The 144,179-nt window shown below is 36.1% G+C and overlaps 2 protein-coding genes across 7 annotated transcripts; both read right to left on the minus strand.

The window, feature by feature from the left end:
• Positions 1-8,911: 8,911 nt before the first annotated feature.
• LOC116514044 (retinol-binding protein 1-like) lies at positions 8,912-53,986 on the minus strand. Its single transcript, XM_032225460.1, has 4 exons — positions 53,914-53,986; positions 53,135-53,313; positions 25,903-26,004; positions 8,912-8,965 (listed from the first exon to the last, which is right to left on the minus strand). Exons 1-4 carry the CDS (start codon positions 53,984-53,986, stop codon positions 8,912-8,914), a joined length of 408 nt encoding a protein of 135 aa, XP_032081351.1.
• Positions 53,987-57,657: 3,671 nt separating this feature from the next.
• Positions 57,658-95,229, minus strand: LOC116514043 (nicotinamide/nicotinic acid mononucleotide adenylyltransferase 3-like). 6 transcript variants are annotated; one of them, XM_032225455.1, is made up of 5 exons: positions 94,958-95,225; positions 77,828-77,970; positions 70,232-70,415; positions 66,440-66,549; positions 57,658-59,018 (listed from the first exon to the last, which is right to left on the minus strand). In XM_032225455.1, the coding sequence occupies exons 2-5, from the start codon at positions 77,934-77,936 to the stop codon at positions 58,678-58,680; spliced, it is 744 nt and encodes a 247-aa protein (XP_032081346.1). In that variant the 5' UTR covers positions 77,937-77,970; positions 94,958-95,225; the 3' UTR covers positions 57,658-58,677. The 6 variants fall into 6 exon arrangements, with proteins under 6 accessions (XP_032081346.1, XP_032081345.1, XP_032081347.1 ...); XM_032225454.1 differs by having other exon boundaries at positions 95,066-95,224; XM_032225456.1 differs by lacking the exon at positions 94,958-95,225 and adding an exon at positions 89,786-90,061.
• Positions 95,230-144,179: the final 48,950 nt, after the last annotated feature.

The following is a 144,179-nucleotide window of genomic DNA, read 5'->3' on the forward strand; positions in this document are numbered from 1 at the left end:
GCCAGATATTAAGGTCTTCAGCTATCTAAACAGTTTATTGTCAAATATTGGATTTTTCTTTTTCTTTTAATGGCATATGTTTAAAGCAACTTATGAAACATAAAAAAACTAACTGCTAAAACAGTTCATAGATTAAAAGCCTAAATATATATATTTTCATCAAGGCTTAAGTGCTTTTCTTTTAAACAAGTTTCGCCTCCCTTTATTTACTGTAATGCTAATCTTGCCCTGTGTTAAATGTCCCCAAGGGAAAAATATTTGGATCTAATTATAGTGGTAATACAATTCCCAACAATTTGTTTTGCTTGGCTAGTTGTTAATTTAACTACTTAAGACCTTTTCACAGAGACATAGGATTGACAATTAGCAGCCCAATGCGTTCACCTCTACACCACACTGGCTTTGCATAACAGATAAAAGAGCTCTAATTTTCGGCAGTGTCATAAGACTAAGTAGCAATTCTATTGTTAAACCCAACACAGCTATACACAGTGAATAAATCCAAATGAAGCTAAGGATTATTATTGATGAATATTCTTGAATGGACATCTTCATATTACTGAATATAGAAAATAGAGCTGTTGATTACTTCATGCAAATAAAGGTTGTAATCTATCACTACATGTGGAGAAATAAATTATGGAATACACAGTAAGGTACAATAGATTAGTTTCTCTAACTTGTTTATGATCAAATATAAGAACACACAAGGGTACCATGTACTATAAACTAACACTTTGTAAATTTGATAAGTCTCAGATAAGTATGAAAATCAACATGTAATCATAACTTGAGTCAGCAGTCTCATGCTTGTTAGGACAAAGTAGTGTTGTCCACTACCAGCTTAATAGTTAGTTTGACTCAGTGGTGGGATTCAGCCAGTTCGCACCACTTTGGGAAAACCGGTTGTTAACTTTCTGAGCAGTTTGGTGACCTGGTTGTTGGAAGAAATCATTAGGGCAGAGAATCGGTTATTAAATTATTTGAATCCCACCACTGGTTTGACTAGAGGTTGCACTGCTAAAAACAGTGCAAAAGAACACAAATTAGTTGTTTGTGTAGTTATGTTGTTTGGGCTGTAGAATTAGGAGTTACAAGGTTTTCCTAAATAGATAGATTTGTGTTTGATACTTGCTAGTGAAGATGAAATGTTGTCTCACATTAATAGAAATTCACAAGATTAACCAGAAGGTATTCTCCCTTATTTTAAGAAGACATAACTGTACAGATATGTTTGGACTTAATCAGTTGGTAATATGTTCCTATGTTTCTGCTTTCAGTTTGCTGTTTTCAGTTTTTGTTGTCATGTTTTTTCACATTCCCAGTTTTTCTTCTGCCTATTTTTTCTCTTTTCTTAATACAACTCCTGTTATTGTCTCTCTAGAACTGGCCTGCCTTTTTTCTTTGTGTTTGTTTTTTCATATGCTACCAACTTACAAGCAAGTATAACGCTCATGATTAAATTTAGTAAATCTTAATAAAACTTAAATCTATTCTGGCTGCTTATTGAGGCATCTTATATTGTTTCTTTTAAAGGCTGAGATGAAGTTGGTGATCCAAAAAAGCAAACAGCAGTCACAGTGTTGGAATAAAAACATTTCAGTGCAAACAGCCAATGTTCTCAGTGACTGAGTTCTTGTTTGGATTATGTCAAAAATAGCTTTTAGAAAAACAATAAGTCTTGTAAACAGAATCCTTAAAGAAAAAAATAGTGAATAGTTAGGCAATTCCATTTTTATTAGTATCAAAGGTCAGTTTCAATGGTAGCCATGATCCACAGCCAATTTTTTTGGGGGGGGGTCAGTGATAATACTGCAGTTACCTTCAGCTGTTCCTTAGGAATAATCTCTTTGGAACTACTGCAAAGTAAATATCAATCAGCTTGGGTCTTCATGGTCCAAGTGAACTTCACTCCTGCCGATGTTTTAGCTAAAGGCTTCTAATTAGTGCTAAATTACAAACTGTATCCAGTACATTAACACAGTGTCAATTAATTAGCATAAGATTAACATACATTTACTTTTCAATGAAATATGATTGCAGAAGAGCAAACTGTTTAGCAAAATTGAAGGCACCTGTGCTGCCTTCTTTCCCTGCCATTGAAGCCTTCTCTCCAGCCTGAGCACAGCAGAAGTGCCAATAAAGCTGCAAACTTCACACTAGTGTGGGAGGTGATGTGTTTGGGAACTCTAAAGACACCAGCAAACTACCCCTACACTAGTCTAGGGGTATCCAACCTTGGCAACTTTAAGACGTCTGGACTTCAACTTCCTGAATTCCCCAACTAGCATTCTGGGAATTAAGGTACACAGATCTTCAAGTTGTCAATGTTTAACATCCCTGCAGTAGCCAAAGAAATGTGTTTTTTTTCCTTCTGAAGAATTGAATGGTTCAAAAGAGATGAAAAGGAGTATAGAAGCCCAGTAAGACAAAGCACAACAGAAAAAAAGATGCAAGAGCTTTACATGCTGGCAGTTAACAAAAAAGAAGACATCTGAGAGAGGAGCCTGGGTTTAAGAAAGAAATATTGAGCATAATAGCAATTATGCAATAGCAGCATAAAACTAAGTACTGTTTATAGGTAATTGTAATAGATACAATATGTAATGGTATAAACATTGTCATAGTAATAGTAATAGCAATAGTGTATTGTAATTGTTTTTTTTTTAAATATATTTTATTCATTTTCACATTCCATTTTGCAATCACTTATATACAGGGTATTTGCTATAAGAAAAGAAAAAGATAAAAAAGGAAAACACAACTCATCATTCACAACACCACCTGACACTTCCATCCTCCATACACCCCATCTACCCCCTCCAACTTTCCTTTCTCCCTCTAACACTCCCCTCCTACTTCCCTTCCCCCTCAAACCTTCCTTCTCCCCTTACTCCCAACACGCCCTCCTTACATTCCCCTTACTCCTTCCTTACTCCTCCCTCTTCTTTCCCTCTACCTCCCTCCTTGGTGTATGCCTTTATTCAAGTGTTGTTTAATCTGATAAAAAGTAAAATAAACCAAGGAAAAAAAAATATAAAGAAAGAAAAGAGAAAGAAAAAAAAAGGAAAAAAAAAACAACCGTATATAAGTACATTCTTGTTCTTATTGAGACTATGTTAACACCCACCCACCCACCCCCCATGAATCCCCATCCCTAATCCCCCCGACTTCCCAGGGCCCACACCTGGCACTGCCTTCTGTCTAAAGTATCTTGTATACGTATGGATTAAAAATAAAAGTAATATATTAAAGGAAAGAGAAACAAGAAAAAAGAAAGGAAAAAAAAGAGAAAAGAGAAAAAAGAAAAAAGAAAAAAAAAGGAAAAAGAACTCTTTGTGTTGAACTCAGCCCCCCATCTTTATCTATGCCTAAATAGTATGTCATTCTATCTATATTTTATTCTCGTCTCTTACTTCTTTGTTATTTACCCCAACCTCCTGTAGACTCTCCCGTTCCTCTTCCTTAGCCTTGTATTCAGATAAACATTTATACAGATTTGTGTAGGCATCAATATACAGTCTAACCAAAAATAGTCCCTTCCGGTAAAGTTTAAGCAACGTGGATCATGCCACATATTCAAATATTACTTTACAGAGGAATAATCAAACTTTCCCTTCTAATAGAATTTAAACAGCGTAGATAATCTTTCTTAACCTCATTTTCAAACAGTAATTCAAAATAATCTAACCAAACTTTCCCTTCTTAGTAAAGTTTAAGCAGCGTGGATCAAGTATTACTTTACACAAAAATCAGTTTACAATCTATTTTAAAATAATCCCAACCGGCTTTCTCTTCTAATAGGATTTAAACAACGTAAATCATTCCGCATGCATTTTACCCTCATCCCTTGCTTGTCTGATATTTACCACTATCAAATTTATACAGACATTAGTTTAAGATCTAGCTCAAAGTAATTTCAGCCAACTTTCCCTTCTAATAAGAATTAAATAGCATGGATCATTCCACATATTCAAATAAAACTTTCAACAAAAGTCAGTTAACCTTCTGTTTTAAAGTGATCCCTTCTAATAGAATTTGAACAACATAAATCATCCACATTCATTTTACGTATATAATCAAACTTTCCCTTCTAATAAAATTTAAACAGCATAAATAATCTTTCTTAACCTCATTTTCAAACAGTAATTCAGAATAATCTAACCAAACTTTCCCTTCTTAGTAGAGTTTAAGCAGCGTGGATCAAGTATTACTTTACACAAAAATCAGTTTACATTCTATCTTAAGATAATCCCAACCGACTTTCTCTTCTAATAGGATTTAAACAACGTAAATCATTCTGCATGCATTTTACCCTCATCCCTTGCTTGTCTGATATTTACCACTATCAAATTTATGCAAACATTAGTTTAGGATCTAGTTCAAAGTAATTTCATCCAACTTTCCCTTCTAATAAGAATTAAATAGCATGGATCAATCCACATATTCAAATAATTCTTTCAACAAAAATCAGTTAACCTTCTGTTTTAAAGTAATCCCTTCTAACAGAATTTAAACAACATAAATCATTCCGCATTCATTTTACATATATACAATCAATATCACCCCACCAATAAGTTCCGCTTTTTCTACCGGAGAAAGGTCGCAAACCCCCATTCAGTCCACAACTTTGGCAAATATTTTAAAATGTCTAAATCCTCGATCTCCGCTTTTCTGCTTCTCCGAGGGAGGAAAGGCTACCCCCTCCATCTTGCAACCACGCGGCCTGCCGCTTGCCTTCTCCTTCAGCTTGTCTCTCCTCTTTTCCGAGTGAATCAGGAAGTCCCGCCTTCAAAGTCTTGTAATAGAAATCTCGAGCCTCCGAAACAGAGTTAAGACGGAATCTTTGATTCTCAAATGTGACCGTAATGCCGGCTGGGGCCTCCCATCTGTATTGGATCTGTTGATTTCTAAGCTCTTTAGTTAAAAAGGCATAGTCTCTTCTTGCTCTCAACATCTGGAAAGGTATTTCTTTGAAGACAATCAGGTCCTGGTCATCAACTCGCAGACTGTTATTATGAAACTTTTGCATAATCGCGTTTCTGGATTCTTTTGTGGAAAAATATATAATTATGTCCCTCGGGAGCTGTCGCTGTTCCGCTACCAACGAGTTCTGGCGATAGATTTTCCGAATCTGCCAATCAAAGTTAAGTCCCGGGCTTCCCACCGCATGGCTGAAGGCTTCAACAAAGGTCTGTTTCAAATTCTCTCGCTCCTTTTCGCGGAGTCCTCTGACTCTTATTGCAAATGCCTTCCTATTAAAATTTATCATCACGAGCTGTTCTTCAGTGTATCTAATTTTTTGTTGTAATATTTGAATATTAGTAGTCAAATTAGAATTAGCCTCCTCCAAGCTTTCCAATTTATTCTCTATTTCAGCAGAGTAATCTGACAGGGCAGACACGGCTGCAAACGTATTCACCTTCATTTGGTCAATTTTAAACTTTAAATCATCATATAGCTCCAATACGAATTCCTTGATTTCTTGTTTAAAATCATTAAGCATTTGAAAGAAAAATTCCTGTGTTAAAAATTCTCCAGTAGAGGGCATAGGAGACAAGGGCTGTGATTCCAGTATAAATTCTTTAGATTCTTTAGGCACATTTGTAGAGAGACGCTTCGATTTTGACCTGGGTGCCATAATAAATAAACAAATAAACAGCGCTTTCGCTCCCCTCTATTTCCAAAAAAAAAAGAGTTTATTTTGTTAAGGAGCGGTCTGCAGGAAGGTAAAACCGGCTAAGTACATCACCTATCAGTCACCAACGGAGAGAAATCGCCATTTTGAAGTCCGTTTAAACAAAGAAGTCTCTAAGACAAATGGTGCTGGTAATTAAGATAGTAATAAAAGCATAAATCTCACAGGAGTGGGACCCGCCCGTATTAGTCCTGGCTTGGAACAACTTTGCTTTGTCCTGGGGGGGGGGGCTCGCCTGTCTAGGGCTGCAAAAAAAGGCAGCTGAGAAGAACTGGCTGGAGATAAAAGCTCCGCTCCCGCTGGATCTAATCTCTGTCCACAGCCAAAAAAAAAGAAAGGCTGTGGATTACGAATAGACCCTAGCACACAGAGCTACTCCCTGCCCCTTTCTTAGCCAAAAAGGGGTGATATCTATGATCTTATTTAGATATACAGACCAGATCTCTGAGAGGAGCTCGGTTGAGCCCTCCTCGGCAACAGGCTCCGCCCCCAGGAATGTGTATTGTAATTGTTATTGTAATAGTATAAGCAGGGATGTCAAACTCGTGGCCTGTGGGCTAAATGCATCACACACTGCCCACACCTATGCCCCATATAGCAAAGAAGAAAAAAGTCATGATAGATCACGTGACGCTGCCGTGACGACACAGGTTTGACACTCCTGGTATAAAGATAGCAATAGAATAGATGAAGCACTCACACACATCACTTTCTAAATGAAAAATAAACCATGGAGGATTCTCCCATATAATGAGAAGATTGGCCCAAATTCTCAACTTAAAGACTTTGGGCTAATCTTCTTATTACATGGGAGAATCTCCCATTGTTTATTTTTGGTTTATTTTTTGTGATGAATGAAATTTGACCGTGAAACGATAGAGGACACTTACATTTATTTTATTATTTATTAAACAAATTTGTACTTCCTTTGTTGCCTTTCTATCAAGTGTATTGAGAATGCCTGTTTTAGGAAAGTGGGACTGCAACATTTGGGAAGATAAAATGGGGAGGGTGGGATGAGGTGTTTTAGTACCACTAGGGGAATAGAAATGGTGGCATGAAAGTGTCATTTTCATGAATTCCAGTTTCTGAAGCTTTAAATCTTTGCATCTTGATCAGAACTTAACAATAGCTTGAACTATTTTAATCACTGATGCATCTTACAAGCATGATTAAAAGTATTCAGAAAACTGATTATAAAATCAATTATATGACATCATGCCATCTGTATGCTGTCTCTTGGATTTTTAACACAAAAAGAACAATAGCTTGATTGATAGTGTTAGCCCATTACATTTTTAAACAAACAAATACACATAAATACTTAGAACAAAGGCATATTTCTGTCAATATTATTCTAGGATTCAGTCGAAGTAGACTTTTTGCATGCTCTTTTTGGACAGATCGGGGACTGATGTTCTGATGTGGCTCAAATGTGGCACTGATGTGGCTCAGTGGCTAAGATGCTGAGCTTGTTGATCAGAAAGCTCAGCAGTTCAGCGTTGGAATCCCTAGTGCCACGTAACAGAGTGAGCTTTTACTTGTCCCAGCTTCTGCCAAACTAGCAGTTCAAAAGCATATAAAAAAATGCAAGTAGAAAAAACAGGGACCACCTTGGTGGGAAGGTTAGTGTTCCGTACACCTTTGGTGTTTAGTCATGCCGGTCACATGACCGTGGAGATGTCTTCGGACAGTGCTGGCTCTTCAGCTTTGAAATGGAGATGAGCACCGACCTCTAGAGTCAGGAACGACTAGCACATATGTGTGAGGGAACCTTTACTTTTACTTTTATTGGACAGATCAGAGATGAAGGAGAATAGGTAGTCCTTGACTTACAACAGTTCGTTTAGTGACAGTTCAAAGTTACAATGGCATTGAAAAATGTGACAATTTTTCACATCTTTGACCTTTGCAGCATCAAAATTCAGATGCTTGGCAACTGGTTCATATTTAGGAGCACTGCTGTGTCCCAAGGTCATGTGATCAACTTTTGTGACCTTCTGACAAGTAAAGTCAACAGGTAAGCCAGATTCACTTAACAACTGAGTTACTAACTTAACAACTGCAGTGATTCACTTAATAACTGTGGCATGAAAAGTTGTTAAATGGGGCAAAACTCACTTAAAAATGTATCAACAACAGAAATTTTGGGCTCAATTGTAGCCTTAAGTTGAGGACCACCGGTACTATCTAACTCAAGAGTATTTTTGTACAATCCCAAATTGGGAAGAATGAAGGTGATTAAGTAAGCTATAGGGAATTTAAAAAGGTGCTCTTAGTAAGTAGATTGTGATTGCCATGTATAGCATGGGTGTCAAATTTGCGGAGTCACGTTGCCGTCACGTGATGTATCAATGTTTTTACCCTTGCGGAGCTGGGGTGGGCATAGCCTGCATGTGACGCATTTGGTCTGCGGGCCACCAATTTGACACCCTGGTGTACAGTATGTTGACTCTATTCTCAATGACTATGAGTGATAATTCTCTACAGGTAGTTGTCACTTAGTGACCATTTTGGATAGTGATTGTTCAGTTACAACAGTGCTGAAAAGTTACTTTGTGATCAATGTTCACATTTTACAATTTTCACAATGTCTCTGTTTCTATTCTCGGTCTCATGTTCACCAGTCTGTATGTATCATCCTGTTTAAAATCATAAGCCAGTTGTGGCTGTCTGATTTTCTTTACTTAGCAAGTGCTTCACTTAAGGACTAAGTTACCAGTCCCATCTGCAGTCACTAAACAAAAATTGACGGTGCAGCACATATGAAATGGTGGGAAAGTATTTATAAAATTGTGTAATTGGGTGAATCTATCTAAGAGAGATTATTTATGGAGAAGAAATCTAACTGTTCCAGAAAAATGGATTGTTGAAAGTTGTGGCTATACGCCCATGATTTCAAGCTACGGTAAATAAAATCTGAATTGGTTTCACAGTTTGAATTCCTTGTGGACAGTTCTAGTACGTATTTAAATGTAGTATCCATAATAAATGTTATAATCAACAGAACATATATGTTGAAATGCAGTAGGTTTCATCAATGTTAATGTGAATTTATTATATTATATCTGAGAAAATTAGATGCAAGTTTATGTTGGCCATGGCTTCTTTTCTAAGTGTTACTGAAGAATATTTGTGCACCACAGCATCTGTAGAGTTGGCAGCAGGTTCATTCATTCTGTCCAAGCTTCTTGATCCCTGTGGTTAGGCTTATCACTGTACCTTCTTAAATACTTGCTTACACTTGACACCACAAGCTCTGATTTCCTGAAAAGGGAAGTTCATTTTTAGCTGCTATTTAGTCAGATCTATAGGTTTCTCATGCAAAATCTTTGCTACCTACAATAGAAGCATAAGAAATTAAACTCAAAGATTAAAACAGAGAGAATCTCATCTTAATCTTAAAAATTCATTGTATGACATTTATTGAGGGGTCCTTGGTACTCTCTGAGCTTGGTTGTTTTCTTGCAGATGTTTCATTACCTAATCTATGGTGCTAGTAGTGACTACTAGTTCTAGTAGTGATTATTAGCACTTGCTTTCTTGTAAAAGTTTCTAGCACTGATGATTACTAACACTGATGATTACTAGCACTTGCTTTCTTCGAGAAGTTTTATTGCCCAAACTAGGTTACCAAGTAACCAAGTTCAGAGAAGCACCAAACGACCCTTGTTTCAATCCTGAGCTACAAATATTCTACTTTATTGTATGACATTTCTTGTTTCAGTCCAACTCACCTTTCAGGATTGCTGTGAAGATACAATGAATATGTAAAAAGAATAATTATATACTGGCTTAAATTATTTCTTTCTCAGACAGACATTTGATATGCAAATTTTAAGTATTTCAAGTAGACATCATCTATTAAATGTCCTTGTGTGCAACAATGGATTCTACTTTTCTGGATCACATACTTTTACTGGAAAAATAATTTTATAACAGAATCACTTTTGAAATATCAAAAGCTTTTTTTTTTATGGGGGAAGATTTTAGAATTCCTTATTTACATTTAACACCAACAATCAGTAGCTGCAATGATACGTAAACAAAAATGTATCCAGGGACAAAGTATCACTAATTCTTTATAAAGTACAGTCAGGCAGACTTGTAAACTGGTCCATTTGTATCAGTGAGGAGGCCAGAATATTTGATCCTCTCTTATCTTGATACTTTAAGTTATTTGACTTAAAGTCCTTAACGAATAATTACAAGTATGCCGTTGTATTGCCAGTATGATTATGTATTGTACTGAGTGGATTGAAATAGCAGCATCCGGCTTCAGTTATAATGTCTTTAAAGTAAATTCACAGGTAGGAGGATGTTATTCAAAAAAGAGTATCTTAGAATCCAGTCCTTGAAGAATTAATTGTTATCTTATCATGCTAAGGATATGCTTTTAGCTTGGGATGGTTACTATATGAGGGGTTAGGACTATTATTAGAACTACACATAGATTAATAGGATAAAAATAGTAGAAGTTACACACTGTTCAGTTAAGTAGTTCTTGCAATAAAGAATAATCAAGATGCTAGATGTTCCATTTATGTTGTTAAGCAGTTGGTTTAAATCAGGATGTCACAACTGATGTGTCACTAATGATATTTTTCCTATAGACAGTGCTGAATAAGGCAGAGCTGAATAGTCTCAGTGCATTAATGAGGCAGTACAAATGTTTTAGATTTATGAATTATTGGAATACAAGGGACAGGACAGGTCTGGACAAAATGGACATGTTGCACTTGAAACAGTATGTACAAGGCAGGTGGGCACATGAAATGAAAAATGGGGAAGAACAGTTTTAAATTTGATCCCAGGAAAAAATTGGCAGGATGGAAAGAGCTAATTCTGGAAAAATTATTCCCAGAAGAAGAGGGTGATTTGTTGTAGTAAATGTTCAGGGGAATCACTGCAGTCAAAGTCAAATATGAGATGGAATGTACCACAGGAAATCTAAAAGGGGGAGTTGATGTACAGTGAGTCCTTACATGCCAATGCTAGGATTTTCCAAACTAAAATGGAAGATTTGAAGTCCAAGAGCACAGATACAGATCTTTTAGAAATCTTGTGGAATGGAAATAATTTTGAAGACAAAAAAAGCAAGAAGAAAGCTTTAACTTTGCTGAAAAGAAACCAGCATGGCTTTTGTAAAGCTAAACCTAGTCTCACTAAGTTACATTTTTCTGATAGTGTCAACAAGCCTGTAAATCCAATAGATGCTGTATGTTGGTTTTCAAAAAACAGAGCCTTTGATAATTCTGTCATCAAAGGCTCTTGGACAAAACCCAGGCATTGGATAAGAGCACAGGTGGCCTCATGGTTTAGAAAAGCAATAAAATACATCAAAGTAGAAATATATAGATAGCTCTCCTTTTAAATTATCTGTTTGGAATCACCCACTGTGGCATCCTGTACCTGTTAGGAAAGGAAGTTTTTCATTTGTATATGTGGAGTGAATACTATGGAATAAACTAGCCTTGTTTGTTTAAGTTGATAAAATAAAAATAAGATTGTGAAAGAATTTCAGATTAAATAAATTGGCTTCAAAATGGCACATGTAGTTCTGGGTAAACAAATGCATCTTAGCACAAATAGTAATAATAACTAGGACAGATTTCTAGGTCCCTGGCTAGAACTCGAATGACCCAAGAACACTAGGCTAAGATGTGATTCTTTCTACTTGCTTTTCAAACTATATTATTCAACGATGATGACAATCACATCGACAGATTCATAATTTCCTCTTATACACTGATTTGATCTGAGTTGGTGCTGATGGATTCTGGGAATTACAGTAAACCTTATGAAAAGTTGGCTCAGGGTGCAATTGCTATAAAGAAAGGCAAATTCCATGTTTGGCATTATTAGGAAGGGAACTAAAAACAGAACGGCAAATATAATAATTTCCTTGTGCAAATTCATAATGAGACTGGCTTTGGAGCAATGTATATGTCAAACCTGCAAGCCATCTTTTACCTTTTGGACTTCAGGCCTGTCACATTTTCTACTGTAGGGAAATGGGAGGGGGATTGTACAGTGTGGGTGATAAGTAGCCATAATAACATTCTTTCTCAGAAGAATGTCCAAGGTCAACTGGCCCTGCAGTTGCGATGAGGTTACTGGGAGCCATGTCTAGTTAGCGTGGTGCCTGATTGGATCATATGATGGACATGTGACTGCTGGGCAGAGAGTTGAACTTTCTTTTGGGTGGGGAAAACCTGGAAACTTTCAGATTCGGGGTTTTCCAGATGTGTCAATATGACATCTCTAATAAAATGGAACTTTGAGGAACCTCAAGTCTCATAGTCTTCTTTCGTTAGAGGTATTACTTGGAACCCTGACATTAACCCCAATCTAACAGTATATAGTTCTGGTCACAAACTTTATAAATTGTGTATCAGGGACTAGAAAAGAGAACAACAAAAATAATTAGGGGACTGGAGCAACTTCTTTTTTATGAAAGACTGTGGCAACAGGGTCTTTTTAATTAGAAATTTGAGAAGTAATAGGAGAAGGAGAAGCATTGTAGAGTTATATAAAATTAAGGTGGGCTAAAAGGCCCAATTAGGAGCCGTGGCCTATAGATCACGTTTAATATAAAATACTCTGATTAAAGCTGAGGTTTTGCACCATTAAGCAGAAAACAATTGCTGACAGTTGCTGAAGGAGCAATAAATATTTTTACACAACTGGGAACAAGTCGACCCAGACGGGGAGTTTCCTGTTATCTTGCAAGATGTGTCCTGTTTATGTCACGCATGATCTATAAGGTGCTGACCATGTATATTTTAGGAATAGTAACAGTTGGCCATCTGGCATAGACAGTTTTCGGTTCCTTTCATTACCTTATATGCTTAAACACTGCCTCTATAGATGATGACGTAAGTTGCACTATAAATGTATGGCTTTAGGAACCCTTCGGGGTTCAAACTTTTGATGCTTGTTTGGCATGTTTGAACCTGCGCATACAATAAACTTTTCCTAGATTGCATCGCTTGGCTTCGTTGTCTCCTTATTCTACTACATTTTCTGGCACCCCAGATGGGACACAGAAGCTAAGGCAATATTTTGCTGAGGGCCACTTTGCCCCGTTGGGGTGTGGGGCTGCTGCTCCTTGACTTCCAGGCGCCACGGGTCTTCTTTTACCCCGGGAGGCGGCAGCAGCAGCCCGACTACACCAAGGGGGACACACATTGTGAGTCCAAGAACCCTGCAAACTTAGGAAAGGAGCTGCGGTGTTTCCTGGCCAGGATCCTTGGGGAGAAGACGTCTCAGGCGAGTATCTTGATAATTGTATGGTACCTATCTCGTTTGAAGATAGAAGAGGGGGCCTGATCACCTCCCTGGACTCGGGACGGCGTTCCTAATGAAGTCCGTATAGGTTGTGTGGGTGGTTAAACCAGCGCAGTTCCTGCAGGTGGCCATTGAGTTCCGGCTTCTGGGGCCTCAGGTCGCTGGTAGTGTGTTAGGATGGGTGGGGGTAGCAGCATACCCAGCACACCGCTGGATTGCATGATTAAAGGATTTGATTCGTATTTTAACCACACTGAATATAGAGTCCCTTACCCAAAATTGACCAAGGATAGGCTTATTTACTTGTGTCAGAACCAGTGGCCACATATGGGGGTAGGATGGCCGATGGGAGGAACTTTTCAAAACCAAATTATAGATGATTTAACTTCGTTAATTGCTGCAAACGAAGAACGCTATCCTAATCAGTTTCCATATATAGATCAGTGGGGAGACGCTGTAGCAGGGCAGGCTGATGAATTATTACAGTGTCAAGCTGAAATGGTTCGCCTGTGTGTGGCGAGACCTAAGGAAAAGGGGAAGTTGAGGTCAGCGTCGAGATGTGTCAAAAATGTAGCAGCTTCAGAGAAAAAGGAGTCAGAGAAGAAAAAATTTTTTGCCCAAGACGAGGAGGAACTCTTCAGACCTCCCCCTCCCTATGCATCGGCACCTTTGCCACCGCAGGGGGCTGTAGGCATTGTTGTGCCCCAGGCTATGGGGGCTGCTGTTGCGGACAGTGTGGGGACGGGATCATCAGGCAACAGGAGGGGCAGTGAGAAGGAAGGAGCCCAAGGAGGGTGGTTCAGGGGCTACAGGAATTAGAAGAGAAGGGCCGGTAACTAGACGATTGGAGGCGGAAAGGGCGAAAGCCGAGAAAGAGGAAAGTACGTTGTTAGAGGAAAAGGAAGGACTCTTTCCATTAAGAGTATCGGAACAACAGGTGGGCATCAACGCCCAGGGGGATCTTGAATACCGCCCTTGTTTTCAATATATCCCTTTTTCAACTACGGACTTATTGAATTGGCGAAAGCATTTTGGTCCATTGTCCGTGAAGCCCATGGAAATGACAGATTTGTTTCAAACCATTATGCATAGTCATAACCCCAATTGGCGAGATATACAACAGCTGTTAACTACGTTGCTAACAGCAGAAGAGAGAGAGAAATGTAAAGCAGGAATGCGAGAGGTTTTTAGAGAACGTTATCATACAGAGGCAGATAGGGCTCAGAAACTTTTGGAAGAGGCACCGGAACGGGATCCGGGATGGGATCCTAAGGTAGCAGGTGACATGGCAAAGATACAAACGTATCAAACCTTGATAGTGGCAGCTCTCAAGAAGGCAGGGAAGCCCCCTGTGAATTTGTCTAAACCCTCATTGGTTATGCAGGGAGCGGATGAGAGTCCGGAGGCATTCCTGCAAAGGTTGATTGAGGCTTATGAGTTGTATACTCAAATGGACCCGAGGGCTCCAGAGAACGTGAGGATGTTGAATGAGAGGTTTATTGCACAAAGTGCGTTGGATATTCGGACGAAATTGCAAAAGTTAGAGGGAGCGTTAGGAAAGAATACGACTGAATTGGTAGAAGTGGCTAGAAAAGTGTATGTGAATAGGGATAAGGTTGAGAAGAAGGACAAAGATGATCGTATGCATAAGAAGACGGAGTTGTTGGCGTTGGCCTTACAGGGAGGTAGGACAGGATTGGGGCCAAATCAATGTGCCCATTGCGGATCTGAAGGTCATTGGCAGAGAGAGTGTCCAAAAAGGTTGACTATTAGGGGACGTGGAGTGTTCCCCAACTCTCTTTGGAACCGCGTTGGCCAAAGATTTACAATATTTTATCCCCTTCCAACAAGGAGACTCAATTTTGCAATATGTGGATGATGTGTTGGTCACTGGACAGTCACGGGATGGGTGTTGGGAAAATACGAGACGTATGTTGTGTTTGTTGTTAGATTGTGGATATAGAGTGTCCAGAAGTAAGGCTCAGTTGGTCCAACAAAAAGTCCGGTATTTAGGTTATGACATAATGCAAGGGCAAAGAGCACTAGGTCCGGAGAGAAAGCAAGCGTTGCTTAATCTGGCAAGGCCAACTGATAGGAGGCAATTGAGAGGCTTTCTAGGCTTGGCAGGTTTTTGTAGAATTTGGATTCCAAATTACGCACTAATGGCAGCTCCACTTTATTCGTCTACTAAGGGAAGTAAAACAGACCCCTTCATTTGGACAAAGGAGCAGGATCAAGCCTTTGATGCAATTAAAGAAGCTCTATTAAGAGCTCCGGCCTTGGCCCTGCCAAATCTGAGCAAGCCCTTCAATTTGTATGTGGACACTCGTAAGAATGTCGCTCTAGGAGTGTTGACGCAGCAGCTTGGCCAGTGGCAACAACCAGTTGCATATCTGTCAAAACAACTAGACGCTGTGGCACAAGGGTGGCCGCATTGTTTGAAGGCTTTAGCAGCCATAGCGGAATTGCTGCAAGATTGTAATAAACTCACTTTTTCCTGTCCAATTAAGGTCCACACCCCACACTCTGTTCAAGCAATTCTTGATCAGAAGGGCCATTTGTGGATTAGTAACCAACGAATCATCAAATACCAGGCCATGATGATTGAAAACCCCCAGGTTCATCTAGTGGTATCTACCTCATTAAATCCTGCTACTCTCTTGCCTACAGAGACAGAGATGGAACATGATTGTGTACAGGTATTGGAAACCGTTTATTCCACACGACCTGATTTAACTGACATACCTTTGCCTCAGGTGGATTATAACTGGTATACCGATGGGTCGAGTTACATCCACCAGGGAATGAGAGTTGCAGGCTATGCCATTGTTGATGATGAGGGGGTAATTGAAAGTGGGCCGTTGGGAGCAGGAAAAAGTGCACAGGTGGCAGAATTATGGGCCCTCATTCGGGCATTGGAACGGGCTGAAGGTGAACGCCTGAACGTATGGACGGATAGTAAATACGCCTTTTTGACCCTACATGCTCATGGGGCTGTATACAAAGAAAGGGGATTTAGGGATTCAGCTGGCAAATATATACAACATAGCCATTTAATTCAGAGATTGATAGATGCAGTTCAAAAACCAAGAAAGGTGGCAGTTATGCATTGTAGAGGCCATCAACGAGGTGAGGATAGAATTGTTTTAGGGAACAGGGCAGCAGACGCTGAAGCACGAGCTGCAGCGCTGCGTCATGAGCCTCTACCAGATGTGTTTATTAATGTTGCCTTGGATTTAGGGGTTATACCAGTAGACATCCAACCCTCTTATTCTCTATCCGAATGTGATAAGGCAGTTAACAATTTGATGGCGGTCATCGATAAGGGCTGGTATGTTCTTCCAGATGGAAGAATCTATGTACCTTCCTCGGTGGCATGGCAATTGGTTCGTTCTACTCATGAAACCACTCATATGGGGAAAACGGCTTTAGAATCTGCTCTTATGAGGGATTACTATATAGATGGGTTAGCAGGGATGGCAGTAAAAGTAGCATCTTCCTGTGAAACGTGTGCGAAAGTTAATCCTAGGCAGGGTCCTTCCCTTCCACCAGGAGCTATACCTATTGCCTATTACCCTATGGACACAGTCATGATTGACTTTACTGATATGCCACGAAGTGGATTTTATAGGGCTATGTTAGTTATTGTGGATTTATACACGGGTTGGCCAGAGGCTTTCCCTACTAGAACGAAGAAGGCACAGGAAGTAGCAAAGGTTTTGCTTAAAGAGATCATTCCTCGATTTGGCAGCCCCTCCTTTATTTCGTCAGACAATGGCCCGGAATTTGTCCATCATATTAATCGGGCCATTGCACAAGCTATAGGGGTGAAATGGCGCTTCCATTCTTCTTTCCACCCGCAATCTGGTTCTCCCGTGGAAAGGATGAATAGAACTTTAAAGGAAAAGATAACCAAAATTTGTGCTGAAACACACTTGAAATGGCCCGATGCTTTGCCCCTTGCATTGTACGCAATTCGGAGTGCTCCCAGATGACAGCATAGACTTTCACCATATGAGTTGATGTTTGGTCGGCCTCCGACATTGTTACGGAGGAATCTGGCTGGATGGCCTGATTTGGGGCATAAAGGGGGAGTTTGGGCCATGGAAATGGTGCAGGAACTAAATAGACAGGTTGAAAGGTTGAGGAATTATGTGTTGGAGCAGACCCCTCCCAGATTGGTAACTAAGTGTCATTCTTTCAAGCCAGGGGACCGAGTATGGGTAAAACATTGGAAAAAGGAACAATTAGAAGGGAGGTGGAAGGGACCCTATGAGGTAATTATGACATCTCCACTTGCTGTTAAGATTGCGGAATATAAAACCTGGATACATTGGACCCGTGTAAAGAGGGCCGCTGACAAACAATGGACCACACATCCCAGCGACCAACCGTTGAAGTTGAAATTGATTCGTCGATAAAGTCCAATTATATCCTTTGTTGTATTGCTATAGGTATTGTGATTCTTGCTTTCATTGTGTGCATTATTTGTATTGTGAAGTACGCCACCCCGACGGTCCAACAATCAATTGACGGAACTGTGAGAGCGGTTGACTGGTGGCCATTTGCTGGCGTCCCATTCGCTAACGGACAGTTGCATACAGACAATTTGAGGGAAAACCAAGCCGACCCTGCACCTGAAGCAGATCCCGCACCTGGAAGGGAGGACGGAGAGCCAGCGCAGCCTTTCCCCCGGCGAATTTTCCAAAGGTCGGCAGTGGAGAACCCTTGCTAAGTCACTCCGGAAGCTGACTCTCTACGCACGGGTGAAGAATAGTGGACCAACATACTAACCTTTACTTATTTTTATTTTTTTATCATCTTTACTAACCATATGTGCTGGTTTTGTACCTGTGAATGTGGATGTTGTTGTTGTGCCCACTGTATTGATTGTGTCCAGCATAGCTATTGTAACATTAAGTGCGATATAGTGCTTATAGAAGACGCGTTGGCACCCTATCTAATCACTGGATCTGGCCCGGCATACTACACACTTAAAGTAACCCCTACAGTTTTGCTTGCATTACAGGATCGGAGAGGTCCAGACGTGTGTGAACAGGATGCACGAAGGTATACAGCTCGCTTGGTCTATTACTCTATTAGTGATATGCTTATACGGTGTTGGGAGCAAATGCAATCTTGTTGATGTGGGCAACTTAGGGTTATGGAGCAACCCAGAGGATAGACCCCATATCATACGATCTTATAATGTCGGATCCAGGGGAGAGGGGGAGACAACCCCCATTGTGTTTTCTCCAAATTGTTGGAATGGAGTTCTACCACACCCTTGCAGACTCCCTGACCAGTTTGATAGGATTGTTAAAATTACCTGTCAGTCTCGAGGGTTTTCCAACCCAGAGGTATGCTCATATGTGGGATATCTAATGCGTAAGGGAATGTGCACAAAAGCCCGACAAAAGGGGGGAGAACCACCTTTAGTTTTGGATTGTGGAGCTCCCCATTATTGGGGTTGGACTCGGATAACCTCCCCTTCACAATTAAAATCTGGATGGCAAGGGGCCTGTAGGATACAAATGCGTCCAATTGAGAGTGGAGTAACTATTGGAGGAAAACCTAAGAGACGCAGAAATAAGAGAGAAGTGGGCCTTTATCAAAACAGACTCCCACTAAGCACCATTTGTATCAAAGGGGGAGGATTTCAAAAAGGGGAATTCCAGTATTGGAGAACAACACATAAGGGATGTGGTATCACAATAGAAGTAATGCCGAGACAAACTAAGAAGGGGTTGGCCTGGTCATGTGGAAACCAAAATGATGAATGGAGGAAAGGGATTTACGAATTATGTAAAAATGCAACCAAGAAAGATCTCTATAATGGAGACCCAAGGTGCCTTTGGATTCATATAACCTTATGGGCTAGTTGTTGTAGAACCACAGAACACAGCCCTGAAGACATACTATTTCTTTGTAATAATAGTAAGAGCCAAAACGTACCATTAGGATGGAGTGGGTTATGTCAAACCCTCTAGGGAAATCAAACCCTATTGGAATAATGATAGCCCCACTCAAACTAAAAGGGTACCAACTGCGGTAACCAAAGGTGAGTCAGAAGATTGTGCCCCCTGTATTACAAAAGCTAAAATCGGAGCTCGAACTATTAATACCTTGGTGTATCATACGCAGCCGCCCCAGGGGTGTCAGTCTGCTAAAATGAATTGCCTTCATAACAAAACTATGTATAGTTTGTGCACTCTGCAAGGAAAAACTGTATGTTATAATCCCAACACTCCAGTTCGCCTCAACGTAACTCTATGGACAGGTTTGCCCAAGGTGGGTGCTACAAATAAACCAGAAGGAGAGGGCAAGCTGTACTTCCTTAATTATACTGTACAATTGCAACAGGGCAAACAACCCCTGATTTTGTGGTTTGATGCATGCACCGCCACTAAAAGGGGCTGGAGCGTGTCTTGTGGAGATCAGTCTTGGGTTGATGCTTATAAATATAATCATAAATATTTATGTGAAAAAATGAATAGTTGGGAGTATGGTAATCCTAACCAATGGTTACCTTGTGCAGGCACTGTACAATGTACCGGGTGGCAGTGCGTTTGTGACTATACAGGAGGCGGTTATAAGGAATGTGCCTATATAACTTCCTTCAGGAGAGGTGATGGGAATATGATACGAATGGAAGTATCTCGTAACGTCCCATCCATAGTGACATATGGCTTTGGAATTGATGGTAAAGGATTGGACCCAAAGACATACCTAACTATTAAGGTCGAGAAGGTTAAAGATGGAGAAGTAAAATCGCTCGGATGGTCAGTATATGATAACCTACAAAAATTAGAAGACCCACTACCGATAAGTACTAAGGCAAACAATTTATTCATAGAAATGGCCGAGCAGGTAGCCAAAACCTTGACTGTTAAAAATTGCTTTGTGTGTGGAGGAACTAACATGGGAGAACAGTGGCCATGGGAAGCCATGGAAGCTGATCCAGTAATATATAATAATCTCTCCTATGCTGGTAATATCACAGCCAGGAAAGATTTTACTGGGATTGTGTGGACTTTGTCCACAAATCTGGTAGGAAGAAATTGCTTTGTAAGGAATGGATCAGTACATGTGGGAGACTTGATTTGCCTAGGATCATGGAATCCTGACTGGTCTTCACCAGCTAACATCACTCAGCCCCCACGTTTTGATATGACCTATTTGAATTACTTGGATTCTTCTTCTACAGATGACCTATGGAAAGCTCCAGAAGCTATGTATTGGATTTGTGGAAAGCTAGCCTATGAAACTTTGCCTAGAGACTGGTCTGGGTCATGTATTTTGGGATGGATAAAACCTTCATTCTTCTTATTACCTATGAAAGCCCGCCAAGTGTTGGGGATCCCACTGTATGAGAAGGTCGGTCTTCAGACTAGAAGGAAACGGGAACTTGATACAGTCTTTACTAATTTCCTTTGCAAGGACTGGGCCGCCTTTGAAGATAGCGATGTTTGGAGTTCGGAAAGAATTGTATGTACATATGGCAGGGCTACATGGGCAGAAGATGGATCTTACGGGTATCGCACGCCCATTTATATGCTGAATAGAATTATTCGCCTTCAAGCAGTATTAGATTTAGCGGGCCAACGTATTGATAAGGCCCTTAATATAATATCCGCTGCTACAGATAAGATAAGAACAGCAGTGTATCAGAATCGCTTAGCTTTAGATTACTTGTTGGCTAAAGAAGGGGGCGTATGTGGTAAGTTTAATCTTTCTAATTGTTGCCTGCAAATAGATGAAACTGGAACTGTTATTAAACAATTGACTACAGAGATGTGTCAATTGACTCACCATCCTGACCAGGTGTGGCGAGGATTCAACTTTAAGGAAATCTTTGGTTCCTGGTTTCCTAAATTGCCAGGTTTGCAAGCTATAGTTGCTTTAATAGGCTTAATTGCTGCAGGATGTGTATTAATCCCTTGTGTTTTACCTATTTTTGTACGCACTATTTCTAATAGTTTATCCCTAATAGCAGAGCGAAAAGCAACAGCACAAGTAATGGCTTTATGGGAATACGAGAAAATGCGTCCTATGGAAGAACCGTCCAATGAACCTGAGTATGTGACTCTTCTGGAAATGTCAGATGAGTCACAAAGGGGGGACTAAGGTGGGCTAAAAGGCCCAATTAGGAGCCGTGGCCTATAGATCACGTTTAATATCAAATACTCTGATTAAAGCTGAGGTTTTGCACCATTAAGCAGAAAACAATTGCTGACAGTTGCTGAAGGAGCAATAAATATTTTTACACAACTGGGAACAAGTCGACCCAGACGGGGAGTTTCCTGTTATCTTGCAAGATGTGTCCTGTTTATGTCACGCATGATCTATAAGGTGCTGACCATGTATATTTTAGGAATAGTAACAGTTGGCCATCTGGCATAGACAGTTTTCGGTTCCTTTCATTACCTTATATGCTTAAACACTGCCTCTATAGATGATGACGTAAGTTGCACTATAAATGTATGGCTTTAGGAACCCTTCGGGGTTCAAACTTTTGATGCTTGTTTGGCATGTTTGAACCTGCGCATACAATAAACTTTTCCTAGATTGCATCGCTTGGCTTCGTTGTCTCCTTATTCTACTACAAAATCACACATGGCATCACTATGATAATGTAGATACACATTTTTCTTCCTCTTTTAGAAGTTTAGAACTGAAATGTAATACAAGGATATTCAAGATAAACAGAAACAAATTTCACTTTTTCTCATAACACAAGAATTGGGGAATTCACTGTGCCAGCAGTTATAGTAATGGAAGTTCATTTGGGTGCTTTTAAAAGGAGATCAGAGATATTTATGGAGAACTAGTGCCTCAGTGACTACTAATTTTGATGGCTGTTTTCTACCTTTTGAATCACGGCATTGTGCCTTAAATACTTGTCGCTAGAAGCAACAGTGGGAAGGATTGCTGTTGCCAAGCCAAGGCGTTTGAACTTCTGAAATGCATTCTGTGACCTAATGAACTAGATTGGATGGGCTTATACTATGATTCAGCAGGATGCTTTTCATTTCATTTTTTCATGTCTTTGATTTAACATAAAATATCACACTTGAATTTCTATATGAGACACTTTAGACAATGGTACCAATATATTTTAAGAGACAAATTACCTGAATGCTCTGAACATAATTTTTTCAGTCAAAATTGGACTTTTTGATATAACTTCTCAGAGAATAAAAACATTTCTGGACTGAAAAACTTAAAGGGAATATGTGATCTGAATGGAATTTGAACAGGAAGGAGAAGAGCACTTTGGATTTAAAAATGGATCATCTGTAATCGAACTAGTTCAACAAAAAAAAAATTAAAAAATAGAATGCCATGTATTATGTATCTTTCGTATGAAATGAATTCAGTTACAAAATAAATGCAGTTGGGATGTAAGACACTGCGACAGGAAGACCATCAAATAAAAGGCCACCTATAGAAGAGAAAGAATCATTTAATTAAAATAAGTTATGAATAACCATGCTTGACAAGAACAGAGAAATGAGATCTAGAATGCTACAGAAATTAACCTAAGAAAAATGTGTGCATTAATTGACTTGAAAATCCTGACTTGGAACTGAGCTGTCCAGAAATAATCATGAACAAACATCTGAAGCTTATGGCAGATCATTTAATAGACATTGTAAAAGGACTAATTAACATATGGAATAGTGTCTGGCATTCAAGAGGACATAAAATATTATTACTGAAGCATCTTGGAATAAATCTTATGTTAACTAGATGTTTTACAATTTAGCATATTCCTCTCTGTTTGCTTAAAGATTCATCTGCCAATTCAATTTAAATACCTAAAAGTTCACCTGGATGCTTATGCATGTATTATCCTGACCTAATAAGGAAATGCATTTTAGAAGTTCCAAGTTTGGAGAGTTAGTTTTGTAAGCTCTTGTGGGGAAGAGAGCTTTCAATGCTATAAAGAACTACTTGAGAAAGAAATGATAAAGTTTATTAGGTACTAGTAGATAGATTGTCGGAGATAATGGCTGGAAAGAAAATGATGCTTTCAAAAGTGAATTGCTCACTTTCATTTCCAAAGCTATAAATGATTTTAATCTTAAGGGGGGGGGAAGAAACATTAAAAAGAACAGCTGCTCTTCCTACATTATGCGCACATTGTTTATGATGTACTTTTTAGGGTATAAAAATAACCCCAATTCCAATTTTCTTTATACCATTACTGGTGTTAGGAATGTTCCTATTACATGCTTTCACTAATACAGAAAGATTGATACAGCAAGAAAAAATGGATAGTTTACTAGAATGCCTTCTTCTATTTAGATCAATGCTGTTTATGGAAAAAATATAGTAAACTTGGTATTGCTATTAAGTATTTCAGACATCCATTAATGCTTAATTATTCTGTAGATCGGCAGTGTTCAAGCAAGATATTGATTACTGCATTTAATAAATGAAGGAAAGAGTTAGGAAAGAGTAGAGAAGAAGACACACATTTTAAATAATTTCATATCTGGACTACTGGGCTGAAAAACTGAAAATGCCTCCATTAAAAGAGTTGATGATTGTGAGCTATTCATGGAGAGGACTTGAAATGACACAAGTGGTCCAAAAAGTCGCTTTTCAAGATAGCACTTTCCCAGTGGCTTAGAAAAAGCCATATTTGTTTGAATAGGACCAGTGACTTCATTTTCTAATCATTTTTTGAAATTGTTTGTTAATTGCTTTTCACCTATTATGAATATGTGGACTGATAAATTTTGAACAGCACTAGAGAGTTTCCTTCAATAGCAAAATAATTGCTTCAAAAAACAAAACAAGTTTTAAATTTACTTTGATGGAAAAATAACAGAATAACATGAAAAGAAAGGTTTCCCTGGTAATTGTAATGTCACCAACTAATCCTTGGTAGGTCAGAAGTGCCTTGGTAGGTGCTTCTGACATGAATGTAGTAATAGCAGGTTTTTAAATTTTGGAATAAACAGGAAAAGGGTGAATATAACATTGAATTTAGAAAGTTACAAACAGAATAGAGATTCAGATGGATTTGAAATAAGATTCTGTCTTAGCAAAAATTCTATGGTTTGAATCTTTTTTTAAAAAAAGAATCATGATAGGTAAAGGAGTCCCTATGCATTTTACTTTGCTAATCATTGCTGACTGTAGGGGTCAGTGCTCATCTCCATTTCAAGGCCATAGAGCCAGCGCTGTCCAAAGACATTTTCGTGGTCATTTGGCCAGCATAATGTTATGGAGCAATGTTACCTCCCACCTTAATGGTTTCTATTTATCTACTTATGTGTTCATACTTTTGAACTGCTGGGTTGGCAGGATCTGGGTTGAGGATGGGAGCTCACCTCATTGCATGTACTCAGGTCTTGAACCTGAGCTGCTGGTCAACAAGCTCAGGGTCTTAACCACTGAGCCACTAGGTCACCCGTTTAGAAACTAGAAAGAGAACCAGAGAAACTAAAGATTACAATGAAAGAAGAATACTTACGGGGTAGATTTGACTTACTAATACAGAATGGAGCAAAATACTTCAATATTTGATGTACTGAAGGGTCTTTTTGTGCAATGAACCCAGAAATTAATTTTAAAACACACTCAAAAGAGATTCATTAGAGATAGACCAAGTTTGAAAGATGTTATGGAACAAGTTTTACTGGATGAAATAAAAACTGATCAGAAAGTGGATATAAAAATTATAAAAAAGATGCTATTGCATATACAAAGAAAATCAGGATATTAATACTAATTAAAAGGGATATACAAGTAAAAGATCAAAAGAGTGACCTGAATAACTTTCCTATGTTGGATTTACAAAAGAGTTTTCTGAAAGGTTCAAAGACTTTTGAGAGAAGAGGTAAAGAAAAAATGAAATCAAGTTCTAAGACATTATTTGAAGTTTTTATTTACACTGTTCTTAATGTCTTGATTATTTTTTCAAATTGTTATTTCAACATTGTTAAAAATAAAAGGAAAGAATATAAAGGCTTATTTGATCAAAGTTAAATTCAATGTTAAATAGACAGGACTGAATGACAATGAGACTTTAAGCATTTGTTTATAGATAAGAGATGACATATCAGACGAAGATATTTGTCATTTGTTCTATTTGAAGGGAATTGATAAATTATTAAAATTACTTGTTTTCACTTGTTATGATGAAAAAGGAAGTACTTACTTTAATTTTTTTTTCTTTACTATATTCTTATTTTCTTTCTTTTCTATTTTTTTCTTTTTATTCTTTTTTAATCTTTACCTTTAATGGTAATTGTCAAGGTACTGAAGATTTACGTAATAACTGCCAGCTGATGAAAGGTTGTAAGCTGTCATCAGCAAGGTTGATGCAATGAGGATGATTCAGCAATACAGGCATTGCCTCTTTAAGAATCTGATGGTGGGGTCCACACAAGTCATTTACTGTTTTAAGAGGAGTCTATATGTAGATGATCATTAGAGAGGAGTTTCTCTGTTTTACTGTGTATTCAGTTCTCTCCTTGTGTCTGTAGTGAATGGTAAGGGAATTCATTTCCTGCATGTATATGTCTGTGTGCTGTGTTATTGTTCCTGGGTTTATCAGATAATACTAGTCACACTGCCAAAACTCTGACAGTAATATTTAATTAATAATAATAATAATAATAATAATAATAATAATAATAATAATAATTCTTCCAGTGGTAATTGGCACACTGGGTGCTATTCCAAAAGCACTGGAATTACATTTAAAACAGTTAAAAATTGACAAAATCACCATCAGTCAAATGCAAAAGCCGCACTGCTTGGATCTGCACGCATATTACGAAAATATGTTACGACGTCCTAGGCCCCTGGGTGGGGCCCGACTAGTAACCAATGCCAAATCCAGCGAAACAACTGGCCGCTGTGATACAATTGTATAATAATAATAATTTCCTTACTAAGTGCATTTCATTTCCTTCAATCCATTGGTTCCAACCACGGTCTTCTTTTTCTCCTTTCTGCACACATAGAAGTTTATCTCCATCCCATGTCACACAACTCTAAAAAAAAAAAAAACACCATCCAATTCAAACCAACTAACAAAACTGAACTGTAAAATATATTATTTTCACCCTTTCTAAGTACTTTTAGGAAATAAAATTCAATATTTAATTTTAGAAGTTAGAATTTCTTTAATAAATATTCTATTAAAAATGAAAAACATTTCCCCAACAGGATAATTGTTCTAGGATTTATAAACTCCTTTTAATCCCATAAAAAATTAAAATAAGTAGTTTAAAAGTCTTTTAAATTCTATGCCAGAAGTTCAACTCAAACTATTCTTAAGTAGAAGACCAAAAAGGCAAGATATTATAACTTTATAACATTTTTTTTGAAGAAAAACATTAAAAAGTCACATCATCCATGGTCTGTCTGTCTGTCGCTCCCTCCCTCTCTCTCTATCTCCCTCTCTCCATCCATTTCTCTCTCTCTCAGCAGGGAGCATAATAAATCTAATTTGTTCTGCATCTTCTTAATTAACTTAAAGTTAATTAAGACTCAGTTAATAAGGAAAACCGTTCAGTTTTGATCATTCAAATTAAATATTATTGAGTATAACTTTTAATACTTTTCTTATATACATGTAACAGCTCAGTTACTTAAAATGATTAAAATAAAAAGACTTGGTGAATTGTTATTTCCTGGGTAAAATCTTTAGCTTATCTGACAGAGAGAGTGAGAAACAGGCAGGCAATAGGAGTATCTGAAATATAATTTGTTCTAAGTAGTTAAAAATCATTTAAAATTAAAATTAAAAATACCTGATAATATGTCATTTAAGTGATTAATCAATATTCCATTTCTGCTCCATAAAAATTGCAAATTAATAATAACCTTGGGGAATATTTGGAACTGGTACTTATGGGTTTCCAGGCTCATACAACTGCAGTAATCCACGATTATTTCAAAATGTTGACAAGTATGTGGTATTGTCATGCTATATTTTACACCCTTATATACAAGAATTTGATATACATTACTCTGAAATTTTTGAAATAGTATGAAGGAATATATGTGAAGAAACAAACAAACACACATTAGGACAGCATCAACTTCGTAAAATTCGTAAACATTTTAGGTAGTGTTATAGCCCAGCAACAGCCTGTGCTGCGTTCTAATTGGTCGGGCGAAGCACAGCCTGTGATTGGTGGTTGTAATGACAGTTAAATGACAGTTGGTACCTGAGAGTATAAATACTGTGACAGTTGTAACACATTCTGAATCGCTTGTCACCTACTAATAAACATCTTATTCTCTGATTCCATGGCTCCTGCGTCTTTCCCTCACAACACACAACATATACAACACTGGCGACGAGGATGGGATCGCGATTCCGCAGAGCCTGGACTGAGAATAAAACTAAACAATAAGCCAGTCGCAACGCAACCAAGCAAACGCGAACAGAAAATACTTTGAAGACCTGTCAGAGCTGCAGCAGCAGTTGCCACTGCCTCAGGTTTCGCCTCCGATCAAGCCAACCTGAGTAGATCCACAGGCACGGACTCCTTCAGTCAAAGGGACGGGCAACCTATGCTTAACCTTGGCTGGAGCCGTCGCCTCTGCTCAGGGACGAGCTACGAATCGCGTTGGCTCAACCGTAGCTGAAGCTGCCTGTCTTCCTGCCTCTCTGCTGCGAAGATCTACCAGACACAACTCTAGAGTCTATCCAGTCTACTGTTTGCTACTGTTACAAACATTAGTGTTGCAATACACGGATACTGTTGCCTAAGAAGCCTCTGACTCTTCATACAGCATTCCAAAGAAGCAGCTTCCGACAAGCCTGCTCTTCCTCCAAAGCCAGCAGCCTACTACCTGCCTGTCAGAAGCCTGCTACCTGCATTACAAAGCTGCCTGCCTCCCAAGGAGCAACTCGAGCCACTCAAAAGCCTGCCTGCTGCCTTCCTAGCGAGCCGAACTTCCACGCCGCCTCCAGGGCTCACAGACATCTTCCAACGCCGCCGCCTCCAGGGCGCCGCCTCCGGGTGCCGCCTTCCCTCACAGACCTCTTCCAACATTCTCAAGACTCCTTAAGAAGCAAATGTACCAAATAACTGGGGGGAAGGAGAAATTGTAAATGTTGAACATAAAACAAAAACAAAAAATGCAAATACTTGTAAATGTTGAACATGAACACAAAAATGCAAATAAATAAACAGATAACACAAAAATGCAAACAAATAACATGCAAATTGACAATACGGAAAATGCAAATAAAATACACATATGCAAATAACTGGGGGGAAGGAGTGTTATAGCCCAGCAACAGCCTGTGCTGCGTTCTAATTGGTCGGGCGAAGCACAGCCTGTGATTGGTGGTTGTAATGACAGTTAAATGACAGTTGGTACCTGAGAGTATAAATACTGTGACAGTTGTAACACATTCTGAATCGCTTGTCACCTACTAATAAACATCTTACTCTCTGATTCCATGGCTCCTGCTTCATTCCCTCACACAAACATATTCAACAGGTAGTCCTTGACTTAGGAACATAATTGAGCAGAAAATTTATGTTACTGAGTGAGAAATTGGTTAAATGAGTTTTGCCCCATTGTACAACTTTTCTTGTCACATTTGTTAACCGATTCATAAAATTCATGTTAACCACACTTATGAATGTAATCACAAGGTTGTTAAGTGAATCTGGTTTTCCTATTGACGTTGCTTGTCAGAAGGTTGCTAAAGGGGATCAGACGACCCTGGGACACTTCAACGTCATAAATGGGAATCAGTTGTCAAGCATCCAAATGTAAATCACGTGACCATGGGAATGCTGCGGCACTCCTAAGTGTGAAAAATGGTTATAAGTCACTTTTTTCAGTGCCATTGTAACTTCTAATAATCACTAAATTAACTACTGTAAGTCGAGGACTAACTATATCAGGAAGCTATTTCATTCTAGCATATATGTCCTAGATGAAGTAAAAATGGCATGGGACATGAAATGTGACTGCTTAGTTTAGAAAGTTTGAACAGGTGACATTTGCACATTTACTAAAAATCTTCAGTGTTTTAAAACTCTGAAGTGTTTCTTAAGGTTTTGTAGTATTCTCTATAGTAAACATAAAAGAATCTGAAAAATCAACAGCATATTTAGATTACCTAAATTATTATTTCCATATCAGGTGAGAGTAGAATTTGCACATAAATGATCTTATAGTGAATTACTCTATCAGTCCATTTTAACTATTATTATATGAAGTAATTTTTATGAAAAAAAAGCTTTCCTTCACTGGAGAGTTCCCTTATATGTTAGGATGGATTATTTTATGAAATTGCCAAATAATCCACATGATAATCTAAGGGCCACAAAAGTATGTCTTAATGCCTTTTTCAAGAGGAATAGAAGAAACCCAATTTGCAATTTTGCTGCAGACCAATGCCAATTAAATACCTCAATCCCTGTAGTTTTCAAAGATTGCTTTTCACATTCATTTGACAGTCATCAACTAGCAAATAATTTCATGAAAATGAAATGAGGAATATTTTAGCTAAGTGTATACATTTTAAAGACAGCAGTGGTGTTCTCTTTCCATGTTGATTTCTTAAGTACAAGCCGAATTAATCTCTTACAATGGTATTCTGGAGCTGTTAAGAATAAAGGAGATGGAAAAGTGTTATATCTTCTTTTATTAGGCTGATGAGGAAATTATTTTAAATGTATGATGTTTAAATTAGATTTGGTTTTACTCTTTTAAATGAAAAAGTGCAATGATCCCCAAAGTGGAGAAAACAATTTATTTTTATTTTCAAGCTGCCATATGTGAAATAAAAATAAAATAAATTACATCAACAGTCCCAACTCCATTTGAGTTGATTAATTTAGCCTAGGTACTAGAATATTATCTGATCATTCCCCCCTTTTCTTGATTGACACTTTTTCTGAAAACTAGCCTAACTCCTTGTGTACATGTAATACTACATCTTTTAGAAAGTCACATAGCACAGATTTAGTTCAGTAAATTCATGGTAGAAAGCCCTTTTATTTTACATAAAGTTAATTGGATAAAGAGGGAGAGGGAGAAGGAAAGGGAGAGAGAGAGATTCAACAATGCCTGTTTAATGTATGGATTTCTGAGAAATGTCTGTGCTAGGCGTTGCCTACAAAGCTAACTGAAGTTATTTTAATTGAAGTTAGTGGGGATTACAAAAATGAAATCTAGACAAAGTGAGACATAAGTTGTACCTGCCCAAAGCTTCAAAAGGGACACATACAGTAACAGCCTTGTGTCAGTGGATCAGTCAAAAAGTCAAAGAAGACTTTTCACCAGTAGAGGGAACCCCTCATCCAGCATTTGCAAACTGAATAGAACACCAGCTGACCTTGAAAAACTACAATTTTGATGGTTCTGTTTCATTAGTTGTTCCTTTTTAACAATTTAATACAACTTTGGAAAAACAAAAATTCTAACCTATGATGCATTTCATTCTGCTAATACTATGTTATTTTCCATTAGTCCCAATGGAATATAACATTCTAAATACTGTGGGATCAATGCCACCAGATTCCAGCAGCGAACAATTTCTGCTCACTTCATTGAGTCCAGCCTAAGATATGCTTCTAAAATATAAGACTATTACTTTAATTCTGAAATAATTTTGTTTCAAACATATGATGTCTTCAATTTGTAATCTCTCTATATAGGATCCCATTGCCTTTTCCACATTATTTTTTTAATCTGTGAAGAAGAGGTACACAATGTGTTTTGTCAATTCATAAATAATTCATTCATAATATTCAGCCCTCTGCCCTAAGCATTTTTGTTCGACCAGCAGTTATAGTTCTGTTTTGAAGGTGAGATTTTCCTACGAAAGATTCCATACTGTCTTCTCCTTAAGCCTTAAATTGTCACTGCTGAATTTTCTCCTTTGGAAAAGAACTTTCATAGAACTGGCATACGATTAGGGTTAAAAAAAATTAAGCTGAATGGAGTTTGATTGCTTCTTTTATTCTGGCTTGTCACTTATTTCCAAAGTCCCCATAAATCACAAAAATGTTAGCTTCTATTTTGTCCAGCTGACAAAACCTAGATTCTTCTTGTATTGGCATATGTTCATAGAGAACAAAGTACAAACAATATTTTAGACATACCTAACTATTATTGCTATATTTTTTTTATAAATGTCTTTTCTCCATTAAGTTCTTCATGGAAATTTTTTTTTCTTTACATACTTCCATAGGTTCAGGGACTATGTTTAGTGTGATATTCTGGTAAATACAAATTTTCATTGCATGAGACTACATATACAATGGTTCAGAAAAGTACACCTCAAGTTCTCATTATCATTGATAGCTTTACCATATGTAGATTAATAAAAATAGTTATGTACTTGTGTTTGTAGTACTTTGCTAATAGCATAAATCCAGTGTATTGTGGTTGCAATCCTATTCATACATTCTTCCTTATCAATATGGTTGTTTCACAATACACAGTTTTAGAATTGGAAACTGTAAGTTTATGGGCTAGTTTAGGTGTCAAATGTATGTCTGATTGTACTTTTGTATTTACTTTCAGCAAACTCCATGGTTTTTCCCCATTTACAGCCCTGCCTTCATAGGAATTTGAGAAATAAAATGTTCTTTCCAAACCCATTCCTTAAAATGCATGTAAAGCAATCGTAGCTGTGTTGGCTGATATAAAAAATGTAATTCTATTACTGGCAAACTATAAGCTGACAAAATGACATAAAGGAAAGTAAAAGTGTTGAAGTTATCTAAACTCTTCCTTAGACATAATAGCAGTAAATTAAGAAATGGGGAAATAGTAGGAAATAAAAGCAAATATGCAAAAACCTCTGCTGTAGAACTCCAAAGGTCCCATCATTTTGGTTGAACTCATTAATGCTGTTGCTCAGCTATAAAATTTGCATTTTCAAGATAATCTGTAACTCCACCCACAGCTGTGTAAAATGTAAATATAAAAAGTCAAATACATGCTTTGTACATTGTAATTTAAGTATGAAAAAGGAAAATATACAAGTCATTTAAAATCAAGCCATTTTCAATGCCCCAAATACATTAAAAAGTAATGTAATATTGTTATTTAAGCATATTAATTAATTCATAAACATTGGCATTTATGATTAAATGCGAGGTTAAACAAAAGTCATTCTTCCTTTATTTTACAATGCACATTTCAAGAAGCTATAATCAGGGGGGGGGGAGAAGCCAACGTCGTGACAATACAACGTGCGGTCTCGACAGTCTGAGTCCACCCTTGACACTTTTGCCAGTGGATGGTCCATTTGGACCTAAACCGTCCCGTAGAGACGGTGAACAGGAAGACAAAGCCTTGCTTGTCTCAGGGACATTGCGAAGTCCCTGATTGACCCAAGGGAAGCGCTTCAAGCCGGTGGCAAACAGGCAGTCATAAGCTGACTAAGTTGGAGATGGCTCTGGAAGGAAGGAAGTGAAATGAGTCTATCTGGTGAGGTTTTTTTTTTCTATTCTGAGAAAGATTGCCCAAAGAAACTTTAAAAAAAAGATAAATTAGTCCTTTAAATAAAAGAATAAAGCGGCGAATTTAATTTTTATTGGACTGCCTTGGAAAGTTTTTGTTTTTTTCTTTGTAACGATATTTTGTGGATTGAAGTGACCGTAATGTTTCCTGTTTCTCCTCTTAAAGTGAACAGATTGATTTTTTTTCCTCCATTCTTTGTCACCTTATTTTTTGGCTTGAACTAAAACCTTCTTTTTTATTTTAACAATTCTTCCTACCATTTGTTATTAAATTCCATTAAAGACAATTAAAGACCTTTGTTTTCCATAAGCTTGAGACAAGTATGAAAAAGTGGAATCTGCCACTCGGAAGTCAGAGTCTGGAGGGATTTTTTTTAAACAATGTATCTTTTGTTCTTTCTTCTTTGATCTCACTGACTTTGTAACTTGCTTACAAAATCTGATAAAGAGCCAAGGGCACGAACTGTTTTTGCAGGTGCTTTTGGAAAATATTTTTGCAAGGGAAGGAAAAGGAAAGGAAAAGATAGAACCCTTCTCCTTTGAAGAGTACAAAAGAACTTGTGCTTAAGTCAACTATACACACACACACACACACACACACAAAATTGCAAGAGAGATAAGACTGTTTTGCCACTGGAAAGATAGAGGTTGATAATGAAAGTTGATGATAAAAAGTTAGTTAATTTTTGGTGATTAATAAGTAGGAATTTTAGTATTTTGTAGATTGTTTTAGATTGTTATTAAATGTTTATTCATTAACATATAATTAACTATGATAACAATAATGAAATAATAACCTTAACTAGGAAAAGTAATTTGGATATAAATTGTAAATTGGGACTTGGGGAAAAGACCTATAAATTTATTAATAATTTTTTGTTTAGATTTTTTATAAAGGTGTAATTTCTTTTGGGTCTGATGAGAGGAGATGTGATATAAATAGTAAATAATTTTTAGCTAACTACAATAATAACAAGGAAATGTTAATGGATAATGTTTAATGATATATACATGTGTTGTTTTGGTAAAAGCAAATTGGATACAAGCTTTAAATAGTGAGTTGGGGGGGAAAGGGGGGAATGCTTAGATATCTTATTAATTGATTTTTTTTCAGAATATGTTATAAAGGTGTAAAGTTATTGGAGGTTTACTGAAATTGCGAATGAATGCCAGTAGGTGATTGTATCTTTAAATACAAATGATTTCAGATAAAAGCACGTTTAAATAATTGTAGTTAAATGAAAATTGTGGTACATTGACAGTAAAATACATAAAGATTTTTGATTTAAAATGTACAATTCAATATGGATGAAGTATAAGTAATGATTGTGGAAGAAACGCACGAAATGTATTTGTAACCAATTGACACGCTTTCTACAAGATGTAATGAAGGATGATTCTTTTTTTGTGTTTTTGTTCAATTAAAACAATAAAAAAAACTTTTCAAAAAAAGAAGCTATAATCAGAAACAAGACTTTTGGGATATATTTTGAAAGAGTAAAACTAATGCTTAAAGAACTACATTATTTTTAGTTAACTAGAATTTTGTTGTTGCTTAGAGACTCTAAGTCAGAAGATGTACATTTTCTTTAAAATGTAATTTAGCTTCATAACTTCTAAAATTAATGTTGCTTCAATTTCCAATTGGGCATGAAACATACTAAATCTACCCTGCTGTCCTTCATCTCTTAAAAAAAACATTGCTTTTAAAAATTATGATTGTAAGTATTTCCCATGGCGCTCAGCATTGACAATAGAGAGTAAAAACTGCCTATGAGAGAAAAAAATAGGCAAGGATAGCTAAATACACAGCAGGTACAGAGAATTCCCTAGAAGGTGACACGTGTTTATCCTGGACATAGTACTTGCCTGTAAAACTGCCAAACTTGAATCATTTCTGAACCTGAAATGTATAGGTTCTCCTTTTGTTAGAGCATTTTACTTTAGAAACGAAAACCAATATTTTGTTAGGAAAATTCCAGAGTAAAATATCTACACCAGACTTATTGCAATCAGGATGCTCAATAGATTCTTCAATAGGAAACTGTTCTCAGAATCCTTCTGGTTACTTTATGCTTTCTGATGGTGCTACCTATTGCTTTACCATTTGAACCCAGATATGTGCTAAGTGCAACATCTGTTAGCATGGTTTATGCTGGCTTGGGGACATATCTGGAAAGCCAAAGATTCTGTTTTAGTGCTCTGGATATTATAATTTTTCTAATAAATAATATAACATACAGTATGAGCCAGGAGAAATGATTGAAAATTAACAACAATATATGCTTCGTGCATGTGTTTCCCTGCGTCTTTCTCATATATCTGTTCATCAATCTCCCCCACAAGCTTGGAACTATGATATGCTGAAATCATCTTTAGCTATTGCCAGATGAAGTGATTATTGAGATCACTCCCTTTTTTGCTGTAATATATCAAAAAGAAAGCTCAAAGGAGCATAACATGACAAGAAAGAAACACACACACACACACACACGCACACACACACACACAAAGATTATATTGTCAAAAATTATATTGCATACAATGCAGTCTAATTTTTACACAGATCATTAAACCTGTCTTAACTGCACAAAATATTATTTAAGCCATTATTTGAATAAAGACTTAGCTCATAAATAGATGAAACTCTTGTGTAGATTTGTTTCATTACTGAAGTGTGACCTTCTTTGTTATCTCCAAACTTTAAGATCTGTTGTTCTTTTTATATGGTGATAAACATTTTTTGTAATAATGTGATTTTTGTATTTTTTTTAATTTCTGGTTTTACACCTGTTTGTTGTGAGCTGCATACGTAACTCACCAAAATCTCTTTTAGTGAGCTACATGTATTTGATTAATAAATTAAATAAGTAAATAAATTTTGGAAAATAATTCAAAACATATTCATATGTCTCCTAACAATTTCCCTATAGAAAAAGCAGCAATTCTATTGCTCTTACTGTAATTATTAATATACTGTAGTTATTCTCTTTCATGTAATGTAGAATGAAAAATTCAGATAACCTTTGGGAAGCAAGATAAGAGGTAAAAAGGTCATAGTCATCATAACAACCAGGTCATTGTCAATCCTCCCAGTTATACCAGGATAGAAACACACCTAGGTGAACTGTGTTTTATTGTATGGATACATTACAGATACTTGCAAATATGAAAGTAGAAACTTCCCATTGTTGCTTTTAACTGCTTAATACATTAGAATGGGTCAGTGACGGCTAACCTTTTCAGCACCAAATGCTGAAACTGGAACAGGTGCGTGTCAGAGCGCTGGAACCCAGAAGAGAGCAGCTGGCGACAGCGCACATGCCCACAGAGAGGTCTGTGCATGCCACCTCTGGCACATGTGTCATAGGTTCGCTATCACGGGAATAGGTTCTTCCTAAGTTTTTTTCTTGGACTATTAAACTACTTGGTGTTCCTGCCTTTTTTCTCCCATTGTTTCCTTGGCAGCACCTGTTTCTTTATACTGATTCACAGTGCTTTACAGCTCTGTCTAAACAGTTTTACAATTATCATATTGCTCCCAACCATCTGGGTCCCCATTTTACTGACCTTGTAAGGATGGATGGCTGAGTCAAACTCAAGCCCTCACAGGATTGAACGCCAGACTGTGGGCAGAGTTTGCCTGCAATGCTGCATTCTAATCACTGCAGCATCACCAATAATCACCATTAGTGATTATGATTATTCTCCTTTCCCCCAATTGGCTTGCTGCTTGTTTTTATTCCCTGTTTAGGTGTGTTAATAGATTGTTTGGATTGCTATTATATTTATATCATAATCTTATTTATTTTTAATGTAAGTTACAAAACTATAAATAGTGTTTCTCAGAGTTGGCTTTCATTGGAGTCTTGTGAAATAAATAAAAATAAATTTAATGTGGATTAAACCTGATTATATGCGTACTGCTAGAATATACTAGAGTACAATAAAGAGATATTGCTTTTCTTCTGTGCTTGGAACCCAAATGAATATAGGGCATCAGAAATGGAAAACATGGAAGTTTGTATTTCTATTCGGTTTAGAGATCATTGAGCAGAGAAAGCTGTAGGGTCTCCCAAGAATTCCAATGTTCTATTTAAAGAACCATCTTTCCTCCCATTTCAGCTTCATGTTCTCCCAGGTGTAAGGGATATTTCAGAATCCTGGAGATAATTCAGGTACTGCTTTTAATGTGTGGTTGCCGTGAGAAGCAGGCTGAGAGCAGTGATTTTCAGGTTAGAGTGGGCAGTTATGCAAACACTCAACAGCCACTCAACTTCAAGGCCTCTAAACAGCACACAAAGAGTCTGTTAATCTGTGGGGAAAAAATACTGAGGACTTCAATAAACATTTATAACCTTACAGAAGCAGTGGGAAAATAACTGTTTTGTATAGCTTCAACTAGTTTGCAATAAAGATTTTTATCCAGAATTCTATCCAAAAGACTTCTGCAGAATTTTAGTTTAGGGAAAGAGTTTAGCCAGGCAATTTAGTAAATTGAATCAAGGTTGGAGAAATTTGACAATTGATGCTAATGGGGCTCAGAACAAAAATGATGCAGTTATATTATCTGCCTTTTTTGCATGATGTAGGAAAAGTTGTATTAGAGTGATTATTACAAATAAAATAATGTTCAGTTTGCAGATGATTGGTGCAATAATGGAAAACTTGAGTAATAGGATATGTCAAGAACAAATGAAAATGTTTGAAAGTCAGTTTTTTCAAATCCATGCAAAAGATGGGTGAAATAATTAACACTTTTTCCATGACTTGTGCTTGACTGAAACAACAAACACATTAATCAAATATAGGAAAATAATCTATATTTTACAATATTGGGGGAGGGGATTTTGCCATGTAAAAAATAGTGAAGTCTAAGGAAGTGAAGTAAAAATAGTGTATCCTGCCAATATTTCATAAACGTCCACTTTTATAAAAGGATGCATATGTTAATTGAACCAATCCCATTGCTTTTTATCCAAACTGCACTCTCTGCAGAGCAGAAATCTAAGTTTTCTATCTTAATAATTTAACTTTGCCAGAGAGTAGAGTTTGCATTGGTCCCCATCAAACCTATCTTTCCTTAATCTAAGGGCCTTAGAAAAAAGTCATAGCAAAGAGTAAACTATCTGATTAAAAAAAAAGTATGATGGAGCTCCATTTACCATAGCCTAGATAGCATCTAGATAGCAACTGTTCCCCAGTTGATAAGCCATAAGATGTTATAAACAATGTTTCCCTGAAAATAAGACCTGGTCTTATTTTCTTTTGGGTACCAAATAAGCACTAGGACTTATTTTTGAGGAAACACGATTTTAGGGTGATCAGCCCTGCCCCCCAGTGCACACAAGATCCAACAGGTGTGTGAGGACTGATGGTATCTGGCAGCAACTGTAGCCTGCCAGTCCCTTGGTCAGTGCCCTCTGGGGATGCGCAGAGTGGAAGGAGCAGAGCAGAAGATAGGCAATCCAAACGCACAGAGTGGAAGGCAGGCAAACCCAACGTGCCATGCATGCTGTAGGCAAGCTGAGAGATGCGAAGATGAGCCTCTCATGGCCACTTGCCACTCTAGCCCACTGTGCTCGGTTTCCCCGCGTGGTGCATCCAGATCACCTGCCTCTTCCCGCCTCTCTGCCTTTGTTTACTGAAGTCACTGTGCGAAGATGATCCTCCTGTGGCTGCCTGCCACTCTGGTTCTCTATCACTCAGCTTTTCTGTGGCCCACATAGTGCATTCGGATTGTCTGCTTCCCTCTCCTGCTTGCACAGGTAACTCAACTCATCTGTGAAGCCTGGGCTGCGGCTGCTGCCAGACACTGCCAGCTCACACTTGCTCACCACATCCTAAGTTGGTCATTCACAATCCCCTTCACTAGGGTTTATTTTTGGGGTAGGTCATATTTTTGGGGAAACACGGTATTACCCTTAGCTTTAAAGATATTGGAAAGAAAACTACAAAGAAAGAAAACAATTAAACAATACAGTCTGTTTTGATTTGTGGACTATGAGTTCCAAACCAGTTAAAATCTGGTTATTAGAGTTAATTGAGTAATCATATCTCTAATGCCACAATGCTATTTAACAAAAAAGTTATACATCTGCAAGAGAGCACAAATAAAGTGTGTCATGGACTTGTGTCAGATGTTGTTTTGTGATGTTAACATGACTGACCATTTTCTGGTCATAGTGCTATTTGTACAAGTTCCTGGCCCTATCACAATCTTATTCAGTTTAGACAGACTGAGGAGACCACTAGTGACATAAATGTTGGGACAGAGATAATTCATAACAACCAGAGCCGAGGTGGCACAGTGGTTAATTGCAGCACTGCAGGCTACTTCAGCTGACTGCAGTTCAGCAGTTCTGCTGTTCAAATCTCACCGGCTTAGGGTTGACTCAGCCTTCCATCCTTCCGAGATGGGTAAAATGAGGACCCGGATTGTTGTTGGGGGCAATATGCTGACTCTGTAAACCGCTTAGAGAGGGCTGAAAGCCCTATGAAGTGGTATATAAGTCTACCTGCTATTGCTATTGCTATCTTCAAAGTATGTATAAAGTTCTCCTACAACAAAATATTTAATGGCATCTTGTTAACTACCTATTTCATCTACAACACCCAAAAAATAGAAACATTTTCAAAAGAGCACTGCTGATCAATGGGACAAGCAGCAATGCTGATGATACCAGAAGACAACAAATATTCCAAAGATAGTAATAGAAAACCTATATAATGTAGGGATGTGACCAATGATAAGCTAATATTGAATGAAATGCTAGTAACCATTGCAATTTTTCTTTAGGGTAATATTTATTCAATAAGGGCAGATATAATAACTGTAATAGGATGAGCTATACTGTGGTTCATGGACAGGAATTAACCTAGTTATATGGGATCTCAATTGAATAGTATTCAAACTAAATTAAAAAGTTATTTCATATTCTTAGCTTACCATTGTCTTCAACTTCAACTCAAACTAAACTGTTCCCAAAACTTGATTTCTGGAAAGAACAATTAAGTTTTTAGTACTATACTCTTACCTTTATTTCTTCTCTGGCTCTTAAAAGTTTGATAATTTCATTTATACATTTAATTCAATAAAATAAAATAATAAATCCTTTGGAAGCGCAATTATGTGCTTTATACTCTTTAAAACAAAAGGCACTACTAAAAATTGGTAATTTGACACTAAATTTTAGTACAGTTCAGAGTTCTCCAGAATCTGATAATCATTCCAGGTAGGTTACCTTGACCTATGCTAAAAGGAGTTCTCATTTTTTGACTATGTCTGGACTTCTATTTCTACATTTCCATTTGAAATAATATATTTTAAAAAACTATAAAAGGAACAAGTTCTCTACTAACTTTAGATGATCCAGAAATTGTAGAGGTTCTTTTCATCTTCTCCCACACTAACACTTGAAGTATTTTCTTTCTAGTTTTCTTCCAATCATATACCCATGGGAATGTAAAGTTGTAAAAAGACTTGTTTAGAAGAATTGTGCATATTCTGTGTGATTAGCACATTTCCTTGCTCTTTCCCCACTTCTTTACATTTCTATTGCGTTTTATCTAAATGCCAAATCATTACAAGTTATGAGCATAGTACTCATGCATCTGTGTAGATTATCTACAACCCACTTTTGGCACTTGCAAAGAATACAGAGTCCAGTTGTTTCCAGCTATTGTGGAACATAAATCAATTTCATGCCAAAGTCTTCTTGATTCAAATTCAATGGATTATATGTAGCAAGGTGTATAATTTCTATCATGAGGATGCTAAGGATGTTAACTAGACAAGTTAATGAGATCTGTAATTATCAGGAGAGACACAGCTGGTTATGGTAAAGATATGGAAACACACACACACGCACACGCACACGCACACGCACATTAAATTCTTTTTATACTTCTGGTGATTTGCATTTACTGATTAATTACACAGTTATTAATGTTTGAAATATGAAAGTGTGAATAATGGAATAATTTAGAACTTCATACGTGTAACTGGATGAAAAGCAGAAAGCTTCATACATTTTTTAAAAATTTTCCTGCAGATACAGAGATAATTCATAACAACCAGATTACTACATGATCTTTAACACTGCTCTATAGGACCTGTATCTTTACATAATTGAATATCCCATTTGAGCATAGATCTCAAGTAGAAGCTCTTCAGATGTTTCTTTGAGAACTTCTAAAAGTTTGGGAAGGACAAATATAATGATTCCTTCATTAGCAATATTTTAGTAAAACTTCTCTCAATATATTTAAGCTGATAAATGAAATCTGTCTTTGTTGTTTTAATGTAGAGTTGGGACTCTCCAGATGTTGGTTAAAATTCCAAGCAACTTTAACAGCATGATCAATAAAAAAGATGTTGTAGCAACATCTGCACAGCCAGATTCCCTTCCTTAATGTTTTCAGAGAAACTTTTAGATTTAATCATATTAATATAAATATGTAACTGCAGAGAGTTCTATTGAATTTAATATAATTTATATCTGAGAATATATGACATATCCATTAAAAACCAATTTGCAGTTTGAAAAATATTTCCCCCTTTTAAAGATGTGTATTTGACTACTTATGTACTACAATTATGTGTTGATACAAAATACATAAAATCCATGAGTCTTTCCAATCTCAAACTGGAGAGTGGGACAAAGAAATCATGTTAGCAGTTCTTGTTGGCCAAAAAGAAAACAAGTACATATAATAGGCGCAGGATGGCGAACCTATGGCACAGCTGAGTTCAGCCATCTTTAAAGTGATTTTTCGCCATCCCCAGCCTTCAGAAGCTTTATAGAAGCCTGGGAAGGGTGAAAAGACCCTCCCCACCCTCCCCGGAGGCCCTCCGGAGGCTTCAGGAGTTTCACTAAAGCCTCTGGAGTAGAAAAAAACGGCCCTATGGGCAAACCAGAAATTCAGGAACGACTTTCTGGTTTTCTTGTAGGATCGGTTTAAGCCCTTTGGAGGCTTCAGGGATCTTCAGGAGGCTTCCATGAAGCCTCCAGAGGACTAAAAACGTCCTGAGAAAACCGGAAGTCCCGGTTTGCTCGTAGGGCCATTTTTAGTCCTCTGGAGGCTTCAGGGAAGCCTCCTGAAGGTCCCTGAAGCCTCCGGAGGGCCTCTGGAGGGTGTGGGGGGCTGTTTTCGCCCTCCCCAGGATCCTATAAAGCCTCTGGAGCCTGGGGAGGGCAAAAAAAGAATGCAAAAAATGGGGGGTACATATCATGCACGCATGTGCACTGGGGAGGTCATGTGTTGCATTATGAGTATGGCATGCCAGCGCATGACCCCCTGCGCTCCTCCCCTTATGGCACGCTAGCCAAAAAAGGTTCACCATTGCTGTAATAGGCAATTACAAAAAGAATGTAGCCACTAAGTGTTGCACTATCCAACTTGTGACATAAATTGGTACATTTCTGCGTATATTTACCCATATACAGAACTCCAATTAGCATTACAACATAATTCAAATATCAAATATCATTTAAAGCAGAAAACATAATTTTTGTACATTTTGCTTTTAATGCCAATGATATCGTTTTATTTTATTTACTAAGGAAAGCAGTATAATTAATGAACCCTGCAAATCAGCTATCTTCAGCCAACTGCCATCTATATATACACCAGACTATAATATCCAGAATTTCCAACATATAGATTCTGGGAGTCACAGTCCCAGAATATCTTGAGGACAGCAATTTGAGAAAACTATTCTAAATCCTCTTTAAATGCTGTTTCTGTTAAAGATAATACAGCTTCATTAGGGTTCCTGCTATTAAGCAAACTGTCACTGGCTTATGTATGCTTGAGACTATCAGCTCCAGGCAAATTAGGATCTACAATAAATGCAAATTACACTAGTTATGATATTGCTTTCACTGTAGATTTATTAAATGGTGGCAATTAGTGAAAAACAAAACAAAGCTGCTAGTCAGATTTTTGTATATCCTCTGTGTATTGTGCCAGAGCCAAGAAGTGTAGACATATTGATCAAGGGGTCAAGATATTGATCTTTATAGCTTACACCAAAGTAATTATTTTATCAGTAAACAATGTATCTGCCCTTATGGTATATATGAAAAATCCTTTGGAACATTTATACAGCATTCCATATTTTATTGATACTCTATTTATTGACCAAGAATCTAAAATGATCTGCAGGACTAGTAAAATATTTCGCTTCTGACTAAAATGCAACTAAATGAAAATAAATCTTCATCAATAACCACTTGTCTTTAATAAGTTTCACTTTGTACTGACTAAACATGTTTTGGTGGTTTGTTTCTCTTCCTTTCACTCTTTTAATTAGCAACTTTGACCAAAATAGCATATCATAATGGAGCCAATAAATGTGTTATTAACATAATTCAATAGTTCTGAAACGACTACACAAGCCTTAATTCAGGACTAATACAATATTTTTGCATAATGCTATCATTTGTGGAGGCACACACTTGTGCTAGAATGTGTTCTAGAACTAGACAATATGCTTGTCTATTTGGTTATTAATTACAAAAATTTGAATCATACTGAAAAAAGGTTCTTTGATAGATTAACTCTTTAACAACAGTTGCAAAATCATGATAAACACAATAGTTATTTGGTATCATCGTCTAGTTCAGCTCAATCACATTAAAACTTATTAGCAAAGGAGATTGCCAATTAGAGGTGTTTGCCAAAGAAACTTCACAGCTGTTCTAGAACTGCTATGAGTGAGATTACCCATTATCATTGCAAAGAGTACTTTTTCTTCAGAGAAACGATAACAAGACTGAATCTCTGCCTAGGATAGTTAAGTGTTAGAGTTGGCTTGGTATAAAGAACCAGGAGACAGCTTGAAACAAACCATTATGCAAAGAAAACATTCCTTAACACCTGGGAAGAGAGAGAGTATTAAAAGAAGAGTGAGCAGATGTCTGATGTAATGTTATAGAAGAAAGGGGAGGAGAATCACAATCAGATTTGCAAGATTCTATTATTAGACCCAATCTCATTAAAGTATAGTTTCAATCTTCCCACAGAATCATTTCTTAATCTGGTCTACTTCGAAGAGTTTATGCTTAATATTAGACATACCAAATTAAGTATGATTTAGCCAACAACCATGGTTAAAAGATAAGAGAGTAGCACAATATGAAAATGTACATTTATATAATGTACGTATAATATGTACGTTTCTAAGTAGACTCCTGTGAAGAGTTTACTGACACAGGATGCAGCAGCAGTACCTGTCATGGTAGTGGTGGAAACCCAGAATTATGTAATGGTTTTGGAATTGTAGAGAAGAAACACAAAACACGTGTGATACAAGATTGCTTGGAGGTGATGATAAATCTTGGCATTGCTACCTGACTGTCTGCAGGGCCCAAAAGTTCAAAACAGAGGAAAGATGCCTAGGTATCACAGTTCTTCTTGAATTAAAGAAGACAGAATCATTTCTGCTAAAGTCAAATAAGATAAGCAAAGAAAACCTTCTAGACAACCTCCTATCCTACCCTCTCAGAAGCAAATATGCATATGAGTCACATTGGGTGCATTTATTTCCCTAGCATCAATCTTCTTCTAGAGTCCTGCAACCATTTGTTGTACTAAAATAATATCCAAGGTTTATGACACTTCACCAAAGACAAAATGATGCTAGGACAATCCTATACATTGTTAGTCAAGGAGTGGCCCATAGGACTGCCTCCTAATTGGTTTTTCACAATAGATGCCTGGTCATCCAGTGCAAATAATTATGAGCTTTTCATCTGCAACACCTTTGGAGTTCCACACTTTCTGGCAACTATGTTGTCCCCAAGAAAACCTTGATACAATATTTTTAGTGTATCACATTATATTTGGTGTGGAAGGGATAGAGGAATTATTCTTCATTTCTAAAATAAAAATTAGATTCTGTGAGACAGGTACAATACCAGCAAAAAATAATTTATTCTGAATATGTCACTGCTAACTGGGATGAATTTGACATGAGTCTCCATTATTTTATCCTGTATCCTTGTAACATTAAAAAGCAGAAATTAAAGAATATTCCACTAGAGATGCCAATTTGCAAGCCTATAAAAGGTTCCTTATTAAGGTACAAATTTTATTTTATGTAAATGAAAATAAGAATAGTACAGAAACCCTATTGTACTGGACCATGCAGCTGACCAGTCTAAAAAATTATTCAGCCTGACATCCCAAAAGTAGAAAATGAAATTTAAATCAAGTAGACCTGAGAAAATCAAATCGAATTGGAAAACTGAAGGAATTTGCTTTCCTAATTTGATAAGGGAAAAAAAATTGATGCCTTTGAAGCAGGCCATCAAATTGTTAAATAAATTCAGTTTATTTAGAAAGTCAATTTAATACAGAGATTTGATCCAATTATAATTGAACTGGTATATGAAAAAACAGGTCTACTATAAAATTAAAAAGCATTTCTATTGAGGAGCTGAACATAAATATCTAGCCTCCAGTGACTGACTGCCTCTAAATATGAGAATTTGTTTCAGTGTTAATTCTTCTAGCCATTGATAGATAATACTTGCTTCAATACAAGATTGTCAGTGTTTTGATTCTTCTTTTGTCCTCAATTTTCACCCCAAAATCAACTGAAGATCTTACAATCTAATAAAACCAACAATCTTTGACTTACATGACTTATCTCCAATAATATAACTGGAAAATATTTCCAGTCTTTATGTTAACATAACCTAGTAAGTGAATTTGAGTCAAGTTTTATTTATTTATTAAATTTATCTGCTTCCCATTTCATAACAAAATGAGTCTGGGTGGCTTACAGCATTAAAACCTTAAAGTTCTAACAAATAAATACATCTAAAACAATACAAATAGCAATTCCAATCAAGATAAAATTATAGTTAAAAGAAGGAGAGAGAAAGAACAGGGTACAATTAATTTGACAGCCACTTCCAGTATGATGTTCCCATTAGGTCCCAAACCATCTTATAGAGCCAGGTCTTTAGGCTCCTGCAGAAGATCAGAAGGAAGGGAGCTAATCTCACCTCAGGAAGTAAGATGTTCCAAAGGGTAGGGGCCACGGCAGAAGTATTTTTTCACTTGGACTCTGCAACCAGGTTTCATGACTGACAGGGCCCAGAGCATACCTCTTCCGCTGCATGGGCAGAGTGGGCCAGTTGTTCATTTATTACATATATAACAATTAATTTGGATTTTATATAGAGCCGTGGTGGTACAGTGGTTAGAATGCAGTACTGCTAACTGGCAGCTGCCTGCAATTTGGCAATTTGAATCTCAGGCTCAAGGTTGACTCAGCCTTCCATCCTTCTGAGGTTGGTAAAATAAGGACCCAAATTATTGGGGACAATATGCTGACTCTGTAAACCGCTTAGAGCGGTCTGTAAAGCACTGTGAAGTGGTATCTAAGTCTAAATGCTAATGCTATATGAGTAAATGAGTCCCGTATTCAATAATAGAGTAAATTTGAATTATTACCATCTGGCAGACGGTACAGGATAATAGGCTGAAAAACAGCTTCTCTCCCAGGGCAGTAACCATATTGAATTCTTTGGTATAGTGCAATATCAGGTTTTCAATTTCAATTATATAGAATGTAAAGGATGTATGTTTGTGTTTTTATTTTTATAGTTATAAAATGTACACTGAAGACGGTATTTAATTTTGTTGTTCTCTGTGCAATGACAATAAAGTAAACTAACTAAAACTCAATGAGTTGCAATTCTGAAATAATATGTCTTTCCCCTATAGGCAGTTAAACACCAAGAAAAGGATTAGATATTACTTGTCGGCCTTTTGGCTAAGATCAAGTGTAACACAGGTCTGCGATTAAAAAGCTGTTTGATTATTTTCATCTAATTTCCATGTATTTTGGTGTGCTGAAAACAAATAAAATATTGAAAAAACTCCTAGACGTCATGATTTGCCACAACATGCAAAATTGTCTTCAAATTTATTAACTTTTTTTTAAAAAAATTGATATTTTTTTATATTATGGGTTTTAACCAAATTTAAAGTCCAAATTACTATTAATTAATTCACATAAGTGCATTTAAGATATAAATGCCAAAAAAAAAAAAAAACCCTTAAAGGGTTTATCCGAGTTATGTAAAAAAAATATAGCACTGTAAATCTGATGGTCAGCAATATATACATAAGCTAAGCAAGTTTTAAGTCTGTGCTTCTAATGGTAGAAGGGGTTAATTTTTACTGAAGAATCTAGTGGGAGGGAGACACAAGGCAAATAGCAGCATCTCCGGTCAATGCAGGGGGCATGGCCAGCACTGTGATGTCTCATGTACAGACACAGAGCTACTCTCTCCTGCATGCCACACTTGTGCCCGAATCATCAGGTTCTTGGTTCTAGGCTGTTCACACTTTTTCATCGCAATTCATGTTAGCTCGTCATTCTTCAACTGTTATGTTATGGCTCCGCAAAAGTGTATTAATTCGCCAGTTTGTTTAATCTGTGGTGAATATACACTGTTGAAGCAACAGCATAATATTACAGACTTTGTGAAAAAAGTATACTTTGCATACTTTGGCGATCAAGATAAAGTTTGGGTGCCTCTTGAAGTGTGCAAAAGGTGTATTAAAGATCTCCGAAACTGGTTCAAGGGTAAGAAAAAATCTTTCCGTTATGGGATTCCTACGGTATGGCGAGAGCAAAAGAACCATAGTGATGACTGTTACTTTTGTTCATGCGATGTGAAAGGGTTTAATTCCAAATGGACACATTCCATTTCATACCCCAATCTTCATTCAGCAATTCGTTCCATCCCCCATGGCACAGATATGCCAGTACCCAAGCCCCCTGCTACCTTGGAAGAGATACCTAGCTCCTATGAAGGTGAAATCATACCTGAACCAGATGACGAATCAAGTTCTGACTTTGAAGATGATACAAGACCAAAATTGTTTTCTCAGGAGGAGATGAATGATTTTGTAAGAAACTTGAATCTTCCCAAAGATGCCGCTGAGTTACTCGGATCAAGACTGAAAAGCAGGAATTTATTGTTGCCAGGAGTGTTATCTTCATGGTTCAGACATCGTGAAAAGGAGTTCGTTCCTTACTTCGCCCAGGAAGACAAGTTGGTTTATTGCGTCGATGTCTAAGGTCTGATGGGTCAATTTAAAATCCAATATGATTCAGAGCAATGGCGTCTTTTTATAGATTCTTCAAAAAGAAGTCTCAAATTAGTTTTACTCCACAACGGTTTTTATGCTTCCATACCTGTAAATCATTCTGTATACTTGAAGGAAACCTACGACAACTTGGAATTGGTTCTTCGTAAACTTAAATATGAAGACCATGGTTGGCAAGTGTGTGGGGACTTTAAGGTCTTGTGCATGCTGCTTGGGCAACAAGCTGGGTATACCAAATACCTTTGTTTTCTGTGCCTAGGGGACAGTTGAGACCGACAAAATCACTGGACCAAGAAGAGTTGGCAGTCGAGGGTGCTAACAGTCGGTGAAAAAAATGTCCTCTGAGAAACTTTGGTACCTTCCCATAAAGTTCTTCTACCACCTCTCCACATAAAACTGGGATTGATGAAGCAATTTGTAAAATCACTTTCAAGAGATGGCGAATATTTCAAATACTTGGTCACCAAGTTTCCATGCCTGTCGGAGGCAAAATTGAAGGAAGGTGTGTTCGTCAGACCAGACATTAGAAGGCTTATATTTGATCAAGAGTTTGTCAATACCATGATGGATCCTCAAAAAGAAGGGTGGATTGCATTTAAAGAAGTCGTACAGAAATTTTTAGACAATAACAAAGATCCTCACTACAAAAGATCGTCAGAAGAATGCTGAAAGCATTTCAAGCTTTAGGTTGCCTGATGAGTTTGAAAGTGCATTTCTCCTGTGCCACCTTGACTTCTTTCTTGAAAATTTGGCAGCTGTGAGTGAGGAACAAGGTGAACAATTCCACCAAAACATTAAAGAGATGGAAAGGAGATACCAGGGAAAATGGAACATTATAATGATGGCAGACTACTGTTGGATGCTTCAGAGAGACATTCCAGATGCTACTCACAAGTGTAAATGCACTAAGAGGAGCCTCACAAGGAAGAAGAATCGAGTTTAGTGGGTGTAGGTGAGCTCATTTCAGTTCAAAAAAGGATTTTCAGGAAAATATTGCAATAAAACTTTAATTTTATGTCTATTTCCATTTATTTTGAGGTATTGCCTTATTTACCATAGTTACCTAAATTGTCAGGAAACGTGATGTCCTATGACAAAATGGAGGTCATTTTTGGATTCAGCGCATCAAAAAACATAAAGATTATGTGGAATAACCAAAACAGGTCTCATTTTTTTTTTTTTTTTGCAGACCTGTGTTGTGTGCAGGACTAGATTATAATCTGAACTGCAACAATATTGAAGGAACTAGCATGGAAACAATTACTTTATATTTCCTTGTGTTATGGCACAATTTTTCCTACATCCCTCAATCATGGCATGTAGGCCCGAGGCAGATTTAAAGATTCTGGAAACTGACAGCACAGTCAATTTTCACCTCTAAAACTTTATAGAAATACCAATGATGTATTCCACAAGAAGCAGATTTTAAAGATACAGCCATCACTCATGTTTACAGCAGTACATCTATTTAGCAAAAGAGCAAGATGTGGGAAAGTATATTGTTTCATTATATTTACTGATTTGCTTTATTATTTTTGTGCTGTGTTCTATTCTGGAAAATTTTTACAATGTATACCTGAAAATGTTCTGGAGATTCTACAGTAGAAAAGGAATTTCTTAAAAGTGGAGGAACCATAGAAAATAGTACTGTTTGTGGAATCCTTGGTTTTCTCTGACATTTGTGGTTTCCTTGCAGATGTTTTCATTATCTGACTAAGTAACCTCATTAGTGCTAATGTGTGTAGGATTCGCTAGTTGTTTATATAGGATAGCTATCACTGCTGGTGGGGCTATGATTTTCTTCTTGGTAATACTATTTGAATGCAGCTGAATCCAAGATAATATAGCCAATTCCTATCACATATTTTCTCTTTAAATTTTTACTGCATGAAATTTAAACATTATGAGGGCACATTATGAGATATGCAAAGCAATTTTTGGGGCTAGCAATTCTTAAATTTGGCTTCTAATCTTAAATTAGAACTTTGCTGAAGAAGGCAGAACACACACTGAGCGAAATATTGCAAAAATTTAAAAACCTTGCTGCACAAGTTTGACAGCTCATTTATAGTCACACAGTCACATCTACAGCTGAAAAATTCATTACTGATTTGTTTCAATTCTGCTGAATAGTGTACGTAAATTATGTTAATTAAAGATAAAAAAGTGAAATGTTATACTGCCAATGGTGTTTAAAAAACAGGTTTATATAGCATGTGAGAAGATATCTGTATCAGAAAGATTGGAGTAGGTAATTGTATGTGATTCAGAATGTAGGCATTTTAATTCTAACTATTGAATTAAGTACAATTAAGAAAAATGGGAGAGTATCAAGCACTGTATTATTCCATGTCCTGTAATATGGCTGCCTGCATTAATTGGATTGCTTATATGTATACCTTTTACTTGTCCTGGGATTGTAGGGATCTAATAAAATGAAAAATCTTCCATAACACCTTTTTCCATCTTGACTAGCATTATATATAGCAATCTTTCTTAAAATTACTAATTTAATATTTTTGAACACAGCAGATTTGGTTGTTTCAATATGGCCCAATAGTTGCGAATTTCACAAAAATAAAGGAAAATATAAAACATATATAATGCATTGTATACATGATACTGTCAGAAACATAGATGCTTATTGAATTTTCCAAGCTTAGGACAAAAGGGCAATTTTTTACCTTGTAGAATACAATTTTAAACTTGAAAATTACTTTTTTTTTGAGTCAGCAAGGAACAATAGAGGAGTTAAGCTGTAGTCACTGATAAGAATCGATACTCAGAACGATGGGGGTACGGAGAGCTCATTTAATAATGAAGGAAATAATTAATTATAAGACAAATTCATGATATAAAATTGTATGCAAGGCTTGTAGTTCATGGAAGAGTTTCAAATCAACCATTTCAGTAAATGGCATTTTTCTTTGCTCTTTATTCTTTGCATAAATTGCTTTTCAGTATTCTAATAGACCAGGCACTTTTAAAATGTAGAATGCTTACTGTGCAGCCTTGAGTAGGATAAAGTGCCAGATTATAGTGCTTAGTTAGTGTGAGCACAGGCAGGGATCAATTTTTAAATAGTGTCATTTAATTTATTTAGAATAGTTAATGATTTACCCAGTGCGTGTATTAGTAACAATAAATAAATATCATTTTTGCTTATATATATTTAAAATCCATCTGCTGCACATTATAGCCAGGACATTCCTTACCAGGTTTTCAAGAATATTATTCTCTTTCCATGGCTATGTATCATCTCTATCTATGCCAGGTACTTAAGGACATCAATTAATGTTTCAGGGACAGGGGAGAGTCATGTTGAAGAGAATAGTAAAGCAAAAAGCAAGGTCACCTTGTGCCTCTTGGCTACATTTTTTGGAGCGGTGGGGAAGGACTTTTTGTGCAAGTTTTGTTTGATATAATTGGAAATCATTGCACATTTTTGGCAATCATGTTTTAGAAAAGAATATTGGACCATACACTTTTTCATTTCATTTGTAACGGTGCATTTCCTCTAGTGATTCCAAAGTAACTCATTTGTGACAAACCTGGAAAGATGTAAAAAGTAAGAATGAAAATTAAGTGACAACCAAGTATAACAGCTGAACCAAGGAAAAGAAGTGGTTTAATCAGTTACAATTTGGCAGACCAACCAGTATAATACGGTGGTTAATAACTGATTAGAATTATGGAAGCCTGTTTCAGAGTCTCCCTCAACCATGGAAGTCCTCTGAATGTCTTCTGGACACTTACTTTCTTTTAATCCAATTTACCTCATAGAATTCGTGTTGTGGGCAGGAAATTAAAATAGATAATTAGCTTTGGGGTCTCAGATAAAAGGTGAGACACTTGCAATTTATTAGTCCAATAATCAGAACATTTGGAAGACACGTTTCTAGAGAATGGTGGTTCTTATTAGTGACAAATCTTATTTTTATGGAAACAGCCATACATATGGAGAGATTCTTCAGGAAAAGAATGTATCTTCTCTTCATACATTTAAATTAAAAGATTTTAAGTTATTTAGGAATAAAATATTAGCAAACTATTTAAAACCAATAACCTGTCACTCATTTTGTATCCACATTACATTTTGTTTTGATAGCTCAATGTATGTATGTAAGGTGAAATTGCATAGTGTCAAAACAAAATTTACACACATCCTTTCACTTTCTGTAATAAGATAATCTTTTGTTTTCTTAAGTATAGAATGAAGCAGTGCTCACTCAGAATGTTTTTTTTCCCATTCATAAATCTTTCCCTCCTCTAAATAACATTTTGCAGCTGGAAATCCCTTGATTCGTGGTTGTCTGAGACTAACAGAACAACACACTTTAGACTTTGATTTAGCAAGCTCATGCCACTAATTAATATGATTTCTTACAAATGTCATAATACTGTTTGTCTGTCAAAAGGAAGAAGACCTAAATGTTCACTTCTAGTAAGCCTGTTGTTTCTGATATAAGTATCTTTTCAAGAAAATGTGCATTCATTCTTGGTTTGTTTAGAGTGATTAGTGAAAAGTAAAAGTAATAAATACCTGTTGCTGTCAACTCAATTTATGACAAGTAGTAATTTATTCTATCAGAAATCCTATTCAAATGAATAAATACACCTGAGGAGTGAAGGACTGTTTTGTATAATTACCAAAATATAAGATAAAGGTAAAGGTGGTGCTCATTTCCATTTCAAAGCTGAAGATACAGCGCTGTCTGAAGACGTCTCTGTGGTCATGTGGCCATGATTAAATGCTGAAGGTGCATAGAATGCTGTTATCTTCCTACCAAAAGTGGTTCCTATTTTTCTACTTGCATTTTTAATGTGCTTTTGAACTGCTAGATTGGCAGAAGCTGGGACAAGTAACGGGAGCTTACTCCATTACGTGGCACTAGGGAGTCAAACTGCTGAATTGCTGACCTTCCGATCGACAAGCTTAGCCACTGAACCACTGGTCCCATTATCAAAATATATCTAGAAACTATTTTTGTAAATTTATGAACATATTTGAGAAATCTAGTCTATTTTTTTTTGAAGTTCATTGTATATGGATATAATCTTAATGCCATCAAGGTTTCAATGGAGAAATATATTTATAGGATAGTCAGATAGCAGATACGTAAGTATTGCTTTATATAAATTATCAAAATGTGCCTAAAAACCACTTTTGTAAATTTTATCAATTTAAATGAGATTTTTTTACAACAGTTGTAAAACATCTATTACATGTAAATATCCTTAATGTCATCAAGATTTCAACACAGAAATGTATTTGTAGCTTTCTAGCCTTAATAAAAAATTATACCGCTACTTTGTACTCATTTACCTGAAAGTAAGATCCACTGCATTTAATATATATATATAAACAACAGCCGTTTTGAAAATACCTTTTGGATTGAATTTTTGGCTAAAATCTTACTAAACACTGAAGCGGGATTATCAGAAAAGTCTTGCCACAAAACCAGTGAAAATAGTGAAGCAGGATTTTTAAACTCATAATTTAGTCCTATAGGAGCAACATTCTAAATCTTACCATACATTTGCGACCATCCACCCCTGTTAAATCCTCTTCAAATTCTGTCCCTATTTCAAAATCCATGATGTAGTTTTTAAAACTGCTTAGGGTTTTAATGATCATATGGTTTCCATCCTGAATAATCTCTTTGTCAGGTTTGAGCCTACTGGCTATTTTTCTCACTGCAATATTTACATCTGGAAGAAAAAAAGAGAGGCTGGAATATTTTATAAAATTAATGATCTAAAATTTGGGGAAACACTGAAAACTGCTGCTGTTTAAATCTAAAATTCAATATAGGTTAATATATTAATGTTTCCTTTTAAAATAAGATTACGAGATCTGGCCTGAAAAAATCCAGACAATTTCTAGATTGAAGTCAATGAAAACTGGCTCTTTGCTGACTAAGATTTTTCTGTCCCCAATCTAGTTTCTTATTCTTGTGTGGAAATTTATGGTTTAAATTAGGGGGTGGGGAAATCTTCTTATAGTTTTAAACCTGCCCTTCCAAGTAATTAAATTTTGTACTTTATGCCGTATATAGAATAAATAAAAATCTAGAATCAAATTCTGATAATTTCATCTAGATAAATCTAAAATGCTGCAATTTGTATTATGTACTTTATGGATTTTATTTCTTTCAAAATTGCTTCAGTTCCTATTTAGTCAGAAGAGTAATATTATTAATAAAGAAACTAGCTTCTAAGAATATATTCATGCAAATTGCATATCTAGTGAAATCATATAATTCATCCTGAGGCTCAAATAAATGGAAAAAGTGAAAACAAAAATCTTACCTAGAGCTTTCAAATACTCCTCAAAATTCTCATTACTGAGCATTTTCCAATAACCATTGAAATCTGCAGGCATACTCCTGTTTGTTTTCTAGTTAAAAGTCTAAGTTTTTTTCTAGTGTTTTAATTCTGCACCAACCAGCTCAGTCCTTTTTCTACAAGCAAGTTTAAACTCTTAGTTCCTTTATCTGTTCGTCTAGCAATACAGCTAAGCTAGTTCCTTTAAGCTGATTAGCATTGAAGTGTTATTTTTAAGTTCTTCCACAAAGCTGAAAATTTTTGCTTGCGGGGTGGTTTGATTTCAATGGAATATGTCATTCCCCTTCTGCAGGACAGTTATAAGGTCACTGATTATCTGGATAGAGATTTTAACAATGCTATATTTTTGCTTTTAAATGACTAAATAAACAAGATGGCTTTTACTGATAATGGTAAGTTCTACCCACTGTTTGGAGAGGGAATTTTATTTAATAAGAATGATGCAATGTTATAGTCCTTAACAACTGGTTTCCTCTTTTGCAAAAAGAGGTTATACCACTAAAAAGGGATTATATTCTTTTATGTAGCCAAATTTGTTGAACAAACTATGCTTAATGAAGTTATTCCTTAGTGATATAAGATGACCATCTTTTAACTAGCTACTTAATAGATAGCTGAAAATGCGCCAGGCGTTATTCATTCAACCTTGTATTATTGGACTAACATCCAGCATCTCTAGCAGAAGTGAGCATTTTATTAATCAGAACACGTTTTCAGCTAAGAGAATGTGAAGTCTTTTCAGGCTGAGGAATAAGCAGTACTTCACAGAAACCCATTAACTCCTGTGCAAGTAAGCAAGTGAAGAAAAAAATACATGTTGTACTGCATTATTCAACAATATGCTGTTGCTTGAAGGGAATCACATTAGACTGTAAAGTCTTCTCGTCACTTAAAAATACAGCAGGGAAATTTTAACAATCCTAAATACTTTTCAGTGTAACATGAATGCAAGGTTAAATTAATTGAATTTGTTAATTTGGAATATTTGTTAAGCCTCTAAATAAAGAGATATTTGAAAAATATTATCTGACTTCTACTGAATTATATTGTGTCATTAATTTCATGTATTAATTCCAAAATCTTCAAGATTGAGCTGAGTTATCAAAGCAATTTATTGAATTTTTGATGCCTTTTATTTAAATCTTGAATTATTAGTTTTAATACTTACACCCACATCCTGAGTTGATATGACTTCTTAAATGAAATGCTTGTAAGACAACCATGAGATAGAATAGTACGAACAAATGAAGTAACATGTTCAGAATAACATGTACACATTAACTTCAAAGATGTAGCATCTGAATTCAAACCTCAATAGCCAAGTCCTATATTGTAGCTATAAGGTACCTGAAAGTTGCCTGGAAAAGGCAATCTTCCTTTATCAGATGTTCATGCACTTACTTTTTCTGTTTACCCTCAAAAAAGAAAAGGAATCTTATTTAAGAATGGCAATGCTCAGACTAGCTATTTTAAGAAAGTGCATTGAAATTAGTTTCTGGAGGAAAGGAAATTTTTATCACAATCAACTAGCATACAAAATATTTTTTTTTTAAAAAATAGTATAGAAACCAACATTTCCTTAAGCCTGAATTATATTCTGCCACCATTAGACTGCAGAAGTATAGCAAAATAAATATCTTTCAGAATTTTGACTGATATTGTCTTCTCCTAATAAGGGGGTTGAAAATGTTTCTGTAAATGGTTTCCTATTGTTAAGCAGCAGGTCAAGAAAAAGAACAGGAAAAAAGCAATAAAATGTGTGTTTGCTGCTTGAAAAGAAATGCCAGTTCCTGCTTACTTAAGACAATGTTGTGTCGCTACCAGTCAGAATCAAGGAACAGGACAAATTTCTCCACAGCTTGCTGACTCTATCATTGAAAGGGAATATGCCTTCCAGCTAATTAACATTTTTGATTGGCTCTGAGGAGCCCAACTTTTATTGTTGAAACATATATTCAAGTTTCAGGCAACATTTTGCTTGATTAGCTTTCTGAAGGCCTGTAACTGTGATCATGAACCTTGGGCACGCATGCCACAGGTGGCACACAGAGGCCTCTCTGCTGGCATGTGAGCCGTTGTCCCAGCTGACCTCAATGATGCATGTGTGTGTGCCTCCCGCCGGCCGATTTTTGGGTCTCTGCAGTGCGTGTTGTTTAATCAAAATGCAGTTAAAACACTATACAAGCCATCGAGAATATAACTATATACACCTAACAGAAGCAGGAGGTTTCTCACAGGAGAAGATAGAGTTAAATTCTAGAGATACAGGAAATGCATCACTGAACAATGGAGATGAAGATAGAGTTAAATACTAGAGATACAGGAAATGCATCACTGAACAATGGAGATGAATGCTAGAGAGGAAAAAATCTGCATACAAGGCAGACATAACACCTGTAACAGCATATGCATGCATGGGTGGCAGTGGGAGTGTGGGGGATGTGGTGCATCACCCGTGTCCCGTTTTTCGTCCCAGAAAGCTTCAGGAAGGCCCAGTAGGCCCAAACTGGGGTGCAGGGGGCGCTGCACCCCATCCCCCTTTTTTGATCTGATGAAGCTTCAGGGAGGCCTGCTAGGCCCAAAACGGGCATGGAGGTTGTGCACGCATGCGCGGGGGTGGGGGAGCATGCAGGGGTCACACATACATGCACAAGGGGGTATTCAGGAGTGTCATGTGCACATTGTATTATAGTTGTGGGAACACACACATCAGTGTTGTGCGCACGCACTCGCTTTTGGCATGCGAGGACAAAAAGGTTAGCCATCGCTGATCTATAAGACGGAGCAGCATGTTACATTTTTGTCTTAGACTGTATTAAAAATTAATGTCTTCTGACCTTTGTATTCACGGTTAAAATACTGACATATCTGAAAATGGACTAATTTTCTTTGAATTTATTTGAAGGACTAGTGAAATGCCCATAGATAATACAAAGTAATTAACCAGAAACTATGTAGGTTTTTTCTTTAATGTTTAGAAAATGCGAATGATGCAGTGGCATAAATGTAATCAGGTAAGCCTTACAAATCCAGTGTTGACAAGCAGAATTGTTTCTTCTACTGTAACATGACAGTGGCTGACAATTTAATACTAAAATAGATGCATTAAGAACATTATGGCACTTGGTATAATGAAAGGTTTAGAGAAATAATTCAAGATGTATAAAAAATTCACACTGAAATGTTAACTAAAAACATTAAAGCAGATTTCCTCCCAAAACAAAGTAAAAATACTTTTCATGCTAACAAATTCTTAAACAACTTTACCACATTTCAATTCGGTCAAGGCATCATTAAAAATACGTTTACAATGTGTATACATGACTGACTCCAATACTTTACAGTTTTTGTATCATGAAATCAATAAATTGGCTTTATTTATTGACTTTAACATAGGAACAGCATCTGTCATGAATCTTGATTGTTTATGTAGAGTGGTGAAATCCAGTTTTAAATGCAATCTCTAGAAATGTTCACATTATTTCATGCAAATTTTTCATTTAGTGGATTTCTTACAAATGTTTATCTCCAAGAGGTCTCTCACACACATAAATACACGCATACACGCACATACATACGCACTTCTATCGAGTAGTGGGATTCAAATAATTTAACAACCAGTTCTCTGCCCTAATAATTTCTTCCAACAACCAGTTCACCAAACTGCTCAGAAAGTTAACAACCCGTTTTCCCGAAATGGTGTGAACTGGCTGTATCCCACCATTGCTTCTGTCCATAAAAAATAAACCAATTATTGGGAGTTAAAACTGATGGCAGAAAAAGACCCAGTGGTCCATTGAGTCTGCCCTTTGAGTGTTTGGTTTGTTTGTCTGAGTTCACTTTCTTTTTAATATTTTAATTGTTTATTTTTATTTTGTTTTTATTCTATTTTTAATTTTTTGTCAGATAATAAACATGTATTTATCCCAAGCATGTTTAAACTTAGTTACTGATGACTTGACCCACTATTTCTGCTGGATAGTAATGGCTAGCTTGGTCCCAAGCTTCCACTACTCTTTCTGTGAAATAATACTTTCTAACATTAGTTCTGAACTTTTTCTGTCAGTTTGAGGTTTGATTTTCAACTTAATACAGCTTAATACAGGTAGTCCTCAACTTACAACAGTTCCAAGTTATAACACCACTGAAAAATGTGACTTAAGAGCATTTTTCACTCATTATGTTTGCAGCATCCCCATGGTCATGTGATCAAAATTCAGATATGCGGCAACTCATATTCATGACAGTTGATGTGTCCTGGGGTTATATAATCACGTTTTGTGAACTTCTGACAAGCAATGTTTACGGGGAAGTCATATTCATTTGACAATCATATTATTAACTTAACAACTGTAGTGATTCACTTAACTATTGTGGTAAGAAAGGTCGTAAAATGGGACAAAACTCATTTAACAACTGTCTAGCTTCCTAACAGAAATTTTGGGCTCAATTTAAGTTGTAAGTTGAAGACTGCCTGTACCAAAATTTTCCTTCTAGAACCTTATTCACACCCTTAATATATTTAAAGGTTTCAGTCATGTTCCTCCTTTCCCTTCTTCTTTTTCCAGGCTGTACATATTCAGTTTGTCCAATCTCTCCTAATGTATTTTGTTCCTCAGACTTTGCAGATTTTTTGATGCCTGTCTCTGGACTCACTCAATCTTACCAAAAGATAAGTAAACAGCATAAACACTTTAAGGGACTATACCAAATTTTCTTTAATTTATTTCATTCAGTCTTTTCCATATATATATTGTGTTTCTTAATGTAAGAAATAACAGAATCTGGCAACAAGTATTTCACACTTTGTCCTTTGCGCAAGGCACACCTTATGCCGGTAGCACTGATTTCATTTAGAACCCAATCTTTTACTAAATGGATATTATGCTGGCAGTTATTTAAAAACTCTAAATTAGTGATGTACTGGGAAGGATCATGGCCAGCACGACTAACACAGACCAATCCAAATCTTTCCACTATTTCGATAATATCTTCTGTTTTCCAGAGGTTAGGTGTTTGAAATGTCTTCAAAACATCAGCTCCGCATAGAAGTTTTAGCTCTGGAACAACTGCAAGAATGATGAGAGTATATTGTGAGAAATATTTTTTTTACTGTCTGTTTTCTTTGTTGACATGCAGTCTTTGCTTAAGAATAAATATTAAAATTCAGCCTATCAATCTGTCTACTTTTCAAAAAGCAGATGGTTACAAAAACTGTCTTAATTTTTCCTATTTCAAGTTTCAAGTGAGAATTTTGTACCTCCAAACCCCTTTTCCTCATATAAAATGTGCATTCTCCATGGATCTTCATCAGTGCTGATCAAATAATATACATGAAGAACAATCTAATGACATTTACCATTTTATTTATTGGACACAATTTTACATATGTACAGAATTAGTTAGTAGCAGAATAGCTACTTTAATTAGTAGAGGTAATTTAATTAGTGGGTATTCACTAATGAAGCAGGTGCTGTGTCATTACATTGACACTTTCCCTTCTCCAAGTAGGCCTTAGATGCATATCAGTAGGTCATTTCACAAACAATCAAGGACATAAAGTTAGGAAAACGGCCTAAAGTGCATTGCTTTTCCTACACCCAACTTTCCACATAGTCATGCCAAGTTAAGGTTTGGGAGCAGCAACCAAATCACAGTTGTATTGCACCTTGTATTCTAATATTTTCTTTTTTAAATGGTAGACATTTTAAAAGGTATCCTTTTCATGAATTCTTTACAGTCAATGCCATAACTTATTCTGCTCACTGTATATTACATCTCAGGTACTTTCTTTTAATGTTTCTGTGTTCTTCCTTTCACTCAACCCTAATCTGTTACTAATTAGAAAGGTGTTTTCTCTGAGGTTGCTCTCTGCCTCCCTTTTCTAATGGTTCTTTATTACCCTGATGGCTCCCATATTTGAACTGAGCTATCCAAAAGTCTAAACAATTTTCCATCCATTCTGATAAAACTTTGGTGGCTTTATTCCTCACAGCTACATTGTGCTTTCCTTCTATCCTTCAATTGGGAGGAAAATGTGTTGATATAAAATGTACTGGTCCCACAGAAGTACCTTGACCATGCCTTAGCAATATGGCAGTGCTGCTGCTTTCACATAGTTTATTATGTGTGAAAGAAGGATGGTTCAAGGCAGCAAGGAGGAGAGTTCAAGGTGGCTCCCTGCTTTTCCATCCGCACCTACCTGGCATTATTTACTTTTAGGAAAACCAACCAACCAACCGACGGGCAAAGGCTGGTTCTCTGGCCTTTTCCTGTCCCTTCTTTCTCTGTTCTTCTTGTATTGCGAACAGCTATTTATCTTTTATTTTATTTTTGACAGATGTTTTTCCTTCCTACCTGCTGTCCCACCATTGGTATACTGGAATTTCCCTTTCCTTTATCATTGGAATATTTATCTTTCAGTCTCCCAGAAACCTGAGAGCTTGTTATTTCTGTGATACAAATTCTCAAAACTGCCCCACTAAAGCGTCCACTAAGCCAGTGGTCCCCAACCCCCGGTCCACGGACCGGTGCCGGGCCGTGGAGTACCTGGCACCGGGCCGCGCAGCGGCCGGGGGCCATGATCGCTCTTTTAAATCCGCTCCTCTTAAATGCATTTCTCTCCCCCCCCTTTGGTCCCACCCTTGGCTCTCTCTCCCTCCCTCCCTCGCCGTCTCCTCCCTTCTCTCTCCCCCCCTCCCGCACCGATCCATCGCCAGGGAAAGAGAGAGTGAGAGAGGAGAGAGAGAGGGAGAGAGGGAGGGAGTCAAGAAAACTGTTCCGGCCGCCGCTGAAATGACTCAGTAACTTTTGCGCTTGGATCTGCTTTCTCAAACCTCCCCCAATCATCATCGCCACCCTCTTCCTCCTCCTCCTCCACCACCGTTTGTTCCACTAAAGCTCCGAGATGTATTCTTCACCCCTCTGCCTCGCCCAGATAATTAAAAAGCTTTCTCACCCCCCCAAAAGAAACATTCTCCTTCGCACCCCCCCCTTTCTTCCCTTCCTTCCTTCCTTCCCGCCCTGCCGTGCTTGGTCTGGCTCTTTTCTTTTTTTGCTCTCTCCTCGGCTTTTCCTGCTTTCTCCCTGCAATTTTGTCACCCAGATGCATGCTGTGGTTCGCGAGTGCGGCTCGGTTTTATGTGTCCGCGTCTCTCCCTTTCTCTCCACACACCCCCCACCTCCATTTAATTATTTTTTTTTAAAAGAAAGAAAACCGTAGTTCTGCCAATTGCAAAAAAAAAAAGTGTGTGTGCGTGCATATCTGCCGGCGGGTGTGTGTTTGTGTGGTGTGTGTGTGTGTGTATGCGCGCGCGGAGAGAGACTGGTTGGAAAGGAAGGACAGGACTGGCGGCGTGTGTTTCTGCAGCCCCTCCGGTGGAGGCTGCACTAGCCGTCAGATCTGGTGTTTTTTTTTTTCCCCTCTCCTTTTTCCGGCAGGTCGTTTTAATCCTTGCTAATTACTTTCTGTTCTTCGCTTGCCAGCTTCCTTCCCACCCTCCTTCCTCCTCCCCCCCCCCCCCCGGCCGGGTGTGCCTCCCCGCTTTTACTCCCAAACAGTTATATATTTATATATATATTTATTTTCTCTCTCTCCACGGCATTCGCGCGCGCGCGCTCTGTTCTTTGCCCGCCGAATGTGGTGGGGAGGGGGAGGGCGGGCAGAAAGGTTGGTCCGGGTTGAGGGTTCAGGATGGTCTTTGAGGAACATAAGTCTGTCCGGGTGGGGGGGGGCATATTAAAGCACTTTATATTTATGTAATTGTATTTTATTTTGTAAGGCATGTTTAAATACAATAAAATAAAAGTTGTTTAATCAAAACAATCTGATATATAAACAATCAATGTGTCGTCGCGAACAATGCCCCCCCACCCCTGCGCGCGCTCAGCGGGCAACGGTAAAATTATCAAAGGCTGACTGGTCCGCGGCGATAAAAAGGTTGGGGACCACTGCACTAAGCCACTGTTTTTTTCATCCCAGCATTAGTGTTGACCTTTGATGTCGCTAGCTTGCCTTGTCTTCTCCCAGCCTGCCTTTCTTAACTTTGTTTTCCAGAACTGTCCTGATCTGTTTCTCTGTTTTCCAGACCTGTCTGAATACATTTTTTCAGGATCACTGACATCCATAGGAATGACAAGCTATCCTTCATTACCAACACTATCCAGACCTGTCAATAGATGATACCTAATGTCCACAACTTTAACAGTCAGATAAGTCACCATGCAGTCTACACACACCTTTCACAAAACAATTTATCAGTGTTTCTAATTATTAAACAGCCCACAAGCAAAAATTATTCACTTTCTGTGAAATATCATCAGTATGGTGGTATTTGGGCTTATCATCCAAGGATGATCTCCTATGAAAAAATTATTATATAAAAATGTCATTCTTTCCTGCAACCCCTTTACTTTAGCACCAATGTACCTATCATCTGAGAATGGACTCACATCCTACACAATCTTGTCTACATACATTTGTTTTTCCAGCTTAGCTACCAAGGTTTCAAGGGAACTGACTTCTTACTTGACAGCTAAGAGCAAACAGCACTGAACACAAAGCCAGCTTATGTATAATAAAGGCAGGTAATAATATATGTCACACTTTTTGCTTGACACAGTTCAGTAAATTGTAAAACAGCCCAGCCCCAGGACTGGCTTTGTACTTTTCAACAAGTTAGCATATAATTTGTTTTATTCTTTAGGAATTGTCATAAATGTTTGTTATTTTGCTACTCTGGCTTCTTCACATGGATAAACTCATTTTGATGCTCACTTCTGAAGGCAATAGATCCGTATCTTCACTTTTTTCTTGTTTGCCCTCCTTATCAAGTTATTAAAGTAACGTAAAGGTGTGGTTTTCCTTTCTTTCTCCAATATGTCTTTGTTTTGTTGTAAGAATATAAGCAGGGCTTTGCTAAATCAGAAACATGGTCCATCTAATTCTACATTCAGATTTCAAAGTGGCCAAAGAAGTCCACTAATTCCCCAGCAGAGGGACTTCAGAGGCCATTAAACTGGCATCATTGATGATGATGATGATTGAGTTCATGACTTTCATGAATTGATCTAAACCTTTTTTGAGGCCATTAAGCTGGTAGACAGCACCAGATATCTTGGTAGTGAATTTAAAATTTTAATTACAAATTGTTTCACAAGAGTATTTCCTTTTGTCTACCCCAATTATTCCAGGATCCGATTTCATTGGTTTTATTTTGGGAGCAGGTAAATAGCTTCTCTTTGTCTATTTTATTTGCACTATGCATAATTTGGTATGCCTTAATCATGTTTCCTCTCATTTGCTCAAATGTTGCAACCTTTCCTCATATGGAAGCTGCTGCTTCATCATCTTAGCTGCCCTCCTCTGAACTTTCTATAGTTCTTCTATACCATTTTTGAGGTGTGGCAACTAGAGCAGCACTCATTATGCCAAATGTATAAGCAATACTGATTTATATAAGGGCATTATGATATTTACATCTTTTTCCCACAGTGGATACCCAAAGCTGTTAAGCTTAGAAAAATATTTGATGAAGACCTATTGAAGTAATTAACTTTTTATTTTAAAAGACTGCCATTTTTATTGCTATATATGCTATACCATTTTATCTGAAGAATGGGATAAAAGTGCTTTATATAAAATGAATATTGAGTTAAGCTCCTGTTATTGCTTGAAATTTTTTGTCTTGCAATAGGTCATTGGTCAACCTAAGCCATAATGCATCATAGCTTCTATAGAAACCCTTTTCCAATATTCATTGGCTACAACCTTTTTTAAGGAAATGCCAGAATCTAATCCTTCTGAATTATAAACTTAATTGCATGCAGGATGTTTTCACATAACAATATGATTAGAAAGGCTCCTTGGAAATTGCATACTATATTAGCCTAAGGTACTTCCCAGCTATGGATTATTAATTTCAATTGCAATGAATTGATTGGGACTAAACATATTTGTTGGGCTCGGTTGTATTTTGAAAATGAACAGATCACTTCAAATGTACTAATGTTATCTTAAAAAAAAAAAGAAGTAAAAATCCAAAACCAACAAGGGGGGATTATGAGGCACCACAGGCATAAATCAGGATATGTATTAAAGTCTGTATGGCAGGTTTTTCCTGAGTAAACCAAACAAAGAACTTTGAGTGGTGACATTAAATGAAGTGATGGAGAAAAGATGTATTTCCTGACAGCCACAGAATAAAACTTGTGAGAAAAATAGGGAACTCTTAAAAAAAAAACCAAATATTGATATGTAGCCAAACTGAACAACTAAATGGCTTTTCAAAGAAGGCTGACAAAAGAATCAACTTCAATAGGAAGAAAAGTGAGCATATAATATCCTTCGATTTTTGAGAGCTACTGTTAAATAAGATCTTGCACTTTCACAACAGATAATAGCTTTTGCTGAAGTCAAGTGCTTACAATAATACTCCAGCTCTTGAGCCTTTGTTTTTGTAACCTTTTGACTGGCGTTATCAGAATCAATACTGATAGTGCAAAAGTTATAATAACACTCCCTAAGACCTTTCCAGAAGGTTAGCCAGGTTAGACAATGGTGAGATTACCAATAGCACAAAAGAAACAGGTAGATTTAATACCCAACAAGATCTTACTAAAAGGTAGAGCTCCTAGATAACCAAGGAAACAATACAAAGTTATTTGGCCAAGTTGAAATTAAAATAGTAAGAAATAACTGTGCATATAAAGCTAAATCAGTGACCCTAAATAGAAATGAAAAGAACTATAATAGTAATTTGAAGAAAAAGAGATGTAAAACAATAAAAATCCTTAAAAATATCTGTGTAGTGTTTTTTATTTTTGAAGGCCAACTGCAAATAACTGAAATCGTCTCAAGCTAAGTTATATAGAAATAATGTTTTACTCATAGGCTTAGAAATTAACTTTGAGGACTGTGTCATATCTAGAAAGGGAAATTTTACAACATCCCAATTCCAACTTTTCCAGTTAGCAAAATGCATTGTTAGGTAGAGCCAGGAGTGGGTTCCTGCCAATTCTAAGCTCTTCTATATAAGCTACATTGCCGTTTAGAACTGGTTCCAGCTCCCTCCTCCCCGCCCGTCCGCACATCATCAAGATGAAGAGCGAAAGGAGGTATTCTGGGAGTTGAAGTCCACAAGTCTTAAAGCTGTCAAGTATAAACACCCCTGGGTTTTTTTTTCTAAAGAGTTAGGGGTTCAAGGGTCTTGTAACTTGACAGCTTTAAGACTTGCACACTTCAATGCCAGAGTTCCTGAGACAACATGACTGGAGGAGGAATTCTGGGAGTTGAAGTCTTAAAGCTGTCAAGTTTGAACACCCCTGGGGTTTTTTTCCCTAAAGGGTTAGGGGTGCAAGGGTCTTGTAACTTGACAGCTTTAAGACTTGCCTGCTTCAAATGCCAGAGTTTCTGAGCCAACATTTTGGTTTAAGTAGGAGCGTTGTTAAGTGAATTTCACCACATTTTACAAGTTGGCCACGCCCACCGTCATATGACTGCATCACTCTCACTCGGTCACATGGCTGGCAAACCACTCCCACCCAGTAACATGGTTGGCAAGCCACTCTCACGTGGTCACATGGCTGGAAAGCCACTACCACAAAGCAGGCCACACCTACAGAAGAGGTTCAAAAAATTTTGAAACCCACCACCGGGTAGAGCTGTGCATAATCCGATCAGTGCTGAAAGATTCCACTGATATTTTTAAAACTAGTCTTGACATGTTTGATACCTATAAATTACTTTTCCTGTACATACAATCTCCAGCTTTTAAAGCAGACAATCTAAATGTGAGCTACTGAATTGGTAAAAGTAACCATAAACAAATTATATTGACATTTTACACAAATTGGCCTTCTCCTACATTTTGCGTTACTGTTACTTTTTTATTGTCTTTTATTTAATTCTACACAACAGCATCATTCTCTTTTACTGAATAGGTTTACTGAATAGATTTCAGATATTGAAAGATGGAGTGTTTTCCTTAGCCAGATAAATTCAAACCTTCAAATTTTTTTCAGAAGGAATCAGGTTATTCTCATAACTTTAACATAAGCTAAGAACACATTTATTGTTTTTTCAAGGAAAATTAAAGAATACATGAACACACTTTATACTTTGTTCAAAAACTGTCAAAAGACCCATTCTCTGTCTTTGAAGGCCTTCTAGGACAGACATTATGGGGCTTGAACATTAGCTAACATTAACATTTGTCGCTATCTTGATTTTATTATTTTTCGGCAGATCTCTTATATTGTATTATTTTTGTCTCTAGTGCAAAATATAACTTGGTTATTACAATATTTGTTTAGCCTTCAAATTTTGATGCAGTTATAACCTAATTATTATGCTTAATCTTCAAGGACTATTATAGATTCTTTATCTCCTTTCCTTGGTTTTCTATTGTGAACAATGAAGTAGAAGAAAAAGGTGTGTACATTGTAGTAGGACTACATTCTATGAACTGCAACACAATTATATTAAACAAACCTGTAACTGATGATCTGATTGATGGGACACCTTCTTCTTCTTTGAACCAAGTATTTTCTCTACACAGTTTTCTGATATTGTGTGATTTAAGTAGCTCTTTGTAATGATGCCTGTACAAAATAAGGGGTCGGTATAAGGTAATTTTCTCAGGGATACATTTTGTGATTATCTTCTATTGGCACTTTCTAAAATTCAATTGGCTGTTGCAAACTTTAGGTCAGAGTTTAATGACAGGGTTGGAGATTTTGTCAGATTAATTTTGTGCCTTGCAAACAGTACTTCACACTCTTGTTCAATTGCAATATCTGTTGACCATTTGTTATTTATATAATATCCTAGGTAACAGATGACATAAAATAGAATTTTGTTGGATCACTTAACAAAATAAATGAAATAATTTTCAGATATTACTTAAAAAACTGAAAAGAGATCCTCTAAAACAATTAATAATTGTTAACAAATGCTTATAATTTAAACCAAGTGCCAAATATGTCAGTTCATGTTAAACTTTGTGAGGAATGTTGATACTGTACCCAAAAAGTACAAGAGTGTTTCCCAAATTCTAAGAGTTGCCTTAAATGCCCAGCTTCCCAAAATGCAATGACTAAAGAATGATATTTATATTCCCATTTAGTCTGTTAAGAATGAGCACCTGGAGTGCAATAGGAAAACTATTTGTCCCTCTAATGCTGTCAACATTTTGTAACATTACTGTGTTTTGATTTATTTAATTTCTAACCCAACTTTCTACCCTAATTATTACTCACATTTTTTAAAAAAACAGTATTTATAAGGAGCATGTCAAAATTAACAATACCTTAGATACTAAAATATGTTAATAATTAAAAACCTTGAAAAAGAGATGCAGCTGTTTCTTACTTTTTTAAAACATGTAGAGAGCATAGAAAACAAATATAAGAGGGACTACATGTCTTGAAGCAAAATCTTCCACTGAAGACTTTCAATGGCTTTCATTTGGAAAGACGACTTTCCAATTGATTTTCCTTAAAATGGAAATAACAAATTATTTATTAATGGAAGTCCTTCGAGTGATTATATGTGAATATAAAAAGATGGATGATGCATCTGAACAGAGCCCATTCATGATATTCTAGAGTTTACAAAATTCTTGTTATGAGCCCTTTGCTCTCTCATTCTTACCATATATAACTAATTGCAACTGACATTAAACATCTTTAATTTCTTATGAGCCTGATTCAGAATAATCAAGGAGCAAACATGAAGACACACAAAACCAACTGAGGCAGAATTCTCAAATAAACACTCGAAGAGTGTCTAGTAGTCCTAAAATGACAAAGAAAGGCCTGGTTTTCCAAAGATTGCATTTAATTGAGAATAGTATCTAGCCGAAGATCATACCAATCCTTTTTCCTTGCTCTATTTTACCCCCAACAACCATGCAGTGGGGTGAATTGAGATGAGAGAGAGCGATTGGCCCAAGCTCACCCAGTCAGTTTTTAATTCATTGAAGAAAGGCTGCAGATGTTATTGACACAGATGTTAATAGACACAGAATGAGTGTGACATTGAGGAATTTAAATGAATTTGAAATCTTATAACCCATGATATTAAACATTTGCTAGGCATAATTTAGACTTAGAACATGAATGTAAAATTTCATCATTATGTAAAAGATTGAACAGTGGGAATTTCAATCAAAAATAATATTAAATTCAATATTAAATTGCCTTTGAATATTTCACCCAAAATTGGTATAGATGTTTTATCACTGATATATTACTCCTTTGCTTTTGCTCCTTTGTTTACATTTAATACATATGGCAAAACTTGTTTTGAATACTTTGCATAGCCCTATTACTTAATATTAGTCTATCTAACTTGATATCATGAATGGATGAGAAATCTAGTCCCACCTGTACCGAGAAAATACTATGCAATTTGAGATTTCAAAAATGTAAAACTTCCTCTCTGGAATAATGGCTAATTAATTTGGGGAAATATGCTTTGATATATTGAATAACTTCATATTTAAAATGTAAACTGATGTACAATGTAATCTTATTTAAAAATCACTTTTGTTACTACATGGGATTGCACTGCACCCCAAAATTGAATTCTATATGCATTGTTTACTATATTCTCTTAGTGTATTTTGTAGTGTTTAATTTATTTTTTATTTTAATTTTGTTAATCAGCAATTTTTATTGTTCAGTTGAGATATTTTTTGGACAGCAATATGGTATGAAATGACTAATACTAGTCGTAAAGTTGTAAATAGTATACTAGAATACTAGCATTTAATCTTTATACACTGCCCAGAATCACTTGTGTTAAACTGTCAACCATATCAATCATATCAGCAAGTTAAACGGTACATTTGATGTGCTGGTTAGCTGCAGTTTTCTGGATAGCCAACCATACTATATTGCTTAGATTGTTTTTTTTTCCTTTTTCTGATGATATTCTCTACATTTCTTTAAATGTGCAAAAATTTCAGATATCTATGCATCTGAAAAATGAGCCAAATGAGTCCCTGAAATAGAAGGTGCTATAAGGTCCTTCAGTTCAGGGACTTGGTAATTGCTGTCTTCACAAAAACTATAAAGCATACTAAGGGCTAAACGAAAGGGATTGTTAGATCTGCATGTCCAGCAGTGGAGGAATTAATAGAAATGGAACAGATGGAAATCAAGCAGGTCAGAACTTTTCAAAGGCCTTGGCCATGTATTAAGCAACTTCCCTTGTGCTGACAGCAGTATGACAGACGGCAGTGGGTTTCCTGCATAAAAATAAAGTCATTTTTTCCCCAAACATATGTTATGGTACTAGGGGAAAAAAAACAAGGATTGCAAGCCAAGTAACTAGAAAAATCTTTGCTATCAGAGTATAAGTTATATAATTTACCTACGTAGTTTCTTATAGAAAATTAGAATGAAAAATTCTGAGAATATACAGAATCCTGCATTTTCAGTAATCAAATGAATTTCAGAACAATGTTATAATTTGGGACCTAGATATGTTAGCAACACAGCAAATATACTTAGGCTTTTTTGTGTGTATGTCAAACGAAATGTACTTATAATCATCCTGAAAATAATTAAGAATTTAAAAAAAGGAATGTAAATGTCTGATACAGTGGTGGGTTTCAAATTTTTTTAGAATCTCTTCTGTAGGTGTGGCCTGCTTTGTGGGAGTGGCTTGCTGGCCATGTGACTGGGTGGGAGTGGCTCGCCAGCATTGTGACTGGATGGACATGGCCAACTTGCAAAATGTGGTGAAACTCACTTAACAACGCTCTTGCTTAGCAGCCAAAATGTTGATTCAGAAACTCTGGCATTTGAAGCAGGCAAGTCTTAAAGCTGTCAAGTTGCAAGACCTTTGCACCCCTAACCCTTTAGAAAAAAAACCCCAGGGGTGTTCAAACTTGACAGCTTTAAGACTTGTGGACTTCAACTCCCAGAATTCCTCCTCTCACTCTTCATCTTGATTATATGCGGACAGGCGGGGGGGAGGGAGCTGGAACCAGTTCTAAACGGCACTGTAGATTTGTGGAACCTCTTCTATAGAAGAGGTTATAACTGGCAGGAACCCACCCCCGGTCTGGGAGGAGGAGGAGAAGGAGGAGGAGGGATTGTTAAAAGTTATCCATCTACCTTATTCTTCTCTTCTATATATGAAAGGACTCTACTTACAACTCCTTTCCTCTAAGCAAAATAAAGTTTTCTACCTTCTTTGCTTGTGGATTATATCTTTTACTAAAGTATTTGATTAAATTCTACTATCAGCGGCAGCAACTATCAATAATATTACCTTAGTACTATGAGAGTCTCAGTCCACTGACTTTGCTCACTCTCCCAAGGATCCACCCTGATCCAGTTGGATGTTTCAACTGCAAGCCGAACCATTGCGACTCGATGCTTTGCTGCTACCAATCCTTGCTTCCCATAGTTGTCACTAACTGGTGAAATTATACCTTCTATCACATGGTACTTTCCTAGATAGAGAAAAATATATTTAAACAATCCACTGTTTATACCTTTTCTTGAAATAGTGATAAATGATAGACTGAGAAATTCTTCACACTGTGAATAAAAAGGATTGTTCCTTCTTTTCTGCAATTAAACTATTGAAAGTTCTATTACTGAAGCATTAAGTTATTTATTTAAAATATGTATAGCCACACATCTTATACTGAACTCTGACAGCTCCCAAGCAATAGTTATAACAGCATCATTTTAAAATAAATGGATAAATAAAATATTACAATAGACAGACAGATAGGTATGTGTGTATGACATATAAATGACAAATAGTAAAAATATGGGACCTTAATAAACTTTAACCTCAGTCCACCACAAAAACACTCTTATCCAAGTGTTTAGGGGAAAAGCCAGGTCTTAAGTGATCTTTGGAAGGCTAGAATGATAGGGGCCTACCAAACCACAGGAAGAAGGGTGTTCCATTGGGCATGGGCTGCTGTCAACTTATAAAATTGCCAAGGTGAGGAAAGGGGAGGGCGCATTCCACACATACTTTTGGCTAGTGTTGGATCTCAGATTACTGCGGCTGACTAGGGACAGGTGCATCTCATTGGGGAATGTGATTTATGACACAGACTGAGAGGAGGGAAGGAACAGAGGTAAAGTTCAGCTATAATTCAAATAATGCTCAGAACTGACTGCAAAAAGGTCTTGCCAAAATGAAAGCTCCTAATAAATGATTGGTTTTCTTTTGAAATTTGGCTCAAGACTCATGAATCAATTAGGGCATTTTTTGGAAACCTGACATGGAAAAAGCACGATGCTCAGATCCCAAATAAGGCAATATTTAAGAGAAGGGACTTGGAGTATACCCAACCTATCTAATCTGTTAGGACAGGAAGATGTCCTTAGGAAGAGGGGTCCTGCAGATAACCTGGTAGATATTACTAAAAAGAGCAGATAATCATAAAGCACTCTGCAAATGCAAATATTTTTTATCTATAAGGTGTAGGATTAGAATATCTGAAGATTGGGTTAATGATTACTTCAAATATATACCAGAACTATAAGAACAGCTTCAAGATAACCTAGCTAACGTATGCTTTATCTGATAACTATTTGCTTCTTGTACTTATAAAGTATAAAGTAACAGTGACATGTGCTTTAAAATGTTTTCTGCAAATCTTCATAATAGTGTTAGCCAGTGAAAAAAGTAATTATCACAGATTTTTAGACCATGTGTGAATAGCTACAGGGGACTAATTTAATTAATATCATGCGTGCCATCTCTTTATGAGTGACAATGTTAATTAAAAGGTAAAGGCAAGAATCTCCAAGAATGTTCTGAAATATAATTAATTAATGTCTACTTCAAGACAGATGATAAAGTTCATAATTCAAATGAATAAAAGACACTGGTATTTACTAACATTTTTTTCTTAAAATTATAAAATTGGATAAACATCAAAATATAGAAAAAAATGAAACTCCATGAAATAATATGTGTTTCTCCAAATTGAGCTGAAGTTATATTTCAAGTTAGATAAATCTAAGACATACAATTAATATTAGATTTAAGTCCACTTTTCTTCCATGACTTAAAACAGCAGATCCTCCTACTAATGTTTCTACAATGTGATATTGTAAACATGTGAAAGTGATTTCCTCAAACTTATTATACAGGTTTTTTTGCTTTGTAACATTTGTAGAAATGAACCATTCCACTTTGAATCATTAAAGTGTCTGCAGCTTTTCAGATATTCACATATCAACTTGGAAAGCTGTCCTTGTCCATCTCACTTTGCTTTTGATCCTTTGTTTTTTGTTCCATTTCTCACATTTAACACACATGGCAAAACATTTATGGATTGCTTTGCATAATCCTATTACCAGTGGTGGGATACGACCAGTACACCCTGATACTGGCTTACCGGTGCCTGCTGGGAGCTCCGGAGGGCCCACCTGCCCACCCACTGTCCTTACCGCTATTTGAGCCGTTCGGGGCATTTGCGCATGTGCACAGAGCATATGGAGCCTGCGCGATGCTCCGTCAAGCAGCTGGAGCGTTGCAGGTGGTGGATACACATGTGCACGCTGTGCATGTGCACGGCCCAGTTGCACCATGCCGGTGCAATGGGATCCGATACCCATCACTCCCTATTCCTTAACATTAGTCTATCCAAATTGGTACTATGAATGGATGAGAAATCTACCACCACCCATTAAGAAAAAATATTTTTAAGAGAAAATACTATGCAATTTGACACAAAACCCATTACTGCACTTATTTATTTATATATTTATATACGATCTTCCCATCAAGTCAATGAAGTTGTACTTTGTTTTAAAATAAAGTAATCCTCATTGGGTCATTGAATAAGAAATAGTTATGATCGGATCTTGTACATGCACATGCAAAGTCAATGGGTAAACTGGCAAGAAGTTGTAAGTCACACGAGGTCCTTGCTTAATGATCCATTTGGTGTTCACTTAATAATGGCAAGTGTGATTGCCATGTCATTAAACAGCACAGTCACAAGGTTTTTGAACTTACAACTGTGTTGCTTAACTACCAAGTGCTTGGTCCCAATTACCATTGTTAGTTGAGCACTACCTGTACTGAAATTTTAGAAAATATTTTTCTCATCTTAATTAAAATTCTATTCAGGAATGCATGATACCAGCTCAGTAACCTGTTCTATTCGGCTACCTTCCATTTGGACACAGAGATACTAAATTAACAATAAAGGGGGGAAGGGGGGGGAAAGGCTATCCAGCAGTTTTCTCAAAGGGCTGATATTCCTTGAGTATTGATAGCATGGGCTTCCCAGCCTGTTTAATTTAGGACTGCATTGTTAGATATAGAGGAACATAACAAAGAGAAAAGTAAAAACATCGTGTTAAATAAACTATTCTGATTTAAGGGTCAAACCAAATAAAGTAATGGGACAAAAGTTGCAAGAGTAATAGGAGATAATTAAGCAGCTATTATAAATATAACCAGGATTTTTGCATAAAAGATGAAGAAGGATTTAGAACATGAAGGAATAGGCAATACAAATTTCATTTCAAGAGTCTCACTGAGTTGGGTCAACGATTAATACTTAAGAAAGTGAGTCCCAGTCTGCAGCATAAATGTATATTTGATTTATTTGCCACTCATCTTACAAAGCAATTTCAGGTAGCTAAGCAATAAAAAACCCCTACTGTATAATACCAAAAAACAAAATGATAAAAGCACATGAAAACAGAAACAAAGGAAACAATGGCATTTAAGGGTAAACATATCAGAACAAAATTACATAGCTCATCAGTTCAAAACCCTCCCAATCCCCATGGCATTTCTCTTGGTGAAATAGTATTTCACAAAGCATGTGCTATAATAGGGATATGCTTCCTGACTCCCACTAGATGACACTCTTCAAACAGGGCCAGCACCAGGCAGATCTAATGGCATTGTTAGAAACAATTGGAGTGATGTGGTCCCTCAAATATCCTAGCCCATTTTTGAACGGTTTCACTGGTGACAACCAGCATTTGAACTACACTCAAAAACTATTGTGAACCAATGCTGTTAATGGAATATAGCTATATTGAGAGATGCCCATAATTTTTCACACTATTGCATTTTCTACTAGTTGCAAGTTATAGATGTCCTTCTAGGGCAGTCCTATTTATATCACATAACAATAACCTACTCATAAGCATGAATGTCTGTGTGCAATGCCTCTCAATACAGGAAGGGATGAAATTGGTGTACTGTACATCGGTGTACTATATAAGATTTTCAGAAGGCCTTGAACAGCTGTTGAAAATCCAGGATTATTCCCAAGTTCACATGCCAGTTCTATCTGAAATAGTGTTATCTCATCTAAAACTAAAGACAGAAAATTAATTGGATCCAGAAGACCTAAAACTTAAAGCTGCTCAGTTTGCTAGGGTTGATCGAAGCTCAATTATTCCCTATAGACACATCACAGTCTTCAGACACTCAGACAGGACCTTCACAACATTACTTAGTCACCTAAAGATAGAGAAGTATGTCATTAATATACATATTTCTCTTAAAATGAGAAAGTTGGATAGGGTGAAAAACATTCCAGAAGTTGTGGTCTACTGATGTTTTTTTTGACAAAGGGGTACACAATAAAACAAAGAAGCATACTTTTGGAGCTTTAGATGCAATTTTTGCAGAGAATCTTCTACTATTGAGCAGTTTTTTTAAAAAAAAAAGCTAAGCCAAGTATAAACACAACATAAAGAGTATTAAACTTATGTTTACAGAAGTCTATGCTTTTCAGAAGTTTGAAAATGATTCTGTTGCAAGACTAAAGAGATGATGCTAAAATGAAGCTCTAATATTTTCTTTAGATTACATGACAATACCTTATCATGCAGTGTTTAATTTTTCCAAGTTTCATTCATTCTGTAATGGAAAATAAAAAATAAACTCCTGTCAGCAATTGCTGTGACATTAATAAATTCTAAAACCAACCTCGCACCTGTGATCAGGCATTTTCTTCACATAGCTGTTGGTTTAAATAGAATATAATAGTATTCTCAACAACAGAATCTTGAGAAAATGAGAAAGAGAATAGTAGCACATAGACTATTTCATTCCTGTTACCTAAAATCTCAAAAGGTGTTCAGCATCTGTTCAAGGATTAAAAAGAAATTTCTCATATGGTTTTTATCAGAACTACATCTTGCTGCTAAAAAGCCTTTTTATGTGTATCTACTGAGAACATGTGCCATCCTTTTGATTACAATACAAACATGTAATAAAAAGAAAGAACAAAAGGATAAGAATCTAAATGTTTCTTGGAGTTCCCTTGGTACCAATATTTTCTATTATCATCAAATGTTGATGATTTTAGTATTCTAAATAAGGTCTGAAAAATTGTGTCCGTACGTGCGTGTCTATGTGTCTGTATGAGTTTGGTGAATTTTACATTGCTAATCATTACCAAAAATGTTAATATATCTACAAGAGCTCATATAAACATATGTCAGGATATGTCAAGCAGTAGCTAAATCTATTCTTGTATCTCTATATTAGAACTTGTAAGATTATTCTTAATCAACTGAATTAGATATTAAGGTAGTGATGTAGTAATGAATTACATAGATACATAGCTTTAAAATAAATAAATAAACTTCAATGTGAACAAGAATCTGAAAAATATTACATTGCAAATGCTGCCTCTAAAACTGAATTTAATTAGAATCATGTAATATTAAACAAAAACTAACAGTAAATAATCAAGAATTTAACTACTCTTGATAAGATTTTATTTTGCAGTATTATATGCTATAGCATATTAGTGCAATTCTTTATTCCTTCCATAAAAGTGAGGATTTTGAAGGAAAAAGTTTTCTTTTGAAACAGAATATTTCCAACTCCAACACTTTCAGCTTCAACATGTCTTGGAAGAGCTACATCCATACATTTAGCATCCATCTCCATTGGTAAAGAGGTGAACAGCTCTTTAGTTCTGTTTTTTATCCCCAAATGCATTCTACATTCTTCCCATGATTTCATTCTACAGAGAAAGATTTCATTAAAGGTAAAATATATAGATCATTTTTGACATCTTTAAATCATAGCAAATGGTGCAAGATAATAATGTACAGAGGAACACATGAGTGGAGAGTGTTATCCGTAAAAGATTGCCAAAAGATATTTAGCACCATCCGTCAGTACTAAAAGTCATTCATAGAACAATAAATTGAATTACACTAAAAATAAAAACCTAAACAAGCATGATAAAGCTTGGAAAATAAATAAGGTTGTGCGTTATTAATAATAAAATACAATAGTATGTATTATTCACTAATATACAGACCTATACATTATATTTAAGAAATTATTTCATAAAATTTATCCATTGGTATGAATAAAACAAAACTTTTCATAACATGCATGAGTTTTTGTTCCTTAACAGGAATTAGAGATAATGAAGGAAATACTGTGTTAAATGGTAATGAAACAAAACCTTATTTCTATCCCCTAAAAGTAAATAAAATTCAAAGGAAATTCTAAGAGAGAATATAAATGAACTTTACTCTTGTTTTTGCAGGATGAAATATCCAATAAACCTTAAGACAATCTCATTTCTACCCTGTTCTGTTTACACATGGGAATTAGATAGAATGAAACGTCTATAAGAACCTTGTATAGTTCCATCTAGCTCTCTAGCTTGTCTCAGTAATAGCACTCTGCAGGACTTCCAAACTCTCTGCATGCCCCATTTTTTGCTTGTTTTTCCCGCGGGAACACTCTAGAGGCCTCTCAAACCCTCTGCATGGCTCGTTTTTTGCCAAAAATGGGCATGCTTTTGCAAAAAAAATAGTTCCATTTTTTGCTCATTTTTGCCTTTCCCAGCCCCCAGGAACACAGGCCTCCCAAATCCTCTGTATGCCCTGTTTTTGCAAAACATGGGTCCATTTTCGCAAAAAAAAAAAAAAAAAAGGCCTATTTTTCACCTCTTAACCACCTCCCCCCAGGCATCATATTTTTGCTCTCCCCTATTCCTAACGCCAGGGAGCACTTTGCAGACCTTCCAAACTCACTACATGACTCATTTTTCACAAAAAACAGAGCGTGCAGCGGGTTTGGGAGTTCTGCAGAGTGTTAACCTTGAAATCTAAGTCTGTGAGTGACTTTATGTAGCAGTATACCATTAAAACAACATTTCTAGATTGCTCGTCATTGCTATTGCTTGTGAACTATTTTCTGAAGCTTTCCAAGCATTCATGACTTACAGTCCATTTATTAGTGATATTGAGACTGAATGAACCTGCTCATCCATATCTTAGATCATTGCTAATGCTTGAGTGAACATGACCCAGTCAACTACCTGGATCATTAGCTACTTGGATCATTATGGCCGAACACAGAGGCAGCTAAACATAGTTTTTCCTCTTCTGTAATTTCTATTTTGAAGAAACAGTTCAAAGACATAATGAATACATAGAGGCTTTTTCTGATTTCTCTTCCTGATTTCCTTAAAATTGCAGACTATATCACTTCTTTAGCTTAAGTGATAAAATTAGCATACAGATGTGACATTGCAGTTTAAGTGTTTCATGGCACCTCGAAAAGAAAGAATCTGGGAGAGAAGTTAAGACCCTTTTCATCACAAGTTAGTCTGCAATTATTCTATTGAACCTTTGGCGAAACTTAATTATACTGATGGGAAACAATTTTATATTTCCTTATCATCACTTTTATTTCAAGGAAGAGTAAATGTGTAAACTTTCAATTTAGATGTTGTGAAGTAGTTGGTCTAAGTCTTGAACTTTTAATTAACAGAAATTAAAATGTGTTGAAACAATCTGGAATGTTGCCCCATTTTTGGAGATACAAATGATTCCTTATTGCAACACAGCTCACTCTGCTTTTGGAGACATTAAATAAACTAACCTGTTTGATGAAGGTGATCTCTTGCTAGTTCAAATAAACGCATGTGCATATTTGTTATGGGGTTAAAGGAGCCACAGGAAAGAAGAATGAGGGGTGTCAGACGTTTCATTGCACCAAGTAATCTTCAATGGCACACCATTCATCTGAAAGGAGAAAATAACAATTGTAACAATTCATCCAGCTTTCTCAACTATTTCCCTTCTTCCAAAGAAATAAGATTCCATATGGCTGGCACCATGGCAGAAGAGACCCTCCCTCCTCCTGGAACCTGCCAAGTGTAATTCCCTAACAGACAAGATCCAGTTATCGGCACCTCGATATCAAAATTATTCAGAACAATTTTAACGGGTTCAGAAAAGGACAACAAAGATGGATTGGAGAAACAACCAGGCAATTAAGAAGAGAATATAGATGTGTTAGATGTAATAGCCATTCTTCAAACACCTAGAAAGATGTCACACAAAAGAAAGCCAAGATCCCTTACTTGTTTTTCCATAGTGCAGGGCATACAATTATGAAGTTAAATTATAGGAAGGCAGATTTCAATTAAATGTGAGGTGGAAAAATTAACGACAGTTTCAATAATGGTACAAATGACTCAGACAGACAAAGTCTTCTTTCACTAAATATATGGGCACCTTAGTTTTTAAATTTGTGCACTTAACAGGCAGTTGATCTGATGGCCTAAATGTACTTGGCCAATTATATGATTCTGCATAGTTGCACAGATAAATGGTACCTCACACAAAATCAGGTCAGGATTCCAGGAACTGTTCCACCCCCCCATAGTTTTCAATCTACGTTTCATTTTTTCCAGCATGTCATGTCTATCAAATTCAATTAATTTTCCTTGACCTTTTCTGTTCCATTCCTTTAGGCGTTTTAATTCGAGAGCTATTTTGCATTTCCATAAACTTTTGGGATTTTTTTTTTAAATCAAGCCTGCTGTTCATTCTTCTGTTAGTAGAAGGTGAAGCTTTGACTATAGAAATAGCATATTATGAACATTGGAAATAGTAGGAACATTAGAAATAGACTGATACAACCCACTCATTATGTCAGTATATATATACAAAAGACTTCCATATAAAATTATGTCAATCTGGGAGGAGGAGCCGACGTCGCTACGAGACGGACATGCGATCTCAAGGCTCTGAGATTGCTGCCAAAACTTTTATCGCTGGGTCGTCCAATAGGACATAAACCGCCCCGCAGAGACGGTGAACGGGAAGAATACGTCCTGCTGATCTCAGGGACACCGCAAAGTCGCTGATCGACTGAAAAGTTCTTCTAGCTGGCAATAAAAGCACAGCCTCTAGGCTGATGAAGTTGGGACGGCTCCAAACGGAAGGAAACGGAAAGAGAAAGTGTTTACAGCTGGTGAGGAATTTTTACCATTTTAAAAGAGACTGCCTACAAAAAAACTTAAAATTAATTTAAATCTGAGAACAGAAGAAATAAGCGGCGGAATTAAGCTTTGAATGGTTTTGGTCAGTGTGTTATCTTGTTTTTAAATGCTATTTTTATGGATGGAATTTATGCAAGCCTTTTAAAACAAATGGATTAAGTTTTCTTCTATCTTTTTTATTATTATTTTTGCAACCTATGCACTAAAATTCTACTTCATTACTACGTGTTTTCCTTTTTTTCTCCTCTATTTTACTCAAGAATTTGATTTTTATTTTTTAACTTGGAATATAAAAAATAAAAAAAGGAAACAAAGAGAATTCTAACAACAAAGGGAAAGTTAGTGCTGCTGCTCAGAGGCTGGAGGCTTGTGTATTGGGAACAAAGCACTTTCACTTTCCTCACTGAACAGTCTGGCTTGGCAATTCAAAATCTCACAGTTTGTTTATAGAGAGTGATAAGAACCAAAGGACAAATTATATACACAGGTGTCTTTTTGAACTATATCTCTAACCAGAGAAAGTGAAAAGAAGATTTTACTGTGAATTTATGTTTAACCTTGTAAAAATCCTTCAAGCCAGAGCAGCAGTATTTGTCAGCTGGAAATTATGGCACAACTTCAACAGCAGAAAGAAGCTTTAAGTTTTAAAAAGATAATGTTTGAAATTCAGAAATTATCAAACACATTTGAGAGGACGGAGAAGAAGTTGGGAAATCTAGAGCATCTAACAATAAAATATGATGAAGTTGGAGATGTTTATCAAGTGGAAAAAGTGGAGGTTAGAGTCCTAAAAACCAAAGAGAAAAATGACCACAAAGAAATCAAATCCGTTGATATCTATGGTGATTGGTTTGTGTCTGGAAATGGAAAGAGTGGAATACAGAAAGAGGAATTAAATGGAGGGGAACAGATGTCAAGATACAAAAGAAGAAAGAACAAAAGAATTTATGGATTTAAAGAGAAATTCTATTAGCAACAGCATTGATAACACCACTGACAATTAAGATAAGCTGTTCAAAGAAACAGAAGAAGGGCATCGAAAATTATATGAGAGACTCAATAAGCAATGAGTTGCAAAGATGAGTCCATGCAAATTTGATTAAGGAGATGTTTAGAGGACTGATACCACAAATGGCAGAAGATATGAGCTTGTTTCGCTACTGGAAAGATACAGGTTGGTAGATGAAAGTGTATAATATGAAACTAGTGAAATTTAGTGAAATTTAGTGACAATAGATATGGTTAAATAAACAACTGATAATGATAATAACATATACATATGTATTGGTATGACAAGTAGTAATTGGATATGAATATTGAATGGTACCTATGAAAGGAAGATTAGAAATTATTTGGTTATATATAAAGTTAATAAAAAATAACTACATTGAATTTAGCTAAATATTGATTATTGGGGAGGAAATGCTATGATAATGGATAGAGTTAAATGAAGGAGGGATAATGATAACAATGTGTTGTGACTCAGCAGATGTCTGCTGTGAGTCTTTTCGGGATACAAGATTCATTATGCAGCTGGGGCTGGTTAGAGGCAAGTTTGGAGATAAAAGGACAGATGCTGCCATGCCCTAGTCGCAGGAGTCAACGTTCCTTCGTGCGTACAACATTGCTTAATACACTTGGATAAGTGTTTTGGTGTTTCCTATAACCCTGATTCGTGGAGACTTTGGAAGAAATGCATTGCTTGTAAGAGTTTTGTTTTGCATTCTTGTCGGAGACTTGTATTTATGTTATTTTTGGGCTCGAAGCCACTTTGAACTGAGAACTGATAAAGAAAGACTTCCTTTTAAGTTTGTCTGCTTGGGTTTGTTAAGAGCCATGAAGGGGGGAGAGATTGACTCCTGCCTGACAAGCCTTAATCTCAGTAATTATGGAACAGATAATGGCTGAAAGTAGATTAATGGCGCAGCAAAAAGCAAAGTTGTCGGATCAAATTCAACAGTTGCAGAGAGCTGCAACCCACCCCCCCCCCCAGCCAAGGAGGAAGTGCCCAGTAGCCATGCCAGATAAATATGATGGGAGTCTGGCCATGTTTGCAGCATTCTTGGGACAATGCCAGCTGTTTATTAACCTGAGAGCAGAGGACTTTCCCACTGACCGGACGAAGGTGGGATTCATGATCAGTTTGCTCTCAGGCACAGCTGCCCGGTGGGCTACCCCCTTGTTAGTTCAGCAGAGCCCTTTGTTGGATGACTTCCAGGGCTTCTGCCAATATTTCAAACGGATGTTTGAAGATCCGATCAAAGGGGAAACAGCTACCAAAAGTTTGAAATCACTGCAGCAGGGGACTGGGTCATTGCAGGACTATGTGTCTGAATTCAGGCTACGTAGCCAGGATTCCACATGGAATGAACCAGTTCTAATGGACACGTTCCAAGATGGATTGTCTGAAGCCTTGCAGGATGAACTGGTGAGGGTGGACAGGCCACCGACGTTCACCACGTTGGTCCACCTGTGCCTCCGGATAGACGCCCGGCTGCAGAGGCGAAAGCCTCGCCGTGTATTCCAGGAGACCACCAGTATGCCGGTTTAGCAAGAGACTGCAGTGGACTGGGAGGAGCCCATGGAGTTGGGTGCTGTCCGACCTCGAGTGTCACGGACAGAGATGGACAGATGACGTGCGGAGGGATTGTGTTTTTACTGTGGGGATCTTGGACACTTAGCAGGGAGCTGCCCCAAGAACAGTAGGGTTGCACGGACTGCAGCCGTCCCTCAGCAACGCACGATCAAGTCGGACAATCAGCACATTGGTGTGGCCGTGATACCCCGTTCGCACAAGATAGCATGCGTTCGGGGGGGGGTGGAGTCCCAGGGCGGATGCCCTGCCGAGTAAAGTAAAGAACCCCAACCCTGCGAACTCGCTTCCAGCTCCGACTGTTCTACCCGTTGCATCCTGCACTGCCGTTTGTCATCCCGTGAGCATGCAGGCTCTGGTACAGGATGTGCAGCAGGGTGACGACTGGGTGGAGCGACGAAAGGCGGAAGTGGGGCCGGTGTCCCCATGGACTTTGGAAGGGGATCTTTTGAAGTGTCGGGGCCGCCTCTATGTTCCCTCAGGGCACATCCGTTGACGGGTGCTTGCGCAGATTCATTACACGTCTGCATCAAGACATTGGGGGTTTGTTCGGACATTGCGCCTGGCTTCCCGTCAATTTTGGTGGCCCCATCTGAAAAATGACGTACGGAGGTGCGTGAAGTCATGTGCCCAGTGTCATTGGGCCAGGTCTACAAAGAGAACTCCACCGAGATTCCAGCTGTTGTCGACTCCGGTCCCCGCAACACTGGACTTTGTCTCTAGGTTCCCAGTGGGGTGCCAGTGTCTTGGACCATGTTCCGGGGAGGCCGTCACCAACCCTTCTGGGCCACACTCCGATCATAGAAACCGGGGGAAGGGCTCTGTGGGAGGGGATTGTGTGGTGGTCCGGCAGGAGTCGGTAGAGCTGCCGTCAACCTCTGATGGAAAGGGGGTTGATGGGTCGGCCTTGCAGAGGGTGGAGGACCCTAAACAGGGAGTTAAGGCTCGGCCGAAGTCGGTAGAGCTGCCGTCAACCTCCGACGGAAAGGGGGTTGGTGGGTCGGCCTTGCAGAGGGTGGAGGACCCTAAACAGGGAGTTAAGGCTCGGCCGAAGTCGGTAGAGCTGCCGTCAACCTCCGACGGAAAGGGGGTTGGTGGGTCGGCCTTGCAGAGGGTGGAGGACCCTGGACAGGGTGTTAAGGCTCGACCGAAGCTGGTAGAGCTGCCATCAACCTCCGACGGTAGTGGGGCTGGTGGGTTGGCCTTGTGGAGGGTGGATGACCCTGGACAGGGTGTCGACGCCGGGAAGGGCGGAAGGAAACATGGTGGCCACCGGATACCTAAAGAGTTCCGATTCAAGGGGGCTATGCCTCCAGAGGTTTGGGATTCATGAAAAAGGCACCAAGGATTAGAGAGCAAGAGGATGAGCAATTTTATAAGATATGGGATTTGTTTTATCGGTGGCTAGGGGAAAAAAAAAACTTGGAAATGGAAAATGATATACTTATGCTTTAATTGAAGAAAGTGAATGATGATATAATTATGCTGTGAAATAATCTAACAATGATACAATGAAGAATTAATATAAGGTCTGGTGATATAATGTATAATGTTAAGAACTTATTATAATGATATTTCGCTGCTGATAAGCAATTTTAATAAGTGAACAAATGAAAACTGGTATATATATGCAGCGACGTCTTGTTGAAAAATGAAGGAATAAGATCTCTGTTTGAAGGTATGAAATGCAAGGACAATAATGAATATAAGTATACTTTCTGGGGAAAAATAATGCTAATGTTAACTGAATATATATTGTAGAATGAAAATGAGGTTTTTAGTTATACTAGATGAAACATTTGAGACGGTAAATATTATTTGAAGATGTAGATGTTAAAACACTTGTAACCAAACGACATGCTGCATGTGATGATGGTTTTTTTTTCTTTTTTTGTGGTTTTTCCTTTTTTTCCCCTTTTTTTTTTAAATCCTAGTTTATTGTGGTGTCTATTAAATATATAACAGAGAGATACGGGGTGTGTGTATGGGAAGAAACGTAGTAGGGATGGATTGCTACAGGCAGGGGAATAAGAAACGATACTAAATTATAATCTATTAAATGAAACAATGAATGTATAAGAATGATAAAGGTTAAAACACCTGTAATCAAATGACATACTGCATGGGATGATGGGCTTTGTTTTTTTGTGTGTGTGTTTTTTTTTCTTTTTTCTTCTTTGCCTTTCTTTTTCTATTGTTATGTGATTATGTTGTCTATGTAACAAAAATAAAAATTCTATTAAAAAAAAGGCACCAAGGGTCATCTTGGGGACACGTCATCCCGACCATTGGACCCCAGGGAAAGGGCCCTGCGGTGGGGGATAGTGTTGTGACTCAGCAGATGTCTGCTGTGAGTCTTTTCGGGATACAAGATTCATTATGCAGCTGGGGCTGGTTAGAGGCAAGTTTGGAGATAAAAGGACGGATGCTGCCACGCCCTAGTCGCAGGAGACAACATTCCTTCGTGCGTACAACATTGCTTAATACACTTGGATAAGTGTTTTGGTGTTTCCTGTAACCCTGATTCGTGGAGACTTTGGAAGAAGTGCATTGCTTGTAAGAGTTTTGTTTTGCATTCTTGTCGGAGACTTGTATTTATGTTATTTTTGGGCTCGAAGCCAGTTTGAACTGAGAACTGATAAAGAAAGACTTCCTTTTAAGTTTGTCTGCTTGCGTTTGTTAACAGCCATGAAGGGGGGACAGAACAACAATGTGTGTGTGTGTGTGTATGTGTATGTGTGTGTATATATATATATATATACTTTAAAGTCACAACCCCTGGTATGCCCAAGTATGGGAGGAAGGTCACACTTCCACTCTCTGTCATTAGGCTCGTCACAAGAGACCATCCAGACAGAAACCCAATATTTTTTACTGTTGCCTTTTTGTTACATTTGTTATATTTATGCTGATAATAAATAAAGGGAGACTAGTATAGATCTAGAAAATAGCTTGAAATAGATCTATACTAGTCTCCCTTTATTTATCAGCATAAATATAACATATATATATATATATATATATATATATATATATATATATATATACACACACATATACATATACATATATACATTATACATTATACATATATACATATATACATATATACATATATACATATATACATATATACATATATACATATATACATATATACATATATACATATATACATATATACATATATACATATATACATATATACATATATACATATATACATATATACATATATACATATATACATATATACATATATACATATATACATATATACATATATACATATATACATATATATATATATATATATATATATATATATATATATATAAAATGTACAACATAAGGAAATTGGATATAAATTGTAAACAGTGATTTGGAAAGGAGGATTAGAAATTTTTGTTACTAAATATTATTGATGTTTAGTCAGAATAGGCCATGAGGATATAGTGTTATTGGAGGATATTAGAAATAACAAATGAAATGCCAGTATGTGGTCAGGTTTTAAATCTTGGTACATTTTATGATGAAGGACATTTAAACAATTATAGTCAAATGAAAATGGAGGTATGATGATGGTAATATGTATAAAAATATCTGATATTTTTAAAATACTTGAGTTAATACGAATTTTGTGACGACAGTGGAGACGCACGAAAGTTTTTTGTAACCAACTGATATACTTTCTACAGTATGTAAAGGAGGAGGATTCTTTGTGTTATGTTTGTTTTGAAAATTTAAAATAAAAAAACATTTAATTAAAAAAATATGTCAATCTATAAGATTGAATAATAGAATAAGAAATTAAAAAGCTGGGGTGGGGAAAGATACTTTTCAGCTCTTAGGGAAATCTAGTTACTTTTTCTGTAACTAGCTTTCCAAAAGTAAAAACAGAATTTTTTTGTTTAAAGTTGATGCAGGATTATTTATTTTCCTTTGAAGACTGTTAACTGTGCTAAAGAATGAAAAAGAAAGGTGTATCGTTTTCTCTCATCTCAGGTCCAGAATGCCAAATTCTTTCTGATGTTCAGCAATATTCTCTGTAACTGTTAGTATGGCCTCTGATTCTTCTCAAACAGAAAAGAAAAAAGGAAATGTCCCTAGAACCCTCAGATGAACAAATTATTGGTATTTTTAATCTGTCTTCATATTCAAAAGCAGTTTTCTGCTACATGGCTTAGAGTTGTAGTGCCAAGCTGCTTATTCTGATACTGGCATCTCTTTATAAGTAATTATTCTTCCAACTTCCATCATAAAAATTCTATTAAATTTGGTATCTTTAAATATAAACCAACCCACAGAAAATCTATTATATTATAAAGAAAGACACTGAAGTACATTAGATCAAAGAAAGAATCACAGCTGTAAGGATTATTGCTTTAAAGAAATACTTTAGAAATACAACCTTTTCTTTGATAGTTACAGAGCGCTGATAATGTGCGTACAATGATGAAGAAGGCAAAAGAAAGCCTATGGCTAAAAATACTCATTTCTGCTCAGTAAGTGTGTCAAATTAAGCATCCACATGGCTCCAGAAATCCTACACTGCAATACCACAAGCTGAGCATACTGTTCACAAATTTCCCAGCAATATTGCTATTATTCATTTTGCATGATCTTGCATGCTTAAGTATTTAATTTTGGTTAATACTGTGGGCAAAAACAGTGGTGGGAGGCATTTCATTTCTATCTAAAGCAAAGTTAGGAAGAATCTATACAATATTTGTGTGTGAAGAAAGCTAGATTCTGGAATCTAGAAAGGAGTTATTTTTGTCTTCTCCCCAGTCAAATCATCCCAGAAGTGAAAGTACTAATGCTCAGTGAGACTCCATTTGGAATTGTCTGTGTAGAATTCCATATGTATAATTTGTTAAATCAACAATACTTTATTTACTGGTAATATGCATAAATTATATACCTAAGCCACCACAATAGTAAACACTATAATTTAGACAAAAACAATCTATATAAATCTGCAGTTTGTGTCCTTTTTGTTAAATTTCTTACAAATACATAGTTTTGATCAATATGGAAATTATAATTCATCTGTAATATTTTAAACAATTACAGAACATGTGTTGAGGTCAAGATGTCCCCCCCCAAACTTGTTGCAAATTTTAAACATTCACCGTTTTAAAATAAAATATGTAGACTTCGCTGGATATTAACATTAATAGATCAAAAAGATAAAGACGGTTAAATCAAAACCCTTTCAGAGTAAACCTTAAAAGTTTTAAAAAGTTTTCTGTGTTAGACTGCAAATTGTGTTTTTTTAATCATTTCTATCCTGGAAGTTGGCAAATGGGCATATATAAGTAAATACTACTAAAATTTGATTATATGTTAAAAGCTCTGATAATTATTTTTCAGTTACAGACAGACCAGTGGCCTTTTTATATTTTTAATAAAAAGCAGCAGTTTTAATCAGCAAATGGCAGTAGGTTATACATGGGCATAACTCATAACACTCAACCTACACTCTATTTTTCTATCATTAATATTAAAGGTCTGACAGGTTAATTGAGAAAGGAATTATCTGTAGAACAGCCTAAGATTGCTTTCAGTTTAGGATTGTATGATTATCTGACAAAGTTAGTTCAAAGTTAACACTTCAAAGATATATTTAAAACAAATACTCCAAACTCAAATTTTCATCTCTATATTTAATTGTAAAATTACTTTAACCTTAACTTGGGAGAGGAATAGCAAATTGGGAAAAAAAATAGTTTAATGCAGAAAGTTTAGCCAGGATGAACTAAACCTTCAGAGGCTTTTTTTGATATTTGATCAAAGAAGCTGTCAGATCTACCATCACATCACTTCAGTTCTGTTTTGCTATGATGGCATCCTGCCATAATAGGAATAGGACCAGTAGGGGAACGTCGGAAGGGGGGATGACAGGAACAAGAGGTACCAGGAAAAATAGGAGCCGCGGTGACCCAGTGGTTAGAATGCAAAACTGCAGCTATTTCTGCTGCCTGCTGTCTGTCTGCAGTTTAGCAGTTCGAATATGACCAGGCTTAAGGTTGACTCAGCCTTCTGAGGTTGATAAAATGAGGACCCAGATTGTTGGGGGCAATATGCTGATTCTGTAAACTTCTTAGAGAGGGCTGTATATACTGTGAAGCAGTATATAAGTCTAAATGCTATTGCTATTGCTACCATCCCAAGATAAGAGACAATGATTGAAAGATCCAAGGACACAGAATGGAATGCAAATGGCTAGTAAAGAGATGTCAACGTTAGAACTGTTACCAAAACACTACTTTGAATACTAGTGAATATATAACAAATGTATATTTCCAGGGGAGGGCCTGGGAAAAGGGAAAATCATGGGTTTATGCAGGAATATTCAGATCTGACTTTGCATACGCTTTAACACTTGGCTTTAATAAAAGTATACCTTTCACTACAAATGGGAGTTGAGGGTCTTTCTTTCCTAAACACCCAAGCTGGGACAGTCCTGATGTAAGTCCAGGTTGCACCTGGCCTTTATATTCTCCCATCTTCATCAAAGATTTCAAAAATTATGCTGCAAGAGTGGAATAGTAGAGATAATAAGCTTTCTTACGATAGCATGGCCTCTGGCTAGGGAAATAATGCAACTCAGCTATTTCTGCCACAATGAACACAGTGGGTCTGCTTTGAGTATTCTTTTAAGTATCCTATTCTTAAATAGGATTAAATAATCCTATAAATTCTCTCATTATTTTTACATGTACTTTTTACTATTCCTCTGAAAATAATAGGCAAATCAATGTCTTTGACCTATTTAACTGTTTTCCTGTTTATGTCAACTGTTAACAAACCAAATACCAATCAGAATATAATTAAACATTTCACTTTAATTTGAAAAACACACCAGATGCAATATTGATTTGGTATGCATTATTACATTACCTCAGAGGCTTAATCAAGCAAATTAAGCTCGTAGGTACCCTTAGAAAATATTAAGAAATAACTAAAGTGATATTTACCACTTTATTATGTTAACTAATTTTGACATAGGCATAGTATTACACTTTAAGAATATGTACTATATAGATGGATACTTTAAAACCTTGTTGGCAGATCCTTTCCTTTAAGGATTTTCCTGTAAAAAGACAACTGACAACCCGTCTTTCTAGGTGGGGATTTCTTAATCCATTTAGTAACAATTTCTCCCTCCAGATTAGTCCTGGGAAAAACAGAAGGGAAGATACTTCAAACCTTTCTATCCCAAGCCCAGTAATAGCAAAGTTTGGCTAATTTTAAAGAAAAAAAAGAGAGATAATTGTTCAACCACATGTGGGTGACGTTTAATGAGAAATATGCTTGTGAAACATGGCACTACATTCTTAGATAAAAGGAGCTTATTATCTCCTACTTTTTCACAGAACCTACCTAGGAGCCAAGCATATAATTAATAGCAAGGATGGTCACATCTAGATAAACTCAGTGAATCTTAATTTTCAGTAGCTAGGCATAAGAGATCAATACTAAGAAAAAGCAAATAGTTACACTCTATAATGTATAACAATTTGAAGATGATTTCTAAGATTTTCAAAATCTCTGGAGAAAGACCTCACATTTATAAATAAGTGTTTGCAACTTATTTCATATAAAATCTTTCAATGTTCTGTGCCCTAATTTCAAATTCTTCTTTTCCTGTTATAATTATTTATAATTTCTTCTTCATGGTGAGCATAAATTAGCTAGGGCTGAACCATGAATTCCAACACCTGCAGAGAAAAGAAATTATTGAATGTAACATATTAATTGTAAGCCGTCTACAGCAGCAGGAGAGACAAAATCTAAATCTTGTTTTATAATACTATTCAGTTGCAAACAACACTTTACACATCAATGCAGCAAAGCCCCTGTGATGATTTATATGAGTATGTGTTAGACAAAGTTAATGTGAATTTTAAATAAAAAGGAGCCGAGAGGACTTAACCTCTTCTTTACTCACAGTTTTTATCTTCCAAATTCTCTATTGTAATTCTTCTCTACTTTGCAATATTCCTGAAACACACATCTAGATAAATAATGTGGGATACGGTAATTAGAATATTATAGGAGGAGGATAACTGGTTCAGAAAACTCTCAATTCTTCTTCCCATAAGGATGGGCTATATCAAGATATTTTTCACCACTGTAAAGAAATGTAATCCCATTCTGAGCAAGGAACTAGGGCAAGGAAGATTCCAATATTTTATTACAGCAAGATAGAACTATGAAATAAAACAAGGTGAAGTCAGTCCAAGAATATACTTTCTACTAGAAAAGGGAGACTAAATACTTGAAGCAGTCTATATATTAGACTTAGGCCAGTTGTTTAAATATTAGTAATATTAAATTATATGGACTTCAATTCCCAGAATTCTCCAGCCAGCATGCTGGCTGGGGAATTCTGCAACCTGAGTCTACGATTAAAATTTGCAAGGTTGAGAAACACTGCTTTAAAATGATTTTAGTTACAGAAAATATCAGGTGGTTTATAAGAAACTGAATTACTTTGTAGTTTTGGTAATTCCTGTGTATGTTAGTTACACTGCAGTTAAAGCCTAATATGGGGGAATAGGAAAAAATATTTCCACTTCTGATTTTAAGAGGACTACTAGGCTAGACTGAAATATTTTGTCCATCCCTATCATAACAGAATTTCTACCCAACTGATGGAGAAATGCAAGTGTGGATACATCTGATAAGTACTCTGTCCAAAAGAAATCTGATCCATGAATCACAGAAGACAAAAGCCAGAAGCATCAGATGGGACCTGTACAAAGTGATGGCACTTGAAAGGGACCGATTCAGAGGCTATCAAAATTAACACACGAGGACACACTGTTTATGGTCATGTTGAACAGAATTTAATCTCAAAGCCAGCAGTGTGAAAGTTAAAAACAAAATTTAGCCCTAGATGGAGAGATGTACAGGTAATGTCCTCACAGCAACCATTTAGTTATGATGGTGATGAAAAAGGGGCAGATATACAACCTTTGCAGCATTTCTCTCTCTCCCTCTCTCTGTCACATTCACCATTACAGTCAGTTTAGTACTGCAACCAACTCTGACCACGGAATCTTTTGACGTGTCCCGTCCCCCCCCACCTTGCAGAGGGTAAGGATTATCTAAACAAGCTGTCTCTTCCTGAGCTGCTTTCTTGGCAGTGTAGCACATTCCTAAAAGGTTCTAACTGCAAATTAACAAGCTTAGCTCTGTGACCTTAAACAATTGATTAGAACCCTAGGGCTGGCTCATGCTGCTGCCTTACACTGACAAGACTCTAATCAGTTTCACACCAAAGAATTTTGCTTGTCTCCTAAGAGGCTTCCAGGAAGCACACTAGGCAAACAGTGGACATTAGCATTCTTTTCAATGCACATTCCCTGTTGTGTACCCACTTATTCTCTTGTAAACCTTTCTTCTTCAATGAAATACAAATATAAATTCTCTTCTTGTTAATTATCCCAGTTCCTCCAAAGGAATGAGGACAAATGGCTACAAGACTTGCCCCTTTACCTCATGAAGAAAGTTCTGGAAATCTTCCCTGCGATTTGGATTCACGTGGCTGTTTTGGCGTATCCTTCTAATGCTGTAAAGCAGGGGTGTCAAACTCGTGATGACACATCATCACGACATATCACAACTTTTCCCCCCTTCACTAAAACGGGGGTAGATGTGGCTAGCACATAACACATCCAGCCTGCGAGCCGCGAATTTGACACCCCTGCTGTAAAGGAAAGGAAAGCTGAAATAAAATCATAAGCACATTTGTGGTTACATTATTTTTCACTTAGTGACCACTTTTCTGATTGAATTACCATGGTCCCTAAACAAGAAACACCCATAGATGATAAGAAACTCTGAAATGATCCATGTGCACAAACATGACAAAAGAATCTTCCTGAGACTACAAGGGATCAATATAAATTCTTAACCATACAAAAAAATCTATGCAGAGAATACAGGAGAAAGTTACATCAAAAATTGCTTCAGAACCAAGACAATTTACACCAATATATAAAACTGGCTAAAAATGCACCTGCTTGCCAAAGAAATGCAAAGTGGAAATAATGTCTTGATTAGAGAAATGAATAAAATAAGTCATTTTGCAGCTGTGTGTTATTAAGTATGTTGAAAACATTTTGGTATTATTTAGTATTTATTTTGGGGACTAACTGTATGTTGTAAAGATTCTGTCAAATTATGAGAAATGTGTTTGCAAATCTATGTTACTATAGAAAGTTTTAAGACAAATATGGGCTCATATATACAGTATATCTCAATGAGAAATGAGCCAGTTTGGCCTAGTGGTTAAGATACCAAGCTAGAAATCAGAAGATAATATGTTCTAGTCCTGCCTTACACATGAAGGGCAGCAGGGTGACTTTAGTCCTGTCATTCTCCAGTCAACTCACCTCACAGAGTTATTGACATGGGGCAAATAGGAGGAAGGAGTATTAGATATATTCACTGCACTCATTTATTTATAAAAAATAATAAATGTAGGATAAAAAGTATTAAATAGTAAAATAATTGTTAGGAATATTGTTGGCAATATATAAATCATGTAACAATGCTGTACCTGTTTCTTTAAATCATGCTGTAAATGTGATTGGTTGCTCTTTCCTCAATCAGCCATAAGGTGGAGCCAGAATCACTGTTAGATGCTGATCTGATCTGAGTGTTTGGAGGTTGGCTGTGTGCCGTATAGTGATCAGTGTGAGCTATTGTAAGTTTTGCAACTGCTAGCAAACTTTGTGTACCGGACTGTTTGTATGTTTATGGACTATGTTATTTGGATTATCCTTTAACTGAAAGATGTTGATGACTGACTGTCTTAACTGTGTATGACTTGGACTGTTTGATGGACTCTGATATCTCTATTTCCACGAAAGTAAAAGCCTATTTAAACTGCAGTGTCTCTGTATGCTGGTTTATGTGTTCACCAACACCAATCTCACAATGCTTCTCTGAACGTACTCGCTCTCCCAACGGGGAGCTTACCTAACAAAAATGACTATGGAATAATAAATGTGGTCTGCACACCTCTGCTCTGTACTTCCCAAATTTTTCTCAATACCATCTATTATATTCTTTCATCAAAAATTCCCATGCTGGAGCAATTAACAAACTAACCCACCATTTAGTCTTTGCATTCTCTTTAGATGGGAACAGAAATAGAATTATTCCAATCATCAAGGCCAGATGCAGAATTCAGACATGGGTTAAACAAATCACACTGTCGCAGCAATTTTAACATTTTTGAGTCACACCATCTAAAGTTGCAGCCTTGCGATTTTTAAATCTATTTCTTGTTATTTAATTTTATTCATTCATTAAGTAGCTCTACACATAGCATGTTCTCCTCTGCTTCTCCCTACAACTGTAAAGTAGGTTGGCCTGAGAAAGAATGAGTGGCTCAAAATCCCCAATATAAAGGAGTTTATTGCAAATCTGTCTGAATGTCAGCAAAAATAGAACAGGTATTGAGTGAGAGGCCAACTAAAGAAAGGTTAAATTTGAGAACCGATCAGATCGGGCTGGATCAGTAGGGTAAAACATTCCAGAAAAAGCCCCTCAATATATTTCTACTGAGGAAGCAGTGGACAGTGTCTCAAAGCGTCTCTCTTATGTTTCCCAGTGCACACAAAGCAATAGACACAAGGTCTTATTTTATACAGTTCCTCATACAGAAGAAAATACAGCTGCCTTCTATCGTCACTTCAAGTAAAGGGATTGAATATAAATTCTAGAATTCATGCCCTTTTCTCTACTTTGCTGTCTTTCAAACTCAATGGAATGTTGGAAATAAATCAAGATGGTACATACTATCATCTATTTGTCCATCAGCAGAATGTCTCTCACACAACAGAAAAGAATATAAGTATTATTTATTTATATTGGCCGATCTGGCTAGAGATTGCATTAAAAATAACAAAATCTAGGATAATACCCAATACATCTCTATGGAAGAGAAAGCTGATTAGAAAGCTAACCAGCTTTCTAACCAGTTTTCTCTTCCATAGAGATGTATTGGGGTAGCTGCTTGGAATGTTCTCAACTACTGTACTCCATTCTTCAGTTTTTCTCTCTTCTTCCTCATCTCATATAAAGGCAGTGATATGGCTAACATTTTTCAGCCTACCTTTTTACCTTCTACACGGGTAGCTTTTTCCAGCCCTTCTAGAATCATTGTGCTAGATTTTAAGAACTAAGTGTTTCTTTCCTGCAGTATTAAACTACATCTACAAACTATTTTATTCTGCACATACATAAATTCTAGAGCTCAAGGTCCTATAAAAATTTCACTGGCTTAAAAATGGAAAGAGGTAGCAGATATCTTTTAAGACTCATCATTAGTATAAAATGTTTGTATTTCACTCATTTCTGTTTTTATTTTAGTGAAAACCCTAAACGTAACATACGCTGCACAGAAGGGGTGACATTAATTCAACAGATAATATTTCAATGACTTATAAATGTAAACATGCGGAAAACAATCTAGATGCTTGGTTAACATCACAGATGGCATTGAAATATTAAACAAATGCAACAATGACAATCTCCCCCTTTTGTGTATTTTGTACTAAAGATTGGTATTAATCTGCAGTAAGGTCTGTTGTGCCAGGTATCAAAATATGTATAATTAAAAAAAACAATTAAGTATAAATAGCAAATGTGTTATCAGCTTGAATCGACTGGGTGCCAAATGTAATTGAAGCCACCTCTCTTATCCAATCTGGTCTTTAATCCAGATGAGAAAAGCCATTTGTTAATTGCAAAGAGTTCACCTGCTTCTTATGGCCAATGAAATAACTGGGGCCTTTAACAACCGTTAGCCCCATTGCCTTTATGAAAGCCTTTCTTCTTCACGTTGCCTCTTACTCCCGAGGACATCCCAGAAGTCAGCAGTTGCTCATTTTAAATGTTCTCTTTTTAGCCTGCCATTTTCTCAGGCTGTCTCTGACCTAGAGGAAGAGCCTTAAAAGGGCAAGTGGAACTCCAAGCCTGAGAGCTTCGAGAGGTTCGTCCCTGACGCTGAACGATTTATTTTCACTTTTGAAGTGAACAGCCCTTTCTCATTCCCGTCTTTGCCTCCCTTTACTTAGAGAGCTGGGAAAGCGCGGTCACATACCCGCTTTCCGAAGCTTCCTTGCGACAAACCTCCGGCCACCTTCGGCGCCTCACCACCCTGCATCGCCCAAGTGGGACGTAAGATTTGAACCGCCTTGTCCTCCCTTACCAGCCAGAGTCAATATCGCTAACCTCCGCCGAGTCCTTTCACCTTCCCGAACTTGATCACAGTTCTGCCCCTCGAGGGGAGGTGCTGCTCCCGGACAGGCAAGGCGGGGTGGAGTTTGAACGTAAACAAACGTAAACTTAGTTGAGTTTTACGCAGGGTTACCTTAACGTATGTTTCTCGCTTCTGCTTTGTGTGTTCAGCGCTAGCGCAAAAATGGTTTCTGAATTCTGTAGTACTCGCTGGTTGCGCTGCACTCAGTACTTCCCCCACCCCCCTAACAAGAGTAATACAACGGAGCACTAGTTAGGGGAGAAACGTTGAGTCCAAATATTATATTGGGAGATCCATGATTTGGGAATATGTAAAGGTCAACGTCCTGGATGAAACAATTCCATACTTTTGTGTCCCTAAATTTCTCTTCATCTTACTCGCAGTTCAAGAATGATAGAGCCTGCATCGTCTTTGTCTGTACCATTGTTAAACCAGCATTTCCCTTTGCCTCTTACTATGACACCACCCATTGATTAATTTGGAAAGAAGGCAGATTTCTTCAGTGATCTGAAACAAGCTAGAGTAATAGGGTACAGTTCAGACGGTAAATGTCATGCCTCTGCTTGTTTGTTTACACATAATTTTCTGGTAACTCCAGGATGCCCAAGAAGCACTTCAACTCAGCATCTCTGAAACCGAATTTTCTGCCCTTTGAGATTCCACAAACTGGATATGAATAAGCCATAGAGTTGAAAGGAATCTAGTGCAATCTCCTGTTTGGTTCAAGTACTTCTGACAGGTTTCTGTCTAGTTTGTTTGAAGATGTTTTGTTGTTGCAAAACATCTAACTTCACTGGGTTCACGCAGTCAGGACGTTCCTCTGATACCTAACCTGAATTTATTTCTTTATAAATCCAATGGTCCGGATTCTGTTGTCTGGAGCAATAGAGGCTAAGTCCACTCCCTCTTCTGGCTCAAATATATTTTAATATTGCTATATTATCTCCCCTCAGTCAATTCTTCTGAAAGCTAAACATACCCAGATCTTTTATCTGTTCCTCAAAAATCTTAGTTTCAAAGTCTTCATATTTAGTAGTCCTCTTCTGAACTCACCTTTGACTTTCTTGATTGATATATTGATCCAATTCACTATTGTCCCTTTTAAACGGGGGTACTCAAGAGCTGCATGTGCCAAATGGGACATGAACAGCAGAGTGGAGTGAACTATGTTCTTGTTGATGAAGACAAAGTAATATTTGATTTTTTAATGACTACATCACAGTGCTGGTTCGTTTTTAACTTTCACATATAGTATTTCCCAATCAGGTTTCTCCCTCCCTGTACTTTTGCCTTTCATTTTTCCTACCATTACATTCTATCCTATTCATTTCAGCTCATTGCTTGTTATCTCCTTTAACATAATAGCATTAGATCTTCAGTCAGTTTAGCATTATCTGCAATTTGATAAATAACTTCTCAACTCTCTCATCCAAATTATTGATAAAAATATTGAACAATGCAAAGCCTGTGGGAAGCCCTATAGCAATATCCGTGATACTTTCCTCCATGCTGAATGAATACCTTTAAAGACCATTCAGCCATCTATGAATTCAACTAACGTTTCCATTTCCCCATTTTATTACAGTCAATCTGGATATACAGAATACAATACAATAAAACAGTTGGAAGGGACCAACTGTTTGAACAGGAGACCCTTATACTACTGTATTCCATATAAATGGTTGTTCAACAAAATGAATGCCAGGAGTAGCTGTACAGCAAAAATAATCTAGAGACTCGCCTTGGAATATTGTGACTACAATAATTTTGGCCAACATTTTAGGAAGAACATGGGTATTATAGTGTGGCCAAATGAGAACAACCAAAATGATAAATGTTTATTTTATCATGAAGCCATGGACTTAAATGACAAAAGAAGAGGATTTCAATTCTACATACAGAAGAATGTTCTAACAATTAATGTTCAAATGGAACAGGTTGCCTCAGGAACTGGTGGACTCACCTTTCTGAAAATATTTATACAGAGGCTGAATGGACATCTCATGCTAGAGATGCTAAAGTATTAGGTTTCTACCCTGAGTTGAACACTAAAGTTTTTATTTATTTATGAAATGTACTTTTATGTTGCTGCAATCCAAAAAGACTTGGCAGCTTTCTCTGAACAGATACAGATTAAAATATCCATGGCAGGAATAAATCCACTACAAACAGAATAAAAATAAATGTCATATAATCTAAATTATAAATAACTTAAGTAGAAATAAAGATGGCAACATTCACATTAGGGGAAAGCTCTCCTAAACAATTACATTTTAAAAATTTCTCAAGACCAAAAGGAGGGGGACACTCTGATCTCTTCAATGTTTCCTTTCCTCAGCCCATGAAATCTGAAAATATGGAATTTACAGCTGTTTCTCCCTTATAGAACTAAACAATCGGGCCATGGAATGATATGTAGAACCTTCGCCCCACTACCTTCCCACTAACTCCAGAAGAAATGCGAGCATATCCCAGTCTGTCTTTTACTACAGATAAGATCCTCAAATCATTCTACCTCACTTTCTATGTTAAAAAAAAAAGGTAAACCAACTAGACAACTTTCCAATATTAACTTTCTCTGGATACTACCAGTTATTCTGTGATACATTCTTATCGTGCTGACTTGTTATTTAACAGTAGCAATGCTAATAGTACTGAAAAAAAATCTTTTGATTTGATTTTGATTTTGATTTTGCTTTTTGCTATCCTTGACAAGGCTGTTGATAGACAGAAAGACAAAATGGAAGCAATGCTTCAGAAATTCAAGACCATAGAAATCAATTAAAGTTTAGCTATTAACTTCATGGGCTCCTTGCCTTTGTTGAAAGCCATATATTTTCTGTCCCTCTGTGAACAGCAGGAGACATAACATCAATTTTAATTTTGTTAATCCACAATTAAAAAGCACAAAGGGATGGTTTAATGACATCTTAGAAAAAATAGCTTCCCAGTTGGCATCTGAATATTCTTTTTTCTTTTAATAAGTTCATTACTATTTAGCTGCCACTTAATTTCAGAGTTTTACTACTTTTTGAAGGGAAGTGTCTGAATACTTTATTACAGTTCCGCTACATTTCTGATGTTAATGTGATTAATCACAGACAATACTTAAAATCATTATGGTTTGGAAAAACATACAAATAGAAATTTTCAGAAAAGAAATGAAGAGACCATATACAAGAGTCTCTAAATCAACAATAAACCCTACAATTAAATCACTTAGCACCACCTCTCTTATAATTAAGTTGCTTTAAAAACTAATTCAAACTTTCAAAACTCTCTGAAACAAAATGTGAATTAATACAATGCAAATGTGGTAAATGAGTGTGGACCTTTTATAAAATCGTTAAAACTAAACCTTATTTTAAATATAAATAAAGACACACTGAAATTGTTCATGTAACAGTACAGATAATATTGGTTTGAAAACAAACTAAAGGTAAAGGTTCCCCTTTCACATACGTGCTAGTTGCTCCCAACTCTAGGGAGCGGTGGTCATCTCCGTTTCAAAGTTGAAAAGCCAGCTCTGTCCGAAGATGTCTCTGTGGTCATGTGGGCATCATGACTAGACGCCAAAGGTGCACAGAATGCTGTTACAACCTAGATCAATGCAGTAGTGGGTTCCAGATCACGTTCCAACCAGTATTGTTGGAACGGGCCCAGCGGCATCCACATAGATGTATGCAGTGCACGCATGCATCTTAGAACCTCTGTGATGCTCCAGCTGCTCCGTGGAACGTTGCACAGGTGCTGTACGCCCCATGAGTGTGTGCAGAAGTGCGGAAGCCTTAAAAGACAGGTAAGGAGCTCAAGCGGCGGGTGGGTCCTCCGGAGCACCATACCGGAAAGTTATCTGGTGCTCGGGGCAGGCTCCGGTACGCCTGTACCAGGGCATACCGCTTGCAACCCACCACTGGATCAATGTAAACAAGAAACTAGAAAACAAGTATGTAAACTAGAAAACAAGCTACATCAATGTAATTTCATCACAATCTTTTTCTAAATAATGGCATTTTTTCTGATAATTTATGCTGATTTGTTTATGTTTGTAGAACAAATTGTGTTGTTGGAGAATTGTCTGTTTTAATTTGCTCTAAACAAAATAAGAAAGAACAAGATTTCAGATTTGTTCTCCCAGTATAGAAACTTGTGCTTACTCTTTAAAATCCTTTCCAGATTCAGATAATGTTAACAAGTCTTCAACTTATTAAATATTAAAAGTTTAAATAGAAGTGTTTATCATATGCAACCAATATAATACAATGAAAAATGAGATAGTAAATAATAATAAAAGACTGAGAATAGGATTTATGAGGGAAAGAAAAAAGCAATATTTATAAAGCCAAATAAATGCTTTTCCAATGACTCATCTGCAATAAGGCTTTTTAAAAATGTTCGGAAAATAAAGACTATCAATGATATTTTATTGCTACAGGAAATTTTATTTATATCAACTTCAGATTTTTATTAGCATTTTATATGTTAAGACAGTAAAATACACCATTATTGGAATATAGAATCAGGGTTCTAATACAAATATAATTTTTATATTGATTTTGGAGATTAGAGTGTATTTCATTGGATAGCACTATCTCTACGTCGTTTATGCTAATCACATTTTTAAAGCATGCTTTTGTAGGATGATTTATTTATTTGTTCCATTTATATGGTCACCCATCTCAAATGTAGGACTCTAGGGGGGAATTAAAGCAGGATAGGTTCATAAAAACAATAACAAATAAATAATTACAAGAGAACAAGATGAAAACAAAATGACAGTAAATGTAAGCAACATATAGACTCAACTAGGTAGCCTGGGCCACAGGCTCTGCAACAAAACCAGGTTTTTTAAGTTCATATGGAAACCAGTAGGGTCAGGGCAAGTCTAATCTCTGGGGGAATGATGTTCCAGAGGGCAGGTACCACAGCATTTTTTCCAGGGACCCACATTTCGTAAAGGATGGTCCTTCCTGCTGGATCTTACAGGATGGGTAGGTTACATGGCAGTATCTACCATTTTATGAAGGTAAATACATCCAGCCTCTGTTTCTTTCAAAATTTAGAAATAATTGCGTGAACATTTTTTTAAAATCAGGTGCTTTCTTCTTCCAAGAAATGTTCAGCAATCACAACTTGGTGGCACTTTCTTTTGTTTATAATAAAATCTAGATACATACATATTGCACTGTGGCTGGTTTCTTAGGGTAAGTTCATTGTGTTAAGCCTCAGTATGTGGAACGAAACATGATGGCTTGGCCTGGCCTGCACCTAAAGCAAGCTGCAAGTGACAGGGTGAACCTAAACTGCTCAGCCAAAGCAAATATCACATGTCAATATGTTTGTTCACGTCAATAGGCATCTGAGTGGAAGCAAAGAGACTTGCACAAGAGACATGAAGTGATAAGTACATTAATGGAGGAAAAGCCAAAGAAGCAAAGAATATCAAGTTTAATCCTAGCCATTCTATTGTATCAGTAAATTCACCCAATAGTCATAGAAGTATAGCAGTGATTGCACTGACAAGGAAATCTATGGGTGCATTAATTCTGGAAGCACAGCTTCTATAAAATATTAATAGTGGGGTATATATATATATATATAAGCACAAATAAAACACACACACACACACACACATATAATGTATTATATCAGAGGATGATTATTATTATTATTATTAAATGCCATGAAACTTTTGTCAACTATTAATAATTTTTTCTGGGTTGACCTGTCCATAACCTGATTCTTCAGCTCTTCCAATCACCAATGCACTCATTGCTACTGTAACTGAGTGCATCTACTTGCCCCTGGTTGTCCTTTTCTTTCTTTCCATTTTCATAGAAGTAGTCTTCGCTAGAGAGCTAGTTTTTTGCATAATGTATCTGAAGCAGGATTATTTGAGCCTGGTCATTTGTGTCTCAAGTGGTAACTCTGTGTTGATTTGTTTAATTTGTTAGTTGCCTTGGCTGTCCATTTGGAGTTTTCTCTAACTCCAAACTTCAGAAGGACCAATACTTTTCCTATCCTCATTGTTCCAAATCCAATTTTAATTTCCATAGTGTATCACAGGGAACACCCATGACTATCATGATTCTGATCTTGGCATAGACACAATATGTCATTTGAATATCTTTTTTAAGGCTTTATTGGTTGCTTTATGTAGGACAAAGAAAAAAACTGATGAATCTATGGTGGTGTGTATATTATACAATTGTATCACAGCGGCCAGTCGTTTCCCCGGATTTGGCATTGGTTACTAGTCGGACCCCACCCAGGGGCCTAGGACGTCGTAACGTATTTTTGTAATATGTGTGCAGTTCTAAACAGTGCGGCTTTTTGCATTTGACTGATGGTGATTTTGTCAATTTTTAACTGTTTTAAATGTAATTCCAGTGTGCCGATTACCACTAGAATTACCACTGCTGGTTTGTGCCATAATCGTTGAATTTCTATTTTTAAGTCCTGATATTTTGCGATTTTTTCATGTTCCTTCTCAGCGACCCTGCTATCACCTGGTATTGCGATGTCTATGATTGTAACCTTAATTTTCTCAACCAGTGTGATGTCTGGTGTATTATGCGCCAGTATTTTGTTCGTTTGTATACAGAAATCCCACAAGATCTTGACCATCTGATTTTCGGTGACTTTTTCAGGCTGATGTTCCCACCAGTTTGTTGCTGTTTTAATATTATAATTTTTGCACAAATTCCAATGGATCATTTGTGCTACTGAATTGTGCCGCAATTTATAATCAGTCTGTGCAGTTTTTTTACAGCAGCTGAGTATGTGATCAACAGTTTCATCAGCTTCTTTGCAAAGTCTGCATTTGGCATCATCAGAGGATTTTTCGATTTTGGCCTTAATGGCATTTGTGCGGATAGCTTGTTCTTGCGCAGCCAGGATTAGTGACTCTGTTTCTTTCTTTAATGTACCTGTTGTTAACCATAACCAAGTTTGTTCACTGTTCGCTTTATCTTTTATTTTTTCCAGAAATTGGCCATGCAGTGCTTTGTTCTGCCAACTCTCCATTCTTGATTTTATCACGTCTTTTCTGTATTCTTGTATAGTCTGTTGGGCCTTCAGTAGATTTTTGTTCTTTAGTTCGATTAATAGATGTTCTTGACTTTCTTTTAAATAATCAGCCAGTGCATGTTTTTCTTCTTCAACTGTTTGCTTCACTTGTAATAATCCTCTGCCACCTGATTTTCGGGGCAGGTATAATCTATTCAGTATCACCACGTGGATGTAAACTGTAGTGCATTGTCATTAGTTTCCTGGTTTTTCGGTCCAAAAGGTCCAAATCAGCTTGTGTCCAGTTAACTATACCAGCTGTGTATCTTATAACTGGTATTGCCCAGGTATTTATGGCCTTGATTGTATTTCCACCATTCAATTTAGATTTCAAAATTTTCCTAACTCCGTTGGTGTACTCTCGCCTGCCAATAGTTTCTACTTCTTCATGCTTGATGTTATCCAACTGCAGAATGCCTAAATATTTGTAGGCTTCATTTTTGCTGCATTTAATTAGTTGGCCATTGGGCATTTCAATTCCCTCACATGTAGTGATTTTGCCCCTTTTTATGGATACAGTGGCGCATTTTTCCATGCCAAACTGCATTGAAATATCGGTGCTGAATAGTCGGACTGTGTTTGTCAATGATTGGATTTCTGTTTCTGACTTTCCATAGAGTTTCAAATCATCCATATATAGTAAATGTGAATTTTTTCAGCTTCTTTGGCTGTTTGGTAGCCTAATTTTATTTTTTTTAAGATTACTGATAGTGGGATCATTGCGATGATGAAGAGAAGAGGTGAAAGTGAATCACCCTGGAAAATTCCTCGCTTGATATTAACCAGTCCATAGATCTCATTCCCTACTGCCAACTCGGTTCTCCATTGTTTCATCGCCTTTTCAGTAAAGAATGTAATATTTTTGCTAATGCCAGTTGTTTCTAAGCATTTTATGATCCAACTATGTGGCAGTGAGTCAAATGTTTTTTTGTAATCAATCCAGACCATATTCAAGTTCGTTTTTCTGTTCTTACAATTTTCTAATATCATTTTATCAATTAGGAGCTGATCTTTTGTGCCCCTGCTCCTTCTTTTGTTGCTTTTTTGCTCTACTGGCAAGATGTTGTTTGTTTCCAAATAATCCATCATGTTATCTGCAATAATGCCTGTGAGTAATTTGAAGGTTGTTGGCAAGCATGTTATTGGTCTATAGTTTTCAGGTGTTGTTCCTTTAGTTGCATATGTTTTTCCAGTTGTCAACCATTCATCAATTTGGCCCTTTTGTAAAATTTCATTCAGTTGCCTGGCCAATATTGCATGTAAACTGGTCAGATATTTGAGCCAGAAACCATGTAATTGGTCCTTTCCAGGTGATGTCCAATTCTTTACCTTTTTTACTCGATTTTTGACCATCTCAGTTGTTATTTCTAATACTTGCATTTGTTTGTTGCCAATGCTTTTCTCAAAGTCATGTATCCACTTTGCTTCCTTATTGTAGTCCTTTGCATTTTCCCACAATTCTTTCCAGAATTCAACTGTGGCCTGCTTTTCTGGTTTTTCACTTTTGGTGTCACCATTCACATTAAGACTTTGATAAAAACGCTGTTGGTCTGATCGAAATTGCTGATTTTTTTTATATTGGATGATTCGTGCCTCATATTTTTCAATTTTTCTAGCTGTTGCTGTTATCTGCTGTTTTACAATCTCTACAGCTTCATTGATGTTTCTTGTATCCAATCTATATCTTCTGATTAGCCTATCTATGATTTTATTGTTTTTAAGCTGTTGCTCATGCATGTTCTTTAAGTTACTAGCATCTGCCCTTAATTTTTTGACTTTTTGTTCTAATTGGATTTTCCACTTTGGCTTTGATGCTTTTTCTGTTGTGTGACTAGGTACTTTGATTTTAAAGCCTAGTTCATTAGTGACTATTACAGCTGCACTGTACATTAACTGGTTCGTTTCCAAGATGGATCCCGATTCAATTGTTGAAAACACTGCATTAACCATTTTCATGATAGCGGCCAAAATTTTCTTAGGCACAGTTTTTAGTGATGGTAAACGTTGCCTTTCCTCATTAAGCAGAAAATGCTCCATGATCTTATCCTTCAATTCTTTTTGTTTTTGAGTTAGTTCATCAGTTGGTTCAGTGATAATTGCTTCTAGTGGTGGTGGTGTTATTTCCTCCCCGAGAGCTTCTTCTGGGAGTTCTACTATAATGTCTTTAGTGAATATCAGTTATTTCCACTTGTGATATTGTTTTTTTTGGTTTTGCAATTTGCCTGAATTTCCTCAAGTTCGACTTCACTAAACACTTTATTCCGTATAATAAATTGCCTTTGATCTGCTAGTCGTTGTTCACTAATATTTGAATCTGGATATTGTTGTTTCCATAATTCATACATTTACTTTAAATAACCTCTTTTTTCTGGCTCTGAGTTGTAGTAACAGGCCATTATGGCACAGTTTTCATCTGCACTATATTTTTGTCGTTTTGTTGGCTGGTCCACTTGTAGCCCACTTGTCGACGGATATCCAGGGACCCCAACATCCGCCGCAGCCCTTGTTAACCCGCGTGACGACCGATGCGGTATAAAATTTTTATTCGTTTCTTTCACTATATTGTATAGGTTGGCGGGTTTTTTTTACGGGGCCAGGTTGCCAACCTGACCCCAACCCTCCTCCTTTCTCATCCGAGCTTGGGACCGGCAACGGTGGAATTATTATTATTATTATTATTATTATTATTATTATTATTATTATTCACATTATTAGTCAGATGTTTAGACTTTATTTGGCATTTTTATCCACCTACTGAGTCATTTTCAAGGATATGAAATAAGGAAATGGTTGTTTGATGGTATTAAATATATTTTTGCAGAATGTAAGCTGTTTCAGATAAAGCTTTATTGCCTTTTGCAATTAACTGGTAATCATTTTGTAAATGCTGATAGTGTTCAAGTGGTGCTCCAGATGTTTTAGGATTGCACCCAAGCCATCTTTTACTGTAGTATTATTTTTGCTTTCTTTTGCCACAGTCATTCTACTTCTATTTGCAGGACTTTGTATTTTGCTATTTTCTTCAGTTCTTTCTCTACTGTACTGCTATTCCCAGGTACTGCCACATCCATTATACCGACATTTTTGTCTTTCTTATTAACAGTTGTTAAGTCAGGGAAGTTATATGGCAGGTGCCTGTCTGTCTGAATTCTAAAGTGCCAGAGTATTTAGTTTCTTCATTTTCTATTACTTTATCTATTTTGTAGTCTCAACAGTTCTTGCTTGCAGGCAAATGATTTTTCTTGCAGATAATCCAAAGAAGAATTGTTGTTATTTTGTCATGGCTTTCTTTGTAGACAGTCTGTGCAACCTTTTTGCAGCAGCTAACTATATGGCTCACTAACTTCAGATTCTTTGCAGAGGAGGCTTTTGCAATTGCTGTTTTGTCAGTTCTGGCTTTGTATGCATTTGTTCTTAAGCCTTGGTCTTGTGCAGCCAGAATTAGCCCTTCTGTCTCTTTCTTCAATTTTCCTGCCCTGAGGCATTGCTCCATTATTTTTATTTTTTATAATAACTTTTTATAACTTCAGGTTCTGTGCATAATGCTTCCTTCTCCTATTATCTGCAGATCGGTTGTGCTGAGAAAAAAATGCCCATCCTAAAATTACCTAGCCAGTTTTCATGCCTAAAGGAGAACTACAAATCAAAATGTCCCGGTTTCTAATCTGATATTTTAGCCACTACACCAGGTTAGCTCTGATTTCCACAGTAGTGTATTAGGATTTCCAGGAGTCAATCTGGAACATCATACCCAACTTTTCTTACAGTGATTTGCAAATGTAAAATAGGGAAACACTCGAAGAACAGGAGAAAACTACAGTTGCTGAATTCTGTAAGTCCTAGCACATGCATTGTCTGCACTAAATTTGTTTTTTCATCAAATTCACAGATGATGTAAACTGCCTTTGGAAATCAAAATACGTACACTGATGTTTTACTATATCACATTTAAACTAAACTATATATATTCAAATGCATTTTCCTTTCTTAATTTAATGATGCTGAAAATCTTTCTAACGTTTGTCTAATGGGCTTCCTATTTTCTTTCTCCTCTCATCTAGCAGAATAAAATTAGTCAGTTTGTCATCAATTTTATTTTTTTCCAATTTAAAAAAAGAAAAGAAACTTGGACAGGTACCCACAATTTAATTTGGATTCTTAAGAGCAGCTGCAATTATAAGCTCTTGCTACTTCGTTGCAAGTAGTACCATTTAATATTGTGTACCAAGTTCCAAAAATGATATTGGGGAGGCTTGTGATTTCATTTTCTTACTTTGCCACTCTGCTTACCACAGACATTGCTACTTATAACTAACTTATTGTCCAACTCATTTAGTTGATAACTTCCTTTCTTTTATACATAGCCCTAGGCCAAACCCCAGAAAAATGCATGACTTCTATTGCAGTCTTCCATGTCACATCCAAGAGATATGGCCACACAAAAATATTTATTTCTTTGTAATGTTTTTTCTTTATAAAAGTAATGAATAGATGGAAACCAGTTCCCTTTAAAAAGTAATATCAACTATAACAAATTATAGTACTTATGGAATTTTATTTCTTTCTGGCAGTTATTTTAATTTAGTGTAATAAAACGTAACTAGTTTTATTACACCAATTAGTCCATTTATAAATACAAATTTCTAGGTATCGTTCATAATGCAGTACCGTAAAGTACAATTGAAATCACAACTCATCAAATTCAAATTATATATGAACATTTTATACTTTCATTGCTATAAAAGTGTAAAATAAAATCCCTATTAGAACAAGTCCATTGGTCTGCTTGAAATGGCTCACAAAAAGCAGACATGTCTGTAAAGATTGCTGCATTAAGCTTTATCTCTCAGTAATTTGATTCATCACCATGCCAGCATTTATATTTTTAATCATAAAAAGAAGGAGAAGAAGAAAAGATTTGTCAGGAGTTCTGCAATCAGAATGCTTTGGGATGAATTTTTTTTTTATAGCACATGCCATTTCAATTTGCATTCAAAGAAAAGGATTGGGTTAAAATCTAAAAATGTATATACTCCAAAATCTGTGCACCTGTTACTAGTTACTAGCAGGAATGGTATTTGTCAAAAAGTAGTAACCCCTGTAAATTCCATTCATTTCATATGAAATCTTCACCATTGAAATATCCAACCCATCAAATAAGTTTAAAAAGCTGATCTTCAAGATTGATGCCATTTTGAAACCATGATCAAAGTTTGGACATAGTTGGTATGATTTCTTTTCTATTTAAGTCATTGTTATACCTTTAAATTTTAATTGTATTGTTAACTACAATTAAGTGTTGTCATTGTGCTTATGGAAGTATGCTGGTTTGTTTATGGTATAAAATTTAAGATAGTTGGTGCAAAACAGAGAATATATTAAAATAAAGAGAGACAGGATGGTTTTCTGGTTTAGAGTATGGAATATCTCTGCTTCAGAACAGAAGAAAACTACAAATTACAAGCAGGATGCCAATTACAGAGTCTCTCTGAAGAATGCCAAAGATCAACAGCCTTGCTAGAAGCTCAGCATTTACTGTGATCCTGCTCAGTCTTCTTGAACTTCTGTGAGGCTTATGAACACAGAAATACTTCAGAACTTTAACTATATTTTCTACAAACTGTCAGCCAATCAATTGAATTAGGCAAGAAATTTTTCTCTTTCCCTCCTATCCTGACTAATTATACTTCTAGCATAAAGAATACATTAGCACAAAGCAGAAAATATTGCCTTTTTTGAAGGGGATTAAAGATTATTGGAGCTATAATAAGGTTTCCTTAATTCAGGTTAAGTGCAAATGTAGAAACAAAAGATTAGCAAAGATAATTCCACCAAGATTATTTTATCGTATGTTTCTTAAACTGAATTATTTCCCCAGGTTATTCAAACTGGTATCTTCAAATATGTTTGTATAGACTGATTTGGTTTACATAATTTACTAGACCCTGAGGATCATTAAATGTTGTGACTTTTCACAGAAAGAATGATTTCCTGAGTGCTAAATGATGTTATTGGGAGGCCAGTACTTGTCTTTGAAGTGGCTAATCTAAGAGTAGCTGCTGAATATTTTTAGTAGGATTGGGCTCCATGCTCCAATGCTATCCTAATTGATTCCAATTAGCAACACAACCTGTTCCAAAGGCTTTTACCACTGCAACATTAGTATGCTAAAATGGGTACTCTGTATTTTGGGTGGAGGAATGTGCAGGCATAACAATTCTGGATAATTAATGATTGAGCAGTGCTAATGAAATTGCATGTTAATGTGAATATAATATACAAACAGTTCCTCATTTTAACTTCAATAATTTAAATAAACACCCGTCCTTGAAATCGAGCCTGTGCCCCTATTATAGCTTGCAATACAATTGTTTAAGTCAGGCACATTTTTAGGTTTAAGCATTGAGACTTATGCCAAAGATTAACAATTTGTGACTTATTGGTACTGTGGTTTCACTGAATAAGTTATACTTTTATTCTTTTTTAGAATTATTTATTTGTCAGTACACAACATATGTACAATGAGATTGAGCTCCCTAGTGCATCTCTCCCAAGACAATACAGTTTACAATGAAACAGAAAATCCCTAACCAATAATCATATTAACAGTCCTATTGCACCAGAGTGAACATGTTACATGTGCAACCGCCCTACAAGTCCATCATACTATGTACCATGTTATCCCAAAAATAAGATAGGGTTTTATTTTCTTTTGACCCTCGGAATAAGTGCTTGGCCTTATTTTGGGGGAGGTCTTATTATTTTTGAGGTGCAGGAGGAAGCGAGCATGGTCACCTCCTGGCTGCTGGTATGTTTCAATATTTTTCAGGGAAGGCTTATTTTCAGGGGGAGGGATTATTTTAGTGCATGCGCTCAAAAGCCTGATTGGGCTTATTATCCGGGGAAGGTCTTATTTTCAGGGAAACAGGATAGTTATGATGTTATTTTCGCATTCTGGAGTCTGATAGCCCACAGATAGAAACTGTTCTTCAGCCTGCTTGTGCAGCTGGCTATGCTTCTATATCTCCTTGCCAATGGTAGGAGGGTAAGAAGTTCCGTCAGGATATGAGTCATCCCTGAGAATTTTCTTCACTCTTCTAAGGCCGCGAGTCCTAGTGATCTTATCTAGCGGTATCAGGTCAGCCTACATTGTTTTGTGCTGTGCTCACCCACCGTCTGTAATGTTTTTCTATCCACGGCTGTCAAACCGCATGCCATACCGTGATGAAACTTTATTTTTTTAGTTTTGACTTGCATTTTGCCATTTGTAGAATACAGCAATTCTGGTTGGTAAACCATTGTTATGTCTCAGAATTGCTATAATTCAAATATTATTGCAGAGATAATAAACATTGGTTAAAGGAAAGATGATTTAATATGGCGTGCAACTTGGAAAGTGCGGCTATAAAATGTTTTCACTCCTAAGACAGCTTGATGGATGGTATGATAAAGCAGTCATCAGAGTAACCTTGCCACATGTTTTGCATCACTTAATAAAGATAATCTACTAGAGATTGGCAAGTGACTGAACAGATCATCACATTTCTTGTCTACCTTTGACATTTCGCATTTAGACCCAGACCCTGCTCACATGCTAGATGGCAACTCCAACACAATTTCTAAGCTGCGGTTGCAACAATAAGATGATCACTGCCTGCCTCTGGAGAACTAGGATTGCCAGATTACTTCTTTCTTTCAGGAGGTGACTTATTGCCAGTCACTGAATGGCTTGTTTGGATGTAGCTATTCAAAAGCTGACAATAGCAACTAACTGATGTTCAACCTAATATTTTCTTTAGAAATCACTGGTGAAATGAAGTCTTAAAGAGAAGCCTTCTCTATAAAAGGGCAAGAGAGTTCCCTTGTATTATCATTGGTTCAAGATTTAATGCTTCCAGTTGATGCTAAGTAATTTTGCGCTACAGTCATGTGTAAATGTGCTCAAGGCATCACTGGTATGCATAAATATGCCCTTGTTCATAACTTTTATGATTAGGGTTGTCAGACAAATTGGATCCAGTTTTGTATATGGAGAATGAGGAAAAGCACCACGGGAGAGTAAACTCTGCTAAAACATTGCATTGTTTAACAAAATCTTTTTAATTAAAGAACAACTCTACAAAATATTCATACTGTATTTTTAGACCCATAACTTGTAATACTGTTAACCATCATCGCAGTGCAGTAGTCAAAGGGAAGAAACAGTTCTGCTCTGGGAGTATAATAAACTCTGTAAAAAAACTATTCTCAGAGCCAGCAATATCAATAAGATAGATTAATGTGATCAATATTGCATGTGGTCCTATTGTTTTTGATAATTTCTTTTACACTGTTTTCTTTACCAAATGACTTTCTGTGTGCTTTCTATTGCAACATGTGATGAGAGTTTTCCAATCTATACAGCTTTATCTGAATGAAGTTTTAAACACACACACACACCCACACACACACACACACACACAGACCACTGTTCTTTTCAATGTGCTTGAAATCTTACAGAAGTCTTTAAACAGTATATTTTCATCCTGCAAAACATCTTCCTGATTAGACGTTTTCTTTCAATGCATGTAACCCCTGTAGATAATCTTTAAGTAGTTCCTTACCTAAGTATATTGAAATTCTCAATCCAATTAAAGAAGCAATATCATTTCCAGAAATTTAGAACTAAATAGTAGTTGCTTCTCTGAGGAATTAGAAAGTCTGCAGCTAAAATTTTAAGAGTTGCCAAGAAATATTAAAAATGAATCTGATCCGGTAGTAAAGTACAATCTTCTCTGAATCAAACTGTCACTCTAGTACAGGGGTTGTCAAACTCAATTTCACTAAGGGCCTGCATCAGGGCTGTGGTTGGACCTTGGGGGGGGGGTCAGGCATATGTGGTCGTGGTTCATCGACTGCCAGTGGAGATGGCAGTCGAGTCAGATGAGCTAGAGGAGATGGAGGGGTGCCTGGGTTATCATTGGAGTGGCGGAAGGCTCTGAGGTCTCAAAGGAGACCTCAGAGGTCTCAAAGGCAGATGTAAAGCAGGGCCTATGCTCATGTGGAGAGACAGCTGTTTTTGCGGCCTGAGCTGAGCGAGGGGGAGGAACAGCTGGGCCCTGTCTCGATGCGTGTATGCCCAGAGAATTGCAGATTGGAGAGCACACAGGACTGAGAGCCAGCTATTCAGGAAAAGAAGGAGATGTTAACAAGCCCCTCCTGGCTGGAATATAAGGAGGAAGGGTGTGAGAGGCATAGTTGTCAAGACAATCCGTTCATGCTCCAGAAGAGTGTCTTCCAGCAGAGTCCTTGCCAGATTTCCTTGCCCTAACCAGATTGGTGAGGACTCTTTGTGGTTGGATTGAAGTGCTAATTGAGGTCCCTGCAGGAACTCAGAGACTCCTACAGCTTGTGAATCACCTAAGATGTGTAACCTGGACCTCTTTCAGTGAATGACATGTATTTCTGCCTTTCTAAGAAAAAGGGGTTTCTCTTCCGAATAGGCTGGTGAGTGGGGCTTGTGAAGGCTGGGTCAGAACAGGTGTGCCGACTGGGTGGGTGTGACTACCTGGGTGGGAGTGGCCAGCTTGATGCCACTCCCCAACTGCTGACATGTTTCCTCTTCATATTGGTTAGACTGGGCCAAACTTGTGCTGGCTCTAACTTTCCTTTCGCAATGGGTAATACACATCTTAATTATTTCTGTTCAGAGTCAAATTTTTACCATTTTTCTTTTTAGTATAATATTTGTTATTTTTCCAGGTCTTCCATTTAATCTGCTTTGTCTTGTTTCTTCAGTTTTCTTCCAGATTCTTTGAGAGAAAAATAATCTGCAGGTTAAAAAATACAATGTATTGCAGTTCAGTCATGCATAATTAAGGCTTTATATTTAGTTCCTGATCACCAAGGGATACAAAAGATCAGATTCAAACTGATAATGCAACCTGTCCCAGTGTGAAAACACAGCAGATCAGAAGCTGTGATCCTAGAAAAATAAACGAAGTTCCTGTTGAATAAATATTAGGAGTTGTTAATCAATAGGCAGAATGGTATTTGTCAAAAAGTGGGACAGCATGTGAAAAAACCCTGCTAATGAGAATATGCAAGGCCATGAAAGCAAGATTCACCAGCATTATGTAATAAGACAGTCTGAAAGCTTATGTGCGCTGATTTCTACAACCAGTGATTTCCAACTGCTAGATCAACCACCATGCAATTTGAAGCAGGATGTTTAAGGTTTTTCTTTTTTCTTTAAAAGAAGGCTGTAAACTTATATCATTTTCTGAATATATAAAATGTATGCCAGGAGGAATTGGGGTTCCCTCTGCATGCAGAAGGTTGGGGTTTATTTACTCAGAAGAGCATCCAGAATTTACTATTGGTGCAAAATGACTAGGAACCAATGGATTGCTAGGCACAAGATAAAGGCAAAGGCTCTGCTTTATAGATGGTGATACTGCACCATCTAAAACTCTGCTTTTCAAGCTTGGCAACTTTAAGATATGTGAACTTCAATGCCAGCATGAATTCCACATATTTTAAAGTTACCATGAGTGGCGCAGTGATTAGAATGCATTATGAAGGCGAACTCTGCTCACAGCCAGGAGTTTGATCCTGACCTGCTTGAGGTTGACTCAGCCTTCCATCCTTCCAAGGTCTGTAAAATGAAAACCCAGATTCCTGAGGGCAATATGCTGAGTCTGTAAACCGCTTAGAGAGTGCTGTAAGGCACTATGAAGTGGTATATAAGTCTAAGTGCTATTACTATTGCTATTGCCAAGTTTGAAAAAAAAAATGTCCAAAACAATAAACACCTATTTCGATCCCACCTTTTGCTTGATGAAATTAAAAAATAAAAATGGTGATCGGCAGATGGTTTGGGCAAATTGCTAGTGTCACAGGTTTAGCCATCTTTCATGGCCTGTTAAGTTTAGACTTGGTCCTGTCATTTAGGTTGGATCCTCACAAGCATGATGTGGTTTTACCAGCCAAAATGGTCAAATATGCTCATTGTTTTGCTTGTTGCTGTGTCTATACAAGGTCATTATGGACCAGCTCAGACAAAGCAGGAGTGAATTTTCCAAATAAAATAGGAGTAAATTTGCACAGGGAAAGCAGGACCACTTTCAAAAGTTATTCTAGCCCTCGCTTCCTGCTTAACCTGCTGTCAGCAACAGGAACAGTTTTTTAAAAATTATTATTAATTTACTGTCTAAGATCAAACCAACAGTTTTTACAAAACATGAAAGAGTTAAGGAAAACACCACATATATTCGTGATGGTGAACCTATGGCTCATGTGCCAGAGGTGGCACACAAAACCCTCTCTGTGGGCACATGCGCCGTTGCTAGCTGCTATTCCGGATTCCTTCACATGCATGCGCACTGGCCAACTGCTCTCTTCCGGGTTCTGACACTATGGCATGCACATACGCTTGCTCCAGTTTTGGCACTCGGTGCCGAAAAGGTTAACCGTCACTGACATATATAAATTACATAAAAGCCAGAGACTATCAAAGTTGTGAAGAACATACCAGCCAGTTTCTATGGAGTAAAGCTACAGATGAAAATGTCTTTAATACATTGATCACTTAAAAGAAAAGCTGTGATCTTCTCATGAGCGATATTATTGGGGTTATAATTTTTAATTGCTGGTATACATAAAGTAGATACTTTAATAAAACATGGTGATAAGTTTTAATTGCTGGTGTGCATAAAGTACTTTAATAAACATGGAGTACAGATTCAATAGCTAAAATTCAACAAGCATAATGTTCATATAGGATGTTATAATATATTCCAGTTTTTGCCCTGATTGATAAGTGCCTTATTCTGGGCCATGAGAAGCCCCCTCTCATGTGGACTATGCATAATCTTTAAAAAACAGCTAGGGAAAATCAGAAGGCAAAGCAGAAGGGAGATTATGACCTGAATGAATGAATATCTGAATCCCAGATCCTTTTGAGTTCTTCTAAGATTTTATGAAGGTCTAAAGTACATATGTAAAGCTGGCATTGACAGAGCACATACATCACATCTTGATCCATTTGTTTTTTCAACGTGGATACAGATCTATTGTTCAGGGTCAGATGAGCCATGGAGGTCCCCTTGAGGGTTTTCCTGGCCCAAGTCTTTAACTGACAGTCCCAAAGAGTACATCTCTAATACAGCTAATTGTAATTGCATTAAGGCCTCAAAGGATGAGAGAGGAATCTGTACTATTGCTTTGAGAAACTTATAGTAGCTTGTATAGAGATATCTTTTTATATTAATACACCTGGATAACAGACTGCAGTATATCCAAAGGTTTGATCTTGAATAGATGAAAGGCAACTGGGAACATATTTTATAATATTAGAGATACTATTAGAGCCCTTAAAGCCAATTTCCTGGCTTGATTAACCCAGCATGATAGAAGATTGGAAGTAAATGCCTACTATTTAAAAGATTTCATAGAGCAAGTTCTTGCTTTTCCTGTACAAACTGCTTTATTTTATTTTTATTTTATTTTATTTTTATTTTATTTTATTTTATTTAAGAATTGTGCTCTCACTCTGAGTTATTTGTTATTTCCCAAAGAATAGAACACCACTTTTAAGATTTCCCTGTTGTAAGAGAAGGATGTCTTTCTAAAGCATGAAAGAAGCTTTTATTATACATTGTTCCAATGTTATGAAATGCATTTCCCCTGATATGTATTTGGTCTCAACTGGCAGCCTTTAGGATATCTGTAAAAATGCACCCATTTTCCTAGGATTTAAAAGGAAAAAAGATTAATATTAATTTTAACCTGCCTTTTATTATTTTATATTCAGCTTTTGTTTTTCAGGTTTTGTTAGCTGCCTTGATTATTCACTGAAAAATAATTGTAGGTCACCAGCGAATGAATCAAACACATATATATTTAAAATATATTTTGATAACTCTTTTTGGAAAGCTTTGGAGACCACATCCAGCCCATAGCTTATTTATTTTGATTTTTATTTCAAAATATTGGCTATAAAGCTGGTATGCAGATACCATCAAAGCTTTGTTAAGGTATACAATCTCCCCAATATTTTTATCCTTTCCACATATTAGCTGATTAATGTCAGAAAGCATAATGGATCCTAAGAGAAGCAAATGAAAAAAAGTTCATATTTTACTTTTAATATGGAACAAAACAAACATGTTAGATGCATATTTTCCCTGCACTATACATTGGACCTCTTATAAGCAAAGCTTTGGGCTATCTAGTTGCAACTCTACAGCTCTAATGTTTTAAATTCTAGGAGCTGCAGTATAAGATATCTCAAGCAAGTTAGGGAAAATTGTCTTCGAAACAGCAGAAAGATTAAAAGAATGACATCTCCTTTTGTTCTCTTTTTGAAAAAGCCTTTGCTGCAAGTCTTACTGAATTTGAGTAGAAATAAAGATTCTAGGAATCCATTCTAGCTATAAAAAGATTTGTAATGAAAACATTGCCAATTGTGTCTTTATCTATGGAATTCAAAGCACTAAACATAAAATTTAAGCAAGGAAAGGTACAGCAAACAGATTGTTGGGAAAGGGCTGGGTGCTTTTATGCTCTTTTATTGCAACGTTTATGGCCTTGCAAGTGATGATAAAGGTAATCAAATCTCATGCTTCAGAGCATATATTCAAGAGTCATTTTCTTCCCCCAATGCAAAATTTGGCACTCCACAATGAACTGGAATGTACGTTAAGTAATTGCTTCCATCGGAATTATGTGTTAGAGGCCACAAATGAAGACTGTATGATGCATAACTCCATATCTCTTAATAACCTTGAAATCAGGACTTTCACTCTTACAAAATGTGGATTAACCCTGAGTAAAATATTTGCTGAAAACACACCAATCATTGAAAATCATAGCACAGATTTGCCATCCACTATCAGAATTACAGCATCTCAGCTTTGTCTGAGGAAGGACTGCAAAATTATAAATGTCTGCCTAAGCCAATCCTCCATATCTGCTACTATTTAAAGTGGTAGTTTGTCTTATATATGACATCCACTTCTGTCAGACATGAATTTACATGAGAAGGTTCAGCATACAAAGGTTATATATAAGGCACCAAGTAAATAATTTTGATAAAGGTATAGGTGACATAGAAGAGTAGCCTGAAGTTTTAGAAGATTAATGTGCAGGAGGTCCTGACCACAGCTAGTTTTTTATCTGATGCTATCCCTACTTTTTGACAGGTTATTGTTTACTCTTTTTCTATAAATATTAATAGGATAATTCATTCTTATGAGAGAAGAAGTTCTGTGATTGGAGAGAGTTTGCATACAGGCCTAATGACTGTTCACAGGCTGTGGTAAGCTATGATATGTTAGTCATGATTAATAGAATAAATGACAACTGAAAGAATTTGCACATTGTATTAAAACAGAAAATGATTTCTTACAACTACAATACCTACCTGTTGTGGCCCAGCAGGATCCGGTTGAGCTGCTGATGGACTCGGATAGCGAGGAACCATATGAGTCTGCCAGGGAAGATGTGGAGGACCCTGGGCAGGGTTCAGACTCAGAGCAGGGACCAGAGAGGCTGGTTGGCCACCAGGAGGTGCTGAGGCATGGAGCAGGGGAGGACTCAAGGCAGTTTGTTCCTGAAGCCAGGCAAAGAAGGGCAGAGAAACGGAAGTAGCAGCTGTGGAGACAGACTCAGAGATGATAATGAAGCCCAGGTGGTTGTGGCTTGGCCCCTCCCAAGAGAGTAATAAATAAAGAAGTGGGGAGGAGTCATTTGCAAGACACAACCATTTGAAACTGTATACTCTGTCTGTTGTGTATCTGTGCCTGTTGGATTTTCAACTAGTCTTGCATGTGAGTCGTGTCTGGGCCTTCAGCCAAAGGAGTTGATAAAGCCGTGATTAAAGAGTGGCAAACAGCCAAGCCTGTGTCTGGGTGATTTGCAGGTCGGAGGGAGGGGGTAGCTTTACTGTAGCTTTGCTAGCTCATAAACTAAAAGCAAAATAAACTCCATTGTGATTTAGTGGACCGTAAGAACTCATCTACTGAATTTTAGGAAAGAAAGTAAATGAACCTGGCATTATGTTAGGCAGATAGTACAAGTGGAAAAGCCAGGCTCTTTTCAATAGTTATCTTCCTTAAAGAGTCTTTGTCAACTTAGAAACAGGTTGGGCTTGTCGCAGCCATTTTCTTGACACCCACACACTTTGGGATGGAGGGAGCTTTGGAATGTCAGACCAGACATAACAACTTACTGTCTCATGGGAACCAAGATTATCCTACCAGGTGCTGGTCAGAAACTGAAAAGGGTACCAAGGAGATGCCAGAATACCTAATTGGACAACGTGCCCTATGACAAGGAGGGACGGAACTGTGTAATCTTTAATTATACTGAAAGCACAGGAAATAGCCAAAGCTAGTTTATTTTTCAATTGTGCTGAAAAGATGTACTTCTTTGAGAAGGCCAAAAGTCTCAGAGTTGCTGAATTGGTTGGGTTCCTTATTTGAAACTGTGACAGTCCTATAGTTGGCGTAGTTCATACATCATACTAACCAAGTTATGGTGTATCTGTTATTTGGCTCTATGCATTGTACAAATACAGTCAAAGTTTATTTTGATTTGATGTAACCAGATAACTCTGGGCAGTTATCACAATATCACAATATATCAAAACAATATAAAAATAATGTAACACAGACAAACCATATAATTAGACTTGGACAAAATAAAACAATGATGATACCAGCAAATTTCAAAATGTCCTATCAACAACTGACATCCAACAAAATGGCCATTCAGTTTTTTTATGGCTCTTTGAAACATGAACAGGATGGGAGTCATCCAGATCTTAGAAGGAGATCTATTCCAGAAATTTAAACCATTGTTTATGGATTAGAGAATTGCATAAATCCAGTCAGCCATAGATTATTCCAGAACCAGAGCACAACCCCCTACCTAAAATTTAGCATATTGTGTGAGCCAAGCTAGTATCTCACAAAACTAATGGGACTCATCATCTCTATTCCAAGTTTCATACAGAAAGTTAGGAGCTTGGCCTTTCTTGGCCAGGCCATCCTCTAGAGATAATTATATGGTGAACAGTGATCAGTATTTCTGTTAATTTTAGTATTGGGAATATATGACTAGATATTTTTTTACATCAGGGTACCTGATTCTGGGAAGGGATAGAACTCTTAGCATTAGGAGCTAAGCATAACCAAGTGGCTTTTATACCTGAAGTTTGTTTATTGTTTCAGATGTTGGCCAGGTCAGTTATATGTTATGATCCCTATTCTCCTTTGTGGATGACTGAAATCAGTTTGTGCAAAGCTAAGATAAGCTTCTCTGTTTTGATTGGAACAAAATATGCTATAAGAAATGAGAGAGAGAGATTGGAGTAGTGATTAAGGGGATGGGGAGATTGTGAATTCTAGTCTTCCTTTAGGAACAGAAGCAGTTTCAGTCATTCAGTTACTCTCTCAAGGTTATTTTTGTAAAGAAAATAAAAAAGGATTAGGATGTATACTACCTGAGTTGAACAAGTTAGCATATAAGTTAGCATATAAAACCAATAAATAAATAATATTCCAAGAATTATGGATAATGTAAAGACTATTTATCCATCAAGGTATAACAGGTTCAAAATTGGTAAAATCTAGTTCTGTTGATCCAGCTGGATCAGTCACTATCTTTCAGTTCATGTCAGAGGTGGTTGTTAAAAAATGCCATTTAGATGTTTATGACCACTTCATATGTTTCATGTGCAACATCTCCAAATATAAACTGATTTGTACATGTGTGGTGTTTGGTAATAAAAGAGATAATGGATATTTTTATAAAAAAGCTGGCGTTCTATTGAACATATTGCTTCTGTTTTCTGCTTGGAGGTAGGGTACATAAATTTCCTACAACATATCAAATTACTGTTTGAGGGAGCATAATGCATACACTCACTTCCTGAACATTTATGCTGGTAAATCTTGTGCATTAATATATCATTGTTTGCATCTACCAGTTTTAAGTTCCTATTTTTCAAGGTAGCTTGGATTCAATATAACTTGTATGTTATATAGAAAGATCTCTTTGATTCATTGAATGAACATGCTGATGCACATACAAAAGTGAATTAATTCCAGACCAAAAAATACCTTGATGCTCTATTAAATAGTCAATTATTATACAATTAATGACATCTTTGAGTAGCAGGACACAGTAGAGATGTGCATTAACTGCAAAATTTGTTCCTAAACATAAATACTACCAGACAATATATAAAAGGCAGACAATGACAAACAGGTTTAAACGTTTAAATAACTCTTCTATTTTCATTATTACGCTGTAGGTTATATGTGTTTTCTTCAGAAAAAGGATATTTTATTGTATGCTGAAAAATAAGGAAAAGTGCTTTGTCTGGGATGCAAATATTATATTAATAAGAGTCCTCTGGCAAACAACTTAAATTGCTCATTAGAATTTAAAATTTAATATATTTTAAGAGGTGATATATCCTTGATAACATAAAATTGTTTCTTGCTATACTTGTTATGGAATGTTACACTGATGAGAAAGTCAGCAAAAATAGTGATTCCAGAAACAGTTACAATAATTAGAAAATGCCATTTATTACATGGACTGTTTATTTAAAATACTCATTCAGATGCCCACCTTATGTACTATAATGTTAAACTCTCATAACAACATTATAACAAACAGAACAAATGTTCAACTCTCCAAAGGCAATCTACCCCATTCATATTGAAATATGTTGGGCTCCAACCTCATCTTAGCCTGATACTTAGGAAGAGCCAGTCTTCAAGGTCTCCTGGGATCATGGGAGCTTGCCAAATTTCAGGGGGAAGCACACAGGGAGGAGGTTGCAAAGAGAAAATGCACTTCCTAGGCCTTGTGATGTAATAATATTTAAGGGAATGGACCTGGAACATATCCACCCTATCAAACTTGGTGGAATGGACAGATAGCTTCCAAAAAAGGTCCCAAAGGTGCTTTTTCAAAAGGAATTTAGAATTTCTTTGGTTTTGCTAGAAGATGTTTCACTTCTCATCCAAGAAGCTTCTTCTGTTCTGAATTGAAGAAACTTCTTGGAAGAGAAATGAAAAGTCTTCTAGCCAAAAGGAAAGAAAGAAAATCCAGTTGTCTTTTGAAAAAGCACCTTTGGTGCATCCATGATCTGGACGACTGAGAATCTCCATAGACACTTCCAAGAGGTGGTCTAACAGTTAACCTTGCCCCATATCATTCGAGGCTTTAAAGGTGATGACCAAAACTGGGAAAGAAACTATAGACTAGAGTAGCATTGTAATATGGACAAAATATGTAATGGCGAGAATTGTGCAGCCCACTGCCTTCTGGACCAATCGCAATTTCCAAATGGTCTTCAGGAGCAGCCACATGTAGAGAATGGATGTTATTTATCTGAAGTGTTACAGGCCAGAAATATACTATACCATCTCCTGTTTGAAAGACCTAGTCTTTAGTCAGAGGATTTATTCTGAATGCAATTTTAAAAAAAGAAGAGTGTGTGTGTGTGTGCGCGCGTGTGTGTGTGCGCGTATGCGCGCACACAATAAATCTTGTTGAAGTTGCCAGGTTAATAGAAAGTCTCCAACCTGTAACAAGAAAGGTTCAGACACTGATTTGCCATCCAGGCTTTCATGTCTGGCTGATGCAGGAAGTTCTATTATAGTGAATGTCAACATCTGAGATAGATAGTGAGAATTTCTCATAACATAATAACAATGCAAGGTCTGGATATGGATGACAAACGAAAATTAGTTTTTGATCTTTTAGAACTTTTACTGTGCTATCTGTAAACTTTCAGAATTCATATACCTGCCAGGACAAATTTCCTAAAAAATAATGGAAACGGTTAGAAGCCCCTACCCCAAAGAAGGATGATTTTTAGTTATGCTACTATAGTTTATTCTGCGCTTGTCTCTTTTCTACAGTGATGATGCTGACCTGTTATATTTCTAAGTGACTCCCTTTTTGAAGAAGAATTTGAATCTATTGAGCCAAAGCCCTGTGAAAGAGTATTAGGTGGTCCAGGAAAATTGTAATCTCTGCTGAAACAATCTATTCTGAGTCTGTTGTTCACTGGAAGTTAATCCTTGAGCTACTTAACAGATATCAGCCAGAGTGTAGATTGAGAAAAGAATTTTAACTTCCCTTTAGGCCTTAAACTATATCTCAGAAAGGAAGGATATTGGAAGTTGTTGGAAGAATTATTGTGATGCCTTCGGGTGCACTGAAGAATGATCCCATGCTAACATGGCAATAAAACAGGCATCTTTCCTGTAAGTGAAACTGGAAGGGGTGCATTTGTAGAGAAATATCTTAGCCTATGCTAGAATTTAAAAATGTATAGCTGTAGCTTGAGACCAGGGTAATTCTGTTTCTTGTACATACTTTGAGTATTACTGATTATAGCTAAAGAATCATGAAATTCATGATTTAATGATGACAATAGCTAGAGGTAGCTAGCAGTGAATAAGCTGATTTCGGTGGTGAATATAGTATCTGTTTTCAAATATGGTTGTCTGAGTATATTAATGCAATGTTTCCCACCAAATAGACAGTAGATCTGATCAAATAAATATTGGTCTGTTTCCAAGATAGTTTTCACAGTTTTTTCAGACCATATTCATAGCTCATTGATAACAGCTTAATGAAGACACTTCAGACTAGGGGGAATATAGGAAATATTGGAACATTAATGTTACTAGATTAAAGGAATAAATGTTTACATGGCATCGTTTGTAGCAACAGTCTCTAGTTAGATAAAAGATAATTAACTTTGAAAAAGATTTATTTATTTATACACATATTAATATTTAGTCCTTTTTATTTTATATTTTAGGTTTATTTATTTATAAAATTTAGGCACCATCCATCTCACTATCTAATTATGACATAACAATTTTTGGCAAAAAAAAATGCCAAAAGGAAGAATAACAAGCTTTATGCAAAATAGTCCTTGTTGCTATTAATTGTTCACATTTCTCCAAAACACTAAAGCAGAGAGAGAAAACACTTGTAGTTCTATCCCAGGAATATATTTCTTCTGGTCTCAGAGAGGACCATGGTCCTTAGGTGAAGTGAATTTTTACAGTTCAGTATAAAAAAAAGTATTTTCAACTGTAAGGTTAGCCTTGATTCATTTTACTGAAGTAATTCCAAAACAGACAGAAATGATCAATGATCGAAACATTACAGATACTTGATTTCCATAAGATAAATAATTTCCCTGGTAAACATTTGGTTTTTCCTAGTTGACAGCCAGATGTTATTTCCATACTCATCATTTCAATTTGAACTGCCATCCTTTGTCAATTCACATTTTATGGAGAGTCTAAATGGAAGGGCAGACTGCCAAAGAAGTCTTGGCTACTTGGGTTGACTCATATCAGGATCATGACAACCAATGAGATTGTCAAAAACTTGGCTTTTACACTGAGAAAATAAGTCTTTCTTTCTTAGAGAGAAGGCTGAGAATCATGCTCTGTCTTCCTTATTTATTCAAGAGTTAATACAGACCACAGCAGAACCCTGCATTACAGCGAAAAAGACATTAGTCCTTATTTTTAATCTATCTTCCCAGCCTCCAGTTTTTAACATGAACTTTCCATTGAGGAACAAGAACTGATTGATGAATCAGTAGATTTCTGGAAATTTACAAACATTAAATGAAAACAGCAATGTGTTCATTAAACTGGATTTTATGGTGTCAGAAATACAACAATGGTTTTTTAAAAATATTGTTGGATTTGAACCTTGAAACAGCTTTATATCTATGAGTAGAGTGAGTCTCTTAGTAATTTTTATTTTATTTTATTACATTTGACTTTATAAGATAAAAAATGACCTTTACTATGTGCAACTTTGATTTGTGTCAGTTTTTCAAGATCAGTATGTCATTAAATAAGTGAGAAATTGAATCTTTTTGTAAATGTAAATGTCAGTTTGAAGAGTTCTGTGCATGCATAAGACCTTCCTTACTAAGGGTATTCAAGTTAGCAACGAACAAACATTATCAGTTTATCACATAAGCCCCATGAAGACCTAATGAAAGAAGATCCTCCTAGACACAGGAGCCATAAAACAATGCTGAGTTATTTTGATAATCAATGCAGCAGGATTTCACTTCAGAAAAGAAGCCAGTCAGAGACTTAAAGATCAATGACTGGTTGAGTCACTTATCATATTTTCTCTCTAAAGAAGACACAGCAGTATACCAAATGTGTCAATGTCTTTGTATTAATTGGAAGAACTTCCTTACTTACTTACTTACTTACTTCCTCCCTCCCTCCCTCCCTCCCTCCCTCCCTTCCTTCCTTCCTCCCTTCCTCTTCCTTCCTTCCCCAGAAAAATTTAATACATGAATAAGACAAAATCTATGGCCATAATTTTAATGTGCAAATATGCCACAAAAATTGAATATGCAGCAAACCTGAAAATGTATCACAATTAGTTCTTAAGATTAAGCTAACATGTCAGGATAACTGTAGTCTATAGTTATTATTTTATGTCACAAATTATATATGATAATAGAAATATTAGATTCACATCAGTTCTGAATCTAACAAATATTTAAGAAGTGATTATATAAACAACCACCTGTAAGGTTCTTCATTCTGAGTGAAAAGACACTCCATTTCATTAGTTCACATAAAGGCAATTAAAAAGAAAACTAAGAAGGTTTCACTTAACTTTGTCAAGTGTCTGTTTTTAGAAATGAAAATGTGGAGTTTCTGGAATTCTTGTCATCGTATCCCTCTCTTTTCAGTGAATTTTGCTAAAGAGAGTCTGTGAGAATTGTACTTGGAAAAGAATCACTTTTGCTTTTAGGCAACTATCAATGGCTTGACAATATCCATACCGCTGAACCATGGCTGGTTGATTTGAAATTCAGCCAACTGACTGAATTTGATATTGAGTAGCACTTGCAAAACATTGAAAAAGAATGTTTTATGAGGCACCTTAACACAAACAAAGCACTTCTATTTTAGCCTATTGCAAAGCTGCCATGGCTAGTTTGAAGCTGTCCCTGGTTTTCAAAATGGTAATGTCAGCAATGCATATGCATGTAAACCTAGAGAAAGCTAGAAACACTTGCAAAAATATGATTACTTTAATGGTGGAAAAAGAGATGTATTGTTTGCACCAATAAACATTGTGAAACTTCTATTTTTAACCCTTTAGATAGTGCTACTATTCAGTTACCTTCAATAGTATGTAAGGTCTTTTTTTGAAGAAAAGGAAGAGGATGAGATATACTATATGGTCTAATGACACCTGGTGATGACTGCTTGAATTGCAAGTGAACTGAACCCTAAACTATGAAACCTCTCTCTGAAAATGCAGGAAGCTGCATATATAAAATTAGTCATATAACTTTTGCTTTTCATAGCAAGTTCAACACAAACAGATTTAGTTCAATTTCATAAAAAAGCAGTATACAAAAGATCCATTTGGGTGCCCATATTGCTTAATTTTTATATATTAACTCTAGGACCAACTGCGTAGCCATGTCATCAATCCTTTGTATTAGCAAGAAAAATTATCCTTATGCTCCTATATGTGGCTATTATTTCTTGCACTCCATTATGCCTTACAAAACAGTGTAATCCTAATAATTTATTGAAAAAAAGTGGAGCAATTATTAATTTTCAAAGAACTAAAGATATTTATAAGCAGAACTAAAAAGTAATTTTATAGTAAAATATTGGAAATGTCAGTTTTTAGGAGGTTTTTTTAAAAAAAACAATAAAAAGGTTGTTTTTCTTATTTCATATGGGCCTACATCCTATTCAAAGATGTGACATTAAGTAATTGACTTCTTGAAAATGGGGAAAAAGAACTTGGAATGGAAGTTCTTATTGAAATGTCTAATCAAAACTCACTCATGGAAATTATACTTTTTTAATGTGATTAAGTTCATGTTTTTTTAAAAATATTTTTGTATTTGACATTTTACAACATTAAAATCACAATTACACTTTTACAGCTTTCTGTTATCTGTATTTCTTTTTCTGATTTCGGTTTTCCATTTTTCATTCTATTATTTTATACATATTCTTCTTTGTTTCATACTTTGTCACTTTTAAAATATATACATCTATATACAATATTTCCATCTCTATTGTTTTCTAAATATATGCCATCTCTTTTCATTGTGTTTGCTATGTGTTCCTTATGCATTGATTTTACATCTCTTTCAAGCCAGTTATACCACCTGTTTCATATCTTGTAGTACTTTCCTCTTTATCTCTTAGTTCCATCATTAGTTTGTCCCTTTCTGAGCATTCTAACACCTTTTTTATGGTTTCTGCCTTTGATGGAATGGTTTCCAGTTTCCAATTTTGGGCATATGAAATTCTGGCAACAGTGATTATATGAAGTGTTAAATATTGGATATCCTTACTAATATAATATTATATATATATTATATATATATATATATATATATATATATATATATATATATATATATATATATAGGTCCCCTGTTGTTGGTTACATTTCCAACAGTTTGGAGATCTATTTGGGAACATTTTGACTAATCTCGCCAGGGATAAATGCTACCTATAAAACAGCTCGTAGATGTTTTCCTTATAGGATGCGAACATTGTCAATTTATAATTTTTCCCCATACTTTTTTCCAGTGCTCCAATTCAATATTATACCTGAAGTTTTTAGCCCAAATTATCATGTTTCCTTCATGGTTTCCTCCTACATTTTGAATTTTAAAAAACAATTGTATGTTTTTGTAATTATTTTTTCTTCTGTTCCTGTTACTCTTTTGTCCAATTATTGTTGTTCGTTTTGAAATGTTCTAAGTCCTTTTTGTATCTTGTTTGAATTTGTAGGTACGGCTACCAGGCTAATTCAATTCCTGTAATTTTAACTCCTGATTTGTTTTAATTTTTCCTTCCCATCCAATAACTCCTTATATGTCAATATCCTATTAAATCTATTACATTGGGGTAGATAATTGCTTCCATGGTTGATATCCATCTGGGAATTTTGTGTGTGTGTGGTGTGTGTGTGTTCAAAAGTTTTATTTATTTTAAGACAAACATTTCATCTCCTCAATCATCGAAGTACAATTTTTGTATGTCAAAATAATTCTAGTTCATCTGGGAATTTTTGTGTAGAAGTTTCTTTTGATTTTCATCCATATTTCTAGTAAGGCTCCTTTTACCTAATGTCTCTGGAAATATTTATGGGCTTTACTCTTTCCCTCCCAGATAAAAGCATATCAGCCCAGCTGTAAATCATTACTCTCTATCGTCAATATTCTTTTATTTTGAAGTACTGATAGTTGCCTGATAGTAAAACTCCCAATCTAGGAGGCCAAATCATCCTTTGCTTCTAGAGTCCTGCAGTAATTTCAATTTTATCCTAGATTTTTCCCTAGCCAAATAAAATTTAAAATTATTTTATTTAGTTCCATTAAATTTGTGCCCCCCCCTAATTTTACTGGTACAGTTTGGAATAAAAATTTGGTAGTATATTCATTTTTATGGTTGCAATTCTTCCAATTAGCAATAATTGTAATTTAGCCCAATTTTCTAAGTCCTTTCGTATTTGTTGTAATAATTTTGAATAATTGTCTTCTTTTATGGTAGAACATTTAGCCATTAGCCAGATTCCAAGATTTTACCCTTTTAATTATTTGCATTTCCAATACTCTCTCTAATTCCTCATTTTACCTTTGGGTAAGGTTTTTAGTAATTATCTTTGTTTTTTTTATTTATTTTTAAGCCTGTAACTTTACCAAATTTCTCTACTTATTGAATATTTTCTCTGTTTCAAGGGGGTCTTCCATTATAAAAACCATATCGTCCATGAATGCCTGAGTTTTGTATTCTTCTTTTTTAATTTTTAACTCTTTATTTCCTCTTTTTCCCTAATCTGTGTTAGTAAAATATCCAATGAGAGGATAAATAGAAGAGGCGATAGTGGGCATTCTTGTCTGACCCCTTTATTTATATTGACTTTGTCTGTTAGATCTCCATTTACCATTATTTTAGCTATCTGGTTTGAATATATGCTTTAATCATTCTAATAAATATTTCTCCAAATTTCATAATAGCTAATTGTGTGATAAGAAACTGCCAATTTAAATTATCAAAGCTTTTTGCGCATCTACTAATAATAATGCTAATTGTTTTTCTGGATGAGCTTCATAGTATTCTAATACATTCATTATAATTCTTGTATTATTCTTAATTGTCTCTTGGGTAGGAATCCGTTTTGATCTGAATGAATAATTTTATTTAATATTTTAAAGTCTTTCCGCAATTATCATCATAAATATTTTATTGTCAGCATTTAGCAGTGAGATTGGCCTATAGTTTTGGATCAATTGATTATCTGTTTCTTCTTTTGGAATTAATGTTATAAATGCCTCAGTCCATGAACTTGGCATTTTTGCTTGGTCTAGTACTTCATTGTACAGTTCTAACATGATTTCTTCAAAAGTTTCTGAATTTTTTATATATCTTTGCGGGGATCCCATCTGGTCCTGGTGATTTATTGTTTTTTTGTTTCTTAATTGCCTCCTTTATCTCTGTTAGAGATTTTCATTTAGCATTTCTTTGCTTCCTCTGAAATATTTGGTAGGTTTCTCTCTTGTAAATAATTTTGGATTTCTTTTTTTATGGGATATTTTCCTGACTGTATAGAGTTTGAAAAAAGTTTGGATAATACATTTTTTTTCTTCTGTTATGTTTGTCCTGTAATTGCTGATTAGCTTTTTGGTTTTTTTCTGTCTTCAATTTGTGGGTCAGCCATCAACCTGCTTTATTTGCTGTTTTGAAATAATTTTGTTTCGCCATTTTTATATTGTATCATTATGTATCATTTCTTCTTGAAATGTTAGATTGATTTTGTGTTTTACCAAATCTCTCTTCTTTGATTTAATACTTTGTAGTTCTTTCTGCAACACTGTCTCCAACTCTTTAAGCTTCTCCTGTAATAGTATTTGCTGTTTCCTTTTTCCTTATTTTTCCTTGCCGTATATGCTATTGTTATACCCCTCGCATAGGCTTTTGTGGTATCCCATAGGTTTTGTAGTGTTGTTTGATCTTTCTTGTTTTCCTTAAAGAAAATATCTAATTCCTTATTCATCATTTGCATATATGGTTTTTCTTTTATAATTCTCTGATTTAGCGTCCATATGAATTTTTTCCTCTGAACTTTCCATTTTACCATTAGTGGATTATGGTCTGCCCATGTATTTGGTGAAATCTCCATATCTTCTATGCTATTGATCAATTCTGGGTTCATCCATGCCACATTGATTTGCAACCACAAACTGTGGGGCTGGGAAAAGGATGTGTACTGTCTTTTCTTTTGGATTTATCTGTCTCCATGCATCCCTTAAATTTAATTCTTGCACCATTTCAAAGAAGGTACTTGGTAGTTGTCATCTTTTCTTTTTCTTCTTCTTTGTATTCCTATAATCTATTTTGTTGTCTGCCACCGGATTGAATTTGCCTATTATACAGACATTTTCCCAATCTGATTCAATTCAGTACTTCAGTACTTCATTTCAATTCCTCGAAATCCACCGATACTTTCAGCTGTTTCCCTCTTCTCATTTCCTTCTCCATTTATGGCTGGATCTGGAGGGCTGTCACGTCTCCAGATCCAGCCATAAAGTCCAGTCTTTCCCATGCCAGATTTGAGAGGGTTCTCCTACTATAACAGGTGATTACACCTGTTATCCTCCGAGCTTCCTCTCTCTGTCGCTGGTCCCTCCGAGATTCAGCTCTGCCTTTGCAAGCCTCTTAGCATGGAAAATCGGCAGAAAGAACAGAGCCCTGTTTTTCTGTTCCGCAATGGCGTGACTCCACCCCGGAAGTCAATTAAGTTGATGTTATGCCATCATTTCTCCCTTGAAATTATACTCTAATGGCTACATTTTTATTCAGTTCAATATTGCTTTTATTTCGCGCCCAATTTTCACTCAGCTTCTTGTTTTACCTTTTCTTAGTTTGAGATCTCATGTTTTGATTTCTGAATGGATTACAAATTCCTGTAACTTTGAATTTGTTCCCATCTTTATGAATTCCAGCAGAGATTTTTGCTTTAAAAGGATGCTTATGAAAAGCAAATATGTGTTTGTGTGTGCTGATATGAGTTTATTGGTGTATGTGTATATGTGTGCATGTATGAATGTGTGTGGGTGTATAGAAACACAAACACAATGATACCTTAATTTAAGATAAGAGTGAAGGATCTTGCAATTTCATTTATACTCAATGGAGCATGGAAATTGGTATTTCAAGGCACTTTCCTTAACTTCTGTGACATGTAAGCACTAAATATCTTAGTCTTTCCTATTACATTCACAGTTTAGACCCCAACTTCTTCATATCTCACTTCAGTATTTTAAAGGGTTATATATCTAGCCAATAACTCAACATATTAACACTTGCAAATATTTGCTACTGATTCACCTGATGATAGAACTGTACACACTTAAAAATGATTCTGATATGCTTTGGATCTTGTGCAAAGGCTTCACTGCTTTTCAGGTTAGCAGCTACTTGTTTCATATTCAAAAAGAAGCCTGAAAAATAAATGGCTATTTAAATAACAACAGAGAGGTGCTGTGGTTTTCTCTGTTTTCTGGTTGATCTTTTCCCAGTGTATTTTAAAGCAAGCTTTAAAAAATATCCTTGTTTTCTTTTTTAAAAAAATACAATGACATGCAGTGTTTTGCCTATGCCTACAAAGATCAGAATCCCTGTGACATTCTTTGGAAGTAAAAGTTGGATTTTAAGGAGCAGATAAAATCATATTGATTCCTTTCAATTTTAATAGTTGAAGATGATTCCAGAAAATACCACAGAAAGTCAAGAAAAGAAACAAATAGGTTACAAAGCAAATGAATCTATTACTCAAGTTACAAATGATCAGGCTCAAATTATTATATTTTCAGCACATTATTCAAAGTCTCTTGAGAAGTCTATAATGTTGGGAAAGATATAATGAAAAAAAGTAGAGGACAACTAGTAGCAAGGCTGGTGGACTTGATTATTGCAAAAATGAATGAGACTATTGGAAGAAGCGATGAGCCAAGTTTGGGATAGAACATGCTGGAAAAGGGCTATCTATGTGGTTATTAAGACTCAATACTGATCAAGGCATATAATCAATCAATGCAAGAGAAAATCACTGTATGCAATACAGAAATATACTAATCAATAACACTGTCATGTCAAAAGAAAACACATTAAACATCATCGGAATGAATCATAAGAATGCAGTGCCTTGAGGAACTTTTCCTGCATAAATGAATGCAAGAACAATGAAGTAAACAATGAGACAAATCTTTAATTAAGATTTAGTAAGTAGACTCTTTCCACCTGTGGAAATGGAAAATAGCGCCCATTGGCCATTAATGTGAGCAAATCGTCAATGAGATAAGTTAGAAAAATTAGGCTAAAGAATATTACGATCCTAAGGAAGCATTATAGAATTAGTAAACAAGTCAAAAAGAAGAATACACATATATAATAAAAACAGTAAAATAAAGAAAGGTAGATGCTAATCAGTTTCACTTTTTCTGTGTCATGGTAAAAGGGTTTGTGCATTCAGGAGATCTGTCATCCTAAATTCTTTGCCTTTGAATAGCAATAGTGCAGAACTTATCTCTCCTCCAGAAGTTTCTGCATGCATCTGCAAGCAAAAGAAATAACATTTCTCTTCATCTGACCTGACAGAACAATTTAATAATAGGCTGATGATTAGGTCTCCCATCAGTCTGTATAAGGAGATTGAAGGGAGCATATAAGAGTTTAGTTTTCAAAAAAATAAAATAAAATTCGAACATATTAAAGAATTTTAACAAAGGCAGTATAGAGATAATTGAGAAAAATAGAAAAACAGAAGCCAGCTTAGAAGATTAGTTGAAATGTAATTTCCAACTTTTGCAATTATCAACAATTGTAATCATTGAAATTTCCTGGTCTGTTTAAAAGACATTATGATTTTATTTTCCATTAGCAGCATATGTTTTACTCCTGTTATTTATCATATTAATCATGTCATTCTGGCACTGTAGTTCACATATCCTGTTAAAATTTTGTCAGTTAAAATGGCTAAGCCACCTTTGCTCCATCTTTTCTTGTGAAAATGTTTTAAAGATGAACTTTCCCCGAATGAGCTACCCTGAGGCATTTTTAAATGGCACAGTTGCTTTCAATAATGCCACTTAATTTAATTTTTTCAAAATACAAATTAGACAGTTGCTGAAAGACAAAAGTCTATAACCTGCCTTCTCATATAATTGTGAAGTAATCTTGTTGAGATGAACTTTGACACACACTCTGAATTTTTAGAGTAACTTAAGGTCTGAAAAGGTTCTGTTCATCTTCTTTCTTTGTATAGTTCAAAAATGTAATTTTTTAGGACTGCAAAGAATATTTTCCACATATACAAGGAGAATTATCTCATTTTTTTTCTTTAAAAACACCTTTTCCAGATTCAGTCCAAAGTTTATTTGGTGTATAAGCATAAGCTATTACATGGAGCAAGATGCAAAGTTAGTTTTTCCTGAGTTGATACAGAAAATTCAACTACACTGTAAAGGAAGCACCTTTAAAAATCAATTTCTCAACTATAGCCCATAAATAGCTCATAAAAGCTATTTCATGAGATATCTGGATAATATGACCCAATAATAAAATCACTTAGATAATAAGAAGCCACTAACAGAAGAATATTTCTTCCTGCGGCACAAATACCAGGATCTGCAAAGTAGCTCTGCAAATGCAAATTCCCCAAAGAGAAATTGAGATAAAGTTATTTGAGTTTTGTCACTTTTAATTTATAAATAGGGACTGCTCTTATCATGGAAGCACAGTTGGTGACTTAGCTTCACATTATAAGAAGCAGAATATAGCTGCAAGAAAGCCATTATCTATTAAGAAATGGATTGGCAAAGTCAAGGAATGTTGGGGAGAAAAGGTTTTTTCCATATATTTGACTAATTCTCATTCAATAGTTAAAGCAAATTTGCATTTGAAATTTCTTTCAAATGAAAATAACTTCAGTGAAAATTTCCTAAGTGGCATGTAGTATTCTTGCCCATATTAGTTATGCAATCATGAAGAGAATGAATGAACATTCTATCTTTCACTTAAAATAATTTCCCTGTATGTAGTTTTTAAACTAATCTTTCTTTCTAGATGTTTAAGAGACATTTAGAAGGCTTTTAGAATTTATTATTGTTAATTACATGCCATCAAATTGGGCTTGATCCCTGATATCTGTATGCATAAATGTCCTCTAACTTGGTTTATAAATCATATCTCTCCTAAACGTATTCTAATGATGATCTTAATTCTGTCCCTCCATCTTGTAGTAATTACTTTTATTCTGTTACTTGTATTTCACCTGCCCAGAAGATGTAGGTTTTGGTTACTAGTCATTGGCTCAGAAGAACCCTTAATCTTTGTTTTATCTATGCCAGTTGAACTTGAGGTGGATGAAACATGAGTCCATAGTATTCCTGTCAACCATACTGTCCACTTTTCATAGCCATACATTAAGTTAGAAAAACTTTTTCTTGAACTTTGATGTGACATAAACATACTTATCACTCCTAATTTTCAGTTCCTTTGTCCTGAGGATAAATCTAATTATTTCTCTAGCACATTGCCAGTTTGTCTGTTCTGGAACATTAGAAAACAAAATTACCTTCATTGCTTTGCAGATAGGTATAGAAGAAGGATAGGCAGTGCCAGGAAAAGGGGTAAAAAAGGGATCAGTTTGGAGTTCTTACATACCGATAATCACAAATGAACTCAGTCCAACCACCCTTGATTGCTATTGAAACTTATCTAACTGTAACCAAGTCTGACCATTGATTGAGAAGATTCCTGTACAAATAGCACTAAATCAGTAAAACTGAATGTTCATGTGTGGACCTGTGTCATGTGTTCATGCCTGACAGGTGTAAATTTATAACAGGTGTAAAAAATGATAGTTATAATTATCTGCTCTCTTGATATTCAGTTTTAACTCTGAATTTCCATTTGTATTTACAATAAGCTCTTCCAAATCCTTACTTCAGCTAAACAGCATCATCAATTTGTATTTTGACCTCTAGTTTAGATTCCAATCATCCCAATCTTTTCCATTCTTCAACTGTAATTTTTCTGCAAGAAAAATAAATATTAATTTTCTGGTTCTTTTTATTCCCAACCATTATTTCTTAAAAAAAAAATACACCAACCCCAATCTTCCTGCAATTTACATTTGAATACAATAAATTGGAATAAATGTAATATGTTACCAATAGACACTAGGGTTTCTATAGAAACATGTAAATTGAGATTTCAGTTTTTGTTCATACTCTTTTCAATATTTGGGAACAGCTATTCCTCAGAAAACATGTTTTTGGTAAATTTGAATATTTGTATAACACAGAATAATGGTGACAAAAGTTGAAAATATTGTGAGTGTAGCAGAAAGCATACAAGTTGTGAAAACTAATATAACTTCATGACTGGTATCTGTTTTTAAGAGACATGACTATGTTAATTGTATCCAACTTTTACATACCTACATTTTAAAATTTGTATTATCGTTTCTTTCTATTTGCGGTAGAATTCTTCACCATTGCACATGTATTAAGTGTATGCATGTTTATGGTAGACAGGTTAATGGTATTTGTTAATTCTAAAATGTGTTCCTAAAATGCATTTGGGTAGAGCCAAAAGCATTTTAGCAATCATCTTTTGAATGTCTTTTGCTCCAGTTCTTTGTATGATCTCAGGACTTAAATAGTATATCATTAATAATCTGATCTAAAGTTGTTCCAATTCAGTTTTGTTCACCTATTTCTATAAAATTCAGGTTGCTATGCTTCATTTCCACTTTGAATCAAGAAACTTCAATTTGTCATAGTCCTCCTACACCATGTTCCACAGTCTATGTGACCTTGTAAAATGAGAAACTCTTCTTCTATTTTATGGTGTCAGCTATCAATATTTCTCTTCCACCATATTAAACCTTCATTCTAAAGTTCAATATTTTTTCTCCATGTCTGCCAGTCTGGCCGCTCATCATCTCATACCCAATTTGTCTAATCATTTAAGTTGTGCCCATAGAGTGCTAAACAATAAATAATTGGTTTGTGGGTGCTTTCTTTTGGGCTTTTTGAGCTTCTTCCTCCATATAACTTGGCCTTTTTGAAGTCTGCATGCATTGTAATTACCTTAGTTTTACATCAGTCCTTTTGACAGCACTGATTAAGATTTTTAAGACTACCTGCACTATACACAGTTTTGATGAAAAGGAAGGAAATGACTTTAGTTTTATTATTATTATTATTATCATCATCTTTATCACCTCTCATGAGCTCATCATATTCTCTGTCTATGATACTTTTCAATTAAAAAGCCTTGAAACTTGAGATCCTTTGTCATGTGGGAGAACTTACATAAATATAGAGAACTATATATATATTGCTATTTTCTAGTCTCTAGCCACATTAGAATTTCCAGCTCACATTGCATTTTCTAAAAATGTAATGAAAACCTTAATCTTCTTCAAATAACATATAGGAAGCCTCATTATGAATTTACCATAACATTCTTCTACTGGTGGATCTTTTTCCTTTGAATTTACTATAGGCAATAATGCTGAACTTATGAAGAAACTGATTACTATTTCAATATCTAGAGTGTCTAAAGCAACACGGTATGGTATGCAATACACTTGGGGAAACTTTCTTGTACTGGGCATTATGAAAAGCAGTATCATTTAAAATCATTTTATTTACTTTTATCTTTTATCTTCCATATATCATAAAATATATCTAGATATATTTTATGAGATATGCAATCATAAATGCGATCTAAGCATTTTAGGAACTATTCTAATAAAAAAACAGTTATAAAAGAAATGATGGTAAAAATGTTTCATTTCCCAAATCTTTTCCCCCCCACAGCTGAACAATTTATGGAGTTTAACAAAGTTGGATGTACTACGGGTAAGCAGTCTAGCAGTCCACTGAGTCCAGTAAAAATTTAGCAATAGCAGTAGACTTATATACCACTTCATAGGCCTTTCAGGCCTCTCTAAGCGGTTTACAGAGAGTCAGCATATTGCCCCCAACAATCTGGGTCCTCATTTTACCCACCTCGGAAGGATGGAAGGCTGAGTCAACCCTGAGCCGGTGAGATTTGAACCGCTGAACTGCTGATCTAGCAGTAGCCTGCAGTGCTGCATTTAACCACTGCGCCACCTTGTTGCTAATCATTTGTTACCAGGATCAGAGTAGGCAAATCTCATGAGGGAATGTCTATATATAAAATTATAGTGGCCAGTAAGTCCAGTAAGGGTTTAGCCTTGCTAATTCATTGGCTTTGAACAAAATGCCATATCTGCCACACAGATTACCAGCCCCATAAATAGGTTTCAGGCCCTCTCAGAGGACTTCCTGTCAAAGAAAATCTGATGCTTCTAGAGAAGTAGTGTTTTGCTAGGAAACCTGGGGACTGAAACTTTTAAAATTCTTAATTTTTAAAATTCTTTTAAAAATTTAAAATTCCCCATGACGCTCTATGTAAGTGAAAGTTGGACTTTGAAGAAGCAGGATGGGATTGGTTAGGTTATGAACTTTTGTAGAAGATACCCTAGAATACCATGGACAGTAAAAAAAACAAGCAAATAAATCATCAAGTAAATGAATCGAGAGTTGTCACTCCAGGCACACATTTCTCACTTCACAAAGTAGGTGAAGACTGAGCTCTCTAGAAAAGACTTTAATGCTGGGAAAGATGAAATAGCCCTCAGTGGAATTATATCTCTGTGGAGGGAAATATGCAGTGGGATACCCTAAGATTCTGTCTTAGGTCCAATAGTCTTCAACATATTCATTAACAATTTAAATGAGTGGATAGAAATTTACATCAAATTTACAGATAACACTAAGCTAGGGGCAATAGCTAACACTTTAGAATATAGGCTCAACATCCAGAAGTATTTTGACAGACTTGAACCCTGGGCCCTATACAACAAAATAGTGATACAACTAAAGTTTTATACTTAAGCAAGAATAACCAAATGTACAGGTATAGAATAGACCATATGTAGAATAACAGCAGTAACTGTGAGAGGGATCTCAGAATTCTAGTGGCTAACCATTTAAATATAAACCAATGGTGTGTGCTGCAGTTGCCAAAAAAGCCAATGCAGTCCTACACTGTATTAATAGAGGGATACTATTGAGGCCATGTGAAGTGTTAGTTCCACTTTATACTGCTTTTGTAAGACCACATTTGGAACCTTCTGTCCAGTTTTGATCACAGCAATACAAAAAACATGTTGAATTTCTAGATACGGTACAGAGAAGAGCCAAAAAGACAATTAGGGGGCCTGGAGGTTAAAACATACAAATGGTTACAGGAAGTGAGTAAGTGTAGTCTAACAAAGAAAAGTATTAGAGATGACAACATAGCAGTTTTCTAATATTTGAAGAGCTGCCATAGAGAAGAGAGTCAACCTTTTCTCCAAAACACCTGATGATAGGACATGAAGTAATGGATGGAAATGTATCAAGGAGGGATACAACCTACAATTAAGGAGAAAAGTCCTGACAGTGGATTAACCAGTACAACAGTTGACTCCAAACACTGTGGGTATTCAGTCTCTGGAGGTTTTTAAGAAGAGATTGGACATGCATTTGTCTAGAATGGTATAGTTTCTCCTGCTTGGGCATGGAGGGCAGTGACTACATGACTTCCAAGGTTCCTTCCAACTCTCTTATTCTATATTCTGTGTTAGGCTCTGAAAACCATGAAAGACAGATTGAGGTTCTTATAAGCACTTTCCTTTATTGTTCTCTCAGTTTTTGCCAAAATAACTAAGGGAGACAACTTGCACCATTGCACACATTTTCTGGGCACTCCTAATAAGGTGCTGTCTTAAATCTCTTTCTCCCACACAAACTATCTAAAATTCTTTTCCTTTTCTGAAATGCACTCCTCCTTCCTGGGAATCCAGACTATGTTATGTCACAGAACAAAAGAGAAGAGGATGTATCCTTGATTCTGAGAAAGTAAGTGAGCTCCTTCCCAATCCTACAGCACTTTCAGGCGGTATAAACTCTGTCCACTATCAGATATAGAAAAATGTATCTAAATAACTAACAGCAAAATGTTCATAAGTAAAGATCCATTCATGGATATAAGTTTGCAATATAAATTTGTAGATTTTCTTAATTGTGTCTTTAACCCTGACTTTCCAAGCTGCTGAAGCAAAGCCCATTCTGCAAGTTATGCTCTTGTGACAAATGTACTGCCTGACACCTAGTATTCTGTATTCTAAGGTTTGGATTATGTTCTTAAAACTTCATCTTTTTGGGGACTGTGTGCTTTGAGTTTTTGACTCCTAATAACCGCCTGGAAAAATCCCTGAAGTTTTATTAGCAAGGTTTGTCAGAAATGTCTTGCCAATATTTCTTTTCAAGACCTGAGAGAATGACTGGCCCAAGGTCACGGAACTTGATTTGGGTCTAAAGAGGGACTAGAACTAATCATCTCCTGCTTTCTCTGCTTTAACTGCTATAGCAAACTGGGCCTTTTTTATTATCTTCTGGGGCTTACATATGTCTCCAATCCAAGAATATTCCATTTCATTAGTACTACCCTCCAACTGACCACAAGTTCCTGTATTGCTATACAGTGATTCATTGATGAAGCTAAAACAGTTATCTAAGTGCCACAATCAAGTGTGGCTCCATTTTTAAAAGCTGGGAATTTATGGAGTTTTTCTGCTTGAGGATAAACCATGTGAAGTGAAAATGGATTTCATATTTGTTTCTTTTAGGATATTCATACTTCATGACATAACCACTGATATGAAGATGAATTATGTCCAGTTAAGTTTATTATGAACTGTGCAGTTATATATTGGTCTAGCATTGAAGCCTGACATTTTCCAAGAAAAACTGGAAACCGATATTCAAAGGGAAATTTGTTATAAAGAGATTTGGGAACCAGAAAAGAATTCTACCTCCTTAATTCTGCTTAAACTTTCTTATTATGTTACTCCTCTGAAAAGGTTGCAGCACCTTGGGGAGCTATCCTATGCTGAAATTGTGCTAAACTCTCCTCAGCATGATAGATGAAGCACAAATCTTTTAATATTGACCTGTAATCAAAAAAAGAAAAGCTGGACATTGGTATTTGAAAGTTGAAGCATAAGACCATAAGTATTGAAAGAGTTGAAAAAAATGTGTATATCATCCATTAATATTTTTCTCAGATTTAATTTGCTCCAATCCTATTGGGAGAGGTGACTAAACAAAACGTCACAAGAGGAAACCTTAATGAAAATATCCATAAACAAATATTTATTAACAATTCTGTTTTTTTTTGCTAAATATGATCCATAGATAGTCTAATACAAGATGGAGCCTAAATAATTGCAAATACTTATGGTCTTATACTTCTTCTGAAGACCTAAATAACCCACAAAGTGCAATGGCAAGCAAAATGTTATCCATTATTTTGCCTGTCAACTACACAGCTGCCCTTAATTTAATCTATTGACTTGAGATAATTGCAAGGACTAGATCTGAAAAGGTTACTAGCTTTGCTTCTTATACTGAGCAAGATTTTGGATTTAATTTTTCATAAAGAATCTTCACAGGGAATTGGTTGATTTTATACTAGTCACATATAATACATAGTTCAGAATTTTAAATTGTTGTAAAATGCAACTGCTGGTTGATTTTATTCTTCACGTTGTGAAGTTCATTTATGCAGATAAAGTTGATCAATAGCCAATGTAGTAATGCATTGTACTAGGACTGGCAAAAATCCAGGTTTGAGTCTTAAATATAAAGATAGGGTTAGAAAATAAAGAGATAAGGATATAATATGGCCAACCATCTCATACATTACTCTGGGCAGCTAACAATTAAAACAAAATAGATACAAACTAAAACACAACCACTGGTTAAAAACAAATAACATAAGAGCATAAAATAGCAGCTGAGAATAATAAAACACTACACAATCATTATTACAAGACAATAGAATCACCCACAGAATTGGGGTCCCATCTTGAGAGCAAAGTTTTTAAAATTTGAAACCCAATGTTACTTTTTAAAAGGAAACTTTTTCCTTGAAAAGATTTCACTTCTAATCCAAGAAGCTTCTTCAGTTTTAAGAAAGTTCAGTACATGGGACCCAGAATATGTCTCTCCTGTACAATCAAACAGGACTAATAATGATCTTCTACTTAGTGACTGTAGGCTGATCAATATCTCTCCACCTTTATAATCTCCCAGGGATGATGTGCAAAAAATTTCATTTACAGGAAATGCACAAGGCAGCACTTAGCTACCTATATTCTAGGAGCAGAAATTTCAAGAGGGGAATAGTTCTGCTTATGGAAATGTAGTAAATAAAGAGAGCTGTCTTTCATCCCTAAGGCAGGTCTAGAACTCACAGTCTCTTCACTTCTAGGGCAGCACCTTAACTACTGCACCAAACAGGGCTTTTTATTTTATATGATTTTTAAATATATATTTATGACATATTGGTTAATGAAGAGATCTATATTAAAATTTCTTCTGATACAGACATTCAATTTCAGATACTCTATCCATGAAATTGTATAGAAGAATTGGGTATATGTTCCTTTGAGCTCTATAAAGCTCTATATTAATTTAATAAATAATGATTAAAAATATAAGAATCAGTTTTCTAGCAGGATCTATCTTAAAGTGGCCTTTTAGAGGCTGGCTCCTAACTTTCCATGTTTCATTAACCAGGACATAATAGTTGAATTATTTCAATTTTATCAGCATTTGCAATTGTACTGATTAATTGTTGATTATAGTGATTTTAATACAACTGTGATCACTTTGCAAAGTGTTATATTCTGGCTTTTTAACAGAATCTTTGCTTGTACTAATATTTCTTGTTATATATGATTGTGACTAATAATTTTAAAATTGAATCTAAATGCTATACTTAATATACATACAGATTCATGGTTATGAAGCCATAAATAAAGTTGCTTCCCAAATATCCAAAGATGGTACATTCTGACAGCTTCCAACACTTCATATATGCTTAATTTTATGAGTGTGCTTAATTTTATATAGAGCTATGAGTTGATCAATGTTAAAATGTCACTCTTCTCTGAATATTGAAATACCTTTTGGGTTCTAGACAGGATTAGGCCAGAAAAAAAAGAATAGCAAAGTTATAGGGTTTAAAGTTTAAATTGGATGGATTATTTTATTCTGAAAAGAAATGTACACTACATATTATAGAAGCAAGTTGTCCTTTAATTCCAAGCATGTGCCTCACTATCTTCAATCAATGCTTTCAAAATCCTTTTATACTATAGTCCTGCATGCAATAATTCAGAAGGAAATTCCACTAAGCATTAGAGCTTACAATCAGGTAAAAGTATAGAATTGCAGTTAGGACATTGAAAATCCCTGCTTAAGATAGCTGGCTGGGACAGGCACTAAAGACAGGTGAAATCCACATTTTTACACAGACTATCAAGAGTTAATAGAACATGGCAGATCTGAAGACTATTGATAATGGTTTCCAATAGTGGAATTCACTGATAGTACCCCTGTTTATCCAAGACTGAAGATCGTCTTTGATTTGTTTCCACCAAATCTTCCTTTCCATTCCAAATTTCTTTTAGTCAGTCTTAGTAGGGAAAGCATCAATTATACTTATGTGATAAAAATTCAGTAGATTTTATATTTTGTTTTAAGTATGTTTGTAATCTACAGATTCAGATAAACAGTTACATCACTTTATTGTGTCCAAACAAATTAAGGTTAATGCAGATAACTATTCAATGCATTTTATTGAATACTTAAAGTAGGTAACCTTTCCACAAAGTGGCCAAATTTGACTTTGGAATTTCTTCTGCTCTATATTCATTATTCTTTTCTTAAAGCCTTATCTCTGCTTTCTGCCAATTATTTTCAATAATGTTCTCAGAATCTTATACATTTATTTAAAATACATTGATAAGTGTGCTATGCATAAAACCTATTTGACTTGAGGTGCTCTTAAAAACGTAATTATTTTAGAGAAGCTGAACGCACTGTGATGGGAATGGTTGGGAAATACCAGAGCTTTGATGGGCTCCACGAAAACCCAACTGGACACCCACTGCCATCTCGTTGACCAAAGAGGAACCAGTAGTTCCTTGAAAGGTCCAAGATAAAGTTCTTCAAACAGATAGCAGAATGACAGCGGCCACATTAATTGCCATTTTAAAGTTGGGGCAATTGTTCTAAGCTATTTGAAGAGGAGAGATGCTGGAACAAAGTGTTAGAACTGGGTGAAAGAATGATCAACACAAGGTAAAGAAACTTTAAATTTGGATTAAAAAGAGACCTGGAGCAGAAATTAGCGGCTATTTGGCAGATGGGGGATTTAACAGAGGAAAAAAGGAAAGACGGAGACTAAAACAGAAAGCCCTAGAAGACTTTTATTCCCAAATCTGGAGTTGGAAACATCAAAAATAATAAAAGAACTTAGGGGGAAAATTCCTTTCTTTCTTTTGCTACCTGTTTCTATTTTTTGTGGAATAAATACGGAATACCAAAAGGAGACAAGAGGGAAGTGACCCCCCAAAAGAGAAAGTTAAATAGCAAAGGGGGGATTAATGGGGAAAGATGGGGGGAAGTGGGGAGAGGTACTAAAACAATAGAATTAAAAAGGAAAAAAGAATTGAATGAAAAAATATAGAAATTTCAAGATCAAGGAAAAAAAGCTAGGTAAATGGGTGGAGAGAAGAGAATATAAGAGAAGTGAAATGACTGAGAGACTAAGAGAAGATGGGTGAAAGGAGGAAAGAAAGAAAAGGATTTACTAGTAGAATAGAATGGATTTTGGTAAATATAGCCAACAGTATATATTCAATATGATGTGAGGGAAATAGATTAATATTATTACTTGTGGATAACTAATTAAATGAAATGTTTACTATATAAAATTAAATTTGAGGATATATGTTATTAATAGTAAAACAGAAGAAGATGTGGAAATGATATGTTAAATTTGATTCATTTGGAGAGGCAAATAGTGATATTGTTTATATATTAAATAAGAAGAAGAAATTAAAATTAAGCAGGAGAATATGGAATGAAAATAAATGACTGAAATGTAAAATGAAAATATGATGTAAAATGAACTACGCATAATAGAAGATGTAAAGGGGAGAAAACCCCGACAATACTCTGTTTATAAAAGAAGTCTAAATATGTAACAAAAAATAAAAAAAACTTTGTAAAAAAAGTAATTATTTAGTGTTTCATTTTGAAAGGAAATGTGCACAGAGGCACATTTAAGAATTCTCAATTAGAAATTGCAATATAGTATTCTTAAGGCAGCTATAGGGATTGGTTTTCATTGCAAGATAACAAATCTGTATTAAATAATGGTCATTAGAATATTGGCTATAATAATCCTGGATCTCAAATGGAACAAAATTGTCAGCCCTTCAAGGTAGTCTATCTAAGAAGCACAAACTAAAAATACTAATATTACCTTTATTGTAAAGTTACAGTAACATTTTGCATGTCTTAAGGCACTCTCCCTTCCATTACATTTATTTTTTAGAAAAAATAGGGAAAGTCCCTTCTGAGATGCTTCCCATCATCCTTTTCCTTTTGTGGGCTGAGATATGTAAAAGACAGTTGTGTACATAATGGCTCTTTCTCCTGGCTACAAGTCATTTTCACATTCCATTATGCAAATCAACAGTTTTCATAAATATAACTCATAGTACATTTTGTGTTATTAAACTGTTAGTATTGAGAAGGTAGGCCTCCATGCCCTTCAGAAAGGACCTAAATTTGACAAGGAGTTCTTGGTTCCCATGGCAATTGTGAGTCCCATATATAGCTAGACTCAATCCAGCCAATTTTCATACAATCTCTAGTCTTCTCTTCTTTAGGGAAGTTATGGAGAAAGTAGTGGGGAATCAGATACAGTGCTAGATTACATAGTTAAGAGCCCTTCCAGGTCAAGATGTTAATTATATACAGATATAAGTCTTTAAAAAATATATAAACTGCTTCAAGTGCAAAGCTGAAAAGCTTGAAGGGTAATTCTTATGAAAGAATCATATTTTGTTGTTGATTATACTTTATTAATTGATTATTGATAAAGGTCTTACATTTATCTTCCCACATGTTAGAATTCAGGGTAGACAAAAAGAATTACCTGAAGAGCTTATTGTATGTGATTATATTCAACTCAAAGTTTATATTGTCTACCTGACAGCATGGATGGAAAAGTGAATTTGGCAGACAGAGCCAGCAAGCCTGGATCCATTCCTTTCTCATTTCAATTCTTGGCAATATCAACTATTTAGATAGGGGAAGATAAATGTAGATAAAAATAAGAACTGAAATAAATTAGCAAAATATACATTTTTCAGGCATTCATTCAATTTTTATCTAGATTTTAATAGTCTTTTTATAGCACAACTTACAAAGTCTATAAGAAATTGCATTTGACAACCACAACACTAAAAGGATTCTTTAGATTAGTCCTTGGAAGAAGAACCACAAAAACAAGAAAATGGAGTTTCTGAAAGAATAAAAGAAAGAAAGAAAAAGCAACCTATCTATATAGTAAATCCATATATGCCTAAAGATGACTTGATTAAATTCTAGTCCCCTATATCTATAATTGTCTGATTTACATAACTATATAAGTATAATTATTACCAGCTGTGAAAAAATTTAATGTATAGCTATATTTATCTGGAAAATACAATCTCTCCTTTCTAAAAAGAAAATGAAATGAAACAGCTGCTAGCACAGTAAATAACAGGTAATGTATCTGTTCTCTAAGTGTAAGTTTTACTAGTTTAGTCATCTCTGAATGTTTGGCTATAGTACTAGTTAATGCTATTTATGTGATAGGTAAGAGGGTGTTGGGAGAGAGCTGTCATAATTGAATGGTGTTTTATTAAACAAACATTGTAAATGAAA

This window comes from Thamnophis elegans, chromosome 10 (genome assembly GCF_009769535.1).
Source record: "Thamnophis elegans isolate rThaEle1 chromosome 10, rThaEle1.pri, whole genome shotgun sequence".
NCBI classification, from domain to species: Eukaryota; Metazoa; Chordata; class Lepidosauria; order Squamata; family Colubridae; genus Thamnophis; species Thamnophis elegans.

Excerpts from the sequence above, each read along its gene's own strand:
- LOC116514044 (XM_032225460.1), bottom strand. The coding sequence starts at position 53,986 with ATGCCTGCAGATTTCAATGGTTATTGGAAAATGCTCAGTAATGAGAAT. Across the intron at positions 53,314-53,913 it reads GGAGTATTTGAAAGCTCTAG|ATGTAAATATTGCAGTGAGA; the intron begins GTAAGATTTTTG and ends TTTTTCTTCCAG. Across the intron at positions 8,966-25,902 it reads AAGGAAATGAAATGCACTTA|GAAATCAGAGCTTGTGGTGT; the intron begins GTAAGGAAATTA and ends TTCCCTTTTCAG.
- LOC116514043 (XM_032225455.1), bottom strand. The coding sequence starts at position 77,936 with ATGAAACGTCTGACACCCCTCATTCTTCTTTCCTGTGGCTCCTTTAAC. Across the intron at positions 70,416-77,827 it reads AGATCACCTTCATCAAACAG|GAAAGTACCATGTGATAGAA; the intron begins GTTAGTTTATTT and ends TTCTCTATCTAG. Across the intron at positions 59,019-66,439 it reads AATCAGATCATCAGTTACAG|TTGTTCCAGAGCTAAAACTT; the intron begins GTTTGTTTAATA and ends TCATTCTTGCAG.